Source organism: Rhipicephalus sanguineus, chromosome 1 (genome assembly GCF_013339695.2).
Source record: "Rhipicephalus sanguineus isolate Rsan-2018 chromosome 1, BIME_Rsan_1.4, whole genome shotgun sequence".
In the NCBI taxonomy this organism is placed as follows: domain Eukaryota; kingdom Metazoa; phylum Arthropoda; class Arachnida; order Ixodida; family Ixodidae; genus Rhipicephalus; species Rhipicephalus sanguineus.
The window spans coordinates 151150087-151271982 of record NC_051176.1 but is presented as its reverse complement, the minus strand read 5'-3'; the positions used below and the strand labels follow the sequence as shown (position 1 = coordinate 151271982).

Here is a 121896-nt window from a genome sequence, read left to right as displayed (position 1 = left end):
GATTTAGGTGCACGTTAAAGAACCCCAGGTGGTCTAAATTTCCGGAGCCCTCCACTGCGGTGTCCCTCATAATTATATTGTGGTTTTGGAACGTTAAACCCCAGATATTATTATTATTATTAAATTAGTGAATGTATATCATTATCCATCCCAGCCCTGTTCTGTGCTGCTCACTAGGTAAAAGCAGTTAACGAGAAGCAGTGCTGCCTTTGCGGCAACTAGTGGAACATGTTGAGCCGTGGCACATGCACAGCAAGACGCAGTGCACAAACACGAACTGCTGTCGCGCTCATCTCCCACTGTTTGCAGCATGCGTTTTGTGTACGATTTCACAGTCATCGCAGATTAAAGAAATTGGGATTATTGTTTCACAATGTTTTTTGCGTTGCCATTCCATAATTGGACACTGACCGGTAAGCTTTCTGTTCCACTAGTGAAAACAGGTACCATAAAAATTGGTTGTTGGTCCCTTTAAAGTTCTTTCTCTCTCTGAAGGTAATGCATCCATCTAAATCTGAAAGGCATTTACTCGCACATCATTAGACAAGCTGCTACTAGGCACACACCCTTGGAAAGTATGCATATTCTGATGGTTTATAATTAATGAAACAACTTATTTGGGCTGTAAAGCAGCAGTGACATGATTAAAGGGGCCCAGCAACACTTTTCTAAGTAATCGTCAAATGGCTTCATTGAAGGAGTTTATTGCCTCACAAATTGATTGCCGTAAACATTTTTAGAATCCGTCAAGTACGAGCGGAGTTACAGGGATTTGTTGCACGCTTTAAGCACTTTCTCTCTCCTTTCATACCAGCGAGCTCGCTGAAAGCTATGTGGGAGGGGGGGGGAATGACAAGGGTGCAAGAAGCTACGTCCGTTCGTCATGACCTTGAGCACTTTCTTTTCTTTGAATGCGCAGTTTACTTTCAGTGTGATCACGAGTGCACGGGCACGTCACAGCATTCTGCGGCGGCCGTGATAACTATGCAGCTTGCAGTGCTCAAATCAGCCAGTGGCCATGGAGTTTGTGTTTATGACGCGGTCATTTGGGTTTATGGCATAATTTGTCGAGATAAGAGTGAGTGATTTCTAGTTGACTTTGTGAATTAAATTTGAGGCTGCATGCTGCACTGTAATGTTTGGCTCACGTGTTCTCAGGAGCCTTGACTGCCGATTGGCAGCGTTTTCTGACCATGCCGAAAAAATGGTACAGGGCCCCTTTAAAGCAAAGTTGTAAGACTTCCCTGTCGTATAGGGATAGGCATTCTTCTTGTCAGAGTTTTCTTTTGCTGTTGTGGTTTACTTTCCTGCAAAGCCTGACTAATTTATTCGAAGCGGTGAACAGAAGCCTCACACCTGCCTTCTACGCAATATTTTCTTTTAATTGTGGGACATTTCATGAGTTTACAGTACAACAGTAATCTTTAGATAGTCATAACCTTGTTTGTAGTCTTTCTGTATAAAAATAAGCATTGTGGTTGCTAGACGGTGCTCATGTTCGTCATCTCTCGTGCCATGAAAAAGCACACTGTCAGCACTTTTCTGTTCAGCCTTACTAGATTGTCATGCATTGTGCATGCCTGTTTGAATATAATGCAACTAGCAAAACTATCCTACTGCTTCCCACGGCATCCATGGTAATCCCACACCATTAAGTTGTAGCCGACTATAGCTTGCCCAACTAATGGTGACATAGTCATTTCTGCTAACAGCGTGTACTAGGGCAGTTTGCTTGCAGTATGACGAGGGAAATGTAGACACTGCTCTTATGACATAAACATGCATAAAAGACAAACCTTTGTCTTCATTTGAACCGTGACAGGTGCTGTCATTAGTTGGGCGAATGTGCTTGTCAGAGAAGCACATTTGTAAATTATGAAAGGTTCCTATTGATTGCATTTCTAGGATGAAGAGCGGATAATAATCACACCGATGAAAGCGACACGTGTAGAGACAGGAAAGACACTCAACTCGCTACTGAATTTTATTAAGCACAAAGAATCCCTTGGACATCTACAGTGCATGTGCAAGAGGTAGTATCTATTCTTCCACCGTGAACTAGTACACCTATTATGAAAACACAGTCATGCAATAGTTTGATTGAAAGATTGGCTTAGGTGGTATTGGGGAAAAAAAGGTAGTATTAACTTTACAGAATCTGCAAACAATTGATGCTCCTTTGCAACCAATTGGAAAAAAGGGCTCTTTTGGTGAGAAAACGGGTAAAAAAAAGAAGAATAAACAATAAGGACAACTGTCTGCGAAAGATAAGCTAAATCTTTTGTGAGTCACACATCCAAGGCCATGGCATCCAACATTAACAATGTTTTATGTGAAAATTCATATACAGTTTTTTTAAATACTCATTAAATGTTTTCATTCTTGCTGACCAATGGTGTCACGAGGTGACGCTAGTGGGCTGGTAATTGATAATTAAGCTGACTTGTTGCAGTATGCGATGATAAATCATATTTAGGTGAGAAATGCTCCTGTTCTCTGCATTCTCCCATGTACTTGGGCATAGTACATGAATATCCAAATATACAAAAGTGTGGTAGCACTCTTCAATGAGCTTTGCAACTTCCCTTAAAATATATTTGTTCCTTATTATCCAAAGTTAGATGAAACATCATCTGGCAAGACGCAGAGATCACAGTAGCTTGTGGCAAAAGCGTACTGCATTCAATCTGACAACAGGTTTAAGTCATGCCTTTTGACCTTTTTGTATAAATTGTCCTTTTTATAGAAGCTCTTAATTAAGCAAGATGCAAGTCAAGGCTTACGTGGTGTTGAAAAGTTTTAGTGACATTGAACAGTGGTAGTAGGATCATATAAACATAATGATCAGATGAAAAATTGTCAAAAGGAGCCTCTGGGTTATTGCGAAGCTTTACAAAAGACCAACCTATGGCATCAGTGTTTTTCACAAAACTAGTTTTATCAAATAAAGCTTTCTGAAGCAAGCACAGTTTATTTGGCATGATACATTCAAATCAACCAGAAATAGGGCCAGTCCCATCTTCTTGTCTCTCTTGTCCTGTCTTTTATTGCGGTCTGCTTTTATTTTAAAAACCAGGGTAATGATCACTGACGTTCGCTTCTGTTGTGTCGTCACAAATGATGTAATCAGAACAGGCCAAGCTATTGTCATCAATGGAATTGATCTTTGTGTAGCCAAGTATCACAAGATTTCTGCTTTTGGATGACAATTTATGAAGAATGTAATTCAGAGAAGCCAGGAACAGATGACAATGGTGAGAAATATAGGTATGCACTGAATGATTGTCTTATTAGCATTAGCTGGCACAGCTGGGTTGGCTATTTCATCTCAAAGAGACTATGCATAATCAGCATGTCTGCGTCGACATCTAATTGTCAGCTACACCACCATAAGCAGACACTTAGCTGAGCGTCGCTTATGCCGTCCCGAGACAGTGCAGGGAACTGCATAGATTTCGCGTTTTTGACGTGCGCGTCTTGCCGAAACGCGGTCAGCATGGCTGCAAAACGACGGCGAAACCAAGTGGATGCACCTTCACACTCCGCTCACTCGACTTCGCAGTGGAGCGAGAGATGCGTTCTACGTTTCACTGCTCGTGCAATCGTTCTACACATGCGCACTACAGTTCCTTCTATGCATTTGTGTGTAAATTGCGTCGCACGCACTACAGTTTCTTCCACGTGTTTGTGTGTAAATCGCTGGCATACACAGGTCTGACCAGAGCGGATCATAAATGATCAGCTCAAAGTGCCTAATGTTTTAATGACAGCATGGGGACGTACGATGGAGAACAGAAACATCATCAGGTAAGAGCCATATTTCGGTGATGCAATTGGTGAAAGAAGAAAAGTATAAGTGATATGAGAACAAAAGAGCATGTATGTTGTTATTTTCTTTTTAAGGCTATGTGTGTTGACATGAAGGAAGGACAAATGTGGATCACGGTAGGGCTTGTGAAGTTGATTGGTGGTAAAGTTAAGTGTGGAGGCGAGATACCTATGTTAGGCAAATATTCTATAGGGAATGTTCATGCTGATTACCGAAAAACAGACAAGTCTGAAGAAATGAAAAAAAAAAAGCACTCCCACTTGATTTTCTGGCATTGATCTGACAATTATCTATTGAAGAGATATTGCTGTTTTTATTTCTTAAGTAGCAGAGCCATTGCAAAGAGCTGCTTTTTCTAGGAGTTAGGATGATCGTTGACAAAAACAGCATTAGAATGCGAGCCAGAGAAACCATGGTCATGAGAACTAAGCTGAGCCTTGCGTGCTTTCCTTACAAACTAGTTTTTTTGCGCAGCAATAAAATCTTACTATAATATTTTTGTTAAACTTTGCCCCTGTAGCTACTCATTGAACAATATTGTTATCAACATATCTGAGATGGGCAGTCAACTTTCATGGCAATACTTTTGATGATGGTGGAGCAATAATCGCCTAGGGAGCATGGGATGCTCTTCTGTTCCAGATAAAATTGTTAGCCCTGGAATATTGTTCTATTTGCACAACCTTTCTCATTAGGCTTTCATTCTTCAATTTCAGATATCTGTTGCCAATAGCAAGACTAGAATTTTCACTTTTGACTGCCTTGATCACAGAATCCAGCAAGGTGACTTTAGAATTCAGGCTGTTTATCTCAGCTTTTGAAGCAACAATTGCATCTGCTTTTGAAGTGCAAAGCTGCAGTTTGAATTTTTCGAGTAGCCTTCCCACTACCTTATCCAGCTTGCCCTCAGATAATGTCTCAACTTTTTGAAATCACCTAGCCAGCTCTATGCAAGTAAGCATTGCAAACAATAAACAATAAGTGATGGATGAGGGTTGAAAAGAAATATATACATGTATACTGTTTTATGGAGATGAGCAACAAAGTACTGACCACCTGCAGATGCAAAAGATGTGTATATACGGCAGCATTCCAGTAGCTGCAACTGCTGCTGCCAAATTAAATAAAAATACAAGATAGTGTTGCCTTTGGTACCTCATCTACTGTCATGCTTTATTTGGTGAAGAAGCATTCATATTTGGGCTGGTTGTTTCATATTTGCTGGGCAAACAGCACAGTAAACAGGACATAAGACGAGAGGAGATCAGCGCTGTATGGTTTGTCCTCTCTCTTCTTACGTCCTGTCTTTTGCACTTTTCCCACGTCAATGATTTGCTGAATGGTGACATTTCTTTCAATATTTTAGAACAGCAGCCAATTGAGCAAGTTGGTTGAGATTCATTATTGGCAGCACAAGGGACCCTGACAAAGAAAGTGAGATGACAAACATGGTGCTGTGTTTGTTGTGGGTGTGGCCCCTTGTGCTGGCCCCACCATATTTTCATTATTTTATTCCTCACTGCCAATTATTAAGTAGAGCCATCTCCACATTATGACTAAACCACCTTTCCTTTACTGTGATTTCAATCAAAGAAAATACATGGTTAGAATTAAGCGTCATATATAGCATGGGGCTTCCAGCCAGCCATTTTCAGTGACTGTCTAATCATGGCCTATACTTGAGACCACTGCGCATATCTTAGAAGTGTAAATTGGATGCTTGAGTTTCTAGGTCATTCTTAGTTACAAATGAAAGATGAAGCTTACAAGGTTTGCTTCTGTTCCTACAGTGAAGCGAGGTGGACGAGTTGCAAAACTCAACAGGCCTGTGAGCTGCCCTTCAGGGGTCAGTGGAAGTATTTACATGTACAGGGGCCTAGCCAGACATTTCTTTTTTTTTTGGGGGGGGGGAGGGGTATGATCTCCTTTTATGTGTGTTTATGCATGTGCTTAATGTGTTTGCATATATATACACATACAAAATGTAAAAATTTCAGAGGGGGTTTCAACCTCCCAAACATCCCCCCTGGCTACGGCACTGCTAATGTAGTTAGGCTCACATTTTGTTGGAGTCTTATTTTCTTTTTTTGCAAACATTGCTTTCTTTCAGGTCTAACTTTGCCACCCAAAAAATGTGGCTGCTCAGTCTGTTTCATACATTAGCTTTCCTACTAGCAGCATACCAGGATGCGGTGAACATCGAGTTAAATTTGCATATCCTTTCTTTGGGTTATGACCAACACTGACAGTTTTCCTTCTGTGTCATCTTGTGTACCAACGAGGTTCAACACCTGCGATGTCACTAGCATGCGGGCATCATCACACCAGTGATCTGAGATGCCTCAAGTGCAACTTGTAAACCTTGCTATCACTTTCAAAGCTTTGCCTTCAGGCAAAACTGACAGTTTTTGTGCTACCCCCTTCTTGAGCCACTGCGCACATATGTCCCACTGTGACACCCTAAATATACAGGGTGTTTCAAGAAATGTCCAACCTTCTCAAAAAATCAGGAATATGCGATATTTCATTGCTGCCTTCAGAATTGGTTTTTCTGTAGCGGCAGAGATTTTAAGATGGGTAAAGAAATTATTTGAGGCGGTAATTAAAAAAGTTAAATTAATTAACTTTTTAATTAGTGGAGTTAGGTGGTTGTGTCAAAAGGGAGAATTGAAGTTCTTCATGCCAGAAACCCAACCCAACTTTGAGATTTTGAAAAGGTGGCATCTAGTAATAATTATGAAGTAATGAAATTCATCCAAATTCAATGGCGAAACCTAAACAGAAACATGGAAGAGCGCAACTTCCATATTCTTCTGAGACGTCCAAAACGAGTGAATGACTTTTCTGTAGCGCTAGGCATCTTAATGTGTTTAGAGACATGACTTGAGATAGTAATTAATAAAGTTAAATTAATTAACTTTTTAATTAGTGGAGTTAGGTGACTGTGTCAAATTGGGGAATTGAAGCTCTTCGTGCCAGAAACCCATCCCAACATTGAGATTTCGAAAAATCGGCCTCTAGTAATAACTACGAAGTAATGAAATTCAACCGAATTCGATGGCTTCCGCTGTTGAAAGCCGTTGCATTTCGTTGAATTTCATTACGCCACAACAATTACTAGAGGACGCTTTTTCGAAATCTCAAAGCTCGGATGGGTTCCTCGCATGAAGAACTTCAATCCCCCCATTTGACACAATCACCTAACTCCACTAATTAAAAAGTTAATTAATGTAACTTTCTTAATTACTGTCCTAAATGATGTCCTTAACTACCTTAAGATTCCTGCCGCTACAGAAAGAGCAATTCTGAAAGCCCCAAGCAAATATCACATTTTCCTGATTTTTTGATAAGGTTGGACACATTTATTGAAACACCCTGTATATTTCACGGTGATTGTATCCATACCCTAACCATAGTGTAGCACATACCCACATAGGGAGATCGGCCAAGAAACAAGTGGTGCACATAAAGTAAAACAATAATGCATAAATAAAAAGAAGGCAATAAAATTGTTAAAGAAAGAAACACAGCAGAGGACAAATTGTGCCTAAGACTGTGTGACGGTCAACAAAAAAAAAACTCTTTGTGCTGCAAATAAAAGTGCATGTTGCATTGCAAGGCAGTCATCTCTGCAGCTGAAGCCAAGGCCCAGAAAGAAAGAATAATACTGCACAGGATATCGCACTGCATATCAGTGTAAGTCCAAGATGACAAAACGAAGCCTCAAGGTTGAAGTTTTTTGCTTAATTTGTAGCAAGAAAACTGACAATTGAATACAAAGCAGTGATTGAATGTCTCCTACAGAAATGAGAGAGCCCTGCCCATCCCTGCGAAAATAAAATTTTGACTGTAAAATCTGACATCACAGTCTTGTTTATGTATTTGACTTCATAGTGACACGAAGGACACCAATCAACATTCCATGGGAACTGCAGATGCTGAAAATCATAATTTGTCAATATTGATCTTTATATAAAAGTAAGTGAAGCAGAATTTTCTGTATCATGATCAAGAGACGTACACTACAAGACGGAAAATATTTAGCCTGACAAGGAAGCGTTGACAATTGCAAGTCTGCCATTTTATTCAATTAAAATCCACACTAATCTGGCAATTAACCACAGTAATTTAGGCTGCCTAGCACCTGTAAGTATGGAGGGACTAACTAATAAAATGCCCACTATATAACTGCTAGTATTCCAGTAAGTTCAGAGCACAGTGATTCTGTTATATAACATCAGATGTTGACACACTTGATGAAAGCTTGCCTAGCACTAGAATTATTGTCACAAATTCGGCCTGAAAAATTTATGTTTAACAACTCCTGCTCTCCCATATCACATATGAAAGCATCAATCATAACAGTATAATCAGACGAGATGATTTATGCAGTTTTTAAAAATACCACCCAAATAACTTGATCCTGGGTATAGTAACATAGCATTTTTCAGAAATATGTTGTAGGTCTCAATGCACTTGGCAAAGAGGTAACTTGAAGGTCAGCACTATGTATACATCTATGCCTAATTTTATTCGTTGTGCTTTCACGAGAAAGGCCTGTGGGGTGTTATTTGTGACAACTAATTATAACCTGAAAAATTCTTTCAGCTCACTAACAAAAAACATTGTTTGAAATTCCTCATAGTATGAGCAGTTTCAAACAAATTTTAAAAAGTTTGTGCAATGTTCATGCACAGTTTATGTGCTAACGTTAGGGATGGGCGAATATTCGGGCGTTTCGAATATTCGAACAAATATTACAGTATTCGAATTCACTTCGGTACGAATTTAGATTATTCAAAATTTCGAAGTATTCGAAATGAACGAATATATGTATACATTTGACCGCACATAACCTCTTGTAAAGGTGGCTTCACTGCACTGTCTTGTTGCTGTGCCGTGAAACAACCCATCCAGGGGAAATCTGCACTGCTGCGAAGCCACACTTCAAGGTTAAATGTACATATTTTTTTAAGTTTAAAAGCATGTTATGTGGGCTTATATGCACTAAGTATAGTGATTTTTAAACTGTAACATATTGCACCACTTATAACTTGCACCCTACTGCTATTCAAATCTTGATACTATTCAAGGCTGCTTCATTTCACACCAAAAAAGTGACTCATACCTACTTCCAATCCTTAAAAATATTGTGCAAGGGTCATGACAAAAATGTTCATTTTTCTTAATAATATGCGGTAAATACTATTCGAACTATTCGATTCGAAATTATTCGACCAAATCACTATTCGCTTTGGATTCGCTTCGAACCTCAAATTCACTATTCGCCCATCCCTAGCTAACGTATAAGTAAACATGTTCCTGGTGAAGTACATCATTTACCACAAACTTGAGAAGTCCTAGGAACACAACTCTTCTCATTCTATCACTGCAAAGAGGCTAATTTTGTATACAGTAGCATCATAAGACATCACACAACCAAACTGTAATATTTGTTCAATGTACCTACATTTTGTATATGATTAATTACAGTTTTTCATTGCAAATGATACCATTGCTTGCAAAGCTTATGAAGTAGCTACGTCATGCACCGCTCTTGACGCCACATATTTATTGCGAAGGTGATTGAGCTTTTTATCGTATATTGTTATAAGGAATAAATTTTTGGCAGTTCTTGAGTAGAATTTCGATAGGGAAAATATAAAAGAAATGTAAGGAGGGCATATTTACCATTCAAATGCAAATGAAGTCCGTCAAGCTCAAGTTCACAAAAGTACATACAATATTTACAAGTTTGATGGAGAGAAGGATAGTTTGCTGTCACAAAAATGCAATGTCATCTGCGTAGGCTAAGATGAACCAGCATGTAAAGGAAAACGGCTCACCAAAATGCTGAACAAAACAAAGGAACTCCCCATGCCCGCTTATACACTGTCATTTTGACATTTAAACCCAGGCCCTCAGAAATTCATCAATCCAGGCAGCTATATATCTTGGGAACCTTTCAGGTTGTACTGCATCGAGCAGGATGTTCTGCTCTACACTATTATATGCCTTGACAATACCTAACGTTACCAACTCGGAACTCTGCCACTCATGCAGAACAAGTAAATAAAGGCTTTGTGGATCTATATGGGCTTGCCAGCTTGTGCATCCAGGCCTAAAACCCTATTTGACTCAGACTTAGTATCTGTTCATCGGAAATGAATTTCATAATACAGATATTCAAAACCCTTTCTAATAACATAATTAAATTTGATGTGATACTGGTCAAGTGGTACCTACAAAGCATGCCATGTCCAGTTTGCTGTTTTTTAAAGGACCCCTGACAGCGAAAGTTTTGTTTGTGACTTTTTTACTGTAATTTGTAGCTTTGTGTCTGGTAATCCCGAAATTGAATTGTAAATGCTCTAACACATCGTATAATTAATGCTAGCATCGTTAACTGAGAATGATCTTGCGTCAGTTCGAAACGCCCACCTATATGCCATAAGAAACTGGCGCCCCACAGCGGGGGAGCGCCCAAGATCACGTGCACTCAAGCTTTGGTGTCGTTGAAAGTGCATTTTTCAAATCGGGGCTCCGCGTGCGGTAAAGAATGAAATGATGTGGGTGCGTCGGTATGTTAAGTGCGTGCCGCCCCCCCTCTCCTCCCGGGAAAAAGAAAAAAAGCAGCCAGCACTACGTTGAGAGCAGCCCGACAACAGAGCGAGAGGAGTCCAGTCGTGGTATTGTGCACACCCCACAAATCTTCTCTGACTTCGACAATACTCACTTTACTCGTGGAACGTCACATGGGGGCCTTGGTCTATGTCATACAAGTGTTGATGTCGCGAGGTGCTGCCAACTCAGATGAGAACTCACGCTTACTTTCAAACCAAATTAAAATATCTTAAAGCTAATGTCCGGCACTAACAATCGGCCAGAAATGCCCCCGTATACAGCACAATAAAACAACACATCTTGAGGTTTCAGTTAGAGGTCCTTTAAATGAAGTTTTCGAAATCTGCTATTCTGGAGGAATTCAAGGAATCATAACAAACAATAACAACATTAAGTACATCCCGAAAAAAAAAATTCAAGTGCCTGTGTGCACTCCGAATTCAACAAAGGGAAAAAAGAGCCACCCTTTGCTTTCTATAATGGGAACAAGGATATTTTCAGCAAACCTTCGAAACAGAGTATATGCCACATGGCCTTCATATCCATAGCCAGATATGATTGAGAATCTAAAGCTGATCATGAAATAGTCTTAAATTTTGCATATTCTTACAAAGTTCACTGTGAACATGTTGAAAGAAATCAATCTGTAAGAGATCTCAAAAGCTATGGGGGCTGTTGCCACTTGTTTATGTGTCTGCTGTTTTCCAAGATGATATGGATCACCCAGAGCTGCAGAATGCAAGACCAAAAACATGCCCATACTAACCACAAATATGTGGGATTTTAATATTTAAACATAATAAATTATTGTCAATAATTGAATCCTACAAAAGTTCTCACATGAACTAGACTGAAAAATCCACGATGTTATAGTGACAATTGAAATCTTCAGAATAATAACTTCCTGTCTATCGATTCGCTGTCTCGATCATTAGATGAAGCAATTTATTATTTCATCAATCTCAGCATGTTTATAGTCCTTAAAAATGATGCACAATGCTACAGCGTTTAACTCAACAATCTCTGCACTCCACACTAGATCGATATGTTTATGACGTACTGTTCTTTTTATCATTAACTTCAAAGTTACCGATCAGATGTAATCCTGCGACGTCACATGTGGTGTACATGTATGAAATTATGTATAGAGATTTGTCGCAGAATAGACTTCACGAAACTTTTAAGAGCTGCACGTGCTTGCCATGCAATACAGTGCTCATAATATATCCATGCGTACGAGTATACCTACTGTAGCTATCACAGCAGAGCTGTTATGCACAAGGTTTGCCGTGTGTCATAGATATAAAATTACCATCATCACGAGCATGCATCTCTCTTTGTCCTCTTCATCATCTTTGTCCTCATCTGCTCTGCTCCCAGAAAACGTGCGCCAATTTGTCTGGAGTGGGAAGCAATTACTCTGATTGACGAGAGAACGAGTACAGAGAGAGAGAAAGAAAAAGAGAAATTCTTGACGCTAGCAGAGCCTAGCATAGCCTTGTATAGTATAGCAAAAGGGTGGGAGAGAGAAGTATGGGGAGAGGAGGAGGGGAGAATGAGTACGCAGAGAGAGAGAGAGAGAAAAAGAGGTAGAAAGAAACAGAAAGAGAGAAACAGATAGAAAGGCAGGGAAGGAAGAGAGAAAAAGATAGAAGGGGAGAGAACGACTGCAGAGAGAGATGGAAAGAGAAAAGTATACAGAAAGAAAGGGAAGAAAGAGAGAAAAGATAGAAAGACAGAGAAAGAAATAGACAGAGAGAGAAAGAGAAAGGAACAGATACACAAAAAAAAGAAAAAAAGGAGAGAGCAAGCATACCATGTATAGTATAGTATAGCAAGAGGTGGGAAAAAGAGAGGTGAGAGGGTAAAAGCCTAGCCAATCCAGGACCAGCTAGGTGCCCACCAGCTCAGCTACGACCCAGCCTTGCACAACTTATAGTGCAAGTGCAAGCTGCGATAATTTTTTTCAGTAAATTTTATCGATACTAATATTAAAATGTTGATTGCTGTTTCCAATCTGCCAATGGGTCAATTTCTTCTCCCTCCTGAAAAAAATTGCAGATATGCAATGCGATCAGCACAACATGTAATTGGAGACAAATAGAAAATTAAGTGGAAAAGTACAAATTACAAGTGTATAATAATAATTGTTGGGGTTTAACATCCCAAAACCATAATACAATAATTATGAGAGACGCGGCAGTGGGGGCTCCAGAAATTTCAAATACCTGGGGTTCTTTAACGTGCACCTAAATTTAGGTACACGAACCTCAAGCATTTTTGCCTCCATCGAAAATGTGGCCACCGCGGCCGGGATGCGATCCCATGACTTTTGGGTCATCAGTCAAGCGCCATAACCATTAGACCATTGTGGCGGGTACAAACTACAAGTTCTGGTGAACGCACGAGTGCTGTCACTTGAGTAGCGCTGCCTGTTCAGCTTAGCACATTTAAGTCAACAGCACAGCTAATGCAACTTGCCAAAGATAAAGTTTACTGCTCCGAATATGTTGAAAACCATTGTTAAAGATTTTATTTCTTCTAACTGTAACTGAAATGAAGTAGAATGAAGCATGTTGAACCCAAACCTGAACCTAACCTCCATTTTTTTCGGTTAGACACCCTGGCTATAACAAAGTTGAAGGGGGAGCTGAATTTACTTTGTTGGAACCATTACTTCTTTATATTTACCATTATTACTCTTTACTGCAATATATGCCTAAGAACATGCAAAACATTAAACACGCAAAGAAGACGGCATTGTGGCCCACAGTAATGCTACACAGCCACATGTGCAATGAAATTGTATTAAAATAATAAAAGAATGTTCAGCATTGGCATCATGAGACTTTTTAGCACCCTGTGTGACAGCCCTTCTGATAGCTGCTTTCTGTTTCAACGCAATGATCTTTCACTTCTCTTTTTCACTTGGCTAGTCTATACAGCTGCAAAATTGAAAAAATCGTGATGAGGCCAGAGACAGAAAAGGGGGAAAAGCACTTGCCATGGTTGAACATGGTTAAACCAAGTTTATCGAATAGCTCGCTTTTGCTCTCTTTGGGGAAGGACAAGACCATTGGTTTGCAGAGAGTTAACGTTATTGCATGTCTTGGTTTAGGCAAGGACAACAAGAAGTTTACAAGTTTTGACTACACGCCGTGACAAGGGAGCCAACGTATTACACTACAAGACAACACAAAGATGCTGCTCGGCTCCGTCGGTGTGAATGTGCAGTGAACTTGATGCAGCCAGTGCCTCTAGTAATAGTGGCATAAAAGACTCACCTTGAGCTGCTGTTCATTTTCACAAACACACCACACTGCCATTCGCCGGTGTTGACCTTGGCTGAGCTTGAAGGTCAAATGCATGCACAAAGGCATTTTCTGGGTTTGTACCAGGAGGAGTAGAGCTATCGCACTAAATGCATGCCATGAATCAGCAGCAGGTGACACATAACCCAGCGCACTGACTTCATTGCTGATCCAGCCCACTCTGCTGCTGTTGGAATGACACAAACAATGTGTAGGACAATGAACTACTTTACACTGGCTTGCCTTGGCCAGCTTGCAGTCACCAAGGTTCAGTCAGTCACCACTCTGATGCAATATTGAAGGCCATGTCTAACTGCACCACGGTTCAGCAGCATTCGCAGAAAGCGATGTAGTTGGTGCAAACGCACGGAGATATTTGTTTTCGTAGACAAAAAATTTAGTTCAGTATGTCCATTGACTGAACAATTTTACTTCATTAAAACTAGGTTTCAAATTGATGTATCTCAATGGTAATTTCTTAGGAAATTACTTCATTATAAATTATAACTCATTATTTACACCAAGGTTTCACTTCTCACAGAAGAAACACTCGCCACATGGTACTGGTATTATTTTTTTAACTATTCAATTATGCATTCATGTTTCCAATGATGAGGGAATGTTATTTTTAATGTCTGTAGCTATCACTGAACCTGTACATTTATATAAACCTTCAGTTCTGATGGGTTGACATTCTTCAAAACTTTACTACCGTAAAATGCCGAGCAAGCGCCCCCCTACGGTTAAGGATGATCCGACCAGATTTGGAGGGGGGGGCACTTGCTCGGTCCTGCACCGAAATTCAAGATTGCGGCGGGAGAGCCGCTAAAAATAGGAAAATGCCCATCCATGTTTCTAATGAAATGCTTTATTTATTTACTGTTCTTATTACCCCTCGTCACTGTCAAACCATTGAAGCAGCGACCAGTTTGACCAATATGCGACCGACCACATGACAACGGAATTTCATAAAAAACACTAGATACGCATTCAGTGTTCTCATTCTTGTGGTTCTTTTTACACAAGCAATGCTCGTCTTGAAAAAAAAAGTGGCTTCAGGGGAGGAGGTGGAGGGGGGGCGCTTGCTCGCTCACTGGCGCTTATTTCAGATCTCCCGAAAAAGGGAAAGGGGGTGCTTGCTCGGCATTTTACGGTATGCATAGCTCAGATGAATCTCCTGCCACTGGAGGAAAAGATGGTATCAGACTTAGCAAACATAAATATGAACAATCAGCTTAAAGTTATAGTTTTGTGGATCTCATAGTGTCAAATAAGATTTCCCACATCACTCCATATTAACCAAAATGTTGTGCCACATTTACCATATCATTTTCAGTGTGTGTTAACCAGTACAGCCCATTGAAGGAGATGCAATGAAAGGAGTGCCATGTCTTCAATCAGAATTATTTTGCACCACGTTGTTCAATAGTGCGTTAAGAGGATGCCCATCACTTCAGTAAGTTATCACGCTGGGCATTCTTGCAGGAGTGAAATGAGCCTTAAATTGATCTACAAAGCATAGAGCCTCAGCCGTAACCTTATGCTTGATATATAGCAGTACTTGTAACAAAGACGACTAAAACATTGCATCATTTTTTTCTGTGTCAGTATCATCTGCACTCCTTTTTCCATTATAACTTAGTACTGAATTATCTTAAACTGAAAGAAAATATTAACCTATTAATAAAGAGCATAAAGGCAGAAGCACTAAGTATTCAACATATGCAACTGTCAATCTAAGGTTGCACATTCAGAGGCCAAGGATGATTGTTAACAGGTAACTCTAGGTTTTGAAGGCAACTCAAGGGAACATTCAAGAAAATGGCATTAGATGTTGTGGCACAGCAACATTAAAGACTAAATTCTGGAGTTTTAAGCGTGAAAAATATAATCTGATTACGAGACATGCCACAATGGGGGAATCCAGATTGATTTTGACCACTTTGGGTTCTTCGGCATCCCTTAAGCACTTTATTATTCAGGCCAATAGTGACCTTATTTTCTTTTTTTTAAGCATATTCTGAAACATTCTTTTTAAAACACTTCTAAAGCATTTTCAACTTCTTTTTCATCTTGTCACAAATGGTACAGAAGCTCATCAGGAACATGTTTTCGCAGTGCTTCAAAACCAACATTTCTGCAAAGCAAAGTCAGCACAATTTCATTAATGCGGTCTTTGAGCACTGATAAAGTGCTACCACTTATGTAGTGGAACACAAAGGCCATTTGCCTTCTGCAAATTTACCAGGATCATATTGATGAGCTTAACTCTCCTATATCTATGTAGACAAGTGTTTTTGCATTTTTCCCCCCATTCAAACATGGCCAATGCAGTTGGGATTGAACCTGCGACCTTGAGCTTGGCAGCAAAATGTCAGAGCCATTGGAATACTGTGATGGGTAACCTGTGATAGCATTACAATGGCTGCATTCCTTTAGTAAAATAGGTATGCCTGGCTCGGCTTTCTTGCGCACCAACTACTTCAGCAAGGTGGCTAAAGCATTCTACAGATAAGCACGTCGTTGCTGCTTTGATCCCTACCAGCCACAGCCTAGTTTTTATGGGGACAAAACTAAAAAGCACTTAAGCCGCAAACTTTTCTGGCGCTTTAAAAAGTCACAGGTGGTCAAAATTATTCTGGAGCCTTTTCAGTGCAATGTCACTTGTGTTGAATTGGATGTTAAATGAAGTTCCCATCGCTACAGTTCTTTCTGCCACCAAAATTGCAAGTTGTCTCTTGTTCCATACAAAGCTGACATAACACAATTGTTATACTGTTGTACTTAACGACTCCACATTTATACAGGCACTGGTTAAGGTAACGCTCAAATGTTTTCTGTGCCGGTATTTTTTTATGGTCCATGAAAGAGCAGCAACTCAGGTAATGTGGGCATTGGTTTATTCTACAATTAAACAAGTTTTATGCACATGTTGTAGTGCCTCTAAGCAGGTACGTGACTACTTTCGACCCTTGGTTTTGGCCTTGACCTTGGCTTTCTTTTTAACTTGCACTTCATCCTCCTCAAACGTGACTGACGGCGCCTCAAATGGGTGCAGCTCTCTGTCGTACATTTCCTCAGGCAAAGGATGCTCAGCGTCGGGAAAGTACGTTGGGAATGGTGGCGGGTCATCTGCCGAATGGCCCTTTTTGCCATGCCTCGAGTCGAATACATTCACAAGCGCCAGCGTGTGGCCAGGCACCGCAGGTCCGTGCACAAAGAGTACGTTGTGCAGTGTGTTGATGCGCCATACGCGGAGTCCAACTAGCAGTCGTCTCTCCTGGCCCATGTGTCCAGGCATGCGCTTTCCTTTCTGAATGATGCCACGGGGCCCGCCGATGGCTCCTAATCGCCGGTGTGCCTTGGTGGTGCCGTGCGTGGCCGGGCCACCTTTCATGCCCCATCGCTTCATCACACCCTGGAAACCGTGGCCCTGGGTCTTGCCGTACACATTCACGTAGTCGCCCGGCCGAAAATGAGCCGCCGTCAGCGGCGTCCCAGGCGGAAGGGCCGCATCCGGAGTGACCAGGAACCGGGTGAGCTTCTTTTTGGGCATTACGCCAGACTTTTCGAAGAGCTTCAGGTAAGGTGCCTTAAAGTTCATGGGATCAATACTGCCGGCGCCCACTATCAAACAACCGAGGCCCGGCGCCCGGAAGCCAAACCGTGTCTTTGCATACTGCTCTGGAGGCAAGTAGTCAATGACATGGTTGTCCAAAACCTGTATCAACGTAGTGAGTATGCGCTTGCCAGTGTTAGTCCACATGGGGTAGATGCCTATCTTACGCCCGATCACTCCGGTCCTGCGTGACTCAGGCGTCCAAGTTGCTACAGGCCACGGTTCCTCCCTAAGCGGACTTTCACCTGGCTGCAGGTACTTCTTCTGGGCGACCTCTTGGAGAAAAGTGTAGTTCTCGGGCAAGATGTGATCCTGGTCCCTCACTTTTCTTCTGCGCGGTGCCCACCAGTGGAAAGGATACGTTTTTCGCCTCTTGATGGTAGTAGACGTTTTGTAGCGGAATTGGATATTACATGCGATGGCTACGCATGGTGCAAAAGTCTGTGACGACAAAACATTATGCACGGGGAACCCAGAAAACAACCTAACTTGAGAAAACGCCGCAACATACCACGCCATTGCCGGCGCACATGCGTTCCTCGTGAAACACGGATGCTGTCGGCGCCACCAAGCGTTAACGGAAAGGCAGTACTAAATAGTAAACAAAGTGTTCAGTGAATAATATTTAAAAATAACCTGTGGTAGAACTTCAATGTTCATTCGTTAAATACTTCATTATTTCAGTTGTGATAGCGCTTAAGTTCTGTTATTTTACAGTGGCTTTTGCAATGTTTAGCTCACGACCTACTATACTCCTGACCTGCCCAGATGTCCCCTCTCCAGCGCCCACGTTCTAGTTCATACCTCCTGCCGCTAGGGACGTAACCTACGAGCGTTGTGGCGCTAGTCAGCACCTGTTCGCTGACGGCAGCTATAACGCTCGTGATCATGTTTCGCCAGCGCAGAGCGCTCATATCGTGTAATTATCATGCATAAATGCAAAATACTTCGGAAATAAAAATACGGAAAGTGAATTAGAACTTTTTTTTGCATTTAAAAGGACACAGCCGTCCTGCACTACGCAAGTCTACGACTCCTCACGTTAGTCAACCAGTGCGCAGTAAATATTTAACCGCACTGAACAGCTTACTTGACCCTCGCTCTAAGTTTGCAGAAACAGTCACAAAATGCCAGCAGTTCGTCACGTAATACTTTTTTTACACACTCCATCCAACGGTCGTAGAGTAGCAACGACAGTTTGAACGCCCTCGCAGCGGTTGAACAAGCTGACCGCGTGACCCGCATCTGGCAGTCAGTCACGTGGTTTAGCTTTATGGCTTTAGCGCGGTTTTTGTGACATCCGGTCACATTGACCGGACAGGCAAGCCAGTAGCGAGTTTCCTGCGGCCTCCGAATCGTCGGGCATGTGTATACCTCCTGTGCTTATTTAAACGTTCTCGTCTCTACTTTTCGGTCGTTTCCTAACTGTAGCTTTCCTGTGTGATATGGCCGTGTGTTTCCGAGCGCTCAAGGGCTCTTTGAACAGTGCGTTGGGGACTGTGAAGACTGGCAACATCAGGTCCCACACCGGTCTTCTGACCCTGAGCGCTGCAACGCCATGCAATTGCTATGTAACCCTAACCTCTAGCCAAGGCACGAAGGTGATTCTTGCCGTTTTGTGTTGCTTTCGTTTTTATTCGTTTACGGAGCATCAGATCTGTCGCCTCTGCTATCCCGTGAGCTTACGCGTTCGCGCTAGCTGGCTGACACCGTCTCCTACGTAATGTGCGATTCATTCGATGTGCGCACCGGCCGCTTGAGAATTATTTTATGAATAGTTTTATGTTGAGCGAACTCATTTGGGATAGTGGTAAATACTGGGTTAGTGCCTGTATAGTATGAGCGGTACTTCACGAGATACCGGAAGCCGTGAATAACGTAACCAAAAGCACAACTTTCTGCATTTCCCATAGTTATCAACACTTGTAAAAGTGGTGTGGCAGAAACCGGGATTCCGACGTTTGTACCGCTCTGCACGCTCATAGCCTTTTCAGAAGCCACTGTCGTCTCGATTCCGTCCCTCCCACCCTTAATCCCCCCCCCCCCAACAAACACACGCACACACATTAAATGTGTGAAATAACGACAAAACACACTAGCAGACACATTGGGTATGCTTTTATTAGCGCCCTATGGCACATTGCAGAACAGTAACGTTCTTTTGTCAGTTGTTAAATGTTTGGAAGATTTCTGGAAATGACAATAACTTTGTTGTTTGTGAAATTAGCAGCAGTTTGAGTTAAAAGTCCAATTAAACATTAAACCACTTATTTTAAATTTTATATACGTTGGCCTCATCAGGCATCTCACTCAGTCCTATAAACAGTGATCAACCTGGTTTATGTTTAAGAAGCAAGTTGTGCATTGAAACAGATTGCCATATGTTTGGGGTATATCATGTTCTTTTCAGCTGCAGTCGCATCTGCGTAGGGCAGACAGCCCATTGTGTTGATAATCATTGAGGTTAATGGAGCATAAAAGGTCATTAACCAGAGGGTAACCATCTAATCCTACCTAGCATTGTCGGGAGTGTGAACGCTCACCAATATCTAGTGAATGGGCAGTTTTATACTGGCATAGGAATGAAAATACTTGTCTAATGGTTGAGGCCTGGAATATCAACAGTAGTGGAAGCGCATGTGTGAGCCAGTCTTTGATTTGCTTGCATAAAGAAGAAATGGAATGTTTAAACACTTCTCTCGTGTAGACAGGTACGTGTGCCTGATTGACAGATGGTGCTACCATACCTGAGCATGTGCAGATCAGTTTTGCATCTTTCTTTTTCGTTGCAGTGTAACCCTTTTTAGTTGAAAGCTGGCTGTGTTGGCCTGTTTTCTCTTGTGTCAGTGTTTGCACGTCTTGCCTTCTATCTTGGTGTGTACAACGAGTAAAAAAAAGTTTGAGACCACTAATCGACGCGTACAGCGCCATGTTGTCTTCTACGAAGAGCTAATTCAGGCAGACTGACTGCTGCACGATGTCAAATTGAAGGGTACAGTGCAAGCGATGTACACTGCAGTGTTAAATTGTACCCACCACAGTGGTCTAGTGGTTATGGTGCTATTCTGCCGACCTGAAGGTTGTGGAATCGAATCCCGGCTGTGGCGGCCACATTTCGATAGAGGCAAAATGCTTGAGGCCCGTGTACTTAGATTTAGGTGCACGTTAAAGAACCCCAGCTGGTCGACATTTCCGAAGCTCTTCACTAAGGCATCCCTCATTATCATATCATGGTTTTGGGATGTGAAACTCCAACAAATATTATTATATGCAGTGTTAAATTGTGGATGAAAGCTCTGCAGTCCACGAACTAGTGCATGAAGCACAGTGAAATTAAAGGGGTCCTGCAACACATTTTCAGCATGGTCAGAAAACTTTACCGATCGGTAGTCGAGGCTCCTGAGAACACGCGAGCCAAACGTTATAGTGCAGCATGCGGCCTGGGATTTACAATAAATTCTCAAAATCAGCTAAAAATCGCTTCTGCGCGCGTATGCGATCGCACTGAAAGTACGCCGCACATTCGAAGAAAAAAAAAAAGAGAAAGTGCTCAAGGTCATGAGGCGTGGTGATGTACCTTCTTCCCCCGTGCGGTCCCTCCCTGCTTAGCTTCCAGTCCTTTCGTTGGGTCTAGAGAAGAGAGAAAGCAACTACAGCATGCGACAAATATTTAACTCCGCTCGTACTGGACGGATTCTAAAAATTTTTTCGGCAGTCGATTCATGAGGCAATAAGCTCCTTTAGTGAATCCATTCCATGGCTGCTTGGAAAAGTGTTGCAGGGCCCCTTTAAAGGAACCATATATGAATTTCTGCACAGTGTGGTTGAGGCAGTCTACGCTATGCATCACTCATTTGCAAGCATGCTACCTGCAAATGAGTCTCTCTCATAATCATATCGTGCTTTTGGGACGTTAAACCCCAGATATTATTATTATTATTATTGTAACCTGCAAATGTATTCAGTCCAAAGCAGCATGTGCTTTTAGTAAGGTCAAAAATTTATAGTAATGACTCCATCAGCAACATGAGATGGCAGCTTTTGTGTTGGCTTGTGTGATGTGAGTTGCACGTAGTTGCAGCACACATTTGACGACATAATTCTCCAGTAACATAATTGTGCAGTAGCTGAAGGAAGTACTGCACTGCACAATCTAGTGATAACAGTGGAAAAGGCTTGAGGATTGGTGGTCAAATTACCACATGAATGTGAATACTGCAGCCTTGGCAAACATTAGCTCACTGTAGATGTTGATGACATTAGACCAACAAACCAGCAATATATTTGCCAAAGCACTGAGCAATCTGTGTGTGTTGGCCTGATCGCAGTCTTGATCAACATTCACTGGCTGTTCATAGGGATGGTTTTTCATGTTTTATTAATAGTTTTTATTCGGCCTCACAGAAGGAAGCATTTTTTAAAGTGAGCAAAGAGAAGCATATTTGTTGTGAATTATCAGCTCATTTATATCTGAATTTTTACTTTTGAATGTTGAAATTTCATATGATAATACTTCAGCAAAAGACTGCATATTTTTCTGTGCTATACGGGACCTTTTTAATGAATGTAATGGAGCTAAATTGACGCAGTTACTGAGCTTTCCTTCTATTTTGCACCTTTCTTGGATAGGTACTTGCAAGGCATGCCGCTGTGTTGCCCCAAGTCCTGGGTGGCACTTCCCTCCAAACCACATGCCACAGTTCGACTATATGCCTCCCTGCTGCACACTCACTGCCTGAGGTTGTAACAAATGATGTCATTGCTCCAGAATTTGTCAAACGGGAGGAACAAGCACCTTTCACATTTTTTGAACTTCGAAGTGGGGATGATGAGACGAAGTCTTCAGGTGTAGTTTGCAGAGTGCCTACAACAGTCTTGTCTGGTTATCTGGATGCCTATCCATACAAGGTGAGAATACACCTTTTGTTCCCTTTTTCTATTGGAGTCAGCGCACTGCATGCTCTTTCCCTTACCACTTTCTTGGAGGTTATACACATCTTATTTAAAGGTGATCTAATAAGTAGCTAAGTGTTACCAAGTTCACAATTTTTGTGCAGCCTAGTAGAAAGCTTATAGCTAACAGAACTCACTTTAACTTGTTCCACATGCTAATCTATTATTGCCGTTCCTGCATAGACAGCAGAGATACTGAAGAGTTGCTTTCAGTCCTTCCCTTTGCTTGCATCAGGTGGCAACTTTTATACCCCGCACCTCCACCACTTATGAGATGACATCCGATACAGTAATCGAAAGGTTATATTTCAATGTAGTTGCGGCGTGAGGCCAAAAGCGGTGCAGCCCACGTAACAAACGAAGATGATGATTACAATGGTTTCTATACAGATGAAGATGAACTACATACTCAGCGCTCACATTTATAACAGTTGCATAGTTTACTGATAAGTGGTCATTGCTTTTGACTGTGATGTTTGGAATCTTTGTGGTACATTCCCTGAGGTAAGTTGTTTCGGTGTCATGCACAATTTTCTGCTCTTAGACAGCAGCACTTATCCTAAAGATGACCATTTGTCAAGTTTTTGCACTGGCAGTGAGTGTTTGATCAACCCAAGGCATCTATGGCTGTTGTGTCATTCTTGAAAAAATGCTGCCAATCTGTACTGAAGGCTCTTTTGAACATCTGAGCCAAATATTGTAGCACTAAATGCTGCAGCGAATTTACATTTTCATTTCAAATACAGCCAAATATTGCTTGCTCTCCTCTTGGCAAAGTGCATAGTCAAAGGGACCAACTATGTAGTAGAAGGGACGAACATTGGCTGATTTCATGATCATGAAAACATCCTCAGTAATACGTCTATTGCTTGTTTTGAGTTCAATAACTAAAAAAATTGAAATGCACGTGTCTATCCTCAAAAACTGATAAATTATCTTTGTACTTTTGCTCTCTGTTTATGGTGATCTGCCTAATGTATTGTTTTATCCTACTTCATGCGAAGTGGCACCGGGCGTACTAAACCCGTGCTATTTCAAACACTACATGCCTAGGGCGGTCACTTGTCTCATACTGAGCCTGCTACAACAGTATTTACTGATGCATATTGCGATTTCAAGAACCACCGGTGCATTTGCCATTGCATACTTGATTTCTCCTACGTGCCTTGTGAGCTGGACGCCTTGGCAAACATTGCTTGGTGTTAGGCTGATTGAAGCCACTACAAAATGTGAAATCTAGGTTTGGCTACTATCTGTTGGTCAAGGTGACGCGGGACAAAGCTGGTGCGCGCCAGCTTTTCACGGAGCTTGGCCAGACTTTGGCATGACAGTTGTGCTTCTTGTGCTGCTTAGGTACTGCGGCTGCCACGTGCCGGTGCTGCGCTTGTCTGTAACAGAAGTGTACAAACATGTTCAAAGAAAAAATGAACTGCTGAAGGCCATGACATGTGATGGCATAGCTTCTTGCTCCCCTTGTCTTCTCGTCCTGTGTAGCTTATGGGCACTTGTCTAGATAAAAGAAGAAAGCACTCGAAGTGCGTGACAAATCCTTGTAACTTTATCTATACTTGACAGATTTGAAGATTTTTTGCGACATGCAATTCGTGAGGCAATAAACTCCTCTAATGTGTGGGGGGTCGAATGCCTCCCCATTGCACCTCATATCCTAGCCAGCGTGTTGCGCCGGGGAGCCAGCTTGATTGTCGGGTACTGCCGCCCAGCAGTAACATGGCAGACACGGCTAGCACGCCAGACTTATTTTCCCAAGCAAACTACGCTTACCGTGTTTCATCCTCCTGATGTCGAGTCAACGTGCTAGCATGCCATGGGGACGTGCCCTACCTCAATGGCTCTCTGCTGGCTGGTGCTCATTGGCTGCAGATGGACGCTCACGAACCTGTAACAAGTTGGTTATGGGGTGCCTTTGCCCGCGACTTCTCATTCAAACACTCAGTGGACCCTTTCATTGGTTTGCCGATGGCGCTGCGGGCACGCATACTCGATCGGTCTTGTGGTGAGCCACTGCCCTCACCTTTGCCCACAATCCATGACTGTTGCGCTGTGCCACATCCTGGGTTAATAAACCCATGTTTGTTGACTATTTGCCTTGAGTGCCTTTTCCACACTGTGTCAGAGAGTCGACAAACGTGACTGTAGTGCCTTTGTGCGTTGCGGCATGGAGGAGCGTCACATCATTTTCTTTTCTGTGCTCGTAGGGTAAGCCTCGCACGAACCCCTCTCCACAAGTGAAGTCATTCAATAATTACTTGAAATGGTTTTATGGGGCCTGTTTAAACCCTTCTGCGTGTTCTTGTTTATTACTAGTGGTACATCAACATTATTGGAACATGAACGTGTGCCATCAACACTGCAAGGTGTTCAGCTTGCGTGTACAATGTAGTCTGAAGTGGATCTGTAATTTCATTCTTAAAGAGGCCCTGCAACACTTTTTGAGCATGGTCAGAGAATGCTGCCGATCGGTAGTCAAGGCTCCTGAGAACACGTGAGCCAAATATTATAGCACAGCACACGGCTTGGAATTTACAGTTAATCCTCAAAGTCAGCTAGAAATCGTTTCCTCTTCTCTCGACAAATGATGCCATAAATCCAAAGTCCATGGCCATTGGCTGATTTGAACATTGAGTTGCATAGTTACTGCGGTGACCTTGTGATGCTGCCACATGCCCGCGAGCGCGCTCGTGATCACACTGGAAGTAAGCCGCGCGTTCGAACAAAAAGGTTATCAAGGTCATGATGCGCACTGACGAAAGGACGCATCTTCTTGCCCCCTTGTCATCCCCCCCCCCCCTGTGTACCTTTTAACATGCTTGCTGGTATGAAAGGAGAGAGAAAGTGCCTGAAGCGTGCGACAAATCCCTGTAAGTCCGCTTGTACTTGATGGATTCTAAAAATTTTTGCGGCAGCCAATTCATGAGGAAATAAGCTCTTCTAATGAAGACATTTGGTGATTACTTGGAAGAGTATTGCAGGGCCCCTTTAAGTGACGTTAAGGACTTTCTCAGGATTAACAAAACGGGGGGGATTGATCGAGGGCTCGTTTCTTTGTTAGACGACACAACTTAATGAAAGCAACGTATAATGAAGCTAAGTTAGGTAAAGGGACATTATTTGTAGCTTTTAACTGTAGTATAGTAATTATAATTTATAACATAAATGGAAAGGAATGATGAAAAATCAACTTGCCGCAGGTAGTGACCAAACCTACAACCTTGTATAACGAAGGTTTACTATTTTAATGTTCTGCTAACATAGGTTCATAGAAGAATCATAGAGGGGTTATAAAGCACGCGTGTAATGACTGCAGTAATTTCATCTGGGTATATGTTTTAGAACTAACAATTTTTAGTGATGGAGATAGGTTGTGGGAAGGAGTGGCTCTAGAGGAGATTGTTAGGTCCATCGGAGGGCTTGTTAACTGCACAGGATTGCTATTGCTCCTGTGAATACATTTGTATTGGTACCATGAAAGCAGCTACTCCCAGTTTAGGCTGTTGAAGAATCACATTGAGAAAGTGTTTCAAACCCATATGGTATTTGAATGATTTTATCCAGAGGTGATCAATGTATATAATCTACTGCCAGTCTGTACATACTCTCAGGGATATACTATATGGAAATTTCAATTCTAAAAACTGCATAACTCGCTGAAGAACAGCCACTTCCTTTTAGGAATGTACAGTATACATGAGTTTCTGAATCACAAAACTCCTGGAGTGATAGCACACACAAAACATTTATCTGCAACAGAAAATATTTTTTGCTGACCCTCTGTGGAAATAGTATTTCCTATAAAATGTGTATTCTAAACCTTTATTATTTTCTTTATTGAGGTGCATTCCCTTCTTCATTGATCTTTTCTTTTTTATATTTTTAGAAAATTTAAGTTTTGACAAGGTCTGTTTCTTTTTCTTGTATAGGTGTATTGCTTGATACTGGCATGGTTGACAGGATCAGCATTTTAGTTCCATTCCGATATTCTGCAATAGTAAAACTTCCCGAACTTTTCGGAATTTTCTGCAATAATAAAAGCAAATTTACTAAGAGCTGCAAAGGCCCAGCTTTCAATGGGTAGCAAAGAGGTCACATCATCGGAGGCTTTGTACCCAGCAAAGCAGCAGCATGATTAGCCAAAAGCATTCAGTTCTGCTGTCACGCCACTTTTGAGCAAAGGTACAATCCTCAAAACTATATTTGATGCTGCTACTGCTTCCAACCTATCCCTGCAATTACTAATTTCTCGGGCCATTTTCTGGGACAGATTTTACTCCGGTATAAAAGTCACACCTGAATCAAAAGGGGCAAAATGCTGTTAAGGATGCAGTGCTCTATCCAACTGTTTAAGAGCGGCTTCTGGTTGTCTTGTATGGCCATGCAGTACATGCTTTTGTGACAGCCTTTCTAAGATTGTTACGAATTGGGGATTTTGGACAAAATAATTTTACTGACCAAGATTACGGGCGGGGGTGGGAAATTGCAATGGAGGTAATAGCTGTAGTTGCACGGATTGGTGTATATGATGTGCCATCACCAGGAGTCAAGGTAGAAGCATTGTTGGTGTTACGTTTGTGAAGTTCGATGCAGGTATGGAAAACACATATGGGGCATACCAGTGATGTTTCATGGTTCAGTAAAAGTTGCTGCTGGGCAAGTTGGTTCACACTTGCAAGGAAAAAATGGATGTGTACAAACTATAGACAAGGACACAGAAGACACGGACAAGCGCAAACTTTCAACTAACTTTATTTTTAGTGGTCGCAGTCAACATATATGCTCATTCACTCACGTGGTAAGAACGGTAAACACACTGTCACGCTCTGCAGATTACAACAGGCCACGCAAAAACCTCATTTCACTTTCCAACAAAGAAATTGAAGTTTGACTAACATAGGCGTCCCCTCTTGTCGAGATATAAAAGGCTTCCATCAGCTCCTAAGCAGTGCTATCATGGCTTTTGCCCAAAATTTTGATGCCTCGGAAGTTCAGAGCACACATGCAATGCCGGACGTGCGCAGGCAAATGCGCATTCTCTTTATTGATTAATGATAATTCATGTTCCCTTGCATGAACGTTGATGCACCGTCCGGTTTGCCCGACATAAGACTTTCCACACGAAAGCGGAAGCTAGGAACTGCCCTGAAGTGTTGCCCTACATGCACCGCACTTCTCATAATTTGAAGAAGGTTGCGAGCAGGCACAATGTGCTGATGGTCTTTTCTGCCACGTGCAAGCTGGCAAGGCTCTACCTGTAAATAGCTTCTGCTAAGAAGAAACCTGGAGGGTGCGAAAAAAAGGCACGAGCTGCCTTACGTAGCCTGCGTGGTTGGCGTTGTCTATGAGCTTCCGTTTTCGTGTGGAAAGCCTTATGTCGGGCAAACTGGATGGTGCATCAACGTCTACGACGACGCATCAACGACTAAAATCACATATCATCTAGTCACGTGACTAAAAATCACATAACATTTTTTTACACAACTAAAATCGTGCAACATCGCGTAATAGCTAGCCTCATGACATGTCCCCGCCATAAACCATGTAACAGCTAGGCACGTGACATGTTCCCACCAAAAACCACCAAACAGCTAGTCATGTGACTAAAATCACATCACGTAACAGGTAGTCACGTGACATGTCTAGCAAATCTAGCCAAGTCTAGGCATACTTGGTACTTCTAGCAAAAACTTAGCCTCGCAGCAAAAGCTTGGCAATACTAGCAAAACTTAGCTACGTCGAACACTAGCTCCACTGTAGTGCAAAGTGCGCACTTTTTAGTGTCCCTCTGAAAGTTTGATATAGCCAAATTTGAACTGCTGCAGTCTGGCTGATAAATGTGTTTTGAGGGATATGCAAGTGTAGATAAGGTGAATTTATTATTTTAGAAGTGACTTCATCCTTGCTGTTTTTTCTTTTGTTAATCAGGTATACTGCTTTGATGTGGACCGGCGGGTGGCAGCAGAGATGGCATTATCGGACTATGAGCGAGAGGTGTTGCAGTTTGCGGGCACATCAGTTGCTCTGAAAGGCGCAGGCAGTAATGAGCAGCTACCGGATCCTGGTCGTGCCACGGAGGAGCAGTTAAAGCGGATATCACGAGCCTTAGCTAATCACTTGCCTAATTTTTTCACTCAGCCACACATCTACAACCTGTACAACAAGAACATTGTCTTCAGGAACAACATTCGTGGCATCACCACAAGGTTAGAGGCCTGGCAGTCTCTTCTTGTTGTTATGTGTGCACATGGCTGTTGGTTAAAAAGTTGCCCATCTTGGTGCCACTTTACTAGGGTACCAAGATGGTGGCATTGTGTCAATGAGCTGTGCGATTTACAGGGTAATTGTATCTCCGAGAGCCCCATTTTCAATTAGATTTTTGTCAGCAGCATGCTAGAAGAGTGCAATATCCTCACCTTTTAATTCACATATTTTTCTGATCAAATTCGATATAAGGAACACTGGAGTACTACTAAGGGCGAAAAAGAAAACAAAAGGTGAAATGAGGATTTTTGACCAAATCGGTCATTATAATGCTCACTTGTGCTTCGGAAGGTATTCAGTCAGCGCACCTTATAAACTTACTGTTGTTTCAAAAGCTATATAATTTACTTTCCATGCTTCCTTTTTCTTTGCTGGTCACCTGTCAATATTAGTTTTGGCAGTGTTTCTGCTCCTGGGCACAAGGTCTCTGGTTTGATTCCCGGCACGTTAGGATTTAGGGAACATATAAATACAGAAACATTCGTGTAGTTCAAGTACTGATAGGTGCTCATTAAAGAAATTGGGATAATTAAAATTAACCCAACCCTCCTTTATGGCATCCCTCGTAACCCGCTGTGAAGTTTCTGGACATTAATAAATTATTAAAAATTTCTTGGCACTATTAAAAGTATATTTTTTTCAGTATGCTATATATAGAAATCCAGCATTTATAAAATAAGTAAATTATACTGTGTTTCATTTTTGAAGTGAATCTGCACTGTAATTATTTGTCTTGAATAGCATGCACAAAAATGTCTGCATGTATTGCACATAATCTGCCATTAAAGTTTTCACAACTTGGTTTAATTGTGGGAGTTTGAAGAAATGATCAGTATTGCCAACGGTAAGTAACACCCAGCAGAACATTTAAAACAATTGCTGTAAAAGGACTATAAATGTAGGATCAAAATGAAACATTGAAGGCATAGAGTAGATATGTTGCAGAACATACCAGAGAAGTTACAAAGCTATAGGTAGACACGGGAAGTTATTAGAGTACCATTTATTTGAGCATGCTGCACAGTTATCACAGATGTGCTAGAATGATATTTGTACATAAAGTCCACTCGCCATTGTGGCCTTAGTGGTGTTGCACTACTAAGCTTGAGGTTGCAAGTTCAGTTCCTGACCTTACATTTAGTACTTAGATTTAATAGTTTACGTGAACATATAAGTCAATAATGAGATGCTTTTCGTTCATGAAAAGTGTGCCGCTGTTCCAGAAATTCGTGTCTCGCTTTAATCAGTTAAGGTATTTTTGATTATGGTAAAAATGATGATGATGTGAGCTTTGGCTGTTGGTGAATTCCACGGATGCTTTTGCCTTGCAGGGGCATTACGGGCTATGTGCAGCAAATGGCACTAGTTCGCATTCTGGGTCACCTACGGTATGCCCATGTGCAACTGGAAGTTCTCAAAATGACAACTCACAAGGAGGACAGCACAGTGCGCATACGGTGGCGCATTGTGGGCGTGTCAGGCTTGCGTGCCCTGTTCATGTTCTGGAAGTTCCGAATATGGGAGTGGCAGAAGATGATCTCTCAGGAAGCAGAGTGAGTACAGATTCTACGCAGATAGCCACTGATTGTGTTACCTTTGACCTGCTTTTGTAAGATCATAAAAGTTTATAATTTTTCTTTGTTGATCTTTATTGATTCCCTTCAGCATTAACATTTTATACTTCTTACCAGGGAAATTAAAAAAAAAACTGTTTAAAACACCATACACATTTGCGTCCTTCCAGTAGGTTGTTGGTATAACTCATCACTTTTTCAGAGTCAAGGCAAAAATTTCATAGTGCTGGGCCAAAATGATCAGATTAAGGTCTAGTGCTGTTTGTCAGCTCACTAACTTGTTGCCGTCCACTGAGTACTGACAACACCAATTAATTAGATACCACCTGCCTCGGTGGTCTAGTGGTTACGGTGCTCAGCTGCTGACCCGAAGGTTGCGGGATCGAATCCCGGCAGCGGTGGTCGCATTTCGATGGAGGCAAAATGCTAGAGACCGGTGTGCTTAGATTTAGGTGCACGTTAAAGAACAATAGATGGTTGATATTTCCGGAGTCCTCCACTACGGCGTCCCTCATAATCGTATTGTGCTTTTGGGAAGTAAAACCGCAACAATTACCATTATTATTATACCTTTAAATGAACAAGCTTTTTAAAATCAGTTGCCTTGACTTTGGCCCGTGAATAACTCGGAATAACAGAACTATAAAAGTACACTTGTTCCTAAAATGTAGGGGTGTGCAAATATTTGAAATTTCGAATACGAATAGAATATTTTTCTTATTCAAAGCATATTCGATTTGAAAAATGCATATTTGAATTCTCCTGAATGGTGTTCGGCTACGGACAAATATGTGACTAAAGAGGCGAATATTCGGACAAATTCGAATACTCGAGCTAGTAACCATTGAAATCCGCATTACCAAGCATGGCTGAATACTCGAGCACTTCAAATATTCGAACGATTATTGCAGTATCCGAATTCGCTTCGATGCGAATTTAAAGTTTCCAAAATTTTGAAGTATTCGAAGTGAACGAATAGGCGTATTTTGCTGCAAGTAACCCATCTGAAAAGGTGGCTTCACTGCAGCATGACGCCGCAACGCCAGGGGAAACTGCCTGTCCAGATGAAATCCGCACTGCCACGAAGCCACACTTGAAGGTTAAATCCGCATATTACCTGCACCCAGATTATTATTTTATTATGGCATTTAAAAGCGTGTTATGTGGGCTTATGTGTGCTAAGTATAGCAAACTTTAAAGTGTAACAATGTATTTTACCACTTCTAATTTGCTCCCTACCAGTATTCAAATCCTGCTACTATTCAATGTTGCTTCCACTTTGCCTCAAAACAAAAAGGTGACATTCGCACGAGCCTGGCTCTAATTCTTGAAAATGTAGTGCAAATTAGTTGGGTCATGACAAAAACATTCATTTTCCTTTATATGTAATATATACACTATACAGACTATTTCGTTAGATGTTATTCAACCAAATCAGTATTTGCTTTGAATTCGCTTCGAACCTCAAGTTTACTATTTGCCCATCTCTACGTATTACAAATGCTACGCATTTTTATTTTTAAAGTAAAGCATCACTAATATGTACCCGTTATGCTAAGTTAAATTTTGCAGTTCCTGCATACTACCGTTCAGTGCATATATTTATGCTGTGTTCCCGTCATTTGGCGATGTTTTTCTATAATCTCTCTGAAATATGCATGACACGTGCATTACCTTCATGCTCTGTTTCAGCCTTATGTCCCGTACACTCAGGCAACAGGAGTGTTGTTTTTTTTCACCAAGCTTTATTCTGCAGCTCTCTTATACAGCATATGTAGTACTTTCGCATTCTATAAACACATACAGTAAAATAACTGCCGAGAATGTTACCTGAACATTGTTATATACTTGGAAAAAGAAGTCAGTGTATGAGCGTCACATTGCATAAAGGAAAGGGTATTTTTCACTTTCGGACGTTTTGTTGCCGCACATAAAGAGTGCTCATTTTGTGAACATGCCATCTGGTTATTTTTTGTGCCTGATAATTTGTAATTAGGGAATTACTAAAAGCACCTTCAAAAAGCATACATCTAATGACATGCAGTTTAAGTTATTTTAAAACAATAATGAAAAGCTATTGTTACTTTTCGTTTAGCAACTTTTTAACAATGCACATGTGGCAGAGGATGGCAAAGGGTTAGGTGGACCGACAATTAAGAAATGTGGAAACATAAAATGGAATCAGCTCGCGCAGAATAGGGCGAGTTGGAGATCATTGGTAGAGACCTTCATCCTGCTGGGGCCATGATAGGCTGATAATGATGATGATGATCATGACATATTCATTATTCTATTTTGAAGGCAGTTTCTTGAATTATTCGTATTCGATTCATATTTGAAAATTTCAATATTCGCACACCCCTACTACAGTGTTGTTGTGTGGCACTTGTACTTTTGCATGCATCATGCAGACGACTTGTCATGCTTGTCGTTCCTCTTGCCATCCATGTGGCTGGGGGGTGAAGACTACAAAAGTTTGCTTCAGTGTATTATTCACATTGTAATGAAAATTAGCACCTGTACATACATAGTAGTCATGATATCGCAGCATAATATATCGAAAGTATGCGTTCTGAACTGAGCTACAGTGGTTGGTGTACGTTCATTATGAGAAAACAGCACAGATGACAGGATGAATGAACAACTGAGACTCACTGCACTGTATTGTCTGTTTGCCCATGCTGTCATCTTTGTTGTTAGCTCACCTTAGCAGCTAAAAGGTTGCATTGCTACAGTACAGAGGGAATAGGGAATACGCATTTAGAACACATGGATTTTATTCCCAGCCAAATTGGCCGCATTTCAATGGGGTTGAAATGCAAAAACAGCAGTGTACTTAGATTTAGGTGCATGTTAAGGAACCCCAGATGGTAAGAATCAATTTGAGGTTCCCCGCTAGGTATGCCTCATAATCATTGTTTGCATTTCATTAAATAATTTTAAGCTGTGATGTATACTAATAGGGTATTAATGTCTTACTTAGTGTCAAGAGATTTTTCGGGAGCATGTGTCTGGATAACTGTGTAAGAAAATGCCTGGTTAACAAACTGTTCAATTATACTTCTGCCAGGTGGACGGATGGTTTTTCGGTGCTTAAAGTAGGATCTGATGGCCTTATATATGAGCACATTTGTGACAAGGTAAGCTTCTTGTTTGTTGTGATGAACTTTGCTGTTATATAATTTCATGACAAAGGGCAGCAGGAATACCTTGCATAGGTAGTATAGCAGTTACCAAGAATTTGTGGCTACTGCTGCATTCAGTACAGTAAGGAGCTCTTACTCTTTTTTTTTTTTTCCTCCAGCATCATTTCTCGTTAATACAGTGACAAAATTGTAAGCACAAATCCTTTTTGTGCACAGCTTTGGTTCACAATAGATCGGATCCACATTTAACTAAATTTAGCTTGTTCTATTTAGGCACCATACAGGTCTCCCCTTTTTCCAAACGAAGCTTAGATTGACTGACCTGTGAAGCTGGTGATGGTGGTGATCCAAAAAACCCACCGCCGCGGAAAAAACACATGACGTGCTCGCCAAAAAACCCTCCTCACCCACAGCTGGTGTGCATCAAATAAATAATAAATAAAACTAAATATAAATTTTCTTTCCGGAGCAGGGGTTTCAACCCCGGTCCCCCTGGTCCACTAAGCCACGTGCCCATGCTTGCCCAATGTGAACTGAACTGAAGCATACGAATGTGTTCTATCGACGATGCAAAAAATAATTTGGAAGCAGTACACTTGCTGTGAGCACTTCATTGAAATATTTTATGTTGGCAGACTAAAAAGCGATCTGCTGGACAACGCATAAGGTCGATATCAGGAATTGCACATTTCAGGAAAATTACAACTTTGAGAAAATTTGATTCCTAAAGTGTGTTTCCATGATCGCGTGATGATCCTTTCATTGGGCCTTTCTAGAGGCTGACAAATGCTGGAAAGAACATAAAAGATGCTGTGCCGATTCAGCCCAAAAACAGCATTCTGGGGATGGCCGCTACCTATAATGAAACTGAACGCTTGCGTTAGGAGAGAGCATTGTGCCATGCGAAAGAAAGAACGAAAGAAAAACAAAGAAAAGCAGTATGTCAGGCACGGCCACTAGTGATGCAGAACTATCGATGGTACTATCGATACTATCGATAGCTATCGAGCTATCGATAGTCAAAAATACTATCGATAGCGCTATCGATAGTATAAAATAAACAGCACGAACTCATTGCAGAATAAACTTGGTTCCCCGCGCGCGTGGTACATAGTGGAGCCGGAGGAGCAGGCTCAAGGGCAAGAAAGTTGACACGCTTGTGTTCTTCACCAGAGTGCTTTGCTGACACATTATCATAACGTGAAACTTTTCAGCTGTAGCGGGATGGAAGCCTTTACACGTGGTGGGACTGCGCGGCTTCAAATTCATATTGCATTTTATGATTTCAAAATAAAAAAATAGCAAGAAATTAATTGTAAGGTGTAACTGGTAGCTTTTGGATACGAATTTATTGATGGATATATTCCACCATTTTCACTGCGGAATTATCTCTTATTAATGTATCTGCCAAAACTTGCTCATATATTAAGCGCGGCTGGTAGTAGGCTATTGTAAATATTTTGGCAACATGGCCGGCCAGCAACCGCATCATTACTCACACCACTATCGATAGCATTGTCACGTAGTTGTGACGGTGAACAATACTGCAGCAACACTGGGAAATACGGAGCTCTTTATTTGGGCGAACTTGTGCCCAGAAAATCAAAACTCAAAATACAAGCGATACATGCTACGCACTGATAGCGCCGGGAGCAGTCGTCAGCCATTGAGTAATTTGATCATCGTTGGAGCGCATCGTCCTTTATACATCAGTCATCAAACCGTCCTGCGTTATCGCTGGTGCTCGCGTAATCTCTTGAATAACTTTGACTATTCGCGTCCGGCGCGTAATCTTAACAGAACGATCTCAAACAATTGTGAAGCTTCTCAAACATTACGGCGCGGTCTGCGTCAAACGTTGCTAACAGTCTTTGTGGGTGAAACCTGAATACGTCAAAACAAAGCAATAAACACGCGTGGCAGTAATATTGCTATAGCAATATTAACGATGGTACTACCGATTGCACTATCGATAGTTTGTCGATAGTAGCACTATCGATAGTTTGTTTACACTATCGATAGTTTCAAAAGAACTATCGATACTATCGATAGTCAATTTACCGATAGTTCTGCAGCGCCAAAATTTGCCTCCCCTCATTTCCCCAATAGGGGAAGGGCTCCTGAATTTTTTGTTGATGACTTTATTGTGAACAACAATGTTAAAGTCATGCTTGGGCTGCCATTTTTGCCATTTCCATGTTGTATTGTAACCATACAACTTCAGTTATAACTTTCTTTTGGCAAGCTTGAAATTTTACATTGCATGGGCAACACTGTGAACTAGGTTAAAGCATATGCATCTGTGTATATTACTAATGGTATGATAGTATGTGCTAGGTCTACAGTGTTCTTTCATGATTTCAAATGGAAGCCAAGCATGTGGCAATTCAAGTGGTAAGCACACTTCATTTGTAACAGTGACATATCTATGTATCTTTTCATTCTTTACTGCATACACTGGTGATTGAGTCCATCTATGGATTAACTAAAAAAAAAATCTTCGTCTATTTTGGAACTATGCGGTGTAAATCTTATATGAATGCAGCCGCTACAAAAATCTGTAAACTAGTGTATTAGGTTATTATGTGATGATAACTTCTGCATTATGTTATTGTGTGGTGATTTGAGATTATTGTTTAGTTGAGTCTCAAGCATTGTTGATGCAGCAGATTTATTTCTCACATTGTAGATGATGCCTGATGAGGAGCTAGAAGAGGCGAAGCCATCCAACGTGGCTGTAAAGCTTGCTTTGTTGCTGGGCCTGACACCACAGTCATTTAGTTTTGGATCACCGACGATGTCCTCGAGTGAGAACAGCCTACTGTGACGAGTTTGCTTCTCCTCTCCCATGCATTTTGTGTGTGCAGTGTACATAGCTTTAGGAACACAAGTCAAGACCTTTGTAGGCCATGCCATTTTTTGTTTTTCTTTCCTACCATATTACAGTGCGGTATGGCTTTGTAGTTTTTGCAAAAGAAAGGATAGTAAAGTTCTCATGTGAGAGCAATCCCTGTGAGTAGCAGTGCCTAGAGAACGATGGCCCTGCTTCTGTAGAATGCAACAGAGCTTTTGACTTAGTGGCTTGGAATTGTATAGTGCAAAGTGATGAAGCAAGCACTTGGAGACCACTCTGAGATCTTTTTGAAAGTGTTTTGTCAGCATATAGTGTACATGCATGAAAGGACTATTTATCATAGCTGTCTGCCTGTGCTCGTCTTTTGTGCTGTGTAACTTTAAATATTGTGCTTGATAGCTTGCATCGATCTTTTTTTTCCTCCCCAAAATGCTGTTCACTGTGTGATCTTTATGCAAACAGCAATTTATTTGATGGAAGTACAAGTTGCATTGTCCTCTAACTTGAGGGAAAGTATACTGGTTGGACATGATTTTAATGTTGCTTCTAGGTTGCGGCACTTAGGAATCTTGTATTCAGTGGTATGTCCACTAGTTTTTTTTGTGCTGCTCATTTATTGTTGTTGGGTGTGGTTTTTATTTTAATTAAAATAAAGAATGGCGCAATTTGATCAGTACACTTATTTGCCAGCAATAAAAAAGTTGTGCCCTTATTGGTGAAAGTGGTGTGCGTAGTGTCCCCCCCCCCCCTCCCCCCCACCCATGAAAAGACAGCAGTAGTGAACCACTGTAGTTTGTTTGCCACTAGGTTTTTGTGGTCAGTGCCATGGCTGAAAAATTGTGTTTTCTGCACTGTTTAAGCTTTGTGCAGAGTGAGCTTTCAAACTTTGGGGATTTTGAGGTACTACATAGACGCTGCCTCACATTCTGGAGCTTCTACTTACAAGATGTGGACTGTGGACATATGTAATTTTGGGCTAACCATGCTATGTGCAACTTAGATCACGAGACAGACTGTGGGGTGTTTGCATTGTGGTCCAAACAGTTCTGATCATTCGATAAACGTGATAGTCACAACAGTACCTACTAAATCAAAACAACTCAATTGTAAAGTCTCGGCATTGTCCCTCCCAGTTCCAACATCTACAGGTAGCAAAAGACAACTGGCTACACATAATAACATGTAGGAATAAGCACCTAGAATAGCATTGTGTAGCGCTCACTTAAAGACGTGTCAGATGCATTCGTTAAGGTTTACCAGAAATGTATTGCACATATCCTGTTTTTGCCTTCTCTGTGAACCACTACAGCCACAGCAGGCAGAGTTAGATTTTGTTAGGCCAGCCTAGGCGAAATTGGGTAGCCTTGTTGCATCAGCTCGCCCTTATTGCTATTTACATGAAACCACTTCTGTAGGTTGGTGCTCGTAATACTGAACATCATTGCGAGGCATTAGAGAATGTGTTGGCAGCAGTGAGCTTAGGCATGTTGAGCATTTTAAGAACAGTGTATGGGCAGTGTGGTGGCTAGGTGTTGCAATAGTGATAATTTGATGACACGAATGTACTGTACAACCATAATCACGCTGTCGGGATATGTAAGAAGTGCAGCATTTTATGCAAAGTTTTTGATGTGCTATGTTTCTGAGCTTTGCCTGTTGTGTCTATCTTATGTGCCTGGGTTTATGTTGTTGGCTTAGAGCTCAGGACTTGTGTTTAGGAGCTTTAAAAACATTGTACAAAGTTACAGCCCTGATACTATTATTCAGTAGCTTCATTTAGAAGAGGCATAAATGCGATAAATGTCAAATTGCAACTTTGGTGGTTATTACCATGTTTGCATGATTAAAATGTGAAGTCTTTTAAGGCAGGACTTGGCATTGCATTTGAAACTGTGCTTCAAATAATTTGCCATCTCCCCTGTTCCCACATGTACATGAAAAAAATATGGTGAGCTCAACCACCAGGTACCTAAGCTTTCCAGAAATACGAGTTTCCCAGTGACTCTCACTTTCACTCTAAAAACAGTTGCACCTTTTGGGGAGCCCTTTCTGTCCTACAACATTTATCTGGCTTGCTTGTGTTTCCTTTCTTGTAAACTCTGCACCCTCCACTTTCCTATCAAGAACACTATGCCATGCTGATTATACACATGCTGTTCGTGACCTGAAAGTACCAGCTGCATGGCACTGAAGCAAGGAAATACATGCAAGATGATGATTATTATTGTTGGACAAAAAGATTCTGCAAGGGGTGTAATTGTTCTCGGAGTGTAGAGAAAATGCTGACATAAATCAGTGTGACGAGCAAGGCACATTTCTACAAGTACCACAAAAGGAGTGCCAGCATCAAATGTAGTCCACAGAAGCCTAGTCCACTATTGTGAGCAGCATATGCACATGCTTGTCAGATCAAACAACATTCGTGTTCCACACATATTGCCCTTCTCAATATTTCTGGATTTCATCCAAGACAGTGTGTTGGATGTACAGCAGCCTGTGTACATGTGGCCTGGTGCAAATGCTGGTATATGTATTTTCACAGGCGTGAATCACAGTCACAAGTAGTATGCTGTGTTACTTTAATGCACTCATTTTAGGCCTATTGCATTACTGTTTTTTTTTTGCTTGTTGTATTTGGAAAATTTAACTCTTAAATCTGTCCACTTGTGCGTGTATTCAGTGGCGTAAATCATGAGGGGGGGTCAGGTGGTTCCTGAGCCCCTTTGTGTTCAGGCTGGGGGGGACACCACCTGCAAGTGTCCCTCCTTGTGATTTAGCTTTCGAACATATTTGAACTCCGTAAAGCCAACTCCGGAATCTGAAGCCCTTCCAAAGACCAGAAGCGAAGTACAAAGTGAAAGCAGCTTTCTGTTTCAAAAGGCACTGTAGAGCAAAGAGCCTTCTGAAATGTTACCGGTTACTTCTGACGTGCTGCAAATATTTATTATGCTTGGCTTTAAAATTCAAAGTAAATAAAGAATCCCCGATCATCTCCCGTTATTTATGTCGACTTTTGGTGGACACCATTTGCAATGAGTATGAATCCGATTGAGGAAAAGTTAAACAGTGCAAAAAAAAGGACACAGAGAAAGGCGCACAGATACAGCACTATATCTGTGCGCCTTTCCTTTCTCTGTGTCCTGTCTTTTTTGTGCTGTCTTATCTTTCCTAAGTATGAAACAATCGACCCAAGCATCCATTTAACTTAATCTGATTGCTGGACTATGATTGTGTTAATAAAAAAACAATTACCCGTGAACATGAACATGCTTTACAAGGGAGTTTCCAGGGGTAAATTGTAGAGGCTATTTCTAACAGGTATGTACGATCGGGAATGAAGCTGAAGTTTACAAAAAACTGTGCCTTTACATGTTATAACAAAAAAAATGCTAGCATTTTCATTTGATGGTTTAACCTGAATGACATATTACAAAAAAATATGTTAGGCCCTTTCGAGTTACACTTATAAACTAACTTCATCAATTTACATTTATAAAATTGGCTGCTCAGTGCTGTTAGGTTAATTTGAAGGGGTCATAGCGCTAAACGACAAGAACAAGGAAGACTTGTCATGTAACGCTATGACGACTTCAAATTTACCTAACCAACTAGCCAAAAAAGTCGTACTTTTGACTATTATATTACACTTTCCAATTCGGTGCTGAGACCCATGCTTGTTTTTTTTTTTTTAAATTTTATTTCAAAGTGTGATTTAGTTTTTACATAATTAAAAATAAACCTACATTAAAAGAGACAAAATGGCCGCCATGACGAGACGTGTGTCTCCCCTTGTGATTTTTCTGGACTTACGCCACTGCTCGTATTACATTTGTGTTTAAAGACCGTGGTCAAAATTTGATTGAAACTGCACCATGTACGAAGCATCTATATTCTGTTTCATATTGTGTGCTCCTTGTTACTTTTTATTCCTGTAGTGCCCACTGGTGTCTACTTGTGGTGCAGGAATTAAATTTCTAGAGTATAATTGATGCTGCAGTGCTGCGTCTACAGTGTGTATAAAAATTCCTCTGTGTACGTCTGTCATATCTTCAAAAACACTGTTAAGGGTAAGGTGGTGCAGTTCTGCTTGTGTTCATGGTGGCTGATACACGGTGTTCATAAACTGGTTGCGCACCTTACATTTCATTGTGTGAAAACAGCTTTGGCTCTCTCTTTTGTGCAGCACCTGCATTTTTTGTATGTGCACTAAACTGGCTTGTGATTAAATGGGACAGTGCTCTCTGGTGAGTTGCATACAGCTGATTGTATGTTGTGCTGTTAATTTGGACAATTTTGTTAACCCCTGAAAAAGGGACTTAAGTTGTACATACATGTGGCACATCTGGCCAATTTCGCTACTGTTCTAGACGAAGGCACAGGAACACTTTAATTAGCTGGAATGATTTACATGAAGCTGCTCAATGGAAATTGTTTTGTGTTTGTGTGATAGTTTGTGAGAAGGCTGCTGTAATGTTGTCTGAAGTGAAAAATCATCCTTTCAGCACCTGAGGCAGAGAATTCAAATATTTACTCTTCACGAACGAACTAGAGGCTGCATGAATTCATATAATTCTGTCATGACTGTTTAGTGGCCTGGGAAGGTATTTTGTGAAAACATGCTGCAATGAGTGAGCGCTAGTCTAAACCCCAGCCTGTTTATAGCTCACTATGCAATGCACAGTCTAGTTTGATAAGCAGTGGTCCTATAGCGGTGCATAGTGCTATGCTTGACATAAACATGTTCCTTTACTGTAAGTCCATATCTGCATGCTCTTGTTTGGAATATAAAGCAGTTTCCTGGAATATAAGAAGTTTCCTGTTTTAGCCAGTAAAATAAGTTGCCTTTGATGGTTGTACTTGTGCTCTACTCTCTCCACCATACTGCGTTTTCTGATTCCAGAAATGGTTGGCTAGAGCATACTTATTTCTCGCCGTAAACATTTCAGGAGTGTGTGATGTTGATTGCATTATTGTATTGGAGCATGATTAAATCTGCAGTAAATTCTTCAGCAATAGTTGTGAAAAGTTCTGTTGTACGAATAAAACTTATTTTTCAGTGCTTTATGTTGTCTGAAATTTAATGCAGTAATAAATTCATACTTGATTGCCACTTTTAATCTTCCTAGATTGCACGTTGTGAGCTGTCTGCCAAGGATTGACCTATGAAAACATGTCATGCCAGCAGGTAAACATTTTTAGTGAGAGCACAATTTTTAGCCCAGACTTCGGGACTAAACATAAGCAGCTTAGCGACCTTGGACAAAGGTTGATGATGATATCTGGGGTTTAACGTTCCAAAACGACATGATTATGAGAGACTCCGTAGTGGAGGGCTCCGGCAATTTCGACCACCTGGGGTTCTTTAATGTGCACCTAAATCTAAGTACCTAGGACGAAGGTTTGGGAACGAGTATGAACTGATGCATTAGAGGCACTGTCAACACAAAAGCAAGAATGTATCACATTGTGCTAGATTGCTGACAAGTGGCTTGCTGTCGCTGTAAGATGACCACATATCCTTTGTTTTCACTGAACTGCATATGAAATTTGTATAATGGCCAAATGTCTCCATACTGTTTAAAAATGGCAAGCTTTTGAAATTTCTAGTACTTTCAGTTACTTTAATAAATAGCTTTTTGGTACTACAAACTCCCTGTTCTCGTACTGCTCACCTACAGCCATAGACTTCTACAACTGAAAGTTCAAGTGCTTGTGTAGCAAACAGTTAAACTTGTACCCAGAATGGCTTGCTGGTGTGAAGCTGGAGAGCTGTGGAAGAATCACTGACGAAATGAGTCAACATATGCCTGCTTCGGTTTTGAGTTGCTAATTTGGTACAACTTTGAGACAGTCCTATGTGCACAAATTTTAGTGGCCTGGAAGTGAGCTTGCCAAAAGAAGGTAGTGAAACTGTGTCATAGATTGGGAATAAAAGGAAATGGCCTAAAAATTTTAAAGGCTACTCTCTCTCTGTGTTCAAAAGAACCTTCCAGGACAATATACAACTACCATGCGTTAAAAAGGCACTGTGGATGTGCTTGAAATGTTCTTTCAAAAGGAAATGATGCGACTACTATTACCAATGAACAATTCTCGGAAACGTTTCTTGCTAGTGCTTGCTCCCCAAGAGGACCACAGTAACAGGGATGAATGTATTTGAACGAGTTTCTTGGATGGAAAAGAGCCTTGCAGGACAACTGATGCAGAATTTCATAGATCGTCTATAGTTAGTGACTAAGGACCTGGAAGCTGTAAGTGAGCAGCTTCATTTTGAAAGCCCTCTTTGCTTGGAAGTAAAAAGAACACTCTTCGGTGAAAATGTGCAAGGGCGAATGCTTTCACTACAACGTAAAAATGGGATTTCCTTTTAAAAAGTTTGTTTTCTTCTGTACCATATTCTGGCCTGTGTGACTCGTACCTTAAATTTAAGGATATCTGCCTATGCTCCATGGAAATTTTTTTTTAAAACCTGCAACCCATAAGCTTCCTGTGAAACTGCATCACGAAGGACATTGCGTGTTTGCATCAGATCAAATAGTGTGCATTTTGCTGCTTAGGTTCTAAAAAATAAACTCTCTTGAGTGAATTACATTCAGAAGCACCAGTTCATTGTCTATCTGTAATGGCAAGCATGGTTCCTCCACAAACTTTTGTAAACTGTTCCAGACCAGTGGCATAGAGCAGAAAGGGTTGCTAGGGCAAGGCACCTGTTTTTATATGCTGCAGTATCTGAAAAATCTACCTGTTCTATAATGGCCACATCCATGCTTCCAGGAGAGAGCGACTTAGGCTATTCATAGTATGGCTAGTCCATTAATGGGTGAAACATCACAGCTGCGTGGCTATCACTGAAGTCACAGTGCCATCAAAAGGCCATTCCTCTGCCTGAACTGAAGCTGAAAATTATGTCTGTCTATCAAAACCTCTGTTCATGTGGCTCACACTACACAGTCTTCTGTTAGAAGCATGACTTTTCCTTCTTTATGATAGTGTAGATTTGATTAGCGCTAGCATATAATCGAAGACACGGGTGCATTTGGCATTTTGTAGTGTTAGACACTGGCCTAGCTGAGCCAGTTTCACATGCCTCCTCAAGAGCCGTGCTGTGCATGCGCGAAGATCAGTGATGTCACGCAGCTGGCGCATCGGAGCCGGCACCTCCCGCGCACTCCGTCGCCGCCGTGCGCGACTCGCCGCTGCCGGTCTGCGCATTCCAGAGACAGTTCCAGAAACATTCCAGGCAGGAAACGCCTCTGACTGGCGTTTGCCAGTGTGGTATAGCCATGGAGAAGGAGAGCGCAAATGCTGCTCAATGGCGCAGAAGAGCGGAGAAGCTTAACTCATCGGATCCCGAAGTAGTTGCCTGGCAATTAGCGATTGAGCGTAGGAAGAACGAACAGAAGAAGGCTAAACGTGCTGCGCAGACACGAAAAGATAAGAATAATCAGCTGAACCTTTGCTAACGCTACGTATATCCTGGCATAGCCGAGCTAAGCCACTGCAAAATTTTTTTCTAAAATTTTTTGCAAGAAAACATTTATTAATAACACATATTTGAAGGTGTTGCTGAAGTCCCATGGAGTAGTGCTTGATGGCTCTTGTTGAAATAGACATCAGAAGGAAAAATAAAAAATTCTGGCAGATCTCTACATTTACAATCTCATTATACGAATGCTTGCAATTATGGATTATCCTCTGTTTCTCCTTGCTTGCTACAAAGTCTTAAGTACCAGTTTAGTTTAAATGGAGCTGTTTAATAGTTGTGTGCCGAAACTGCAGCTCAAGGGCATTCTGGATGCTTCATGAATACAGCAACGTTTACTGCACTATCTTTACGAACAGCCCACATATATTTTTTTTCTAGATAGTCAAAAAGAAAACTGCTCCGACACAGGCAAGGGCGGTATTCACATAAACAGATTATGCTAACACCGAGCAGTAGAAAGGCCACTGATGTATGCTAACACCGAGCAGTAGAAAGGCCACTGATGTAACAATGCCAAGACTGCTATTTGCCTACTTGGACAGTCACGTATAGATGAGCACCGCCAAAATGTTTTTCAAATAGCTCGTGTTTTTTATTATACAGCCAGATAGAAAGCTGGTCTGACAATGCCAAGAATGCAATTTGTATTAAAAATTTTAATTATTGCCGGCTGCTATGGCAGCCCCAAATATGGTGATTTTACCTCAAACCAGAAAAATGTGATGCATACAGGAATAGAATTGACTTTTATTTATACAGCACATGAAATATATCTAGTTATTCCAGTCTTGACCAACACTATACATTGCTGGCATCCTGGCTTCATGTCAGTTCCACTTTCCCCATGTGTTCACTTTGCACAAAGTAATCAACCCTACAGGACAAGACCAGTTGGAAACTTAAAATGCAGGCAATACGTCTTCATCAAGAATAGTTTTCTGTAGGTGTGCCATTCCAAGGCGTGAAGTAAGCCTGGCATACTCGCAAGCGCATCATGAGCCTGGTACTCACAAGCACATTATTGTGTGTTTTGTGTGCTTTTTTTTTTGTTCAGACAGCACCTTTTTTTTGTCAGTTAGCAGCGTATGGAATCCACACTCCCTTTTCTTGCTAGCAAGAGTAAAATGAAAGCACTTTAGGAACAACATACCTAGATGTAGTGGCATGGTGCCATAACAAAGTTTAGATAAATGGATTACGCAAACCAAAAGGGTAAGGTTCACATTGGAATATCCTGCAAGCACACGTGCTGTTATACAGTGCATGCATTTACAGAAATATTTAGCAGTCCAAAGCTTTTCAGCCATTACTTCAACCTTCTGCTACTAGCCAGGCTGTGATCTTGTAGTTACAACTTTATTTACGTGAGGAGTGATTTTGTTTAACATCCCACAGGAACATACGGGCTATTAATTTTTGCAATCTGAGGTTAATATGCACCAATGTGCGGTACACGAGAAATTTTGAATTTTATACCAACTTTTAGCCAAATAATTGCCCGCCATCATCAGCCCATGAGCAAAAACAACCTCAAGCATCTGCATTATGCTTGCCCAGCATAAATCTAGCTGCAAGAGTGGCTCTAGGATGGCTCTGGGATAGCTGCAAGTGTGGCTCCGCAAGTGTGCCTCCCCACCTCCCCCCCTTTTTTTTCTGTTTATTTCAGTTGTTCTGCTGGTTCATACTCTGACCACAAATCTTGTTTTTAACCCATAAATGCCCAGTGTCCTACATATAGGACGCTTCTTTGATGCACTCTAACATCGCTATTTCTTTGGCTGACGAGTAGCGTCACCTACAGCACATCAAGGAAGGTATAGGAAGGTATAGCAAGGAAGGTACCGAACCTGGGACCTTCGGATGATCCGAAGGTGGCAGGTTCGATCCCTGCCAGCGGCAAGTTGTCTTTTTCGTCCACTTTACTTTCTTCACATCTATATCACAATTATTACAACACACCAAAACACTGCAATTAATGTTCCCTATACCTTCCTTGGCTTCATTATCTGCTGGTTTTCATTAAGATTGTGTCAAACAAAGAAACAAGCCCTCTAAAATTTCCTGCCTCCATTGTTTGCAGCAAGCTGAGATTTGGATTTTGTGCCTTGCATCCAGAGCCTTCTCCTTAAAGCATTCTACAAGTATAATGTCAACAGACTTTGAATAGTTTGCAGCCATTCTTCAAACACAAATGACTGCGAAGCTAGAAGCACATTTTAATATACAGGGTGTCCCAACTATCACGCAGCACGATTTTAAAAAAGAGGAATGGCGTTATGCAAAGCAAACCTAGTTTATATTGTTACTAAAACAGTGGAGCTACCACTACTATTGTTCTCATTAATTAGGTTTAACTAATTCGTCATAATTATATTTGTAACTCGACAAGTACTCACCTAATTATCAAAATGACAATGAGGCATATGTAGCCATTTTCAAATGGCATCTAACTGCGCTATTTTAAACAATGTACTGATTGCACACTCATTTTTTCCAATTGATAAATAAAGCCTGCGAAATCTGAAAAGTGACAAGTGACTAGTTCGTTGCGTGCATCAGAAAACTGCGCCATAAAACAGGCCCACTGTGAGGTAGCTAGTATAAAGGAAAAAAATATGGATCGCCCTATCTGCCATTCCCCGGCCGAAGAAATGCACCGCTTTGGTCTTACAGAGTCAGGCTGTAATAAGAACAGCACGCCTGCTGCGTTATCAATGAGAAAGGTCGGCCGTGAGATCTGGACAATGATAGTGGCGTCCAATCGAGTGGAAGGAATCTCTGCAAGACTGCGACGCATGTTGGCGTCCGACCTGTAACCTTGCCAAAGTGCGAAACACTGTCCCTGGCAATGGACAACAGGCAAAGCGGTTACTGCAGTAAGCTTATTTGAGGGTGCTGCTTTTTTTTGCGGGTGGGAGCATAGTAGCGTGTTATTTTTCATATTTCGCAGGCTTTCTTTATCAGCTGGAAAAAATGAGCATGCAAATAGTACGTTGTTGAAAATAGCGCAATTAGATGTTATCTGAACATGCCTACATATGCCTCATTGACATTTTGATAATTAGGTGAGTACTTGTCGAGTTATCAATACAATTATTACTGATTAATTAAACCTAATTAACAAAAAATTAGCGGTGGCTACTCCAGTCTACTGGGAACAATATGTATAGACTTGCTTCGCGTAACACCTTTCTTTTTTTTTTAAAATCATGCTGCGTGATAGTTGGGACACCCTGTACACAGTCCACGAAAAATTTCTGTATATGCACGAAAACTCAGGTTAAGCATTTACTTTCCCCAATTTTTTCCAGTTCAGATAAGCATTCACATAAACTTGCTATTTCAAAAATCAAATTTTAACCTACAAGAATTAACCTAATATGTATTTTTTTTTAATCACAAGTTTTTATTATTTTTTGACAATGTGACATTGGATAGGAGCTTGTTGAATATACCAATAGATGAAAAGTACTCCGAACATTATTTAGTTATCCCCCTGATGAAGGAATGCTTTCCAGAATGGGTAACTTTAGCTTTAAGCAGCCAGAATGCACCCATGTAGTGTAAACAGAAACGGATGAACTGTAAATACAAAAAAAAAGTGTTTGTAGGTCATTGTACTTTCTGTATTTTATTTATGGCATGAGAGAAAAAGCTGATGAGAACGCAGTTGAAAGTGTCATCAAAGTGGTAAATCATTTTAAAGGAGTACTGTCATGATATTTCTGACTTTATTTTTTTTTAGTTAAGTACAGGATCTCTAGACCATCAAAAGATACTGCTAAACCTCGGAGTGCCCAACATAATATAATAGCTTTTATAAAGTCAGTTTCAGTTTTGTTTCAGGCAGGTGAACTGTATCACGACGTCAAGACCCAGAAGGTAATCACGCAAGAACAGCACACTGTGGCATTTTGGCGCTTGCTTACACTCGCTCGATTGCATCTTATGCTTCTACTCAATGTGAGGACTGATTTAGCAGTGAAGCAGACGAATGAGAAAGCCAGAGAAAGCAGCAAATGCAGCAAAGTGTTGCTCCCACACAATAACCTACTGAGTCATGATGTCACAATACAGTATAACCTCCGGAAACTAAAGCCAAAACTGGCTCTACAGAAGCTGTTGTACTGGATTATTCAGAGTCCTACGACACTTGGCAGCATTATTTCTATGATTTTGAGGACCCAGACCTTCCTGTAATGCTGAAAATGAACAGTAAAAAACATGTCAGAACTCCATTAACACTCTAAAAAATCATTCAACAATTTTCATGTCTTTATGCAGAGCTCAGTATACATAGTGAAACAGTTGCTATAGTCAGCTGCGCTTATGCTCACATTTGTGGCAATACACTGTTTCACTCTTGGCAGCACAGCTTCAGCATGCTTGAGTGATAACTGAAAGCATTTACCTTTCTTTTGTAATCTTACAGAGCATCTCCTCTCCATGAAACTTAAAAAAGACATTTTAGGTCTTAGCCAGCTTGTTACATGCTTGTGCGTACAAGTGTTCTCTGACTAGATATACAGTATCACTTAATAGAGAACAAGGCATGGAAAACACATACACAAGAATGACACATAATTGACAAAAAAGTGAAAACACTGGTAACAAATATACAAGGGAGTGTTGATAAGTTGTGAGCCTTACTGTAATCCTCTTATCAAATAAAACCTTTCAAGAATGAATTTGAATATACATTATCTCGAATAACTATGAGCCAAGTTTTATCCTTTAAACCTTTTTGTTTTTTTTCTTCTCTCAACTTTTCACAACTGAAATGAGGCAGTGCCAACCACCATACTTTACTCCCGAAGAGTGTTGTACAGTGATGAACTTTTTTCAAGCATGAGGAGAATCTGCGAGAGAGATTTTTGCGACGGTCACCAACAGTAGAGAATCACACCCCTTCATATGCTATAGTTACAGTATGGATTGCTATATTTTGTACAGGCCACAACAGCCTGGAAGACCTGCGAGACCTAGGGCTGTGGATTGACTTGGGGAAATATGGACACTGCTAACGATATGATTTTCAAAAACAGAGAGACATCTGCTCAGCACAGTAGAAACTCTTAATTTGTCATGGAGGTGCATAGGCTAGATGCTCACTCATTTGATGGATATGATGGTTACAGTCAAGTGGTCCCCAAATGCCTCACTGCTGACTAGACACATACAAATGCAAGACAACTCGGGCCATTCTCCATCATTTTGAAGGTAATAAACGTGACTTAAGTCGAGAAAGCTGACGATGGATCACAAATGGTTATTTTTATACGTTCCGGAGACCAAAAAGAAACAGAAAGCGCGGATATGTTTGGATTCCCTTTAGCCAAAGTTCTCAGCGCAAACATCAGCAGGCAAGTAGATGGCATTCAGGTCTTGGGACAAGATTGAATCATCTTCATGGACCATCTGGAAGATGGTGCCACATTCAAAGCAGTTTATTATTCATCAGTGTTGGACAAAATGATGTAGGATCTGACAAGCCTTAAAGAAAATTGTAAACTAGGTTGTTGGTTTTGCATGAAGACACACTGGTACACAAGGCCACCATCATGAATGAAGTGAAAGCCCAGTGACCTTGTGGTTGACTTGGTATAGCATCCACCTCACTTAGCAGACTTCGCATCCAGCAATTATCATTTCTCATGGCATGAGAAACACTTCAAAGGCACACATTTCTCTACCTTTGGACATACGATAGCTGCTGCAGATAAATGGTTCCATGCTCAACCACAACTGCTTTTCCTGGAAAGCCTACAAATGTTGAAGATTAATTGTTGTAAGTGCACTGATCTTCAGGGAGGCTATACTGGATAAGTGGAAAATTCCAATAACTTTTTCAATAAGTCTGAAGACTTATCAGCACACCCTTGTATGTATTGAGCAGCCCAGAAATTGTCAAATTCATCTCTAACAGTAACCACAACAGGAAGATGACATGCAGTGTGTCAGCTCAACAGCAACTTCATAAAGGCATTTTTCCTAATGACTTTTTCCACGATATAATACAGGTTATATCCACCAATGCATTAGCATTTCCAGTGCATATAACTAGTATCTCAGTCATCACAATATAAATGAAAACACATTGTTTATTTTTGTGGGAAGGCTAAGTTCCCTGTAAATAAAATAAAAAACCTTGCAGTGCAAATACAGAAACATTATCTTTTTTTTTTTCATGCAGCACGTCACACAAAGTATCTCAGTAAGCAAAGCTAGCGCCTGAACAGCAGTCATGAGTGGCACTAGTGGCAGATGTTATTCTGCTACTTACAGGTTATTCACCTATATTAATCATGGCACGTGACATGCTGAAGTTGATGTGGAACATGAATACCATTTTAATTTTAGAAACTTAGAGCTCCTATACACAATAATTGGCACTTATTACTAGTAAATGTACATGTACATAGTAGCATCTTCTAAGCAGCATATAAATATTTATGAACCGACTTTGAATGCAGAAATAAATACACACATATATTTGTAAAATGTTGAGAAAAATGGATGGAATAGGCAAAAGGGCAAGTTCATTTTTTTCCTCCATCAAAACTTCTAAGGGTGTCTACTGTGAAAGCTAAAAAAAAAGGAGCATTCATATAAGTAACATGCAAAAGGTCATCACAGTTTCGTATGAATACAATAACAATAAAATAACAGCAGATGCAATGTAAAAGCAAGACATTTGGGCCAGTCAGTTCATGACTTCAGAAGAAAAAAATTGTAGTGCAAAACAACTGTTGGAATAGTTAGAAGTTAGTGCCAGTACCGTGTACCTGTCTGTGCTTGTGTCATTTTGCATTACGGTTTTTTCTTCAGAAGCAATGTAAAAAGCTGAATTGCTATAAGCCAAAGAAATAATGAGAATGAATAATAAATATTTCCTGGTAGGAAAAAGGGTGGCTGTATGAATCTACACAGTATGTCCTCGAATTCTGCAATGTTACACATCATGCAATGGAAACATTGTGAGCATTACTTGAAAGAACAAGGCTTTGCTTTGCACAATGTGAAAAAGAAAAAAAGTCACTATGCAGCACAAAACTAAAGCATCCCTTATTTGGCCTGCCCCAGTTATTACATTATACAAACAATCCAGTAAATGCTTCCTGCTTATGGTGACACAACTGAGTTTTATTTTAAACACAGGTTAAAATAATAGCTAAGAATAAGATAACGATGTTATCTTAGCTAAGCTAAGATAACGATACATGATGGAGACTTGAACAATATACAGTACAAACTCATAACAGACCTTGATGGTGTAGACTTCAGCATGTTGAAAGGAAGTATGCCGATTCAAATACTGTTACAAAAGACTTCAATGTAAATGGGTCTGTTGTATATCCATCGTGAAATGTAAGCTGCACATAGGCTTAAAGAAATGATTTATTGATACTGAAGGCAGCTTGTCAGTTTTGACTTTGCTGTATAATTAACAGCACTGGACACTATGCAGGCCTCCATCATTACAAGACTTTATCCGCTGCCGTAACTTGCTCGCAACACCTCTTCAAGCCTTGAATGTTAACCTAGGCTTGAGCAATTATCGCCTTGCAAGCTGCTACGATCTCTCTGTTGCCTTTCTCCTCATCTTATCTACTACTTGATCAGCTGTCGACAATATGTGGATGTGAGCAACAATGTAGTACTATGAGCAGAGCTACATTAGGAGCTGAAAGCTATTGAAATTGGAATGTCCACTGTACAGATGTCTGTTGTAAAGGCATGCCACGCACCTGGATGGCCTCAGCATTTAGCCAATTACATCAGAATGTATGTTTCAACAGAATCCGCTATAAATGAAGCTCAATCAGTGCAAGAGGTGGGAAGATTGGCATACCAGCGCTAGGTGGCACATCATGTCCAAGTGTCCGATAAAAATAGATCTGCTCTAATGAGCTTATAGCGTAGTCCACCTGCAAATACACCTGGTGTGCATGAGATTACATCCGGTGTTTTTGTCCTGCTCCACTATGCATTGTTTGTGCTTCCAAATAGTTACAATGAATCTATACCAACTAGCCCACCTACTACCTTCATGCAAAAGAGATTCTCTAGCCGATAGCTCCATAATGATTTTGAGAGCCTGTGGTTCCCTTAATTTGCCTACAAAGCTCTATGCACGAGCATGTTCTGAAATTCCACATGCTTTGGAATGGAGCCCATATGTCTGTGCATCGAACCCACAACAACATATGCAGAAGCTGAATGCCTTAGCCTTTGAGGTGTCATGGTGGCAGTCTTTATGATTTACCCCTTCGATTACCATGACTATTAAAAATAGTTTCTGAACAAGTTTCATGTTGAGCAGAAATGAAATGAGTAGTCAATTTGAAATCAAAATTCCAAATACTTCAGCACACATAAGAATTTGCTTTCAACACATTATGTAGCTCTTCTTGACTGCAGCAGGTCCCTTTGACTTTTTGGTTTGAAAATGAATAGCACTGTCTGCTCTGCCATGTTTTCCTTATTTACCTGGCTGACATGGGTCAAGGAGCATGCAGAAGTGATAAGGGTTTTAAGTGGGCCAAGCTCACACAGCATAAGCAGAGCACTTGGGCAAGAGTTGCACCTGTGCCTTCAATCGGTATGCTTTCCCTAGCTTATCTTGCGATGGCTTGCAACTGAGCGTTAAATACAATGCATCCTCATCAAAAAAAAGTTGGCAGTGGGATATTGCATACATGTCAAAATGGTATGAGAGCATGATACTACCATGCAAAATATTTCTCATACATCAATAAGCCTATTCTCTCTTGCAGCTATGAGTAGCCAGTGCCAGAATGATTGGCAGGCAGCCATCTTTTACTCTTTTCTGAATAGGGCCGCTCTCTGGCTATTGCGAAGCTTTATTTGGCGCATTAATGCACAGTTTAGTGTGCACACATCGCAATGACAATGAGTTTTCATAGTTGTGTGATATTGCACGGCAGACAGGTGATGCTGGTGCAGTATGAAAATTTCTGACCAATAGCCGAGGGCTAGTGGCGACGACAAAGGAATAAGTTATTCTGTTTTGTTATGCCTAATCGTGCATTTATGCAATCTGTACATGTAATTTTGTGATGGGGTGTTTTCGCAATTTTCGTTGTATCGCATGACAGACAAGTGCAGTGGGCACGGGCCGATAGATATTGACCAATCACAGAGCTCTAATGGAGAGTTGTAATGGAAAAGATTGCAATAGTTTTATGTCAGCAACCCAGCTGCCTTACCACTTGAATGTGGTCTGCAACTTGACTTGTAAATAAAACAAATTAAAGTTTACTGCTTTATCAATAGTACCTGTTTGATCCAGGGTTTGCATTTGATGCCCATACTACTCAATATAATGCATGCTTATGCCTTTTAACTGGGAGATATTCATATTCTGAGAAATTGACTTTTATGCAAGTGCTTATTGAGCACCTCATTATATGCAAGACATTTCATATTACTGTTCTAACTTCACGATAGCTTAACCAGAGTGCACTCTGTAATACAGTGGTTTTTCGCCCTTGCCCTGCCTTCTAGGCATACACCGTTTTGTCAAATAATTACTCAGCGAAAAGAAACATAAGGTGAGACTTAAGCAATGTATAAAGGTGCAAAAAAAAAAGGAAACAATGTAATCATTACAGTATTCGATTTGTTTCACTGACAGTTTCATCTACAAATTTCCATGAGCGGCAAATCATATCTATCTAACATCTCCTTCGTGATGCACAACTGCACCCTCAATAAGGCTTTCCTTACATACTACCTTCTTTTTAATGGCACCATGCAGGGTGACCTAAAAGGGCTGCAACGCAAAAAAGCAGCTATAACTCTTCAACAAATGAAAAAAATCAAGAGTGCTTTATTTTGTTTGAATGGTCATTCAATTCTGCACAAGAACTCAAGTTTTAGTCCCGAAATGTCCACCATGCGCTTTGATACAGGCTTGAAGACTCTTCTGGAAAATTGTCAAAATAGTGACGTATTCTGTCCCATGCTTTTTCCAGAGCATGTTTGAGAGATTTGATAGATTTTCGCTTTGCTGCTGGTAGTTGATGCAACCTGTCTCTGGAAACCATTTGACAACGCGATGGAGATCAACATGCCACAATCTGATCTTTATGCCATCTCTGGAGTCATCGATTGTGAGGCACAACTCTTCAGAGAACATTCTTCATAAAAAAAAGATTAGACACCAAAGACAGTAAAAATGCCCGTTCTATATCAAAAAAGAAGAATGAACACAATTTGAATAATATGTCTGCTAAAAGATGTGAACAATATACTAAAATAAAATCCTAAGTGTGTGATATATTTTTTGGTAACCCTGTACACTATCAGAGGATGTAATGTCACGTTAGTGGCGATCTTGGCCCTCATGTTGTGCCAGTGCACTTCTGCCATGCAGTATGAACAACTGAGCTTAATTCAAGAATCAACGTGTTTTCCAGTGGTATCAGCAAGTGATGGATGAACATGATATTAGAATGCTTCCCTGCACTCTTTGCAGTTCTGAAAAGTCATACATTGCAGCACATTGCTTTCCTGTGAACTGCAACATGTGCTACTGTGCTTGAGCACTATGCCGTGCACTTGTGTTGTAGCTCATATTGAGCGCGATAGCACCACTGGTGCCATTACATTGCAGGTCACAAAGAGAGTGAAGGTGCACAAAGCACTGTAGTCAGCTCTTATGATGCAAGTCTTTTTTTTTTTACAGTCACTGACACTTATATAGAGCCATGGGATGTTGCTCCATTGCTCACAAGCATCGTAGCTGCTCGCACAGTGAGGTTATGGCACTATCACAACAAGGGACTAGATCTCAGGGGCTAAATCTGGATTTAAGGTGGGAGATATTGTATCAACATGCAATAAGAGCATGCACAAACATGATTACAAAAGAAGTAGGTGAACATTTGCTCTCTGTATAATGCAACCCCATTTTTGAGCATGTATTGATCTTGATTCCTACCAGTTGACTCAACAATTCTGCTTCATTGGCAGATTTAAAACACAAGAATTTGCACGAACAATTTATGAACTATACATTCATTGCATCTCATGCAAGCCAGCAAGCCACTCCACCACCATTGCTTCACTGAAAACTGTCCCCTCCATGGCAGACTCACCATAGGGGGAACATTGTGATGGAACATTTGTCATAAAGCTGCTGGCAAGTACTTATATAAACACTGTCATCACAGGAAATAATTTCCGGCCTTTTCAAGACAGGCTGTAGTTGGACTTAACATGATCTGTGACTCGAGTCAACAATGATGAGGAAGTGATCGCATGAGAACTATGACCTCTGTATTTTTATGCAACATGCAAACCCTAGTTATCATCAAAATTGAACAAGAAAAGGATGCTCTTATACATGCATGGTTTCTGTTGACTTAGCAGCTAGTCAGCCATAACTAGGGCTCCGTGTTTTCGGTTTTATCCGAAAAAATTCGATAAAACATTTGCCAGTAAAATTTCTCACAATTCGGATTTATCTGATAAACTCAGATTTCAAGGGCCAATATGACCTGGTTCCGTTCTTTATCAAAGGGCAAGTTCTAAGCGCTCATTGATACATCATCTGGTTTGACCGATTTAAAGTTTACCACGCGTGGCTGTATTGGGTGACGTAGCTGTATTGTGCTCCGACTCGGCTTCCTATATGCAGAAGCTTCACAAGGACTTGCAACTCTCCAACCCTGAATTCAAGGCACTTCACAAAGATCCGTGCCACCTACTCAACAACGCTCTGAAGGATGGAATCAGGATGAGCTCTTTTAACATAGTTCACGATTTTGTTGTGCACTTTCCTGCTCTCTTAAAGTCGTCGCAGGAGCTGCGCCGTAAGTTTGGTCTTGTATGCTTGGCCATGGGCATGTCCATGAAGTCGCTGAAAACCAAATGTCCGTCGAGGTGGTTCTCTTTTTATGAAGCTCTAGAAGATATTTTGGACTGCTGGCACGCCATTTTGTCTTCCTTCAGAAGCGACGAAGCCAAGGGAACGAAGTATGAGAAGCTCAAGAGTCTTATTTCATCGCCTGAAGCTGTGCACGACTTGCTCGTTAAGATGAGGCTTCTGAAGACCAATTCATGTGCCGTGCTCTCAATCATTAAGGAACTTGAGGCAGAGAGTACCCTGGTACATCAAGTTTATCCCATACTGGGGGTTCGTTTCCATGCACTCAACAGTCAATGGCGTGATCCAACCGAGGTCTTCGCATCAGATGTCACAAGTCTGTTGGACCTCCTTGACGAATATGACCGCTTAACGACTGTCGCAGACATTCACAAATACTACGCTGCTGTCGCCGAAAAGTGGAGACAGACATCTGAGAGGAACCTGTGCGATCAACTCCAGTACACCAAAGAATCATTTTGGTACTGTGTTCAAAATGTGAATCCAAATGTGAAGCATGAGCTGCCCTGCGTGTTCCAAACCTATGCGCCTATTTTTCAATTAGTGCTTCTTGAAACTGACAACATGAGCCAGCTCCTGAGTGATTTTGCGAACTATCAGTGCTATGAAATATGTAACACTGTTGAACCCCTTTCGTTTTGGAGACTTCAGAATATCCAGTAGCCAGTGGTTTCTCGCTGTGCGCTGCATCTTCTTGCGCTTCCTGTTTCTAGCGCTAACGTTGAAAGGGCGTTTTCAAAGCTGAGAGTTATCAATCGAAAGGAGCGCGCTTCAATCTGAACCATCAATCACTGACAGCAACCTCGCAAAGTATGTTTGTGTGTTTTACAATAAGCTTTAAGCTAAGGTTGTTATATGCGCAAATACAGCTGCTTTGTGTTCAAGTAATTTCGCTTGTGCATATGCGTTTTTGTGCATTCAAACCTTCTAGAAAAAATAAAATGTGCTTTGAGTGTTTTGATGTTTTAGTATTCAGATATTAATTGACCTAAAATTTTGGGGTTTTGAGAATAATGCAAAACTCCGAATTAGGGATTTACGAGAAATAAACTCCGATAAACGCCGAATTTCCGCGATAAACACCCGCCAGTTTTCAAGAAATATAAACACCGAAAACACGGAGCCCTAGCCCTAACATTCACCATAGATCAATGCAACAGCATTTAATGCATTTTTTTCATTTCTAGAAATCGTCAGTTCAAGGCAGAAACCACTAATCTTAATGGGCCCAAACCATAAAGCTTAATGTGGTATATAAAAAAAGTGTAATATAAAAACTGTTCACAACAATGCCCACACGCTTTCTTTCCTGTGCCAATCCTCGCTGCCCTGTTATATCATCAAGTAAATTGGTTGGGATGCTGCTTAGTTTCTCTTAGGATGCTACCCTTCTCAACCACCTTGTTGCTCCTCGTTTGTTCTAGGATGCTTCCCTCTTCAACCATGTTGTTGTTCCTCATTCGACTCCTGTAAATTAGCAGCCAAAGCAAAGTCAAAGCTGCACACTTCATGCTGTGCATCTTTGAGTTGACTGCAGGCACTGACTTGCTCACTGTTGTCACTTTCCGGTTGCTCCTCCAACTGACAGCAGGCAGATATGAGCTCCACCTTATCACTGTCAGGGTCATCTAACAGGTTTTTATAGCTGCACGGGGAGTTATTCTCTCTGTCGTCAGGCTCCTCCTCTAGGCGGCTGTAAGCAGGCCCACACTCTTTTGTGGTTGGCCTGTTTCTATTCCGCAGGTAGGCTTTGACAGGCTCTGATACACCAACAGCCCGGTCCACTTTGCTCGGTGTGATGTGAAAGCCTGGCTGTGCACAGGCTCCACATTCACAATACAGCCCTGTGATGGCAAGAACACAGCATACAACAGTTTAGACAACAGCTGGGAGACAATGGGCGTGCCTCACCATAATTAACAGAAATGAACTAGAAATTATTAGGAATCCTTCAGTGAGGACTTTCCCAAAACATGTGCAAAGTTGTGATATCACCAGGCTTACTTTAAGTCATTCATTTCCAGGCAATCATGGCTGTTCTTACAACAAAAAGCAAAATGAGTGCCTTAAGCATTCAGCACGAACCATGAGGCTTGCATCATGCACTCATTCACATAACAAGGTGAACGGTACTTAGGCAGCAATTCACAAGGTCTCAGAAGCACACTTTATATGTCTCATCTTGGCGGTATTCAGTAAGGCTTCGACGGGGGCTAGTTGGTATGGCATCGTTCTTTTGATGCGCCATACTGTTACACCAGGACTACACGTGTGTCTAGTCTTTCTGTTTTGTCCTGGTGTAACAGTATAGTGCAGCAAAATTACATTGGTGGTGTTAAATGAAATAACCTACAACCCCTTCTTCACAGAATGCAATGGCAAACAAGCAAACATCGTGAGAGACCTCTCGTAAAATATCTATTGCAGCATAATGTGCTCTAATAAAAAAATTTCCCATTGCAGGTACTCACCTGACCAATTGTAGTTTCCTAGTTTGCCATGACAATTCGGACAGGTTAACTGTATTGTGAACAGGAAAGCACAAACACAAAATGAGTAAGGTCAGCACATCTGTATATGCACTAAGTCAGCAAGCACACCATAGCCACGCCTGTCGACAATACCAATGCATGTAAGTGCAAATAATCGCTGCGCAGTTTATACAACAGGGTTGACTGCTCACTTACAAGTATAGCTCATTCTTCGGGAAAGCACACATATATGTATAACACTGTCATTGCATACACAGTACAGTCCACTGTTAAAGGGAACACTCAAATGAGCAACTTTCATTTTGTTGGCCCCCTAACGGCTAGTGGATGCGGAAAGATTGTTCGTGCACGTTACTAGTCTATCATAAGGGTCCCGAACTATCAATCACCATTAGTGTTATGCAAATCTAAGCCACTATGCTTTTGTAGGAGAGCGAAATCCGGACATACCCGAAAGGCAAGTGTTCACTTTAACAGTGGACGCATCTGTACATATATTTGTGCAAAGTGATCACCTTAATCAAATGTTATGAGCCTTAACAAGCCACTGTGTCCCTACTTTATCAGAGTATTTTTGTTCTATGAAATTGTGTGGTGCAAAAGAACTTTGAGCATCATTTTCCTGCTTTTGCCTATGAGAAGCAGACATTTACAGTGGCCAGAAAAGACAGCAGGAACACTGTCTCGTGAACAACCTTATTCAGGTTATGGCAAGTCTTAAGGGGCCCTGTAACACTTTTCCAAGTAATCACTGAATGGCTTCATTAAAGGAGTTTATTGCCTCACGAATCAACTGTTGTAAACATTTTTAGAATTCATTAAGTACAAGCGGAGTTACAGGGATTTATTGCACGCTTTAAGCGCCTTCTCTCTCCTTTCGTATCAGTGAGTGAGCTGAAAGCTGTGCGGGGATGGGGGGGGGGGACAAGAGGGCAAGAAACTATGTATGTACAGGTGTCAACGTGCGTCATGACCTTGAGCATTTTTTCTCTTTTTTATCTTCGAACACGCGGCTTACTTTTGGAGCGATCGCGAGCGAGCATCAGGGCCCCTCATGGCATCCCGTGGCAGCTGCGGTAACTATGCAGCTCACGATGCTCAAATCAGCCAATGGCGGTGGACTTCGGGTTAATGGCATTATTTGTTGAGAGAAGAGGGAGCAATTTCTAGCTGACTTTGATAATTATTTGTAAATTCCAGGCCGTGTGCTGCGCTATAATGTTCAGCTCACGCGTTCTCAGGAGCCTCATCTACCGCTCGGCAGTGTTTTCTGACCATGCTCAAAAAGTGTTGCAGGGCCCTTTGAGAATGTAAAGCAACACAACCAAGTTTCTCATGCATTATGTTTCTTTTGTCACTAGCCTTTTGCTTTTTTTCAAATCTGCTTGAATGGCAGTTACAAACTCAGAAGGCAGACAACCCTCCTTAAGGAGCTTTGTACCTAGGCACCAGAGCTCTCCTCTGCAACATAGGCACAAGACCTATAAAAGACTTGCCTTATTGGCATTTTGTAAAAGATTCTTCCATCACATCACAAGAGATACATTTCATACACAACCTCTCAATAATATTCTTGCTCCTTTGCCAGTGGACTGTGCCGAGCGTTCTTTTACCACACCATTCTATGAGATTAAAATACTCACGGATAAAGTAGGAGCACAAGGGATCATGAACTGCATGAGGCTCATCACATTCAGTGAAGTGGTAAACAATGCATTAACGACACATCTGTAAACATATATATAAAAATAGAATAGTACAATATAAAAAAAAGAATAAGTAGACAGCGTAGACAGAGGATTCCTAAGCATATTCTTATGAGATAGCAACATGAAAGTGTTTCTTTTCGCTAGGTTGATGAAGCACTGGCGGGGTGGTGTTTCATAGTTGTCTTATCAAGAATGAGGCAATGTAGAGGCCGAATTCTATTTATGTACAAGATTTGGTGCAACGAAAGTGTTGCCGACAACACTTTACATGTGATAGGCGAAGATGCCATTTCCTCAGCCTCTCCTCTTTCAACTTCTGTGGAAGCCCAACTGATGTGGCAGACAAGGGTGTGCTCCCTTCAAGTTTGTAGTTCCAAATCTGCCTCGTAGACGTCGATATATAAGAACATCTGAAATTTTGGATGCTAAAAAGCTTCGGCGTCCAATTTTTCAGACTCCCTGCCCAAATTTCAGGTCCAAAACAGCATTAATTGAGCCCCTACATCTGCCACATCTTTCATCTCCATGTTGGAACCAGCGTTTTCTTGAGTTAATACATTTGCGACCGTAGCGGAGCTTGAAAGGCAGCTTTGCCGCAATACGGGGGTGTGATGAGGTGAAGCATATGGAAAATCTAGGGACCACCTCCAATCGGACATTGCCCATCTTGGCAAAGTTTGACCGCAACAGCGCTTAAAAGGCAGCTTTGCCGCAATACGAGGGTGTGATGAGGTGAAGCATATTGAAAATCTAGGGACCACTTTCAAATGGACGTTGACTGTCTCTAGGCAAATTTCGACCGTAACGGAGCTTGAGAGACAGCTTCGCCGCAATACCGGGGTGTAATGAGGTGAAGCATATTGAAAAATCTAGGGACCACTTTCAATCGGACGTTAACTGTGCCTTGGGAAAGTTCGACCGTAACGGAGCTTGAAGATGCAGCTTTGCCGCAATACCGGGGTGTAATGAGGTGAAGCATATTGAAAATCTAGGGACCACTTCCAATCGGACGCTGACTGTCTTGGCAAAGTTCGACCGTAACGGAGCTTGAAAGGCAGCTTTGCCGCAATACGAGAGTGTAATGAGGTAAAGCATAATAAAAATCTGAAGGGGTCACCTTCAACCAGACATTGACCGTATTTGTTTTTGGGAAGTTCGAATAGTTCGAATAGTAAAATTCCAGTACGAATCGAATCGAATAGCAAACACTATTCGAAAAATATTCGAAATTTCGAATATTAGCACACCCCTAATACTAGTACATTTGTGTGTTTAACGAAAGATTTCTGGCAGACACTGAGAATCAAGGAAAAAAATCAAGGCAGGATAGGAAGACAGACTTTGCCTTGTTCCTTTCTTGAATCTCACTTTGCACCACAAATCTTTCGCTAAGGGGACACTAAATAGAAACAATGAATCGGTTTAGATTGATAAATTATGCTCTGGGGTGATTCCACGAGAGATCGAACATGCCCGTCCGGTCGATATTTTTGTTTTGCCTGGGTTTTTTATATGTTATGTGGGCACATTCAAAGTGCACGGAACCGAAAATTTTATTTCCAAGAAATGCTCCCAGCGCGCCAAAAAAATATTTGAAGGTGGCGGCGCCGGCCTCCTGTTTTTGCTCACTGCAATGTTTTCGGATTTCATGGCCGAATTTAGTGCGAACTATAAATGATGTGTCGAAAATTTTTTTTGCTGGTTTTAATACGCATTACTGTGAATTACATCCATGCTTTTTTTATGCCATCCTCAAAAAGAAGAAAATGTGAAAAAATGGCAAACACGGCCGAAATAAAAAAAGAGTCCTAAGTTTGTGGCGCCTTGGCGCCTTTGCTATTTCAAATAGAAACTTGAAAACAATGTCAAATATAGAAAAGAGCCTTTGCAACATTTATATGGAAGATCATTTTTCTACAGGCAGCGCAAAAAAAGAAAAAAATAGTTAAATAAGCGAGTTTTTTCAAGAAAGTTCATTTTCAAAAAATAAAATAAAAAAACTCCGGTCTCAATTTTGACGACAATTTTTTATCGAAGAGCGCTTATGTCAGTAAACACATGTTTTTAATATCATATGTCCTCATTTGCTTTGTTTACGAGATATAATTGGCCAAAATGACCCTTGCTGTGTGTGCTCACTTCAGTGCGACTGATGGTTGTTATTAGCTTGCATTGTGCGTAAATCTCTGTTTTAATTATTCTGCTGCATCAAAACCTTGCTCTTGTTTTTTTTCGTCAAGAAAAATGTGTTCTCAGATTTTATTTGTGTCTAGCGTGTGCAAAAGTGGGCTGCTGCCGCCCTCTAAATGGCTAACGTGAAAACAGTTTGCAGCCTACAATCTCGCCAACAATCATCAGAGGAAAGATGGGCGCGCCTGTTAGAGATATCAGTCGCTTCTTCTTCGTGAAAAAATGCCTGGTCTACCTCATTGCAGTTAGATGTAGACAGGTTTTCCTTGAGGAGCGTAAAGCAATGCAAGCAGATTTCGCAGGTGTCGCGAAGATCCTCAGCCTAAGACTAGCTTCTGGAGGTAGGCAACAACAAAAAGTGCAAAGAAAGAAATTTGCGAAACTAAAATGTTTTCCTCAGCATTTTCTTTTTGTGAACGCGTAAATAATCAGCACAGAATAATCGGACTGAGCCATGGGCCGCGCGCATGGCGTGTAGTGAACAGCTAGACCTAGAGCAAGTCGAAACGTTTATACTGAACGGCGCCGCACAAATTATCCCACATTTGCGCAGCTGTCATGAATGCGTTTCCAGAACTTCTCACAGTTTAACATTTTATGACTAAGGGTGTCTGAACCGCTTTGGGCTGTAATAATCAATTTGTAGGCCACACTCATTGTCAAAACTAAGGGTAATGTCCGTCTGCATGGCGCCACCAATGACCTCTGCTGTCCTCGACGTGGGAAAGCACTTTAGTAAAGTGGCAACAAAACATAATAAATTGGGCAGCTTCGGCCACTCATGGCTTAATCATGCCGCACCGCACGTTTTCTGGCTGTTGAAACGCTGAGGTAAAGGTCGAGATGATACAGGAAGACGTTATCTGCGACGCCGAAAACATGTGATAGCGGGAAGTGAAATAAACTGCTCGGAAATCATTGAGCTAACGTTTTACAAATGTTGTTTAGGCACAGTGTGCGTCGAATGGGGAAGGTGGTTAGAGCGTACAATGCACGTAATGGAAGGGAAGCAAGGAGGCAGCTGTGAGAAAACCACTGCATAACAGCGCGCCTGCTGATTGTGGCATTTAGTTACAGATTAAGTTGGCCTTCGCTGCATACAGATGCTTTATTCTGTGTGCAAGGAGAGTTTTGACAAAGTGACCTAAACCATGTGCTTGCGGTGTCACGCGTGCTTCTGTTTAGCGAATACTGGCGGGGTGAGTTGAGGCTGTAAGCTGCCGACTGCGTACGCGTTAGGCCTTTAGAGAGCGGCAGCAGCCCACCTCCGCACACGCTAGACACAATTAAAGTTTGAGAATACATTTTTCTTGACAAGACACCAGAGCAATGTTTTACTGCAGAAAAATAACTAAAACTAGATTTACGTGCAATGCAAGGTGATGACAACTATCAATCGCACTAAAGTGAGCACACACAGCATGGTTCATTTTGGCCAGTTATATCTCGTAAACAAAGCACATGAGGGCATATGATATTAAGACCATGTGTTCACTGACATAAGCGCTCTTCGATAAAAAATTGACGTCAAAATTGCTTTTTGTACTTTATTTTTTGAAAATGAACTTTTTTGAAAAAACTCGCTTATTTAACTATTTTTTTCTTTTTTTGCGCTGCCTGTAGAAAAATGATCTTCCATATAAATGTTGCAAAGGCTCTTTTCTATATTTGACATTGTTTTCAAGTTTCTGTTTGTAATAGCAAAGGCGCCAAGGCGCCTCAAAATTGGGACCATTTTTTGATTTCGTCCGTGTTTGCCATTTTTTCCCATTTTCTTCTTTTTGAGGACGGCATAAAAAAAGCATGGATGTAATTCACAGTAATGCGTATTAAAACCAGCAAAAAAAATTTTCGACAGATCATTTATAGTTCGCGCTAAATTCGGCTGTGAAATCCAAAAACATTGCAGTGAGCAAAAACAGGAGGCCCGCGCCGCCACCTTCAAATATTTTTTTGGCGCGCTGGGAGCGTTTCTTGAAAATAAAATTTTCAGTTCCGTGCACTTTGAATGTGCCCACATAACATATTAAAAACCCAGGCAAAACAAAAATTGCGACCGGACAGGCATGTTCGATCTCTCGTGGAATCACCCTCTGAGAACTCTAATGTCGTTAATTTTGCCATCATAGGTTTATTAATAGAGAAGAAAATCAAGTTCAAAGTTTCATTTTTAAATTTCACGCCGAAATCTCCCCGCGTGTTGTCACGGATTTCAAAGTGTATTTATTGTATTTTGGCGCCATTGGCTCCACAAAATTACCCCAAACTTGGTATGTTAAGTCTGTGGCCCCCTCAGAGGACAATGTACTTCATTTTTACTGATTACGAACTACGTAGTCCCCAGTAGGCGCCGTCAAAGCATGTGACGTCACGGCGAATGGTGCGGAAACTTCAAGGTGGCGTTGCCACCCACATTTTTTTATTGCATGTTTTCTCGCTTACTAAGCGTCTTCTCGCAGCAAGCGTGGTGTTTTTGGTATCGTGAAAGAGTACTTTACTAATATGAGAAAAATCGTTTTGCTCTTTAGTGTCCCTTTAAGCTATGCAAGCTATGCACCAACTAGCCCAACGTAATACTCTGCTAAAAAGTACATTTGTGTGCTTTTCACAATTGAAAGCTAGTTTTGAGCACTCATACCATTGTCTTCCTTGTCTCAGTGCTTTTTTTTTCATGCTTGCATTTTTTATTTCACGAATGTGTACCATCTTGCACAACTTACATTGCTAAGGCAAAAGTAAAACTTTGTTAAATTGACCCCTGTTAATTAGGAAAATGGGTTAATTTGAACTATTCTGGTCTTGCAAGCGTATGCATTATTTATTGGCACAGAATTTTTGTTAATTCAGATTTATATGGTCGAACCTCTGTCAACTTAGACGATCTTCAAATGACGTTGAGTGTGAAGTGCTGCGAATGTGTGATGCAAAAGAGTGAAAATTGAACTAATGTTCAACCAAAACAAAGAAGTGACGTCCATGTCACAAGAGTTATCAGTGGGAACTATACGAAAAGACAGGAAAGCTAAAACGTTTCACATGAAACTTGCATTGCCGCATGTGACCCCGTGTTGGATAAGTGCGTGCCTTTAGAACTGCACTGTTGCCATCCAAGGTCATGTTTACAGTGAGTTATGTAGCTTTGTCCGCAGCAGTTGCGGCTAACTGTAATTTCATTTTTGCCAGGTGTGTATTGGCAGCACAGATCTTGAGAACTGCACGGACACTATACAGTAGAACCTCGTTGATACGTTTCCGAAAAAGCCACGAAAAATAAATGTACGATCTGGGAAAACGCCCGATCCAAATCCGGTAGAAATTAAGGCTGACGAGCCCATATCGAAGTGCATGGGCAAAAAACATTTATTTCTTAAAAAACATAGAGGAACTCTTCGATGTTCGAACTTCTGGCATCTTGCTGGCACCTAGAGGTCAGCCACCTAGTGCCGGTCCTGACAGAAAACAACGTCGTGGTCACATGTGTTGAAATCCCGACACGCTGGGACAACCAGTTTACGCTGGGACAACCAGCGTAAACGTAAAGAAACGCTACAGCCGTGGCAGCAAACGAAACTTTGCACCACGTGAGTGTCGGTTCTGCCAGCATTGCCGCTTGGAAATATGTGGCTAGGTTCGCCGAAGCGCTGAAGCGATATTCTCGAGCATACGCAATTGGGATACAATCGCGTGCGACTTGCCCCGTCCATAAAGAAAACTACCCAGCCGCTAACAGCTTAACAAGCTCAACTCTGTGCACTGAATGTAACAATAGCAGTACAACACGATATGCGGAATCCTGTGAAAGTGATAAGCGTCCCCAAAAGTGACAGATGCTTGCGGCTATCGCGTACTACATCGCACACACGTACTGATCAGTTTGCATTATGTCTTAACTTGAGACATGCAGCGGTATGTTCACCGCCACTAGTAATCGCACCATCTTGCACGGCGGAACGGGCTTTAAAAGATAACACCAGGCACAATGGTAACCGAAGGTGAAGTCCCCAAGCGCCCGCAATGCGATCTGTCGAGTCCTCACAAAGATGGCGGCGAGCGCGCATTGTCTCTTTTTGGCGTCTGATAGCCAGAAACCTTCCGGATATCTTACAGAACAAATTTGTCCTGGCAGGTTCTGGCTACCTGCGAGTAGGCAGAATTGTCCAGTCAGAGAAACAAGAACGGAGACTGGAAGTGTGTCACGCGATGGGCGGAGCAACCCAAAAACGAACAAGCTCTGGGATAAAAGTGAGGAGGAAATGACGTCTTATCGGCCATATACATTGCGCACAATGGTGGCATTGCTATAGTTACATGGCGTGGCGTGTTGCGTAGCGACGGCGGCACATGCGTTTCCGTAGGTCTCGTACCGAACCGTGGAGGACCGGAGGAACGACGTCCTCCACTGATTCCGTGTGAAAATTTTGACGGCCAGCGTGGCCGCCTGCCTTCGGGTCGGTGTGTGGTTGACAGAGAGCTGAGGCAATGGCTGAGAGGGCGATTTAGCAATTCGGAGAAGACACGGTGGGGACGATCGAGTAATTCGGAGAAGCCGTGGAGGGGACGATTGAGAAAAGCAGAGAAGGCGCAGAGGGGGGAAATTAGGCACTGCAAAGATGCTGCCATCGCCATGCGGCGGCAGTCTGCCACATAGTGCTTCATAAGTACAGGAGTGGGCCCTTTTTGCACAGCTGAATTAAGAGTTTCTGGCTGCAGAACGTATCATACGACCGCAGTTTCCTGCGGTGCTGAACGTTGCTGCCGAATAATCGTAATTTCCAGGAGCGTAATAACAGGAACGTATTACACGTAGCTCTATTGGATTAGGTTTTGTTTCAGCGACTGCGAGCGTAGGAGCCGGGAAATCGTACTAAGCAGGAACATATCAGTGAGGTTCTACTGTATATGATTGTGTTGATAGCAACCATGGCAGCATCCACAATGTATGCAGTGCACAGTAGTTTCATTTTGACTCAGTTCAATGAGCATGCACAAACATAATGGAAGCTCTCAAATGATTCTACCATGTGGCCTGAGGCCATGCTGGCTTCATCCTTCATCCAGCCAGCAAGCTCAGTTGTGAAAAACTATCTTTTACAATTTTCATATACAGTCGAACCCGTTTATAACGAACTCGAAAGTGTCGCGAAAAGTGGTCGTTATATCAGTAGTTCGTTGTATATGGACTCGCCCTTAAAAACGTGCGCTTAGCGGCCGGTGCCAAGCCATTTTTTTTCCTTTGTGCACTTTTGTTAAAGTGCTAACAACCCCTTCGGTGACAAGCTAAGCCTTTTCACGTCATGAAGCGACGCACGCTGTGTGCTCACGAGTGAATTAACCGCCTTTGCAATGAGCTGACACTGTTTCACCGAAGCGCGGTACCGCGACGTGGAGCTGATCATCCCTGGCTAGTTGCGTGCAGCGCGTCGCCTACTCGGGTCGCGGAGTCACTGCCGCGCCGCTTGCTGTATGCCGTATGCGCGCGGGTGCGGCGACTAGCCTCTTCGTTCAACGCGGCGAAAACAAGCATTTTCCAAGCAACGCGCACTCTACGTCTCCGCGATGCTCTCGCGGCCCTACACGACGATGCGCGGCGCACTTCAGTTGTCACCTAGTCAAACACGCTGTATACGCTCGCTGTCAGTGCATCGACGTTTCTCGGTGCCCGCGCCGCTCAACAACAGCGAGCTACTTTCGTTTCTACAAAGCGACGCGCACTTAAAAAAAAAGCGATTTCGCACGACGCGGCGGCGGCGAACTTGCAAACGGCAGCATGGCGCGCTCGTACCGCCGTCAATCCGCAGTGTATGGCGTACGCCACACGCAAAGCCGAGTCACGGCCGGTCTGGAGGCGCGCGCTCGCTCCTTCCTTTACGGCCTGCGCACGGGGAGCTGTTGCTACCTATGGCCGCAATTTCGTGGGGGCGCTCCGAGCCAACTGCTCCCTAACTCACTCCCGGCCGTTGCGGAGGCTAGCGCGCACAGGGAGTGCTCGGCTTCCGACTTACCATGGCGCTTTCTGAAGTTACTCTATATGGTACTCATGGTACCAATGCGATAGAAACATGGTAGCAAGTATATATGATGACTCTGGTAAATTCCGCTTTACAGAGTTGGTGGCGCAGGCCGCTCATAAGCCCACTTCTGTTGCTCGGCAAAGCATCGACGCGGTTATAACACAGCCTTGTTTTTTTTAGGTTTCTGTAACTTCGAGAATAAGTAAGAGGATGAACATTGCATTTGGTTGAGGAAACGGTTTAATCATGGTTTAGGAAATGTTTATTTCAAATGTATGTGCCGGCCGTCGCTGTACTTGAAAATAACAAAATTGCACATTTTTTGTTGGAGGCATCTTAATTCGTGCTTTAATATTGAAACAAATACTTCAAAAAAGTGAAAGCCGCGGCATAATGGTGACGGCCATGCTGCAGAACGGGAAACAGAATCTTTTCCTTGGTACTACAACAATATGCGCATGGAGAACTGAAAAAAAAATCACTGCTGGTAAAACACTGTAGTGACGATCACAGTTTAAAGGAGTCAAGTCTGTCACAGCCTGATATGCTTCCGCGAGGGCTTGTGAATAAAACCGGAAGGCCTGTCATTCTGATCTGCTAACTTTTTTGCGTAGTTAATAAGAAGAATCCGGAGAAACTTCTCAGAAATAATATATGAGCCAGCACTCTCGCGTGACTCTTGTCCACACCTTCCAGACAGTGCAGAAGTGGCGAATCTTCAAGGTATGGCTCAACAGTCAATTGCCGAGTCTCGAGGATTTTCGTTCGAGGAAGATATTTGACTGCTTTCTCGAAGAACGTCACAATTGTGTCCAGCATTGATAGTAACTCCGGCTTTGGGTAGTGTAGATCATAGGCTTCTTGCTGACGGAGAAGATGGTACAAAGGACTGCTCGTTTTGTTTGTCGTCACTAGAATGGCGCATGTTTCGCAACCGACATCAGTGATGAGTTTGGCAATGTAATCATCTACATACACCAAGCCTGAATAGGCAACAGAGTTCGGTGGTTTGCGAGGAGGTTCTCGCAGAGCTTCAAGTTCCTCAATAACATCATCGTCTTCAATGTTTTCGTCGCGAATGCCTATGTCTTTTGAAGGTAGCGCCTTTTCCTTGACAATGTGGGTCAAAGCAGCTGTGACGGCTCTTGCGTCTAGCGCGTCATTGCCCCCGCACATTGCCCTCAATTTTCCAAACAATGTCTCTATAGGATCACTGTTAAATTTCTTCGTGAGCACATAGTTTACTCCTTTTCTCAGAAGAAATCGGACTGTCTCCACTGTGAACTTTGTGGTGAAAAGCAGGGCAGTGTACGTCTCGTCTGTAAAGTTTCCAACGCCAGCGGCGACAGAAGAATCCTGGATGCGCTTAATGTAGCCTGAAAATTCATTTTCCAGCCACAGCAATCTAAGCACACGGGCCTCAGGCATTTTCGCCTCCATCGAATATAAGGTGGTCGGGCCTTAAAAAATATTGTTGTTGCTAGTAGCGCTGCGTGTGCGTCTTCTATTGCCGAGTGCCGACAAAGGCATACTGTTCCCACGCGCACCTGTACTTCCTTCACCGCTTGCTACAACCGAAAGAAGTAATTAGCACGAGAAATTGGCCGGGCACAGTTGGTTTACAACACGAAGCGCATGCGGCGAAACGCGCTTTGGGCGGTTGGCTCGCGACGCCCTCACACGGAGCGCGCCGTCGTGACTGTATAGAAAAAGTTCCATTGTACTCCCGGCGGCTGCTCAGGCCGTAAGGGAAGGAGCGAGCGCGCGCCTCTAGACCGGCCGTGGCCGAGTATAGACGTCAGACTCTGGAGTTTCCAAGATGTGTGGCGCCACCTGTCGGAGAAGTATTGAGTAGTGCATAGACCGACTCTCTCGCACAGTTTGCTATGGGACCAGGTGCAACCAGCAAGTGTGAAACAACGATTGAGCTTAATATCGCGTGTGTTTGCGCATTTAGCACTCAGAACGAGAGCTGTGAATTTGCTCTCCGCTAGTCGGACGTGCAACCGAGCCGCCGTGAAGTGCTTGCTGGATCACTCTCTTGAACGACGTCAAAAACAGCAGCAGACGAGAGCCCTCCGCACGCTACGAAGAAACTCCGCAAAAGACGCACTGTTGCGTTGTGAATTGCCACGGACGTAAAAGACTGAATAACAACGTTCAGTTTTACCGATTTCCATAGTTGTCGTACGAAGAAGAAAGGCGAGAGCGCTGGATACGAGCCGTTGTGAGCGTGTTGGGTAAGCGAAGTACCCGCGTTCTCCACAACCGGTGGCATGAATGTGTGGCTCTGCTGTTGTTTTGCGTAGCCCCGATGCAAAACCGTGGTAACCTTGACTATGAAGCTCAGCAGAGGCTCTGACCGCGGTGCTTGTCGTGTAACACGAAGTGAGCAGCTAGAGGCAGACTGGAGACGCGTGATACGCACACCGCGACGAGTTGGTCGTCACAACACAGCATCGCGGACGTATGTACGTTTTGAAGGCTCCGAGTTCTGGTTCTAACTAGCTAACACCACGTGCGTCATACAAGTAAATCGCAGAATGTTGGTCGTGACCCCCTTCAGGTTTGTTTCGCCCGTGTCCTCCGCGGTTGCCGTAGCTATCTCGGAGGCCACGGTTTTGCCTTTGGTTGTACCCCGCGAAAGTGGACACGCACGTATCCCCATTTGCAGTACATACAAACGGAAGATGACCATCAAGAGACCATTTGAGGATGCGTAATAAAACACTCCAATGCACAGGAAGCGAGAGATGAATTAAGGGAGAATGCAACTGAAAAGGCGAAAATCGCCGGAGCCATTCGCCCCTGATGAACCGAGTTTTGTACCACTGATCGTAAGATGCATAGCTAAGTAAATTGATTGTGTATGTAGGTACTTTATCGCTGTGGCATACGTATATACCCGATTTTAACGCATTTAGGCTCTAGAGAACGGATGTCGGAGGGCTTGCCTCGAACTCGGTGTCGTGTGATGCTCGCTTGTACTTGCGAGTTGCAGCGCGCGGGAATAACTAAAACTTACCGTTATTTTGCATTGTACTCGCAGTTCGCTTTGATCAGCTTCCTTTGTTTCTGAAGCGTGGATTGGCGGAAGAAGCTTTCCAGGTCCTCGATTTTCAGGAAACCGCGCCTCGACACCAACAAAAGAGGAAGGTTATATTGCGGCCTATGCACATTCGTTTGCGGGCGGCTCTCTTTGCACTACCCAGTTAGTGCCAGGGCTACGATGAGGGCGCTGGTGGCGGTGTTTTTCGCAGCGCCGCCTGGGCAGAGTCTGACGTCTATCTACAGATGACTGTGATAAGGTTGTCGGCTATAAGGCATAATTTCACGTTCATCGACGGCCGTCACCTTGCCTTCGTTCTTTTCTGATGCTTATCCGCGAAGGCATCGCCGCAATCGCGCGGAAGTCGTATCACCGATCGACCGGTCTCTGCCGTTACCAAAAAGACGGACGACTTTTCGCGGCACATTGTGGCGTCGACGAGTTTAGGGACGCAGTGAACCTTTTTGCGATGGAAAGCTATCGCGGTTATCACTTCTTGCATTTATGCCTTCTTGCGTTCCAAGGCATTGTTTGGTTCATCGCAGGCGGTCGTAGCTGCAGAGAACGGCGTCAGGAAAGGTTACCGTGCGAAAGCTGACCGCAAGGCTTCATGCTGCCTACTATTTTATTTTTCCCTCCACTGCCATTCTATCACTGAAGAAATGCCTGGAAAGTGAGCGACCTAGCTCGCAGCATCCGAAATCTGCGTGCGGTGCTCGCCGATCTGGGTATCTTAATCGCAAATAAACAGGAGCGGGGCACGCGCGAGCGCGCGCCCCTGTCACGCTTTAGAAGGCATGTCTTAACTTTTTTTCACTTCGTATGCGCCATGTTTTTACCGCGACCGTGTCCGAAGTGTTCGTTGTAAAAGTAGGAGGCTTTGAAAAATGTTCGCTATATCTGGACGCAGCTTCAATGGTTAGCATAGGAAAATCGTAAGTGCACCCAAATATGGTCGTTATAACCGATAGATCGTTATATGTGGGATCGTTATAAGTGGGTTCGACTTATATATGTATATATCTATATATATATATATATATATATATATATATATATATAACCATCACAATGAGGAATTTAGCAGAAGACCGAGATAAGTGGAGCTTTGCTGCAGCAAACGTAAGGTAAACTGAGTCAAATGTCAACCCAAACCACAGAATGAACAAGTATTGAAGTGGTGGTTTAGAAAAAAAAAGATACTCTAGGGCCTACCCTTCCTTGGAGAGCCCTTGCTTGATTGAAGAGCCAGGCTGTTGGCTCAACAAAGATGCTTGTCTGGCAAAGCCTATCCTCAGGCTCCTTCCAGCGAGTGTCCCACCAGGCAATGCTGCAGCCTGGTGTGTGAGGCACAATCTTTGATGTGAAGCATAGAGTAAACCTGAAATAGTAACAGCCACATGTGATGAATTACTTATGCACAGACACAAATACCACTTGGCTGTGGTTGGAAACATCTAAATAAAAGCATGCCATACTACAAAATAAAATCTGTAAAAAGATAAAACCAATATAGCCTTTAGATAGTTGACAGCGGGGATTTCTGGATTTAGTGGCCCTTGGGGAATACCAAGGACTTTTGGGATGTGTTTAAAAACACGTGCCTTAGCATGCCCAGTTTATGTATAGTGGGGATGGAAAGAACTGCGAATAGTGCGGCATCTACAGTCTCTGCTGTTTCGCATTTATTTTCAAGCGGTTGTAGCCTGGATGGTGAAAAAAGCCACTGGAGTCATCCATGATGCAACCAAGAACCATTCTACCTACATTTTATTGCCACCAAGGTCAGAGCGTGACGAAAACAGCGTGCCACACTGTTCATGTTTCTTTCCATCCCCTCTGTACATAATTAAGGCATGAATGCAGACGGTTGGGAAAGCCCACACTCGGAAGGTTACAGAAGGGCACAGTGCGAGGTGTGCTCCTTGGATGTGTACGCCACACATTGCTGGACATTTTTCCCCTCCCCCAGGCAGTGTAAGCCTGACAAGTAGAAAAAGAGGAAAAATAACCTTCCACTCCTCTTCATTTTCACATCACTGCTTGTTTCGTATGGCTTATTTTATATTGCGCTTCTTGTATTTAACCATATTAATGGGAACTAACAGACAGCAATGCCAAGGCAGACATGATGCCTTCAGGTAGTATGCGAGGGATTATTGGTCAGCTGCCTGCTCGTAAATAGATCACGTGCTACGTGATGCCAAAAAGGCAGAAAAAAGAGTGTTCCACACTCGCCGCCATGGCTGCGACTGGCGCTGACTGACACTCCTAAGGTTCAATTCACATATATACCCTATAAAGTGGACGGGGAGATGACCGCCGCCGTAGCTCAGTGGTAGAGCATCGGACGCGTTATTCGAAGGTCGCAGGTTCGGTCCCTGCCGGCGGCAAGTCATCTTTTCGTCCACTTTACTTTCTTCACATTTATATTCTAATTACTACAAATAACACCCCCTATACTTTCCTTGGCATTGCTGTCTGTTAGTTCCCATTAATATTGTGTCTAACGAGCCCTTAAAAGTAATCTTCTTTCCTTGTATTTAACCAGAAAGACAATGGAAAGAACTTACTGTTTCTGAGCAGAGCTGCATCCTGTTTCATTATCGTCTGTTCATGCCTTAAGTGGTACTTGCAACAGACTAATTTCTTACCCTATAGAATCGCATATTTGATCCCAATGCAAAAGTTTAATGAGAGGGTACTTTAACTGAATGCTAATTCCGATGCCACTCATTCAATAGATGTAAAATGTGAAAATATTTTTGAGATATACCCTGGACCAATATAATAGACATTTTTCATTTTAGAGGGTACATCAAATCCTTGCAACTGGGGAAGCAAAATTTTGACTTAGGGCATGGAATCGTTTTAAAAAATTGCCAAAAAATCAGTAAGAGTAAAAAGAAAGAGCAGATTGGATGCAGAAGGTTTACAAATTTGCAATGTTCTGAAAGCTGCATCCATTAGAGCATCTAAAGTGGACAAGATTGATATATGGACTTGTAGCTTATGTGAATTGGTTATAACAATTACAAAAGCTTTGCAAACCCTACTCACATAAAAGTGGCATATTTTACAATGATGCACAATACAAGAATTCCGTTAATTTTAGATAGACTATTAAGCGCAGTTTACTGAATTGCAATAATTTCACTGCTGATTTATAAAGCTACAGGCTCAATATATTTTTTTAATGAAATTTATGAGTTTCAACTGCATTTATTACAAAACAGACAACATTTATTACAGAACAGACAGATTTCAAGTTTCTTAAAAAAAAACATGTAACAATAGCCTCACCAAATTTTGTGCAGTGGTTGCCAAGAAAACTTTTTCCATTACGATGAGCTTAGGTAGGAGTACCAAATGTAGAAACTTCCTATTAAGCCAACTCTCCAAAGACTTTCAGTTAATAATATCTGGGGTTTAACGTCCCAAACCCACGATATGATCATAAGGGGCATCGTCGTGGAGGGCTACGGAAATTTCGACCACCTGGGGTTCTCTTTATAATCACTTACAGACTTGCAAATACCTTATACTGCTAATTAGTGTAGAGTACAAAATACTGGCAAATGTCACCCTTAAGACTTAAAGTGAAGTGCCATTAAAACAAACCGCTGCTGAGCTAGCGTGAGTATGCAGCTATAGACTATTTTACGGATGGGTTTCGGTGCCGCTATGCTGGGCTGTTAACCTTGTAGTGTTTTATCTTGAACAACTAAGCAAACAGTGTTACGGTGGGCGTATACACATGAAACTGTTGGGTTGGTGAATTCAGCGTTTCCTGAATTTTATCAATTCGCGTCAGGGGATACAAAAATAAGAAAACATTCGTTTAACAGCCCGTGATGGTGGCGCCCATATGCCTTACGTAACATAGTCTATATCAAGCTGTGCTCTCTCTCACTTTCTTCTTGCCTGACATAGATGTGGAAACAGTCCTACAACTTGTCAGCTATACATTTTCTGGCAGCATCACAGTTGTATTTTTCAGCATTTCAGTTTTGATCTTTTTGGTGCAATTCACTGGTATTTTTGGCTCCATGGAAACAAGCAGCATCAGCCCATCGTGGCCCTTGCAATGCTTTGCAAATATGGAGACTTACTAGAGCAGTGATTCTCAAGTGGGCTTCCGCGGAGCAGTCTCAGGGGTTCCGCGACACCATCGCCCGCGAAAAAAAAGTTTTTGGAGGAGAGTTTTGACCGATTCCCAGTTTCAGGTCCTGCTCCAGGAACTGCAGCAACATTCTGAACAAGATCGCCTCGGCTGCCCCAACGCCTCAATTAAAAACTGAGCCTACTATATCAGCCCCTTAGAGATGTTTGTAGAAGTTGTAGAGGATTAAGTTGGTGCCTCAGAACACGCTGAATTCTGACAGCCTGCAGTCTTTAGCACATTACAAAGCGCTGAGTGCTGATCGACGTTATCACCTCATTTATGTCTATGCGATATTGCCAGGCCCCGCTACTTTGCAGCAATAGATACTGACCTACATTTTCTGCACCTCAAGCATTCTCCACTGGACCTGTCTTGATCAGTCCAGAAGCTCTTCACTTCGCATGGTACAGCGTAAAAGGAGCCAGCTGCAACAGGGAAGATTCTCAATTAACAAGGAAGACACCATTCATGCTACTTGTGGAATAGCATGTTTACACATGCACACAAATCTCTTCATTTACGATCAATTGCAATCAATAAGTGCGGCAAAAATAAATTCTTGGTCAGAAAACCAATTTGGCAAGTTAATCTACAGGGCCACTTTACCCCAGAGGAAACACCTCCGTTATTGTTTGGAGTGATTACTTTTCATTTCTTATGGTATTTTAGAGACCTTCACTACTTTTCTTCTGGCCATGAAGCTGCTGCTGAAGTTTCATATAGGGACAAAAGCGAACACCAGAGATGCCACTGCGAGTAGAAGGTCAGAGATCTGCTCTGTTTGGAACGGCAGTCGCTGTTGTGGATAGGTATTTCCCATGAAAAACATTTTGCCCAAATTTTTTTCACTGTATTTGCCAAATGAACATAGCAGTGATGAGTGTTGACCAAATATAGCATGCCAGATATTTACTAGCCCAAGTCATTAATCTTTAGCAATGGTTTGACTAAGGCTGCCTGTCAAGTGATGCAATTCGCCTATGCTCGTACCTATAGTGACCTTTCTTGATCCTGGTGCAACATGAATAAGTCTAGTTGTTCCACAGATTAACGTTGCTTGCGCAAGACGTTATGGTGGGCCCTATTGCACACTGGCAGCTCGCAACACTTATTCTCTTGCTAACTGCCCATTTATTTTGGGGCATCACAAAGTGGCCAAAGAGAACTTCATGTGCATAACAAGCAAGTCTGAACATGAAGCCATCTTGGCACTAACTGCAGAAGCAGCTGTGAGCTGCACATGCTAGATCTTGGCAATATTTACCATTTGCAAGCAAAAGTTCTTGCATTTACGCATACACATTTTATAACACTGATCAGTTCGTATCTGCATGACTGTCGTTTTTTTTTTGTCCATTCACATTTAGTGTCACAGTGACCATGAATTCAAGCTTGATGCTCCAATAATGTCTGTAATCAAAATGTCTCTCGCATACAGGAACATACTTCGATCCAAACGGAAATTGGGCAGTCTCCTGTTATGGGATCACTCTCTTATACCTGTTGCATAGTTCCACGTCAGCTGGTAAGCAGAATAAAAAGACCTGTTTGTTGATGGCCTTATATCTGGAGTAGCAGCCTGGCACACAGCAAGTATTAGGCGATGTGGCAAATTACTAACATTGATGTCAGCCCATGGAGACACATATTGAGGTGAAACAAATACAACCATGCACAGCAGCACACTGCTCCGACACTCTGCTAATGGCAATCACCCCTCCAGTAGCCACAGTCACCCTACATTTTGCTCAGATGTATGGATGCTATGAGCATCCACTTTATAATGTCCATTGCGTTTATTATAGCATCTGGAATGCTTACAGCATCGTCTTCTAGCTATGTAGTGCCGCAGCCTGGCATGAAGGCGTATATCAAGCTCTCCCATAGTGCTACGTGGGAGTTCCATGAGCAGTTGAAATGTAATGAAGGACCCTGGTATTTCAGAGAAAAAAGTATGGTCAACGTGCCACATCATGCATACGTTAATTAGGCACTTCCCGTAAGAGCAGTAAACCATGCATATTAGATGTTCAGGAATATGAAGGAGCTGCTATACAAGTAACTTCACAAATGAGGCTTACATAAGGAAAACTTAAATCTGAGCTACTTGAATTATAATGTGCAGAAAATAGAAAAATTTAAATGCAGCATCACTGCCACTTTTCCCCAGAACCGTTGTGAAAGCTTTTGCCACATGTAGAAAATGCCAATGCAGGCATCCAAATAAAACAAGTTTTATAGGAAGATGGAGACTTGATTGACAATAGTCAAACAAGTGATGGCTCAAGCCAATATTTCGACAAGAGGCTTGCCTTTTCAAAACATTGGCTCCAGGCTAACACATTCATTGTTAAAAAAAAATCTTTTGATAATGCGAGTACAGACAGTGTCACAAGACTATTTGAAGTTGGCAACTTAACAATGCAACCTACCTTTCTTTGCCAAATGAGAAAGCCGCTCCAGGACAAAAAGTCTGAACTGCAGGTCCGCTTTGTCTACTTTGTACCCCATTTTCTGGAAAAGCTTTAGTTGGGCTACAAAGCCTGCATTTGGTCTGTAGAATAAAATTCAAGCAATGCAAGAAATCACACCATCAGTGAGTAGGGCACACATGTATTTATATAGCTATATATCGGTGTAGCAAGGGGGATTCAAACCCTCTCCAAACTTTGTTTTTTTTTTACATCCATTGTACGTGTGTCCAGGTAGTTCATGAAATGTGTCCAAAATTCCTTAAAATAAGGGAACTGTAATATTTGCTTGCTACTTTTGTCACTACATTTTCTGTGGTGGAAGATGACTAGAGACACTAATTACTGTAGTAATTATTGAAATTAAGTGAACTTCTTAATTAGAGGAGATAAGCAGTTGGGTCCAATGGGAAAATTTGAGTCCTTCCTGTGAAGAGCCCGTTGCCACTTTGAGATTTCTAAAAAGTGGCCAATGGTAATTTTTGCAGAGGGATGAAATTCGACCAACTTCACCAGTGTATTCTGCTTCTAGTGTGGTATGCCTTGACTATTATATTTAATAATGTTCATTTTAATACTGAATGTTACCAAATTTGTTTATACATGCTGTATTCTGCTTATAGTGTGATTTTGTAAGTGATGGTGTGCGTAAAACATAATTAGAAAGGGTTGCAGGTTCCCCAAGCTACGGTCTAGTATCACTAACGTAAATGGTATGGTAATACCGTGCCATTTACACTATGGCATTACCGTAATGTGCTAGTGCACCAGATTCGAAAACATTTTGGCTGTGCATGTTTCTCAACGTGCACGGTAATGTGATGAGAGAGAGAAAGTGGCTAGTACAGCTCTTGCAGACTAAAACAGCTATGTGCTGACTGCAAGGGTATGGTATTGTCGCACTTACCATACAGTAAACTAGCACTGCTAAGAAGCCCTACTGCTGTCTTGTAGTAGTAGCCTTTTATTCAGATAGTCTTCATGTTAACACTTTGTTCTGACAAAAATGAGACATAGGGCTAAACCATATTATTGCTGTCAAGAAGATAACAGTTTCAAGAATCCAAGCCTTGTGTTACACATATGCACGCAGTATAATAATAAAGCTAACTTCAGCTGACGACTGTTTCAATGCTGCTGTACATTCCATTTGACTTTGTTACTGTACAGGGCACTCCTTGGTCTTACACCGTGCATGTAGCAAGATGCCTTCATGAACTCTGGGCATGTTGCTGCACACACTAACTTGTGGTAATTGGCACCTTACAACCAAGTGAATGCAATGACTAAAAAGAGTTGCAGTGCGCGTGTCGCTGCAATTACTAGTGTGAAAGGCTACTGTGGCTGGACAGCAGCCATAATAACTGCCTGTACACACGGTTGGCCATCAAGAAAATGTGATCAAAACTGCACAAGTTGGAGTGCATACTTCTTAACTACGGATACTATGAATGGCATGGTTCTGACTGCAAAACCTAATTCTTTGAGCAGTGTACATGTCTCAATAGTTAACATAGTCATGTGTCATTGTACAGGCATGCCAGTTTATGTTATTAGCCCACAGCTCTGCATAGGCACACTAATGCACTGTTGCCACGTTCACCGCCGTTTATAATCCGAGACAACTGAACAAGGTTTTTTCCCCCTGTTTGTTATGTGATACCTCTCCCTCCCCCTGTGTAGGGTAGCAAACTGGGTACAACCTGGTTAACCTCCCTGCCTTTCCTTTGCCTTTCTCTCTCTCTCTTTTAAATTAACAACTATAGATAGAGAACGCTATGCTGCGTATAGTGCTGAAACTTATGCTATTACAGTATAGCAGTTTCTAATTGTTTCCACTCTACACTGTGCAACATCAAACAAATAATGTAAATTGATCAATACAAGTCAGCTTTTGCGTTCTGCGTGCTAACAAAAGAGTACGCATTTTCCTTCCACTGAGCGCAAAAAAAAAGAAAAAAAAAGAAAAATGAAGGTAGGCCCGGGACACCAAACCGTGCAATTTTCTGTCACATACCCAATGCAGGCGCGCCTTTCCTTCAGTTTGTGCAGTGCTTCGGCATAACCTAAGGCATATTTTCGCATGAGATGAGCGGCCACCAAAGTGGCACTCCTGGAGACACCAAAGCGACTGGAAAGTGCAAAAGGTATACAAAGTTACCCAGACACAGCGAGGTAAAGTGCGTGCAGCAAACACGCCAAGAGGTAAACAAGAGGCCAACTCACCAGTGCACTAAGCACGCGCCACTCTGTTGGCCCTTTGCGATGAATTCACAGGCCTCATGAAAGCGACTAAGCAAGTCCTCTTCGGCCCTATCTTCGGCGTAGAGGTACAAGCAGACGACATTTCCCTCGAACGTGAGCCGATACGTGTCCACCGTAAGAACGTGAGTGATTCCGAAACCGTGGATCAGCTCCTCGTCTTCAGCAGCGTCTCGTCCACCGAGGTAAAGGCCGTCTTCCACAAGACTGCACAGAGGCATGGATTTTGGACAAGCGAGACTGTCCGCAGATTCCAGTGAACTCTGTGGACCATCGCCAGCTCCGGGCTCGGCATTCATGCCTCTGCAAGCGCAAGATGCTCACGTTATAGGCGTAAAGGTGGTCGCCAGGCGTCCTTATTCAGGTGCAGCAAGATACCGATGCTGCTCGGCAAAAATATGAAGCGATCATTCCAATAAATACGGTGCGCGAATATTAGTTACGCTGAATGAAAATGAAACAGCGTCCATGCAGCATGTGGAACAAGCAAACAACCGCGACGCCACGCTTCTGTCGTTTTCCGCTAGAGGCGCCCTTTGCAACACTGTCCCCGCTGTTATTCATGCTGTACATGGTGAATATGGAAAAAGCGCTAGAAGGTAGCAACTTTGGTTTTAATCTGTCACACAAACAGGGCGGCGTGATGATTGAGCAGAAGCTTCCAGGATTATTTTATGCTGACGATATTGTCTTATTTGCTGACAGTCGAGAGGATATACAGCAGCTGGCGGATATATGCGGAAGGGAAGGGGAAGCTCTAGGACTAGGATTTAGTGTAACAAAATGTGGATTGATGGTATTCAATGACCCTTGTGATCAGGCGGTGTCAATACAGGGCCAAGAAATACCGAGAGTGAGCGAATACAAGTACCTCGGAGTATGGATAAATGAGGGTGACAGGTACATGGAGGTACAGGAAAAAGCCTCAGCAGCAAAAGGAAAGAGGAATGCTGCAATAATGAAGCACAGAGCATTGTGGGGATACAATAGGTACGAGGTGCTTCGAGGTCTGTGGAAGGGTGTAATGGTTCCGGGGCTTACTTTTGGGAACTCAGTGGTGTGCATGAGAGCAGAGGTGCAATCGGGAATGGATATAAATCAAAGGACTGTGGGACGCCTCGCGTTGGGTGCTCACGGGAAGACGACAAATGAGGCTGTAAAGGGCGATATGGGATGGGCAGGTTTTGAGGCGAGGGAGGCTCAGAGCAAAATAAGGTTCGAAGAAAGGCTAAGGAATATGAAGGAGAGTAGATGGGCAGAGAAGGTGTTCCGTTACTTGTATAGGAAGAGCGTGGACACACAGCGTTAAGCGAAAAGTCAGAGAGGCGGAGAGGATTTACTGGATGACAGCTATGGAGAAAAAACCGGCTTTGAGTAACTACCGGAAGGGCAAAAATGAAATAAGGAGGGAGGCATTTTACGACAATTCAATGGGAAGCGCTTTACTGTTTGAAGCGAGATCGGGTTGCCTTAGAACGGGTAGTTATAAAGCGAGATTCAGTAGAGAAGAAGAACAATGCACGTGCTGCGGGGAAGATCAGGAAACGGCGGAGCATGTTCTGATTGAATGTGGAGACATCCACCCAGGTGTACGTTTGGGCACGAGCCTACATGACGCCTTGGGTTTTAGAGACAATGGAAAGCTGAACACACCCGCGATTGAAATAAGTAAGAGACGGTTAGAGTATTGGTGGCAGAAAACTAGAGAGAAAGGACAAAAATAAATAAAGGGCACAGAACGAAGCTGAAAACTTAAGGTTTTTTTTTTGTCTTCTGGAGTAAAATAGTTTTAATTGAAGTAAAGACACTAGGCCAACGCTAAAAAAAAAAGAAAAAGAGAGTAAAGGTTTTCTTTTTTTTTTTTTCGAGCCTGGTGGCACACTTGTCACCGCCCCGTTATAAAGGGGACGCTCATAGCATCCATCCATCCATCCGGAAAAAAAGGAACAGAAACTTAGCTGCAAGATGGAAATGATGGAAGCAAGAAAGACCCATGGAGATTTATAAGGGCGGGAAAAAAAAATCAGACAGAAGATTTAGCGCGATAACACAAGGCGCAGCGCTGTCTGCCCAAACACAAAAACACGCTGGAACAAATATTCACAAGATGAGGCACATATGTGCTGCAACAAAACTGCGGCATAGACAGGGCTTTTATTCAACCATCACGAAGTATTTCAACGCAGCTTTCATAGAAAGTGTTCTTTTAGATTTGACCACCGGTACATTAAAGGGGCCCTGCAACCAGGCCCGTAGCCAGGGGGCTCTCTCTTTTCGTACCAGCTAGAGTTAAGGTAGCATATACAGTGACTCTAGTACCAGCTAGCGCGCTGAAAGCTACGCAGGGAGGGGCATGAGGATGACAAGCCCCCCCCCCCCCCTGAAATTTTTATGGTACATGGTGTTTTGCCAAAAATAAATAATGAATATAGGCGTTTTTCTCAAATAGTCGAGGCTTTCAGCAAGTGCCCCCCCCCCCCCCCCCGAAAAAAAATTCCTGGCTACGGGCCTGCGTGCAACACTTTTCCAAATAATCGCCTAATTACTTCTTTAAATAGCTTATTGCCTAACAAATCGACTGCCGCAAAAAAATTTAGAATCCGTCACGTACGAGCGGAATTACAGGGATTTGCCGCACGCTTTAATCTCTTTTCGTACCAGCGAGCGCGCTGAAAGCTACGCAGGGAGGGGCACGAGCATGGCAAGGGGGCAAGAAGATGCGTCCCTACGTCAGCAGGAGTCGCTCGAAGAATTTCATGATTTCATGCCATACGGTTGTCTCGTCCGCGATGTCTTCGCTGCAGACCTCTCGACGGTCGGGGTACCGTCTCGTCAGCGATGTTTTCACAAAGACCGCTCGCCGATCGGGGCCCCGTCCGTGAACTTCTCCAACCGCTTTCCCCATCTTTGCTATCTCTTCTTTTTCTTCTGTTGCGCCTTGCTGGCTTGCTTGCTTGTGGTGGTGGTGGTAGTGGTTTGAAGAGGAAAAGGCGCCTAATTTCTGCAGCCCGTTCGGGAGCACGGCGCAGCGCCTAGCTTGCATTTGGCTCACACCCACAACGGGGGATGGGCCAAGAAGCCGGCGGTTACAGCCAATTGGAACATTGGGTAAAAAAAAAAAAAATCAGGGAAAGGGAAAAGTGGCTTTTTTCAAGTAGATAAGGTGATTCTCGTGATACGAAAAAAGGATTCGAAATAAAGAAATAAATAAGATTTTGTTTTGGGGGAGGGGGATGAGAAACAATAAATTGATAAACAATGGATTAGCAAGGTAATCTCATTGTGTCAATCAGGAATTCGCAGAGGGGCCCGCAGACGTTCCTTTTACTGAATTCCAATGAAGCAGCCCCAAAGGAGAGGATATTTAGAGTACTTAGTGGTATTCCTAATTTGTTGAATAAAATTTCAAAGCATTTTTTCCTTTGATTTTTAAAACGGCATCTTAGTAGATAATGGTCGATATTTTCGGGTTCGTTACAGTTGGGACACAAAGGGGATGGGACCAGACCAGACCTGTTTAAGTAGAAATTAAGCGGTGGAATACGACATCTTAATTTAGTGATGGATACTTCCAATTTTGCGCCTGTCGACTTCCGACCACTTCCTTTTCCTTGTTCTTGTTGTTCTTGTTGACCTGCAACTTTGGCTCACACCCACTGTGGGGGATTGGCCAAGACTTGAGTGGTTTTATAAATGTTATAATTCTTTAGAGGGGAGGTTACAGAATAGAAAAATTATAAATTTGATAGGAAATTTTGACACTTGATCAAATATGAAATATAAATAAAGAAATAACAATAATGAAATAAAATAAATAAATGCCCGAATTTTTTAAATATATACATGTGTTGACACAGAAGAATAATAATATAGATTATCTAGTTAACCGATTGGTTTCATTGAGGTAATCCCTAACAGCCACGCAAACCTCCGCATTGGAGAACCCAGAAATAGAGGCTCCAAAAGACAAGAGCGCAGGCACAGATAAATTCATTCCAATAGCCCGTAAAGGTCTTTCCAAATGGGTTTTTCGTGCTGTAGTATATCGCCTGCAGGTCAGAAAGAAATGATCAGTTGTTTCCAGCTCACCACAGAATGCGCACAGTGGAGAAGGTGCCTGAGCAGACCTGTGTTGGTAGAAATTTAGCCTCGGTACACGACATCGTAGCCTCGTAATTGACACTTCCAGTTTACGGGTTTGACAAAATGACCTCCGCCAGGGATATAATAAGTGCCGATATTCTGTGGAACTTGTGAGTGCTGTGTCTGCAAAAACTTCCATAATGCTACGCCTGCGAAATCGCGCAGCCGTCACATAAGCGGATGTTGGAAAAGAAGGTAAAATCGGTCCATTAATCGACGACTTCGCTAAGGAATCGGCAATTTCATTTAGGAGCAACCCTTTATGTCCAGGAACCCAAACTAAGCGAACTTTTCTCAAATGCACGGGTACCAGTGCACGAAACGCCTTTATTACGTGGGAGTCAACCCCAGCAGAAAGTGCAGCACAGAGGGATAGGGAATCTGTGATTATAACGGCAGATGTAATTGTCGAGTTTAACTTGCGCAATGCAAGCACTACTGCCAGAAATTCAGCCACAAAAACGGGTATGAAGTCGGGTAGTCGAAGGGAATAAGACCAGTCCAAATTCGAGCTAAATATACCAACACCTGATTTTTCGTCACACTGTGATGCATCTGTAGCAATAATAATGTTAGTGCTAATGCTCTGCAGGTGTTCTTGTAGTAAACCGTCTAAAGTATGATGGGGGAGTAATTTTGCATTATTAGGAAAAATATCATCAAATTTAATATCCACAGGGTACGAATTATCACGAGGCGGGGTTATATCGCAGATATGTACGTTCAAAGGGTCCAGTAAACGTTGTGCAAATATAATTTGGGGTGTGTGAAATCGCGGCCATCTAGCCCCAAAAAATAATTCCGGATTGGAAATAAAAGCTGTTTCTGATTGTCGTAGTGGTGACTCGTAAATTCTTAAGAATGTCTGAACAGTCAGAAGGCGAAACCGGCACGAAAGAGAAGGAACCCTCGATTCTAGATACAGAACGTTGTTAGAAACAGTTTTAGGAAGGCCGAGGCATAAGCGCAGCGCTTCCCTTTCCAAAAGAATTAAAGGCCGTATCTTATAGGCTGGGGCACCAGAGAATAGTACGCAGCCAAATTCCAAGATAGGGCGAACGTACATGCGATAGATCATTAATAGTGTGTCTCTTCTCAAACCTGTGCGGTAGTTGCTTAGCCTATACGCAACATGCCAACAGCACGTGAACCTTTTCCAGCTGTATATTCAATGTGGGGTAGCCAGTTAAGGGATTGATCATAAATTACCCCAAGGTACTTAATAGACTCCACATGTGGTATGTCCTCATAATGGTAACTCAGTGCCATGTGCACAGGGCATTGCAGTGGAAAAACAAGAAGGGCACATTTACTCGGATTAAGCAAAAAGTGATTGTGATCGAGCCAGATCTCCAGGGTATTAAGGTAAGTCTGCATCCGTTCATATAATGTCTGGATATTATCTGCCGCTGCACAGAACGCGATGTCGTCAGCATACACATAAGTTGTTATTTCCTCGTGTCGTGGAATGGTGCTCATTAGTATATTAAATAGCACCGGGGAAAGCACTGAGCCTTGCGGTACTCCTCTCGTTTGTGTATGCATTTCTTCCTACTTTTCTTTTTTTCCCCATCCCCTACCCCTATAGGCGCTTAGCCGTGTCACCGATCGGTAGATAGAAATTAGCGCCTTCCTTTTCGCGCGTTACGACCTTGAGCACTTTCTTTTCATGTTTCTTCTAACGTGCGGCTTACTTTCAGAAATCAGCCAACGACCTTCACTCTACCATAACTTGGGTAACTTGAGTATTCGCACGAAGGAGGGTTGGATGGATGGATGGGTGCTATGAGCGTCCCCCATAGGCGTGCGCACAGGGGGGGGGGGCAGCCCCCCCCCTAATCACCTAAGAGGGGGGCGCAAAATTTGCCCCGTACATTGACCCTTCTAGTCACCTAAGAGGAGGGGAGGGGCGCGAAATCTGCCCCATACATTGACTTAGTAGGATGGGGGGCGCTGCGATGAACATTTGCCCCCCCTAATGGGGAACCCTGCGCACGCCTATGGCGTCCCCTTTATAGCGGGGCGGTGACATGTCTGCCACCAGGCTCGAAGAAAAAAAAATTGCTTGTTTCAAGTTGGCTTAATACCTTATCTACACTGATTAAATCTATGTTATTATACCAAAAAATATAAATTCACAGTCCATCTCTGCCTCTTAAGGCAGAATGACCTTATTTTCCCCCATTATTTATTTTTGTACTTTATCTCTACTTTTCTGCCACCAATACTCCCACCTAAAGTCCCTAGATTTTTTACTTTACTCCAACCGTCTCTTCCTTATTTCTATCGCGGACGTGTTCAGCTTTCCATTGTTGTCCCTAAAACCCAAGGCTTCATGTAGACTCGTGCACACGCGAATAATTTGAGCCAATACGCTACCTAGTGGAAAGAGCGCGAAACAGGCTATTGAGGTCCATGTAGCAGACGACATTCACTTTCGCACGTGCAGTAGCGGTTCTGGCGAATGGATTCGTCGTCAGGAAAGAGAGAAAAAAAAAAAACGCATTCCAAAGCAGTTTTTCAGAGTTTCGCTGTGCACGTGGCGAGGATAATGGGATAGTATCTCTTCACAAGTTTTCGTTTTCTGAGTGAACGGCGAAGAACGGCGTAAATAACCAACCTCCGCATCGGACAAGTTACTCCGACGATGGCTGCTTGTTCTCAGCACTTCAGGAACAAGTAATACGCCGCTGTGCTAAAAAGTTGTTGCACTCTTCGAATGACATCAACGAATCCTAAGGATAACACAGCTGGAACGAATCGGAATCGATTTATGGGAACGTCACAAAGCGATACAAGCTATGAGAGTAGTGGAGGGCTCCGGATAATCTCGACCAGCTGGGTTTCTGAAATTGCACAGTACGCGTGCATCTAGCATTTCACCTCCATCGAAATGTGACCACCGCAACTGGGATCGACCCCGCGTCTTTCGGGTCAGCATTCAAGCACCGTAACCACTGTGCCAGGGCAAAATCGAAATCTTCGTAGTGTTGATGTCAGCGTGCCTGCTGCGTGGCGTCTGTCAAAGCAAGCCTGAGATAGGGTGGCTAGAATGGGGAGGTGTGAAAAGCGGCCGCGAAAACCGGTCCCCAAATCGCGCCGATGCCGCAAGGGGCGCTGTACGCAGAGGCGCGGGGAGTCGAGCAGACGACGTGCCGCGTAGCGCCGCTCATGTACGGCAAACCTGTCTCGCGCTATTAGCTTGCAACAGTTTGCTGCGTCAATCGTCTTTTTCCTTTTCTCTTTCAGCGGGTGCAGTTAAAAAGGGCACACTGTAACATCTTCCTCTCCTAGTAAAAAACAGCGCGAAAACTACGAAGACGAGACAGATGAAACAGGACTAGCGCTGTCTCGTCCTTGTAGTTTTCGCGCTGTTATTTACTATGAATGTGTACCAACAAGCTCAAGTTCGTACGCTTCTCATCTTCCTCTCCTTCTTTACTGATTTTCGTAAAGGAATGCACGCGAGAAAGAATATATCGGAGTGACATGCGGTGCGCACCAACCAGCAAATGTCGATTGGTGTTACTTCCTTGGAAGAAAAAAATTCGTTACACACAATATGGATAAATTAAAAAAACACATATGAAGCCAAGGGTAACTAGAAAGTTAGATTAAAAAGTAAACATCGAGTAAATGAAAATGATAAATGAGCAAGCGGTCATACTGTCAGATGGAATTTATGAAAGAGACGCGGTAGTAAATATCTAGATCTGAAGTAATGCGAAAGATCGATCTAGACAAAATGGATTTGGAACAAAGAAAAGGGAAAGAAAAATAAACCATCGCGGTAATCTTTTCGTCATATTTATATAACCGAATACAGCATAACAGACATCCCCCTGAATATAAGAACAGTAACTTATTGTTAATCATATATATCTTCCGAAGTGGAGCTACGAGGTACCTTTTTTTCTAATTGTAATATCGGCGACAGAATAAAAGGAAGTGGTCCGTTGTTTCAATTGATTGCAAAATTTGCACAACGGCCGGGGACGCCATGAGACCAGCATTATATAAATAAAAATTCACTCGTGGAATTGGACCGCGTAATCTGCTGTAAGAAACACACCGCTGTTTATTCCAGCAATACCTTACATGTACGAAGTTTTTAAATTTATCCAGTGATAATTTGCCAGTGTCGCTTTGCAAACAAGCATTTCTATATCCTAAAGCTGTCGCATAAGCCGTATCTGGTAAATTATGAATCAGAGCTCCACATAGAGATACTGAGGCTCATGAATCCACCATTTCATTTAGATACAATCCGCGGTGGCCCAGTACCCTCAGCAACCAAATTTTTTGTAAGTTTGCAGGTATTAGATAACGAAACATGCTCAGGAGTGTTGAATTCGCTGCCGTATAGGAAGTGCTGAACATACCGAAAAATAATCTGTAACTTTAACTGCTGTTGATTCATTTGACGGGAGCTTGCTAAAACAACAGCCAGTATTTCTGTAATTAATATAGGTGTATATATAGGATGATAAGAGGAAGACAGAAAAAAAAGCGCTAATTTCTGCAACCCAATAGGGAGCACGGCTAAGCGCCTTAGGTGTATGATTGGGAAGTCGAATTGAAAAAGACCACTGAAAAGATCGAGAGATGATGCCTAACCCAACGTTACTAGACTACGTTAGCAAACTAGTCTAGTGACGTTGTCCTAACCTTACCCTCTACCGATGCATAAGTCGCGGTTTTTTTATTGACATAATGAGTTGTATTGCTAATTGTCATGTGAGCAAGGTAATTGTGTACTGGTAATTTAAATACAGAAATGGCATTTGTTTAGCATTAGGAGAAAAAAAATATCCCGACATTGTGTGCGAAGGATCTAACTGAGCTTACTTGAAGAGCCAATATGTTATATTTTTACATTAAGTAGTTCTAGCAGCGCTAATGCGAATCTGAGGGGTGTTCACTCACGACCAATGTGCTTCAAGAATAAACTAGGTTTTTAAATGAAAACGTATAATGATTGTCTCTGATGCGAACTGTATATCTTTAAAAATGTACGTTTTAACTGTTGGTGTCTCTGATCTAATTACCGACCATGGTAATCGCGCTTCCATATCTAACACGTTGTTTGCAACGAACATTAGAAGTCCAAGGCACAAGCGCAAATCATTCCTTTCTAATAGTATTAGAGGTTTCATTTTTTAAGTTGCGTTGCCAGAGAAAAAGAACAACAACAAGAAAACGGCGCCCTATACCGGGATAGGGCGAACATACATTTTGTTAATCATTATCATTGTATCTCTTCGCAATTCAGTTCTTTGGTCTCAGAGTTTTCGTAGCAGCCAGGAACGAAGCACCAGCATTCAGTTCTCTTCGTTTTATAGGGCATTTTCACCACAGCTCACTAATGCATGACTCGTATACAATAAAGAACGCGTAAATGGTGAAAAGAAAAAAAATCACGCCGCGTTTCCTTGTAATAGCCTTCCAACGGGCAATCTGCGACAGCGGCGGCTGTACCCGCGCCCCCTGCAGCAGCGCCCCTGGCGGCATCGGCGCGCAGAGGGACCCTCTCTGGCAAGGGAAACGCGCGGCGCTCAGCACACCTCCCCATTCTAGCCACCTTACCTGAGATGCTTGCTTATTATGACGTATAATAGCTTTGAGCCTTGCTATTTAGATGTTACGTGCTCGATTTTTCTTCATTTGGGGGCACGTGTAAGTGGTATAGCCCAATCTAATCTAGTAACGTTGGTATAACCTGCCTGATGTCTCATCGTAGGGTTCAGGGAGCTAGGGAAGGGCCAATTTACACCTGCTTATAACGATCTGTAGCAGCAGGTAAGCAAAAGAATTTGCGAGCAACAAGGATCCGCTCACGTATGCGGATCAGCTGACACATGCACGCACAGACAAATCAATATAAGGCTCCCCATGAAACACAATTAGAAGCGATTTCACGTCTAAAAAACGTCTTGAATGGCTATAGCTGAAAGGGCTAATAGCTGTCTTGGTCAAGACATTCTGTAGCCGAAGACTATCGGATAGCCGTGCAATGTGACGCTAAAAGTTGTCTAAAAAACGTCTTGACAAGAACAAACTCGTAGGTCGGCAAAAAAATGACGCTCACTCAGACTCACTTAAGAAATATATTTTGCTCTGAGGGCTCACTCTGACTCAGACTCAACAAAATTTTCCTCAACCGGATTCGCTCGGACTCAGATTCACTAAACGTTTTCTCAGCGGGACTCACTCAGACTCAAACTGACCAACGTATTATTCAGCCGGACTCACTCAGACTCACGGCTTCGCCTGAGTCTGAGTGAGCCTGAGTGAGTCGACTCACGAGTCCGTTGGCGTAAAATTGGCTTTATCGATCATGGTGTGAATCCTTTTTAACGCCAGTATCTCCCATAATAGGTGCTCTACGATACGCCTTTTGATCTTCCGCCTTCAAATACGAGTTATTATCTGATATCATATATCATCATAATCATGCATCCATCCAGTAAGGACATTTTTATGAAATACGCGACTCACATGAGGAAGAACTTCCAATGAAAGAGTTTGCGGGGGGAGGTGATGGCACCCATACCCCAAACTCACGCCTCTGATCAATAAATACTGAGGTGGCGCTGAATGCTAGTGAGCCTAGATACGTGTGAATAGACTTGACTATAAACGTAAGCCGATATAAAGCTGATAGTAATGCTGAAGATTAGTAGATAGGACTATAAGTTGGCAACAAAAGGTGGAGCTCACTCGGACTCACTCAAGAAATATATTTTGCGCTTAGGGCTCACTCGGACTCAGGCTCAGCAATACTTTCCTCAACTGGACTCACTCTGGACTCAGACTCACTAAAATTTTCCTCAAGCGGACTCACTCGAACTCAAACTCAGCAGAATATCACTCACCCGGACTCACGGCCCGATCTGAGTCTGAGTGAGTCGAATCATGAATGAGTTTGCCGACCTATGAACAAGCTAAGACCAGCGTGTCGGAACGGAACGAAAGCCGAAAACGAAAAACGAAAAAAAAATTTTTTTTTGACCGGAACGAAAACGTAACCGAAACATTATCTATTAAGTTCGTTCCGGAGTGAAACCGAAATTTTTTCAATCGTTTTTCGGTTCACGAGAAAACTTCGCAATCCGGGACAACTGAGCTCATCCAATGTGAGCATATCTCAGGGTACAGCATTAGCGCGTACCTCAGGCAGGAATTCCAAAGCAAAGATATGTTGCAATTGTACGAAAAAAAAATCACAGCATATCCACGGAGTGAATGATGATGAGTGGGCGAAGCTGCGGAGGTTCATCGGTAAACCGTGAATCTTCCGTGAATTCTGCCCAGTACATCATCACCGACGTGAGATCGGGCGCGTTTATACTAAAGGTTCGATGAGAGTTATGACGACTTGCAGCTCACTTTAATTTTACATGTACGCTGTGAATTTTCATTGTTTAATCACGCACAGGAGAAATCGCACACACGCACTACCTTGGAGGTCAAAATCCAGTGCCTATATATACGGGGTGGTCAGTGAACGGTTGTGCAGCGCGAGCGGTCGGTTTTTTCAATCAAGACGCTGCCGCGACGCTGCCTCGCGACGCTGCCTGCGTCGTCGCCGCTGCGCCGCGAGGCAAGATAGGGGGGGGGGGGGGGGGCGTAGGAGAGGAGAAAGAGGGGGAAGCGTAGGAGAGGAGAGGGCGATACATATCACGTACTGTCGCAGCGCATTGTCTTTAGGGAGCCTTCATGTGTGCACGCCCCCTCCGTTTTTAAGACTGGTTACACACTACTACGACGGGGACGAACGGGTGCCGCTATAAGGAGCTTCGCCCCTAAAACGAAAACAGTGGCAACCAGTGATGTTTATATTAACGCAAGTGGACTTTTGCGCGCCCGTCACGCAGGCCAAAGTGGAGAGGGCATTGTCGGCGCTGAAGTTTGTTACAGCGAAAGTTCTTATGAGATCACAACAGCTAATTTAGCGCCATAGTTGTCCGTCACCGCCGGTGTACGTGATCGCTATCGCGTGGTATAAGAAAAAAATTAATGAGAAACAAATTTCTAGGATCGGATGGGATTTTGACCCGCGCCCTCTGCGTGACAGTCGGGTCTTCCACCACAGTGCCACGCTGGTGTTTGTAAATACTTCGCAAAAATACTCTATACAGGCGTCATGTCGGGCAAGGAATCGTGTTACATATGTAATACATCGTGGCAGAAGAGTAAAATAACAACCAGTCATCACACAATGCTAATAGCGCAAAGAGTGTGGTTTAATGCTTCCCACTATAGTGTTGCGGAGTTGCCCCACCAGAACTGGAATGACTCCGGAATCGTTCCACATTTCGCGACCCCAGAATGGAATGGGGACAACGCTTGGAGGAATGGAATGGGAACGGAATTACGTCTTTTTCCGATAATGGAGCACGTTTTCGTCTACGTGCTGTTTTTCAAACTTCAAACATTAGTAAGTCAGAGACTCGAAATTAACAATAAAGCAGTATTTTTAAAATGGCTTAGCTGATTACAAGCACAGTACATTTATAAGCAACGCGCCTACTACAAACAAGGCATAAGTTAGTGCACAAACAAATGCATTATCCCAGCAGATACCGAAGGAAGAAACAAATTACCCCAATGCGTTGGTTCCCATTGATACCCCCACACGAAAGTGGCGAATACTCTATGCACAGCCTGATCTTTATCTCACGAGCAGTTTAGTGCCTGACACACGTAAATAACCTTTGCGACAAGGAAGACATTGCATGCCTGCGCACAGGCGAACGCAGAAAGTTCTCCTTACTCCATCCATGCTTGCGAGGCGCGCTTGACAATCGTGAGTGCTGACGGGCAGTGCGGCTCAGTGTTCTGTATTCGATGCAAAGGCACAAGGTGCCCGAGTGGTGCAATGTTCCAACTAATGCCAGCAGATCTGGAGGGTTTTGTTCCCCATTAACCAAATCTTATTTTTCTCCATATTCACGACCGCTCCAGGTGCGTGGCAAAACTGCTTAGTCTTCTTTAATACTACTTTTGTGAGCATAAAAATACGCTGTGTCGTCATTTTAGCATTAAGACATTTAAGCTTAAACAATATTAAAACACCACCATTCGTTCAAACATGTTGACCATACAAATACTATAGGCATAGGCGTGCGCACAAGGGGGCAGGGGGGGGGCGGCCGCCCCCCCTAATAACCTAAGAGGGGGGGCGCAAAATCTACCCCATACATTGACCCCGCCTGGTCACCTAAGAGGGGGGGGGCGCAAAATCTGCCGCGTACATTGACTTACAAGGGGGGGGGGGCGCTGCGATGAACCTTCGCCCCCCCCTAATGGTGAACCCTGCGCACGCCTATGACTATAGGTAGCGGGAGAACTGCCCCGGGAATCAGTAGGGTGGTTGTACTGCACGAGACATGTCACCAAGCTACTATCCCTCGACCTTGGTAACGTGTTTTGCGTACTTTTGCCGTTCTTAATGCATCTGATAAAACTATCGATAAAACTATCAAGATGCCTTTCCTACGTTGAGGCATTACAGGAATGGAATTCAACTGCCCGGCCATTCCCAGAGTGCGATGGGCTAAGTTTTTTTCATTCCGAGGAACTGAAAGGAATGGAATTGCGGCAAGTTCTAATTCCCCGGAATGGAATTGGAATGGAATGGAGGTGCCCATTCCGCAACACTGCTTCCCATCCACTGCAAAGTGCTCAGCCATAATTCTTCATCATCATGAGCCACAGCACAAAGGGCCCATAATGCCTTACAGATGTGTAGCGGGTACCGCGGTTCTCCGAAAAATGACCAAAAATGGCATCGTGGGAACTTCGTTACTTCAGAAAAATTGCGATGATTTATGACGTAGTGGGTACCCTGCATGTGTACTTGTATTAGTTGCCCCAAGAGACTCTACAACGAGCTCTACAAGGTCCGCTCTTCCAGACTTCGTTGTGACTGTGCTGCGTGTTCCGCGCAGGCCTGGCGATCTTTTTATCAGAACAACGGTCTCGCACATCAGAGAGTACACTCAATGACGTGCTGCTTCTGAGATCGTGCTCACTCCCTTGACACAAAGCGTTGAGTCCACTAAAAAAATTCGTATTTGCCTTTTGAGCAAATAAATACTATGACTTTGAAATTAATACTGGTTTGTGCTAGTTGGTAGGAATTCGTGCTACAGTTACTTCCGCTCCCCTGAAGAACGTGTTTTACCCTTGCCCCACTTTCTTAAAAGGAGGGCAAGTAACTACATTACACATCTAATGTTTTTTATGATTACTAGAGACCGGATTTTTAGGCACTAAAAAAGCTCGTTTTAGACGCCAAATATAGGCAGGCAAAACAACGTTCTAGGCAAGGTGTGTGACCGGGCTAGTTGGTATTCCATATTGACGTGAACAGCGCGTGTAATACACAAGGACGAAGAAACGACGAGGACTAGCGCTGACTTCCAACTGAAATTTATTAACACAAACATAGAAAAACGAGAACAAGGAGGCACACGTGATCACCGCTCATTTGAATTGCGCATGACGGCAGGCATGGAGAGGGAACCAAGAACCAAAAAGAATTAATAAGCGAAAACCACAAAACCGCGAAAAGACGTCAGGAGAAGCAACCGGAGTATGTCTAGGTTATCTGGCCGGATGAGCTTAGGTTAGGTCTAGGTTATCTAGCCGGATGAGCGGATGAACTCAAACAAGACAAGATAGTCGTCCACGAACCGGAAGGAAGCTTGAAGCGAGATTGGAAGGAACCAATGTGGCAAAATGCTTCCGGTTCGTGGACGACTATCTTGTCTTGTTTGAGTGTAACGATGCCACTTTTGGGTCCTTGTGTCGCGGCACTTTGTCAATTTTCGAGGATTGCCTTGACCCGCTCGTCATCACACATGAGCTCGCTGATGAGGGAGTGCTCAAATATCTTGACTTAAAACTGTCCTTTTTTAACTGGCATGTGTGCTGGAAGTACGAGCCCCGCGCCAAAAAACCTCTCCTGCCGTACACTTCGGCACACAGTAAACTTGTTAAGAGGGGAATCATCCAAGCATGCTTGCACAACGCCCTTGTTAAGTCCTGCCATCACTCCATTAACGACAGCTTCTTCTCGCAGATAGGTAGATTGAAGGCAGCCGGCTATCCCCGTCACCTTCTCGTCTCTGTCGCTGACAAGCTGCGGGAAAGGTTCAAGCCGTCGAGTAGGTCTCCTGATCTTCAGGCACCAGCGAGAAATAAGGTGGCGGTTATCCCGTATAAGCATGCCATTTCTCACAAGCTAAAAAAGATAGGTGAAAAGGCGGGCATCTCAGTCGTATTTTCGGCACCGCACAAGCTGTCCGAGCTGAGTGTCAGGACCCACCCTCTAAAACGGGATGAAAGCGCATGCAAAATTAACCACAAGAATAAATTCGTTGACTGCTCTAGTAGCGTTGTTTATAGCATTCCACTCTCATGCGGACAGACTTATATCGGCCAGACGGGCAGGTGCCTTAATGTAGTACGTTTGCAAGAGCATAACCAAAAGGTACGGAGAGGGACAGAAGGTTTTCTTGCAATGCACTGTTCACAATGCGGGTGCGCTCCAGCATTTGATAACACACAGATTTTAGCTAGGCATCGTCAGGATAGCACGCGCATAATCATTGAAGCTGCTGCCATCGCTAAAGGCAATTGTATCAGCAAACCTTCAATCGCCCTCACTGAAAAAGAAATAGATTACCTAAGCTCATCCGGCCAGATAACCTAGACATACTCCGGTTGCTTCTCCTGACGTCTTTTCGCGGTTTTGTGGTTTTCGCTTATTAATTCTTTTTGGTTCTTGGTTCCCTCTCCATGCCTGCCGTCATGCGCAATTCAAATGAGCGGTGATCACGTGTGCCTCCTTGTTCTCGTTTTTCTATGTTTGTGTTAATAAATTTCAGTTGGAAGTCAGCGCTAGTCCTCGTCGTTTCTTCGTCCTTGTGTATTACACGCGCTGTTCACGTCAAAACGTTCTAGGCTTCCGAAATCGTAAATATAGGCACAAGAAATTTTCACATAAATGCAAATAATTTTAAACGAAGACGTGCGCGAGCTCTATCTACGAAAGGAAAACAAAAATGTTATTGCTTAAGATGGCACAAAGGCGCCAACAGTTGAACATAGCCGTGCAATGCGGTTTGTCCCGCACGGTTCGCAGAACACTGTCTCTCCCGTGTTATGCAGGGTGGGTCAAGTGTTCACAGTCGAATCAGCACACTCATGGGTTCCTGGGTGTCTTTTCGGCATGACTGAGAGAGGCAGAGCAGGAGCAGATAGCCAGAGCGCTAAAAGACCAGAAGGGAGAGATTCCTCCTATTGACCGGGTCGAATCGCGTATAGCCAATTTCTCCCCTGGCAGTGAATCACTGGCGTAAGCAGAGGGGGGGGGGGGATGGGGTTCAAACCCCCCTCCCCGAATCTTTTCAGTTTTGCATGTGTTTTGCCCCTGCCCCTCCGAAAAAAATTTCTAGCTACGCTATGTTAACGTACAAAAACAAAAGCCGCATGCACATAACATTTTCCTTCCTTTTTTTGCTTTTAACTCTCCGATGACGGCTCTCCACGGTCTCGCATTCGCGAACCGCGCACGCCATGTCTCTGCGGCGGCGAATGCGCGTGTCCCACTTCACGGCTGCTAGCACTTGTTTTCGGGAGTTCAACTAGAGGACTAGGTTGAACCAAGCTACTTCTTACACCGTGGTTGAACCCCATCGTTCCGAACAGTCAGTACTACGCGGTAACATGAATAACGGTCACAAACTGCTCCCGGGAGCGAAACTTGAGGCTAAATAGTGTTAACATAAGCGCCAACTTTGAAAATAGGCATTTATAGCCATTTGTAAGCATTTGGGCGCAAATGCCAAAAATAGGCATTTATAGGCACTATAAAAACACTATAAAAGCCCTTCTGAGCCTCTAATTCATGCTCATATATCAAAGTGGCACGATAGGAGCGCAAGGAACAAAATAGGCATTTGCCTAAAATCCGGTCTCTAATGATTACCTTAACTTCAATTTTTTGCATACAAAAGAAAAAAAAACCGTTACGAACCATTACGGAACATTTTTTTTTTCGTTCCGGATCCGAAACGGAACGGAACTTTTTGCGGTGGAACGAAACTAAAATCGAAACGAAAAACATTTCGTTTCGACACCCTGGCTAAGACGTTTCTTAGAAGTTTCCGTAATTTTGCTGTGATGGCTTTAGAAATAAAAAATAAGCTATTATAACTGTCTTTGCAGCATATTTGGTCGGTAGCCTGACGGCTACCATAGGAATTTAGATAATACACGGACTGAAAAGAGCTCCCGCGGGAGCTCTTTCCTGTTTTTCTCCTATTTCCTATGTTAGTCGTCGTGCAGGTTACCAATCAAGCAACATCACTAACAACCCCGTTCATCCGGCCGTGTCCTCACTGTGCCACTTATAAATTTTCGACGAGCCATGCGCCGTGAAAACTACTTCAGCAGACCACATATATCCAGTTTTCATATAGAACACAACGGTTTCCTACTGAACAAATAATAAATCTGAACATGCAGAGGATGAACACGTACTTCATAAATGACGTTTAGTGTATGGCACGCAAATAATCATGCTTATCAGAGGCAATAAATTATCCCATGATCTTGTAAAAGCGGCTTTATTAATAAATAAAGCGCAATCGAATGGGGCACAAAATACTACAGGTGACCGCACAAGGTGAAGCTGATTGCCGCGGCAGCAACATAAGTTCAAGTTCTGCATGAATGCCCTACAGGTTTCGTCAAAGAAACTGCACTGGCTTCCACACTAGCTGGCGCGGTCTCAGGCCCAGTGTCTTGTACAAACAACAGTGAAGAAAAGCTGCATAAAGAAAAAGCAACTATACATAAGCTAGTATGATATACAACAAATAACAGAGCAGCAAGTCATTCCAAAGACGGATTTCCAATTAAAGATGTGATAAAATGCTGTCATGTATTTATAAACGACAATCAATCATAACTGCATTGACAAAGCGAGGCACCTATTGTACAAGCGTCGCACTTTATTTCTCAGCGACAGGCCGACATGGTTGTAAGCAAGCAAGCGCTCGCTCGCACGCACACACCCACGCACGAGCTGTAACCCGCAGAAGAATAAGATGACCCGAAATAGGGCAAGTAAGTCCGGCTTACGATTCGCACCGGCGCGTCCTCCATGTATAGTTTCGCGTTCGACCAAGATTTCAACCACCAGCGAAGAGCTGTCATATTTAACGCCTTAATTAGGAGACAGCTAAAAAGTACCAGCCAGCAGTAATGACGAAAAGTCAGACGCACTTAATTTCACTTACCGAAAGAAGTACGTTATTCAAATAGTTGCTTCCTAGCTGCAACGAGGATGGCGATCAGAGCCGGCCATTGTTGTAACGAACCGTCGGCGAAAACACACAGTAGAGCTTGTTTCACGAAACACTGATGGAAAATATGCGGCAAACGGCATGAGCACAGTTACTTGATGCCAGACAACAGCCAGTGTACCGCACAGAAAAGCTGGCAACGCTACACAAAACGCAAAACGATCACCGCCGAGCTGCTGCCAGCGCAAAACGACGCTAGCGGGGCCTTCGCAATCGCCGGTGCACGATCGTGAAGGACACGTTCCAACATGAGTGCCGCCGAAGCAAATTGCACGGTGCGCTGCGTGCGTGCCTGCGTTTTGCTCCTGTTGTCAGTCGCTGCTGTGCGAGCGTGCTGCTAGAGGCATCGTTTTCTGTTGATAGTAATATATCTACAGGTATACATCGCGTTGCGGTGTGAAACCAATTATTTTGGGGGTTTTGTTGTCTGCGTCATTTAATTATTCCGAGTAAAAGCGACGGTCACCGCTCTTTTGATATGCCGTTTTGGCATATTGGCCCTTCTCGACAAAACATTCGAGCAATCATTGAGGCAGTCGTTGTGCACTCGCACTTTCAGACGAAATGTCTAAAAAATGTCTCGAAGTAGACGTTAGAACTTGTTTGGCAAAATAGACTCTGGCTATGCCGTAGCTGTTGAAAATGCTAGTAAACAGTATGCAAGCACATTTGAGGCGCTACTGTTAAATTTTTAGAAAACGTCTATTTTAGGCCTCTCGTAGACCAAGACGTCTATAGCAGTTTGTAGCCATTTTGAGACGTTTTTTAGATGTTTTGTGTTTCGTGGGTCTGTGCACTGCAAAAAACATGGCTGATCCCTCTGTCATAGGAATCGGTATAACACGAAAGTGAAACGTGTCTTCACAGACGTAGTTGAGCGTTTGTTGTGCATTCTTTCGCCCCAAGCGCGAAGGAATGAATGTTACAGCATCAAATTGGAATGTTACGCGAAGAACGGCAACCCGCTCGAAACTTGCAATGCGCTGCTCAAGCAGAAAGGACGCGCGGAACGAACATACACAGGATGAGCGCGAACTGTCACAGTTATAACTTATTTCTGTGTGAGCAGCGCGCTCCTTTCGCAAATGCGGCTGCTGCAGTGAGCGAGGTGACCTTCGTGCTCTCAACGGAAACTTGCAGGCAGAGCGCAAGACGTACAAACCACCGAGATCACGATAAGCGCCCGCACGAGCGACCACGACCTGTCGAGGCGCGCGCTAATCCGCGTGGGGGACGACTTTTAAAGCGCGCACTTCGAGCACTTCGCGCCATCTCGCTAGTGATAACGAAAACACGCTGTACCGCCGACCTCTGAGTAGCGCCACCGGCAAATGGTGTACATAAATAGCTCGCCGTTAGCATAGCAGAGAACATGTCTGTGGTGGAGTCGTTTCGCGCTGTGCGCTGGCGATCGAGAAGTCGTAAGTTCGACTCCCGGTGACGGAACTTTTTCTTATAGTTTTTCTTTGCCATATCCGTGACGAAAATGCGTCAGTGGAGCCGTGGTAGACCCCGGTATAAAACACTTTCGTGTTAAAAATGAACAAGTTTCCTGCGATCATTCCTTCAGCAGTTAGTAGTCATTGTTTCTCTTCCGCTTCTTCTTGTACATGAAACCTTATTTCGCTCTGTGTACCATGAACGCCTCATTCTTTGGATTTGAACACATTTATAGAAGAACGCGACGAAGTAGCCGGCTGACAAAGTCGCTACAAAGTGCTGACGTGTCGCCGTGATGCTCTAGGCAATCAGCATTTGATAAACGATACCCACCGCTTACTAACGAGTACGTTAGCCCACCCACCTTCAAAAATCTGCCGAACAGTTTGTCTGCCTTGCTGATTGACAAAAATGAGGTCCGTGCAGCGTAGCAGCACTCACCTAGCAGTAGATGAGAACGGCTGACACGCGTTTGCACTTCGCTAAAAAGCCAGCAGTGCGGGATGTTGGGGCATCGGAGATCACAGGCTCAAAAAAAAAAAAAACACTTCGCAGCCGCTCTAGGATTTCTTGTGCGTCCGAATTCACGCCAGACGTTTATACGAACAGTGCAACAACATTTATTTTATCGTCAATCCTGCCCTTCGCGACAACCAAAATGAGGTACTCGGCAGTAAGTACACTCTCACCTTCGACAAAACACCGCGTCTTCAGATCGCATTCTAGAAAACACAGTATTTCTAGCAGTAACAATCCGCACATGTACCTTCTTACCGCCGCCATCTTTGCCAACGTTACTTGGTACTTCAGAGATCCGTTGTTAACATTTAATGAAATCTGCAAACATTACCAGTTGGAGAGGCGGAGGTACCCACTCCCGCACCCACACTTAAACAGGGCTCAATCAATCACTCTACGTTTGTTACAGACGGAGGCGTATGCATCGCCTTTAAAATGTTCCAAGTACATGGATGGCATAGAGCCGGGGTGCCCGCGCTGTGGCCACCCCAAATGCACCTTGCAACACATGCTGTGGCAATGCCCTGCGTTGCGCGGGAGCAGCGAGTCTCCCTCTACGGAGGCGGACTGGAACCATCTGCTCACTAGCCAAGACAAAGGAGACCAGCTTAGGGCCATCCAGAGGGCCCGCGACATGGCCGTGGAGTTTAACCTCCCCGTCCCGTCGTGGGAGTGGCCCACCGGTGTCACCCCCTAAAGGGGGTCGAGCGCCGCCTCCGGATAATAATAAAGTTCTTTGCCTGCCTGCCTGCAGTGTTGCCTAGCTTCGCAGCGCCCCCTGGATTTCGTTTTAGGCAGGGGCGTAGCCAAGTTGGGGGGTTCAACCCCCCCCCCCCCTCCCGAAAATGTTCAATTTTGCTTGCGTATATACACGCACACATACAAACACACGCACGAACATGCATAAAGTATGGCTGAACCCCCCCCCCCCCCATCCCGAAAAAAATTTCTGGCTATGCCCCTGGTTTTAGGTGCGAATATGGCGCAGTGATTTGGGTATATATGACCATAGGCGCGCATAACTCGGAACAGCAGCGCGAAAAATCACACAGACGACGACAGAGCAAGACGGGACACAGTCGTCATCTGTGTGATTTTTTGCGCTACTGTTCCGAGTTATGTTCTACCAACTAGCCCACCAGTCTGTCCTTTTAAACTTCATAGGCGTGTGCACGGGGCGGGGGGGGGGGGGGGCACCCCCATAGTCACCTAGAAGAGGGGGGCGCAAAGTCTGCCTCATACATTGACTTAATAGGGAGGGGGGGGGGCGCCGCGATGAACCTTCTCACCCCCTGAAGGGGAACCCTGCGCACGCCTATGTATATGGTACCATTTGTAGAGAGAAGAGGGAGCGATTTCTAGCTGACTTTGAAAATTAAAGGGGCCCTGCAACACTTTTCCAAGTAACCATTGAATGGCTTCAAAGGAGTTTATTGCATCACGAATCGACCACCGCAATAATTTTTAGAATCCGTCAAGTACGAGCGGAGTTACACAGATTTGTCGAACGCTGTAATAATTGCTTTCTCTCTTCTCTCGTCCCAATGAGCGCGCTGAAAGCTAAGCAGGGAGGAATGGCACGGGGGAAAGAAGTTTCGTCACTCGCGCGTCATGACCTTGAGCACTTTGTCTTTCTTTTTTCTTCTAAGGCGCGGCTTACTTTATGCGTGGATCGCGAGCGAGCGCGTGGGCACGTGGCGGCCTCTCGCGGCGGCCACGGTAACTATGCAGCTCACGGTGCTCAAATCAGCAAATGGCCGTGAATTTGGGCATATGGCGTGGTCATTTGGGTATATGGCATCATTTGTAGAAAGAAGAAGGAATATCCGAGCTCACTTTGAGAATTAACTGTAAATTCCAGGGCGCGTGCTGCGCTATAATGCTTGGCTAGCGGCAGGGCTGGGCGAAGATACCTTAAAATTGTATCGCGATACGATACAAGATGCTAAGGCAAGAAGTATTGGAGATACAGATACAAGATACTGCCGCAATAATTGCATCCGATACGATACTCGGCAATTGTATCTTAAGATACTTCGATACATTCTCAAATTTAAATGTGAACATATTCGACAGAGATCTGTCTGGCTGGGTGAAAATTCATACGAAAAATAATAAACTCTCCAGCCACTTATAGTCCAAAGTTGCTAAAGTTAAACTTTAAAAACTCTAAACTGACCCAACGTTTCGGGACCGAATCGGTCCCGAAACGTCGGGTCAGTTTATAGTTTTTAAAGTTTAACTTCAGCGCCTTTGGACTATAGGTAAGTGGCCGGAGACTTTATTATTTTTCGTATGAATTCTCAAATTTGTTATTATAGATCCATATAATGTAGCAGCAAATGCCTATGCACGAAAATGTCTGCTTTAAAATTGCTTAACTGTGACCTTTTTCATAACTGTGACCTTTTATAGTTCTAGCTTAACCTTTCGACTATCAGGCGACGCGCTAACAGACCGCTCGTGCAACATTCTAGACCTTTTGTTGACGTCTCAACCAGATAACTTGTCTACAGTGTCACCGTTACCTGTGATAAACGATCACGCTGTTCACATATCACTTCAGTGCTATTCACCTAACCTCAAAAAATGAAGAGGGCGATAACACTAAGATAGGTGTCACTACACGGCCACAGTTAATGAATTGTCAGCGCTTACTGAATGGCTGCTAAATAGAGGTGTGCGAATATTCGAGATTTTCGAATAACGAATCGAATAACGGTCTATTCGATTCGGTACTCGAATCGAATAGCGCATGTTCGAACTACCGAATATTATCCGAATAATCAGCAGCGACGGGAAAACTGCAAACGAACAACGCGTTGGGAGAGCAAATGATCATTTTTGACTTACCGTCCGCCGCGGTGGTATAGCGGTTACGGTGCTCGGCTGCTGACCCGAAGGTCGCGGGTTCGATCCCGGCCGCGGTGGTCGTATTTCGATGGAGGCGAAATGGTAGAGGCCCGTGTACTTAGATTTAGGTGCACGTTAAAGAACACCAGATGGTCTAAATTTCCGGAGCCCTCCACTACGGCGTCTCTCATAATCATATCGTGGTTTTGGGACGCAAAACCCCATATATTATTATTATAATTCGTGGCTTACCAAGATGCATACTGGTGAAGCTTTTACGGGACCATCGAAGCTTTACTCATCACCGGATGAAGGAATTTTGGTTTCAAACTCCAGTGTCGCCAAAGCGAATATGTCCTCAATCCACTATCATTATCAGTAGATTCACGATGTTCATTCACGAAATATTATTTAACTTCTAGGTCTTAGTGTTATTTGAAAGCTGGTGACAAAGTACTACCTCGAATACTGAAGTAACTGCTGTATTCGCCCTACAGTTAAAAAGATACCTCGGATGCGGTCATAAGAGCGGTCGCAGCTTTCCTACAAGCCACTGGACTGCGCCATCTTGACGGGACTATACATACTCAGCTCCCTAGCTTACCATCGTCACTCATCACTCTTTTTTCTCCCCTTTCACCTCCTCCGGTGTAGAGTAGCAGGCTAGAGCATACGCTCAAGCCGACCTCTCTGTCTTTCTGTAAATAAACGTCTCTCTCTCTCTCTCTCGAATGCTAGATCTAGTCGTTACTGTATACGAGCTTACCTCACTTTACATAATAGTGGTATCTTTTATTGGTTAAATATAACGGTAATGTTACTTTGTTAAACTTGGTGAATATTTGTTTAAAATAAAAAGTTGTAGAATTCTAGGCCTGTCTCGAAAATGGTTGCATTGCTATTCGAACACTATTCGAATAGAATTCGATTCGTATTCGCATTCGATTCGGTATGATCACTATTCGATTCATATTTGATTCGGTTCTAAATTTCACTATTCGCACACCCCTACTGCTAATCGATTTCTCTTGCGCCCTATCGAAACTAACTGGCCCCTATATAAAACCAAATTGCAGCTCCTTATCCGCAGCTGCGTTCACACCTTCTCCTTAAAGAGACACTAAAGAGTTGAGAGTCAGCGCTTGTCCTATGTATCCTTTTCTTCGTCCCGTCCGTCTGCGCGCTGTTTTTGCCCAACACTAAAGAGAAACAATGAGTCGGTTTAGATTGATAAATTGTACTTTGAGAACTAGATGTCGTTTATTTCACCGTCATAGGTGCATTAATAAAGGAGAAAATTTAGTTCAATGTGTCATTTTTAAATTTAGCGCCAAAATCTACACGCGTGACGTCAAGGACTTCAAAATGTACTTATCGTATTTTGGCGCCATTGGCTCAACAAAATTTCCTCAAACTTGGTATGTTAGCTCTATGGCTCCCTCAGAGGACAGTGTACCTCATTTTTACCGTTTAGGAACTACGTCGTAGGCCCCAGCAGGAGCCGTCAAAATATGTGACGTCACTGCGAATGGCGCGGAAAATTAAAGGTGGCGTCGCCACCCACATTTCCTTTTTGCGCGATTTCTCACTTACTAAGCGTCTTCTCGCAGCAAGCGTGGTGTTTTTTGGTATCGTGAAATAGTAGTTTACTAATAAGAGAAAAATCGTTTTGCTCTTTAGTGTCCATTTGACTATACGACCGACCTCCCCATGGTTCAACACCACATTTAAACGCCTCAGAAAAAAAAAGTGTCAATTCTTATCTGCGAAGAGTTCAGACTCGCCGAGCGCTTCGAACGAATACCGGATAACGGGAAACTTGATTCTGTCGCAGCTGAAACTAAACGCTCGTTTCCTTTGCCTTACCTAATAACATACGTCGCCGAATTTCCCGATCCCCTTCCTGTAAATCACACGACTATGGAAGAAATAGCATTTGATGCCAGCGGTATTGCCAAAATTCTCCGATTCACCAAAGCTCACTTCATCTACCAGTACAGATGGCACCAACGCTAAAATACCGTTAAAACTCGATCTAACGAAACCAGATTTTACGAATTTCCCGATCTAACGAAGAAATTTACGTTCCCCGGCAGGTACCCCTGGGGTTGAGAAATAACTGTTCAGGCATTTGATTTCTTCTTTATGCAAGTCATGACGGTTGGCTCACGCATGCACTACCACTATTATCAGTACGCCTTGCCTCAACCATTACACGGGCTTTTTCATTCCTGTGCCTGTACAAAACTGTGCATTTACACTCTCGACGATGTAAAGCTAGATTAGATGGTGAGCCTCCAGCTAGCAATCTCTTATGTTCCAATAATCTCTGGTTAACACAACGGCCCGTCTGCCCTTCGTAAAACATTACACCATCTCCCGCTAAAGGAACCATGTGTGGATGCGAAGCAGCGGGAAGATGGTTTGCTTGAGCGGGAGATGGCGTAATTTCTTTTAGGAGCTGGCTCGCCAGGTTCTTAAGCTGGGGCGAAGTCCCGCGCCGTAAGCTGCGTCCATCCATTCAAAGCGTCGTGGAACGCGAAGAGGAACGCTACGCGCGTCGTGTCTTCCCTCTAGACTGGCCGTTAATTCTCACAGGGCGAGCGGGGAACGCAGTCGACAGGCGCGCGAGAGGGGGGGGAGCGCAGTAGAGGAGAGAGAGGGGGAGGGGACACGCATGCACAGTGGGGGTGTGGACGCCGCGGGAGGGATGGATGGACAAAGCCCCCGCCTTAAGCTGCTTCGCATCTAAAACAGCCGCAGCTAAAAGGAACCTTATACACCAGAGCTGTACGGCAATCAGTGAATATGTTTGTTTGTTTTACGAAACAAATGTCAGTCCGCTTCGTGTCTAGTACCCGTTCATTCTTTCTCTGCACAGTGGTGCATATCTTATCTATAGCTTATTGGCAGCCGTAAAAAGAACACTAACGCCATATCTACTTCCCACTTTCTTTAGCCTGTGAGATACACAATGAATGTAAGGAATACCTACGACACGTTTGTTACTATAGCTCTCTGCAACCATTTCTGCAATGATCACATCCACAATAGCGGAGAGGCATGTGTAAGCCTCCCCTCGATTTCCCTCCTTCCGAAGGAGATAGAATTCATGTCCCATTGATCGCCTTACTGCCTCTGCGCAGGCTGAGTCTTCAATTTTCTGTAGTTTCATTGCGATAGTGGTGAAGTATATTTATGCTGACTGAAGGAATAAAACACATTTGGTTGTTAGTCAACGCCGTGGTCTCGTGTCCTTTCTTGTCCCGTCGTTTTAGCGCTGTTTTTCACTCGTAATTATGAACCAACCAGCCCATATGCGTACCCTACTACATTTCTGCAAGCTCGCACTTAACAAAACAGACTCCCTTAAACGTTCAGCGAAAAAAAAAACCGCCCAGAGTGTCCATATAATTGCCATCGCATTATTTTGAGTACCGCATAAGTGTGCTCAAAATCCCAGTCGTTGGGATTGACGCATTAATTATGCCGCTTTCGCAATCATTTTTTGAGTGATGAAGCCTGAACAGATAATACCTCTTAGTCGCAGTTCGTTCCTGATCCTAAGAAGTGACATAAGTACTTCGTCAGATATCCAATCGCTAATGTCAACGATTGCAGAGCGCCACGGATGCGTAGCGCTTTCAGTTGTCCTGTTCACTTCCAATCACGGTTTAATGCCCTGTTCATAAATAGGCGGTCGGCGAAGTGAGGCTCCATGCAAAAATTTTCCCTGAGACTCAGCCACGTATCCAAAATCCTTTTCTTTTGTGTAATACAAGCACCAAATTCAATTTTGGAAGCTTTAAATACGCCTTGGCCTTCATGTTCGACATCGCATATATACTCGAACGCCAGCGGCTTCCATGTCATTGGATATCGATAATATTGTTCAAATTAAAGGAAGAAAGTGAAGAGAAGAAAGTGAAGCGCCGACTACCAACTGCTTAATGACACTCCCAGGAACGTACATGGGAAAAGAAAAAGAAAGACACCGACACCGTCTTGAGATGTGTGAAGAGCAAACGTATGACGTGGGACGACATGGTCAAGATAATATGTTATCAAAGAAGCGCATTTCTGGTGAATACCAAACTATGGATGTGTCACTAACGCAATCAGACCCTTTCTTTTTTGATATAGAAGGCTCCAACAGCTCTCACTTTCTTTTCTCGCTTTATTTTCAAACGTGGGGTTTAGCTCCTGGTCGGCCAAGCCAGCGCCAAGCCAGGCGATACCGAGATGCCTCGATGCACGCCCATGGGTTGCGTTCTCGTTTAAGCACTTCTGGTCGAAGCTGGATGGATGGATGCTATGAGCGTCCCCTTTACAACGGGGTGGTGGCATGTGTGCCAGCAGGCTCGAAAAACAAAACAAAAAAAAAACGCGCCGTTGCTGCGACCGTCCCATTCGGCGTGTTTCCAATAGAAGTCTAATTTCGTTTAACAGACCGCGAGGTGGTGGCTTCAGCCCAAGCCTCGCTCATAGCGTCCATCCATATAAAAAATAGCTCTCCTACGCTCGCCTGGCTGTCGCACCCATGGTCGCACCGTGTTTTCCGCTCGCCCTGGTAGAATTAACTGCCAGGCTAGAGGGGAGACACAATGCGCGTAGCGTTTCTCTTCGCGTTTCACGACGCTTTGGAGGAGTGCATACTGAGTATCAGTGTTTATCATGTGCTTGTTGATGCCGTATTTGTGCGGGATTCACCATATGCGGTGTCCACGTATATGTTAAGAACTTCAGCTACCGCAAGGGTTAAATCATGATCATGGGCGTTAGTCGTCGGTACGGAGATGTGCCACTAGGCGTCAACGTGAGTGCGTCCACATCAGGCGGTGCTACATCTGCCAAACAACAATAGACATTATACAAGCTCTGATATACCAATGCACTAAAGCAATCAACTACTTCTGTGACGACACGTTTCGCTTTCATGTTGTACCGATTCCTATGACAGAGATCAACCATCTTTTTCCTTTTTTCGGCTTTCCGCAAACTATGATGTGTTATGCAGGCTATCAGAACCATGACTGAATTTCATTTTTGATTTGGCGCTCGCTACTGTGAAAAAGCCTGTCACTTTAAAAAGTGACGGGATAACAAAGCCACCGCAAGGCTTTGTGCCAAATGTCCGTAGAAAAGCCTTTCAGGCGTCTTGGACACTGGGCACGATTCCTGGACACTTCTTGGGCCCGATTCTGTCGTCAGACGAATCTGTCAGCTTACAAGGTGTAAATAAACTTCTGTTAAGTTTCTTCATCGCCAGTCTCTCCCTACCTCGGCTCTCTGCTCCTGACGTCCATGGGCCTGCGGTTCGACCTTTCCGCTCAGCGCATCGCTACGTGCTGGTCGGCTGTTGCAGCAGGTCAGCCGCAACGCGGGCCAACAGTTATCATACCGGCACCTTTCCCTTCCCTCACCTGCTTCACCTCATGTGCCCCTCTCTCTACCCGTCCTCATCCTGTAAACATTAAGGGGGTACCTTAGGCATCCCCTCCTCCATTCCTCCCTAAAATATTAGGTAATGAGGAGCAGTGGGAGGATGCCTTGCGTAGATCCAAACCCGACGTCCAGCCTCCAGGAGGCCACCCTGGGATGGGCAGAGAGGGTTGCGGAGGACTACCGTGTGTAGCAGCCTCCCTCCCTCTCTCTCTCTATCCGATTGCCCCATTTCTTTCAAAAGTAAGAATAAAGTTTAACAGTCGTTGGCCCGTGACGCGTGAACAGAAATTACCATCATCGTTAACCAGCACGTACTCTCTTCGCCCTCTTCTTCATCGTCGTCGTCGTCTTCATCTTCTGCTTCGCTCCCAGAACACGTGCGCCGATTTCTCCAGCGCAGGATACAATAACCTTGACGGGCGAGGGAACGAGTACAGAGGAAGAGAGAAAGAAAGAAAGAAGAAACAGAAAAATTCTTGCGAAAACATTTTTTTTGGTGTGGCGGGATTTGAACCCGCGTTCCCGCGGGTATCCACTTGGCTATCCAGGCACGCTAGCAGTGCGTAGCATTGCCTTGTATGGTATAGTGTAGAAAGGGGGTGAGAATGAGAATAGATGTGAGGGTGAAGAGGAAGGAAAGAAGGAGGGGAGAGAGAAAAGCATAGCATAGAAAGAACGAGAAATAGAAATAGAGAAAGAAAGGCAGAAAAAGAAAGAGAAATAATCGAAGAGAGAGAAAGAAATAGAGAGATAGAAAGACATACAAAGAAAGCGGAAGCCCCGCCACGGGGGTCTAGTGGTTATGGCGCTCAAGTGCTGACGCGAAGGTCGTGGGTTCGAATCCCGGCCGCGGCGGCTGCATTTTCGATGGAGGCGAAAATGTTTGAGACCCGTGTACTTATATTTAGGTGCACGTTAAAGAACCCCAGGTGGTCGAAATTTCCGGAGACCTCCACTACGGCGTCTCTCATAATCATGTCGTGGTTTTGGGACGTTAAACCCTAGATATTGAAAGACCGCAGCAGTCGTGGTCTCGACGCCTTTTATTCACCAGAGCCGCCTGACCAACGCTCAGAACGAAGATGACGCTCACAGTGATGATGATTACATACAGGTGAAGAGAATGAAGGAAGCATGTTGTGAATATTGTGCTCACACTAATTTCCCCCTCGCGCGGAAGCGGCCAACCTGGCCGCTGTTTATGACGGTTGTGTACGTAGTAGGAATGGTTTTAAGCGGGAAACGTGGACAACCTCTGTGCCGCGGCAACGGCTGTCGGAAGGCATGACAACGGGAGTTACCCGATAGTTCACTGGAGAAGTTTGCTTGACGATAGCATAGGGGCCGATAAAACGTGGCTGAAACTTATCACAGAGGCCAGGAACTCGCGTAGGGGTCGACAGCAATACTTCATCTCCGGGATTGAAGTGAACGACGCGGTGAAAGTCATCGTAGCGAGCCTTCCGATCCTGTTGACTCGCCTCGGTATTGAGGCGGGCGCGGTGGCGAGAAGCGGCAAGGCGAGAGATTAAGTGCTCGCTCGACGACGCCGACGACCCCACGGGGACATCAAAAAAAGAGACGTCTAGTGGAGATGTCGGTTGACGGCCGTAGACAAGGAAGAAGGGTGAGTAGCCCGTGGTGCGCTGCGTAGCGGTATTGTACGCGAAGGTCACGAATGGCAAGATGGTATCCCAGTTTGTGTGGTCGGCGTTGATATACATGGAGATCATATCGGAGAGAGTTCGATGAAAGCGCTCTGTGAGGCCATTAGTCTGGGGATGGTAGCTGGAAGTCGTCTTATGGATGGTGTTACATGCGTGGAGAACGTCCTCGAGTAGTTTCGAAAGAAAGGCCTTGCCGCGGTCACTCAAAAGCACACGCGGCGCGCCATGTCGCAGAAATATAGCTTCCAAGAAGAAGGTGGCAATGTCCTCCGCTGATCCGGAAGGGAGTGCAGCTGTTTCGGCGTACCTTGTCAAGTGGTCTACTGCAGTGACACTCTATCGCTTACCGCTTGCTGATACTGGCAGTGGTCCGTAGAGATCGATCCCAATGACCTCGAATGGAGCGTCAGGACATGGAAGAGGTTGTAGGGGTCCCGCGGGAGATGAAGTGGGTCGTTTGCGGCGCTGGCAGAGCGAGCATGAAGCAACGTATCGTGCTACGCAGGTGGAGAGTCCAGGCCAAGCAAAGCGACTGCGGATGCGTTCATAGGTCTTGTGAAAGCCGAGATGACCAGCCTTGGGGTCGTCGTGACATGCTGTCAATATCTGTGCTCTGAGTGAGCGAGGAGCGACGGGAACCCAACGCTGTCCTTCGGGGTGGAAGATATAGCGGTACAGGATTGAGTTCTCAATCTTGAAGTTCTGCAACTGGCGACGGGCGCGGGCGTTAGGAGGACGCTAAGAGCCGTGAAGGCGTTGCATAATGGAGTGGCAGTAAGCGTCGCTGCGTTGGTGAGACGCAAACGTCTCGTTGCGGAACGAAGGAAGCACATTAGAGGTGTGCACGGGCTCCGGGTAGCCCGAAAGCCCGAGCCCGACCCGGCCCGCGGGCCGGGCTCGGGCGGGCCGACGTATTTTCACCTCGGGCCCGGGCCGGGCTCGGGCTACTTGGAGTTTTAGCGGGCCGGGCTCGGGCCCGGCGCAAAGCCCGACTCAAGCCCGAAATATAGAGAATGAGCGGGAATTGTTTTCCAGCACGCATACAGCGCCTTTTCCGCGACCGCCCTTTACCGCTTTTCCTTTCCATTCGCTACTTTAAACTAAAGGGGAGCAGGTAAAGCACTGCCTCTGTTGCACTCCGACAAACAGAGAAGTAACACCACCTGAGCTAGTGACGGCGCCACGCGACTGTTCGTGTTAGATTTAAGGCCAAACCCCATATGAGTGAAAATGCACGCGACAGCGACGAGCGACCCGACGTAGATCACCTTCGTGCAAGCTGACGCTCGCATGGGCATACGCCATACACGTGACGGCTTTGGCGAGCGAACTCCATTGTTGCTGGCATGAGGCCGTCTACTTGTACAGCAAAAGTGCCGCGCTGTCGCAGGTATGCAATGCAAATCAAATTCCCAAGCTTGCCAGGCTCGCAAAAAGACATTAGCAATTCCGGCGACGAGTGCAAGCAGCGAACGTAACTTCAGTTCGGCGGGCTACATAATGCAAAAGCGCCGCACGTCGTTGAAGCCGGAATCGTTGAACTGCTTGCTGTTTTTGCACAACAATTTGTAATCTGTGTAATAGAGACTGTTCGTCGTGTGTCGTTTGATCATATTCGATATGCTCAATAAAATGCCAAATTACCGGAAAACGATGTTTTGTTTTCGCAGCGAACCTTCAAAAAGCCGGGCCAGGCCGGGCCGGGCCGGGCCGGGCCCGGGTTTGTGTTTTCGTACGTCGGGCCGGGCCGGGCTCGCAGCCCTTTGCCGTCGGGCTCGGGCGGGCCTTCGACAAAGTCAGCGGGCCCGGGCCGGGCTCGGGCTCGGAAATACGGCCCGTGCACAGCTCTAAAGCACATTGAGAGCGGCGAGTGAAAGAACTGCCGAAGACTCGTTGACGGGGTCGCTCACGGATGGCGACAGGCCGGTTATGTCTGACGATGGAGGTAATGGACAACGGCTGAGGGCATCTGCATCGTTATGTTTCTTGCCGGATTTGTACGTGACGTCAAATTGATATTCTTGAAGACGAAGTATCCAGCGACCGAGACGTCTAGACAAATTCTTTAACGTCGACAGCCAGCACAGAGCGTGGTGGTCTGTCACAACGGTAAAGTGGCGGCCGTAGAGATAAGGTCGAAATTTCTGAATGGCCCAGACAACGGCGAGACACTCCTGCTCAGTGATCGTGTAGTTTTTCTCGGCAGATGTCAGGGTCCGACTTGCGTATGCGATCACACGTTCTTCCGAACTCTCGTGTCGTTGCAAAAGAACAGCGCCGACACCATGACCGCTGGCATCAGTATGGAGGAGAGTGGGCGCGGTGTCATCGAAATGACAAAGCACGGGCTCAGACGTGAGGGCACGTTTCAACGTGTCAAAAGCCATTTGGCACTCGTCCGACCATACGTATGAAGTTCCCGAGGAAAGGAGTTGGCGAAGCGGCGCGGCAATGGTGGCGAAGTCGCGTATGAAGCGCCGGAAGTAAGAGGCGAGGCCAAGAAAGCTGCGGAGCTCTTTGGAACGGTGAGGCGTGGGGAAGCGAAGAACAGCGGCAATCTTGTCGGGGTCAGGCCGAATTCCGTCTTTGCTGACGAGATGTCCTAGTACTTTAATGGTTTTGCTTGCAAAGTGGCACTTTTTGGTATTCAGATGGAGACCAGCAGCTGCGAAACACGTCAGAACTTCGTCTAAGCGCTGCAAGTGTTGTTCGAATGTTGAAGAAAATATGACTACGTCGTCAAGGTAACATAAGCATGTCTTCCACTTAAGGCCCCGCAGTACAGTGTCCATCAGTCGTTCAAAGGTTGCTGGCGCATTGCAGAGCCCAAAAGGCATGACGTTAAATTCGTAAAGCCCGTCAGGTGTGGCAAAGGCAGTTTTCTCCTTATCATCCTCGTGCATTGGAATTTGCCAGTAACCGGAGCGCAGGTCAAGGCTTGAAAAATATTCCGCTCCTTGCAACGAATCTAAGGCATCATCAATGCGAGGCAAGGGATATACGTCTTTTCTGGTTATTTTGTTCAAGGCACGGTAATCAACGCAGAATCGCACCGAGCCGTCTTTCTTGCGCACGAGAACGACAGGTGAGGACCAAGGGCTTGCGGAGGGGCGGATGATATTTTGCTTGAGCATATCGGTAACGTGCTTGTCGATGATCTCGCGTTCGCTAGTAGATACACGGTATGGTCGGCGGCGGACAATTGAAGTTCCATCAGTGTGTATGCGATGAGCTGTCACCGAAGTCTGTCCTAGAATAGGGGAATGTATGTCGAAGGAAGATTTATGCTTCGACAATAGCGCTAGTAGTTCATCTGCTTGCGGTGGAGTTAGATCCGTGCTGATTGCATTGGCGAGAGCTGTATCAAGACTAGTATCTGTAAGTGAGCTTGGTTGCGCCGCATCAGTATTCGTAGCCACCACAGAGAGAGGTTGCGTGTCCACGCCGCAAACGACAACAGAGCCTTTAGGAAGCAGAATCGGCTCATTCGTGACGTTGAGTACAGCGAGACAGGCGGTGCCGTTGGTGAAGCGAAGAAGACTCGACGCTATTGCAATTCCCTTGGAGAGACAACGGACTGATGGAGCGACTAGAACATCACCGTGGTCAATGATATCTGAAGCAACCGTGAGAACTCGTTCGTGGCCAGGTGGCACCACGGAATCTTGGACAGTTCGTAAACGGTGGCGTGACAAAGGTTCCTCGTCGGTATCATCAGTCTCTCGCATGTGTACGAGGCGTTGTCGACAAGAGATGAAGGCGGAAGCACCAGAAAGAAAGTCCCATCCCAAAATTAGCATATAAGCACAGGAAGTCAATACGGCGAATTGAATATGGTGCCGGATCCCATCAATAAAAACACGAACGGTGCACTGTGCTGACGGCCGTATCGTAAAGTCGTTTGCGCTACGTAAGGAAGCGCCAGTATAAGGTGTAGTAACCTTACGTAGACGACGACACAAATCCGCATAAATAACAGAAATAGCAGCTCCCGTGTCCACCAATGCTTGAATAGGCACCCCTTCAGCATACACTAATAACAAATTGGCCGGGTCCTCTGGAGGTTTTGGTGTTTGTCCGAGCGATGCAGCTTTCCCTCCAAAAAAACTGCATCACCTAGTTTTCCGAGCGGTATTCAGAGGCATGGGTGACCGGCTGTAGAGGCGATGTTGAGCGGCGCAGAGGAGAAGGGGAGCGGCGGCGTCCTGGACGGTAGGTTCGAGGTGCGTCGGGAGGAGAGGACGGGGAGAAGGAACGTGTTGGAGCGCGGCGCTCGTACTGGTTAGGAGAGGACGTCGAATCCCTTTCGTAAACATCGTAGCCGCGGCGTTCGTCCTGCTGGCGCTTGCGACAAAACCGTGAGATGTGGCCTCGAATGCCACAATAATAACATATTGGGCGAGATGAGCGCCAGGGGGTGTAAAATGCAGGAGCAGGTGGGACAGGTGAACGTGGTGCAAATGCTGCTAAGTTGGTCTGAGCAGGCACAGGATGCACGCGCTGAAACAAAGCAGGTTGCATGGCCGCGATTTGCGCATACGTCGCGGGCGGAGTTGGTGGCGTCGGAGTGTCAGGCGTGATAGCGCAAGCCATTGAGGACAGCTCCTCTTTGATGATGTCGCGCAGGCTAGTAGCCGAGGAGTGAGGCTGAGGGGCGGGCGGACAGGACAGTCCTTGCGCTTGAAGCTCTTCGCGAATCAGAGTGCGAATCAGCGTACGCAAATCCGCATCCGAAGAAGGTCAGCTGTCACAGGCGTCTGGGTGCAAACGGATGGCTTGTAGTTCGTCAAGATGCTGGCAAGTCGTGATGACATCCTCGACGGTGCTGGGGTTTTTGACGGCCAGAGCGTTGAACGCGACGTGGCCTATCCCTTTGAGGATGTGTCGAACACGATCAGCCTCCGTCATAGCCGAGTCCACGCGGCGGCAAAGGGCAAGGACGTCTTCGATGTACGAAGTGTACGTCTCCCCTGGGTGTTGTACGCTGCCGTCGAGCTTTCTCTTCGAGACTTCAGAATGAATGTTGGGTGTCCCAAAAATTCTCCGGATTTGCTGAGCGAAGGTAGGCCAATCAGCGAAGATGTCCTCGTGGTTAAAAAACCACGTTTTCGCTACGTCGGACAGATAGAATGCGACGTGGCGAAGTTTTTGAGGATTGTCCCAGTTGTTATACACACTTGTCATGTCGTACTCCTTCAGCCATACTTCGACATCGTCGCGTGGGAGACCGGAGAAGATAGGTGGGTCCCGCTGCCGGGCGGTGACGGTATATGCCGGGGCGGGTGGCTGGGCGGGGATGCCGGATGGACCAGGCAGCGTGTCTTGGGCCATGACAGCGGATAGGCGGAGCAAGCGGCGACCCGAACGAAGCTCCAGGGGAACTCGACGCCGTAGAGGACTTGGGGATCGAAAGCAGCCTCCACCACTCTGAAAGACCGCAGCACAGTCGTAGTCTCGACGCCTTTTATTCACCAGAGCCGCCTGACCAACGCTCAGAACGAAGATGACGCTCACAGTGATGATGATTACATACAGGTGAAGAGAATGAAGGAAGCATGTTGTGAATATTGTGCTCACAGTATTATTATTTAAGAAAGCGGAAGCAAGCGAGAAAGTGAGAGAGAAAAGAAAAGGAAGAATGAGAAAGAAAGATACAAGGAGCAAGAAGGAGAAAATAGGAATAAACAGAGAAAAAACAGAAAGAAGAGAGAGAAAGAAAGAAAACTCAAAGCAGGCCGTCCACTCCGCACTTCTTTCAGGCTTGGCACCAATCGTGCGAAGCTGCCTTAATTTTTTTACTTAACAATGGTAGGTTAGAAATTTCTAGAAGAAGGGCTTAACTCTCCTTGTTTTTCGTTGTGTATGTACCATATCGGAAGGATTCAAGAGCCCCTTTAGAAACGCCAATACCTGCTGGCTGGAGTGTATTGAACTCGTGAATAAGGTATGACTCTGTATATTTTCTGTCCCTTGGGGACCGGAAGTTTGACTGAAGTATGTAAAGCTTGAGATCATCGAAGTTGTGACCTGCTACATTAAAATGCTGTGCCGCTGCTTTCGGTAATTTCCTTGCCGTGTCCGCGCGATGCCCGTTTAATCTATACATTAACAGGCTGTCCCGTTTCGCCAATGTAGCGATTTTTGTGTAGCTGGTGCTGCTTGCGGAGTGCATGTGTGTGCGGCATTTATGGTTACCATTAAATGAGATGTATATGTAAATAAGGAGAGCTCGTTGCCTCTTTCCCTTCCCGGCCGCAGCACGAATCCTTTTTGAGTAGGTGGTTGTTGAGATGTGTGGCCAACAGAGGGTGAGCAATTGCGTAGTGGTGGTATAGCGGCCAGTTGAAAGAGAAACCGTATAAAGGACTGAATGGCCTCCCCCCCCCCCCCCCCTTTGGCGGTTGGTAGCAGGGGGGGCATCTCATCACCACTCGTCGTTCGCATGACCATGCAAATAAAATATAACGCTAAAAAATGCCAAAGCAGTAAAAGGCACTCGTACGGACTCATATACGATGTCGCGTCTTTATACGAGAACCGTGCGTATCCAAAAGCTCAGGCCCCCTTCAGCTAGCCTCTCACGCAAGAACGTTGAACGGGTCCCGTTTTAACGGTCGGTTACATTTGAGGATTCATGTTTTGTGGCATGCAGTACCAAGTGCGACGTCCCGCTAAAGGAGTGGGCATCCTGTCAGTATAAGACCGATATTCAAAGGAAGAATTCGCCGTACACCTGTTTTAATTGTACCACGAAGTTACAAGGAAAGCCGTATGGACCGCTTATGTACGTATTCATGCGGTGATGACCGAGCGACATTAAAATTGAGCTCTATTTACAGGGGCAAGTTTATTCGGTCCCTGCGATTATCGGCGACTGTCACACACGAGCGCAATGAGGATCAGAAGCAGGAAGTCCCTGGTCTTTTTCAGGGCGAAAAAGTTATATGTGTCATGCGGACGTGGCCTTGACCCGAGCTCCTCGTGGATCGAGGCACGTTCACTTCGTCTTTGCGGCGTTCGCGTGGTTAAAGATAAATGTATCGGTGTTCCCGTGATACAAAGTGCACGGTAAAATAGCCCCACCGTATTGCTATCGCCTTCGAGTCGTCTTAGGCGAATGCATAAAGGACCCTGCGAGTTTTTTTTTCTTTAGAAAAAGAAAAGAAACGAAAAATAACGTAGAATTGCTCTCGTTGTCCAGTGACTGAAGCAACTGCTTGCCCGCCTTTTCTCAACCAGCCAGCCTTCGCGTACTGAAAGCGACATTATGGCGAGATCTCAAAAAGTGATAATCTCAGAATACGGCCTGTTATGCCAGGGCTCCCAACCCAAACTTCCTTGCTTCGACAAGGAATTCAAGCTGGTAAAACGTCTGACGCAACCAGCGTCGACACCCGCTGATGCAACGAAGCGGGAGCCTTACGCAATCCCCGGCAACTCCGGCGCTGCGCCTGACGCAACCGACGGAAATCTCTCCCGCAACGTGCGGGAAGCCCTCCTCCCCGCGGATCCGGTTCGAGCCAGCGACCAACGGCGGTTCCTGATTGGAGGCTTCGCGCTCCTGGCTGATGCAAGCGATTGCCCAGGGCTATAAAAGAACCAAGCTGCGCGGAGAGAGGGAGACAGGGAGACAGCGAGACAGCGAACGAAGAAGTCCCGGGTCGTCGTCGCACCGCTGTGCGAGCCCAATAAGCTGTCGGCCCCAGCGCCGAATATGTAAAGCCTCTGTATATATGTATATAAATTTGCCTTAACTCACCGTCGCCTTGATCGCTCCGTCTATCAGCTCTGCGCAGAAGCAGTCGCAAGCTGAGACACCTGTTACCCAACAGTGGATGGCAGCTGCGGGATCGGCCGGCGTCAGCTACCTCGATGCGGTGAGTGCCTGATGTTTTCCCTTCAGTTCACCAGACTTCTCTAGCACAGGTTATCGTAGTTTAGAGAAGGTTGTGTGAAGCATTGGAGTGAGCTTTGATTGTTTCGAGCCAAGTCGGAGCGCTTTGAAACCAAAGTTAACGCGGAGGGTGTAAACACGGCAGGTTGAGAATTGCTTGCGTGTCTTTCTAGTAGACTTATAGGGGATACAGCAAGTAGATTCTAACGAGGGCAAATAGCAAGAGGCTAGTGTGAACGATGGAGAACCTTAAAGTGAAGGAACTCATCGAAATTTGTGAAGAACTCGGCCTTACTCTGGGCCGTGCGAAGCGAAAGCAAGCGATCCTTGAGATCATGCAGAAGGAGGGACTAACGGCTGAGGAAGTCGATGAGGCCTGGGCGGATATCAAAGAACGCCGCGAGGAGGCCGAAAGACGAGAACGAGAACTTCGTGAGCGTGAAGAGGCGGAAAGGCAAGAACGCCGTGAGCGCGAGGAACGCGAAGAGCGCCTCGAGATGAAAAGAATAGAATTGGCACTCCGTCAGTGTTCGCAAGCGCCTAGCGTAGCTTCTGCGACGGTTCAGGCTAGTGGACATAGAATTCGGGACCAACTGCCACCGTTCGTAGTGGGCGAGGACATGGCGAAGTATCTCGTAAAGTTCGAACACGTCTGCGATAGAAATGGCATCGAGCGGTCTCTTTGGGCACAGAACCTGTTAGCTCTTCTCCCCGGGGAAGTATCCGACGTGATAACGTGCTTGTCGAGGGAGGCGTTTGAGAGCTATGACGAGGTTAAGGAGGCCCTGTTGAGAAGATATAAATTGTCACCCGAGGCTTTCCGGCAAAGGTTCCGGTATGCAAAAAAGGGGAATGAGTCACACGTTGACTTCGCGTTTCGTCTTAAAGCCGATTTAATTGAATGGCTCAAGGGCGAAGATGTCTATGACGATCGCGATAAAGTGGTAGAGTGCATAGCATTGGAGCAATTCTACCGCTGCATCGAAGATGATGTCAAGCTTTGGCTGCAGGATAAGCTTGGAGAAGTACAGCTAAACAAGGCAGCAGAGTTAGCTGAAGAGTACTACACTCGTAGAAACTTGCACAGTAGGGCCGTGCGTGTTGAAAAAGCTGAGAGAAAAGAGGGCTTTTCAAAAAAAACCTGATGACCGAAAACCTGCTCCGCACCGTAATTTCAGAAAAGACCCGTCTTTTACGAAGGAGACTGTGAGGGAAGGGCAAACGGAAGCGCGGAAGTCGAGTGAGCTTCCCAAAGAGCGCACTGATACTACACGGGCGTTTGAGTCACGGAAGCCGCTAATCTGTTACAATTGCAAAAAAGAAGGGCACATCGCGGTAAATTGTAAACAAAAGGTTGCTTTCGCAACGATCCGTGAATCAGAAAAGAACATGCGGTTGTTAGAACCGTATATTCAGGAGATTAGCGTCAATGGGAAAACGTGTCGAGCACTTCGAGACTCAGCGGCAACTATGGACGTTGTCCATCCTTCATTAGTGTCTCCGAACGACTTGACATGGAATGCGCATGGATCAGGCAGGTCGCCGAGGAGCAGAGCACTTGCTTACCGATCGCTACGGTGATCATTGAAGGCTCTTTCGGTAAGCTTCACACCGAAGCGGCTGTGTCTGCTGCTCTCCCAGAATGTTTTCCTTATCTTTTTTCGAACAACTCGGAGCAGCTTCTCAAAGAGCAGGGTAAATCGTTCTTTCCCAGCGTTGCGTACATGGCCCTCACGCGATCGCAAGCGCGGAAGCTTTCACAGGAACTTGATCTCGTTCCATGTAGTACGCCACCACCGGCAAAAGTGGCCGAGCTGCGTGACCTTGGCAGCGAGTCGAGCGAGCCTCGGACAGAAAACTCTCGGGATGGGTTACTCGAGCCGCCTGCAGCTGAAGCGGGTAGCGTCGTCTCCGTCGGCGGAGAAACCGAAGTGGCGCCGTTGGGCGAGGCGGGCAATACGCTCAAGCCTGTAGCTGAAAGTTGGTGTGAGCTGTCGAGGGTTGATCGAGCGACGCTCATTCGAGAGCAGCGTGAAGACATCTCGATAAAAGCGCTAATGGAAAGCGTAAAATTGGGAGTAAAGAAAAAGAATGTTTCTTTTTATGAGAAATCTGGGCTATTGTATCGTAGCTACACAGATGTACAAGGTCGCAGGTATGAGCAACTCTTGATACCGCAAAAGTATCGTCGCCAGCTATTGGAACTTGCGCACGAAAACGCGTGGGCAGGGCATCTCGGCTTGAAGAAGACCAAGGCTAGGATTTCCCTTGAGTTTTACTGGCCGAAATGCTGGAAAGATACCGAAGACTTTGTGCGCTCTTGCGACACTTGTCAGAGGGTGGGGAAATCCACGGACAAGTGGAAGGCGCCCATGAAGCTTGTGCCAGTTATAACAGAACCTTTTCGGCGCCTAGTTATCGACATTGTTGGGCCATTGCCGCAGTCAAGGCAAGGTTGTCGATACATCCTGACTGCCCTCTGTGTGGCAACGAAATTTCCAGAAGCGGTACCTCTTAGGGAGCTCAATTCTCCTCACGTCGTGGATGCTCTGCTCTCGATATTCGCGCGTGTCGGATTTCCTTCTGAAATTCAATGCGACAATGGCAGCGTCTTCACCAGTTGCCTCACCTCTACCTTTTTGGATAAATGTGGAATCAAGGTGGTGCACAGTTCGATCCATCACCCACAATCTAATCCGGTAGAGCGTATGCATTCAGTTCTGAAACGTATACTGAGAGCTCTTTGTTATGAGCACAAATGCGACTGGGAAGCATGTATTCCTCCCGCTATGTTTGCTTTGAGGTCTGCTCCTCATGAGAGCACTGGCTTTAGTCCCGCAGAGCTTGTATATGGCCGGAGCTTAAGAACACCTTTGCGAATGCTGCGCGAATCGTGGGAGGGATATGATGAGGACCCGAGTGTAGTTGCTTATGTTCTCGACCTCCTTCAGAGGCTCGGAAAAACAAAAGATCTTGTGGAGAGCCACATGAAGGCAGCGCAAGTATTGTCGAAAGAATACTACGACAAATCAGCAAAAAAACGTGCCTTCGAAGTGGGAAGTCAGGTAATGTTGCTGCGGCCTTCCAAGAAGAACAAGCTGGAGGTTCATTGGGAGGGGCCCGCTAAGGTAATATCGAAGCTTTCCGATACCAACTACGAAGTGAAATTAGGAAAGCGGTCTAACAAAATTTATCACAGCAACTTGATGAAACCGTACGTTCAACGTCAGGCGGTCGTAAACCTGCTTTTGAATGCTTCAGAGGAGGAAGGAGCAGAAATTCTGACTTCTAGCGATGTAAGCGAAAGGGGTTCAGAGGTGATGTTGGAACAGTTGAACCTGGGGCCAAGATTATTTTGAATTCTGTTTCATTGCGTTTGTTACACGTGTAATATTTTGAGTTCTGTTTTTAAGAGTTTTGGTGTCGCGCATGTGCCTCTTGATAAAGAGGGAACAAAATTTCGGCAGAAACGTAGTTAGGAATATATTATTCTATTTATGTCTGGTGTTCTGTCGGGTGACCGAGGGCACTTGCTTGTGTCGTGTGTTGTTTGTTGTCGGACCGTTCTTGACAAGTTGCAGAACGATCAACAAGTGCTGATACGAAAGATCGTCAGAAGGGA

At 44.0% G+C, this 121896-nt stretch overlaps 3 protein-coding genes across 3 annotated transcripts; 1 reads left to right on the top strand and 2 right to left on the bottom strand.

Annotated features, from left to right (window-relative positions):
- Window positions 1-16647: 16647 nt before the first annotated feature.
- LOC119400276 (39S ribosomal protein L3, mitochondrial) lies at window positions 16648-17948 on the bottom strand. The gene has a single exon (XM_037667302.2). It carries the CDS (start codon window positions 17900-17902, stop codon window positions 16724-16726), a length of 1179 nt encoding a protein of 392 aa, XP_037523230.1. The 5' UTR covers window positions 17903-17948; the 3' UTR covers window positions 16648-16723.
- A 768-nt stretch (window positions 17949-18716) lies between these two features.
- On the top strand, window positions 18717-41243 carry LOC119400269 (uncharacterized). The gene is made up of 6 exons (XM_037667290.2): window positions 18717-18984; window positions 22013-22291; window positions 28274-28551; window positions 29941-30162; window positions 33254-33323; window positions 36019-41243. Exons 1-6 carry the CDS (start codon window positions 18829-18831, stop codon window positions 36154-36156), a joined length of 1143 nt encoding a protein of 380 aa, XP_037523218.1. The 5' UTR covers window positions 18717-18828; the 3' UTR covers window positions 36157-41243.
- An 8513-nt stretch (window positions 41244-49756) lies between these two features.
- Window positions 49757-80414, bottom strand: LOC119400261 (dual specificity protein phosphatase 12). The gene is made up of 7 exons (XM_037667277.2): window positions 79897-80414; window positions 79688-79801; window positions 77632-77753; window positions 75531-75624; window positions 72250-72415; window positions 58055-58103; window positions 49757-57427 (listed from the first exon to the last, which is right to left on the bottom strand). Exons 1-7 carry the CDS (start codon window positions 80229-80231, stop codon window positions 57021-57023), a joined length of 1287 nt encoding a protein of 428 aa, XP_037523205.1. The 5' UTR covers window positions 80232-80414; the 3' UTR covers window positions 49757-57020.
- Between the last annotated feature and the right edge of the window lie 41482 nt (window positions 80415-121896).

Coding starts and splice junctions, on each gene's coding strand:
- LOC119400276 (XM_037667302.2), bottom strand. CDS start 17,902: ATGGCGTGGTATGTTGCGGCGTTTTCTCAAGTTAGGTTGTTTTCTGGG.
- LOC119400261 (XM_037667277.2), bottom strand. CDS start 80,231: ATGAATGCCGAGCCCGGAGCTGGCGATGGTCCACAGAGTTCACTGGAA. Junction 77,754..79,687: donor GAAAGGCGCGCCTGCATTGG/GTATGTGACAGA, acceptor TTTATTCTACAG/ACCAAATGCAGGCTTTGTAG. Junction 57,428..58,054: donor AGGAAACTACAATTGGTCAG/GTGAGTACCTGC, acceptor TTGCCATCACAG/GGCTGTATTGTGAATGTGGA.
- LOC119400269 (XM_037667290.2), top strand. CDS start 18,829: ATGGCCGTGTGTTTCCGAGCGCTCAAGGGCTCTTTGAACAGTGCGTTG. Junction 18,985..22,012: donor CCTCTAGCCAAGGCACGAAG/GTGATTCTTGCC, acceptor TTTCTTGGATAG/GTACTTGCAAGGCATGCCGC. Junction 30,163..33,253: donor ATGATCTCTCAGGAAGCAGA/GTGAGTACAGAT, acceptor TACTTCTGCCAG/GTGGACGGATGGTTTTTCGG.